General features: G+C 30.9%; 1 protein-coding gene across 1 annotated transcript; it reads right to left on the reverse strand.

Annotated features, from left to right (window-relative positions):
• Positions 1 to 5,112: 5,112 nt before the first annotated feature.
• On the reverse strand, positions 5,113 to 76,757 carry LOC119611046 (developmental protein eyes absent-like). The gene is given in 7 exon segments (XM_037966504.1): positions 5,113 to 5,142; positions 5,144 to 5,295; positions 5,367 to 5,513; positions 5,516 to 5,610; positions 5,858 to 7,864; positions 12,851 to 12,897; positions 75,880 to 76,757. Coding segments are annotated over 7 exon segments (2,532 nt in total). The 5' UTR covers positions 75,934 to 76,757.
• Between the last annotated feature and the right edge of the window lie 41,938 nt (positions 76,758 to 118,695).

Here is a 118,695-nt window from a genome sequence, read left to right on the forward strand (position 1 = left end):
TAAAGTTTGGGATTTACGCAGATAGTAGATGAGATAGATAGATAGATAGATAGTATAGATAGATAGATCGATAGCTAGAGATAGATAGATAGCTAGATAGATAGATAGATAGATAGCTATATCGCTAGCTCGCTCGCTCGCTAGATAGCTCGATCGCTCGCTAGCTCGATCGCTCGCTAGATCGATCGCTAGCTCGCTCGCTCGCTCGCTCGCTCGCTCGCTCGCTAGCTAGCTCGCTGCTCGCTCGCTCGCTCTCGTCTAGCTCGCTCGCTCTCTCGCTCGATGCTCGCTCTCTCGCTCGCTCGCTCGCTCGCTCGCTCGCTCGCTCGCTCGCTCGCTCGCTGCTCTCGCTCTCTCGCTCGCTCCTCGCTCGCTCGCTCGCTCGCTCGCTGCTGCTCGCTCGCTCGCTCGCTCGCTCGCTCGCTCGCTAGCTCGCTCGCTCGCTTCGCTGCTCGCTCGCTCGCTCGCTCGCTCGCTCGCTCGCTCGCTCGCTCGCTCGCTCGCTCGCTCCTCGCTCGCTCGCTCGCTGCTCTCTCGCTCCTCGCTCGCTCGCTCGCTCGCTCGCTCGCTCGCTCGCTCCTCGCTCGCTGCTCTCGCTCGCTCTCTCGCTCGCTCGCTCGCTCGCTCGTCGCTCGCTCCTCGCTCGCTCGCTCGCTCGCTCTCTCGCTGCTCGCTCGCTCGCTCGCTCGCTCGCTCGCTCGCTCGCTCGCTCGCTCGCTCGCTCGCTCTCTCTCTCGCTCGCTCGCTCGCTCGCTCGCTCGCTCGCTCGCTCGCTCGCTCTCTCGCTCGCTCGCTCGCTCGCTCGCTCGCTCTCTCGCTCGCTCGCTCGCTCGCTCGCTCGCTAGCTCGCTCGCTCGCTCTCGCTCGCTCGCTCGCTCGCTCGCTCGCTCTCTCGCTCGCTCGCTCGCTCGCTCGCTCGCTCGCTCGCTCCTCGCTCGCTCGCTCGCTCGCTCGCTCCTCGCTCGCTCGCTCGCTCGCTCCCTCCTCCCCTCCCTCGCTCCCTCCATAGCTTTGTTCGGAGTGTTGGTGAAAATTTGAGTTTCTGAGGACATCTGCATAAGATTGGGTACATAAATTAGAAATTTTCCCGGTAACGCTGATCGTGTTCTAAAATTAAATGTTATAATGAGTATTTAGTTATGTTATGTTTTGCAGCAAAAGAAGTTTTAAATATTTATAAAAAAATTAATATACATTTATAATTAATTAAAATTAATTAAAAAATAAGAAAAATATAATTTTAATAAACTTTCAAAAGGTATAAAAAATATAAAAAAATAATTGCAATGATTTAATAACCAATTTAAACAAAATTTAAAATGATGAATAACGGAATGGAAATGTTGAATAAAACACCTTTAAAATATATGAATTCCAAAAAGTACTCAAGATTTCAACTTATCCCGCTTAAGGTAAGTACATTACATGTGTATTTGGTTTTCTTGATAACATACCCAATTTCAGAAATCTTAATTTCTTCTTTATAAATTTAAAAAGAGCAATATTTTGCCTTAAAAATTACTGCACCGTCGAGTTTGGCAATGGTTAAAAATAGTTTCCTAAATTTATTTAAGGGCATATTTCTTATAAAAACTATGAACAAAATATCCTCAAAATGGAATGATTTTAAGGTTTAACCTTAAATCCTTAAAGGTCAGAATTAGGGTTGAAAGGTTGCAAATAAATTTCTTTGGGTTAATTAAAGAAGAGTAATAAATTTTCTGCAAATTTATTTAGAAAATGATTTTCCTTAAAAAATTTCGGAAAGGTCATAAAAAGGTTGAAAGGTCAGAAATATTTTTTAAAAAATTTTTGAAACTAAAAATTTTGAAACTATATTTTTTTTGCAAATACTTCTTTAGAGACAGGTACTCAAAGAGTTGAGGAGAAAATTCAGCTGGTTAAAGGGTTAAGTAAGATTATGTAGCATGAATTTAAGAAAAAAAAATAATAAATTTCGTTAAAAAAATTATTGATTTAATAAACTAACCTTAAACCTTTAAAGGTCAAATAGGGGTTGAAAAGGTTACAATTAATTTTCTTAAGATTAATTAAAGGAAAACAGTTGATATTTTTACGAAAAATAATAAATAATTTCCCTTAAAATTTAAAGAAAATGTAAGCTGTGACCCTTAAAGATCATAAGAGGGTTGAAAGGTTACAAATTAATTAAATAAAAAGTCAAAACTATAATTTTTGCAACAATTTCTTCAGGAACAGGTATTAAAAGGGTTAAAGGTAAAGGGCAGCTGTTAAAGGTTAAGAAAAATCATCTTGTGAGAAATTATTTTTTTCAATGTTAATTTGTGAAAAATCAAAAATCAGTTTCCGAAAATTAATTTTTAATTAATGAAGTAAAAAATTCATACTTTTTACAAAAAGGGTTAAGAATGTTGCTAAAGGGTTAGGAATTTTAAAAAGGATTATGTTCTGTTAATTTTTTTCTTAATTTTGGATTGTGTATTTTATCCCTAATCTCACTGATCCGTGACAATATTTATATCCTATGATTGCAAACGGTATGAAAGGTCAGTTTCCTAAAATTAAAAGAAGTCAAAAAGTGCATATTTTTTGCAAAAAAGTTTTTAAGATCAGACACTATAATTTAAAGGGTAAAGTGTAGCTTGTTAAAGGGTTTAAAGATTTTTTTGGGTGAATTCTTGTTTTAAGAATTGTAAATTTTACCTTAAAACTCACTGATTCTTGACAATATTAATTTCTTATTATTGGCAAATTTTAAACGTTGGAATTAACTAGCACTAGAACTGAACTAGAACAGAACTAGAACTATAAATAAACTAGAACTAAACTCGATCAGAGCTAGAACATAACTAGAACAGAACAAACTAGATAAGAAATATATCATAACTAGTACAGGACTAAAACAGAACTATATAATAACTACAACTGAACTAGGTCTGAACTATAACAGAACTTGAACAAAAACTAGAATAGAACTAAAACAGAACTAGAACAGAACTGGAATAGAACTATAACAGAACTTGAACAGAACTAGAACAAAACTAGAATAGAACTAAAACAGAACTAGAACAGAACTGGAATAGAACTATAACAGAACTTGAACAGAACTAGAACAAACTAGAATAGAACTAAAACAGAACTAGAACTGAACAAGAACTGAACTAGAACAGAACTAGAATAGATCTAGAACAGAACTAGAACAGAATAGAACAGAACTAGAACAGAACTAGAGCAGAACTAGAACAGAACTAGAACTGAACTAGAACAGAACTAGAACAGAACTAGAACAGAACTAGAACAGAACTAGAACAGAACTAGAACAGAACTAACAGAACTAGAACAGAACTAGAACAGAACTAGAACAGAACTAGAACAGAACTAGAACAGAACTAGAACAGAACTAGAACAGAACTAGAACAGAACTAGAACAGAACTAGAACAGAACTAGAACAGAACTAGAACAGAACTAGAACAGAACAGAACTAGAACAGAACTAGAACAGAACTAGAACAGAACTAGAACAGAACTAGAACAGAACTAGAACAGAACTAGAACAGAACTAGAACAGAACTAGAACAGAACTAGAACAGAACTAGAACAGAACTAGAACAGAACTAGAACAGAACTAGAACAGAACTAGAACAGAACTAGCACAGAACCAGAACAGAACTAGAACAGAACTAGAACTAGAACAGAACTAGAACAGAACAAGAACAGAACTAGAACATAACAAGAACAGAACTAGAACAGAACTAGAACAGAACTAGAACAGAACTAGAACAGACTAGAACAGAACTAGACAGAACTAGAACAGAACTAGAACAGAACTAGAACAGAACTAGAACAGAACTAGAACAGAACTAGAACAGAACTAGAACAGAACTAGAACTAGAACAGAACTAGAACAGAACTAGAACTAGAACAGAACTAGAACAGAACTAGAACAGAACTAGAACAGAACTAGAACAGAACTAGAACTAGAACAGAACTAGAACAGAACTAGAACTAGAACAGAACTAGAACAGAACTAGAACAGAACTAGAACAGAACTAGAACAGAACTAGAACAGAACTAGAACAGAACTAGAACAGAACTAGAAACAGAACTAGAACAGAACTAGAACAGAACTAGAACAGAACTAGAACAGAACTAGAACAGAACTAGACAGAAAACAGACTAGAACAGACTAGAACAGAACTAGAACAGACTAGAACAGAACTAGAACAGAACTAGAACAGAACTAGAACAGAACTAGAACAGAACTAGAACAGAACTAGAACAGAACTAGATCAGAACTAGATCAGAACAAGTACAGGACTAGAACAGAACTAAAACAGAACTAGGACAGACATAGAACAGAACTAGAACAAATTTAATTAAAACTCCTTTTAAATGTTAATTATAATAGTGCGATTTTTTTGTTTTTTATTTAATTTTAATTAATTTAATTATTTTTTGTTTTATGCATTTTAAAGTTAATATTTCTTGTTGTTTTTTAATTGTTTGAATACTACAGTTTTTTTAACTAGATAATTTATATAATATATAATTTTATTAATAATTAATATTTGTTTTTTTTTTAATTAATATTAACTCTAAACATTAAAAATACTAAATAGTGCTACTTATTAAATGTGCTTTGAATATATATAAATTATTAAATAAATTTATTATTTATTTTATAAAATTATAAAACTTATATTTAAAAATATGGTAAAAAGAAAAATAATATACAAAATTTTACAAGATAATTTAAAAAAAGAAGAAAAATTTGCTTTTTTAAAAAAACCAAAATAATTAAATTATTTTGTGCTTAATTTTTATAATAACTTTTGCAGCTTTGAACTTTTTGCTTTTTTTGTTTGTTTTTCATAATTATTATATAAATTTGTTGTTTAAATTAAAATTTAAATAAATTATTTTATAAATATTAATGTAATTTTTTTTGTACACAAAATATAATATTTTTCTTGAAATCAAAATAGCAAATGTTTAGTCTTAAATCTGGTGGTTTTTTGTTTTCTTTTAGTGCGTTTTTTAGGTTTTTTAAATTTAATTTTATTTTTTTTAGATTTTTGCTAAAAAAAATTTAAAAAATTTACAATAAAATCTTTAAAAAGCTAAAGATTTTCATAAGAAACCCATATCCAAGGCGGTATATTAAAGCTCTTATATCACTGTGAGAAGAAATTCGCCAAAACGGAAAGTTCATGGCCTTGGCCGCTGATTCCTCTTCGGCGCCATCACCCACTACCACATAAGTGCTTTTACGACCAAATCTGGTAACAATGCGCTCATAACAGGTTTCTTGTCCTAGAGGAAGAGATAGAAAATAGAACAATAAGTAATTGTTTTATTAATTTCGAAAGGGTATCCAAACTTACCTATTTTATGAGCAGAATAGATATTTTCTATATTAAAAATGCCTCCTAGACCAAAGAGTAAAACTTTGGCCAGAGCTGGTGCCAGCTGAGTAGAGGTTACCAGCACATTAACACAATTTTCACGTTGAGCAATCATATTTAAACATTAGTAGCCAAAGAGGCCCAGTTATCGGTAGCCATTTCTATATCTTGACGGATCTGTAGCCAAGCATCGCGTTTCGCAGGACCCAATAAACCGCCGACACTAAAAAATAAGTGAAACAAGAAAAAAGAAAAAAACAAATTAATAAAAGTTTTATCTCAAAATTCCCATAATCCTCAAAGGATCGTGCAGCGCGAATAGTGAAAAAAACTACGGTAAACAGAAATAAAAAGAAAAAACTTTAGGAATTCAAGAAGTACTAGTGACTCCTCGTTCTTTCGGCTCAAGATAAACAGAAATAAAAAGAAAAAATCTTAAAATTCTACAACTTTAACTCCAAAATACTTACTTTCCCCGATAAGTATTGTAAATCTCCTTGATTTTGCGATATCTAAAAGCTAATTTACGCATCCAATCCACTCCACCGCGTACACCAGTAGGCAGACACAAATTGGGAGGAGCTCCGGGTGGAGCACCCGTATGAAAACCATCTGTGGCAAAGTTATACGTACTCAAGTCCTGACCGTTATCATCCGAAGAAACATCATCTATATGCACTTGATCACATTCCTCGATTTCGTTAAAGAAGAAATGGGTATCGGCTAAATTGAAAACCATTTCTTCCATTCTAAATGCAATGGTCATTAAAGCACTATGATCTTTGGTATAACGGCTGGCAAATGAACCCGATAACAGAGTATGGAAAATAATAATGGTCTCATCTAAATCCCAGATAAAAACACGTTCTGGAGGTTTAACCGCCTCACTGTTGGGTGTATCGGAGGTGGTGCTGCGCGTGGGACTAGGTTGCTGATGGCGACGACCTCTTGATCTGCCCGTCTTACCGGTGGGTGTGGTTTTTGGTAGAGAAGCTGAGGTATTAGCCGAGCCCACATTGGCCGTGGCATTCAGGTTGTTATTGGGCGAGATCGGTAGCGGTGAATGAGGCGAATGGGTGTTATGCAGTATGGGTGTGGTAGAGTGTGTATCTGTGGGACTTTCGGAGAGATTAGAGGCGGCTACATGAAAACCATGACTGGCACTGGAACTAGGCGAGCTAACGGCATAGGGTGAATAATTGGCGGGATTATAATAGTTGCCATATTGATCATTATAATAAGAAGTATAATCCTGTTGAGCGGCCGCCGTTGCAGAACCAAATTGCGCGAAGTTATTATAGCCATAGGCGGTAGGATAAAGCTGTGAAGCATTATTATTAGAGGAGGCATACGAAGATGTCAAATAGGGTGACGTAGGCTCTATTTTAGTGGGAGCTCTGGCGCTGGCCGTGGTAAAGGGTGTACCATAGGTGGAATAAAACGGTGGCGTATACTGCTGCATGCTGTTGTAGTAGTTATAATAATCATGCTTAGAGTCATAGGCCACGGCGGCGGCAGCAGCAGCTGCTGTTGAATTAACGGCCGCCATAGAAGAGGAACTTAAAGAGTTGCTGGGTGAATCCAAGCCAGCTAAACCAGAAGCCGTATTAGAAACCGAAGAACAGCTATAAAGATTAGAACTCGTATTCGGATTACCGTTATCCAAATGACTACTTAAACTAGCAGCCGTATGCAATGACGAATGATCGCCTTGTAAATGTTGTTGCGATGCGGAAGATTGCGTATGCGTTTGTGTTAGGCCGGGCGAACGATTTTCTGACTTTACCGAAGGCAACTGTGTAGCAGACTGATCGGCTGTTAACCAGTGGGACATGCCACTAGATGTTAAAGCATTCGTTGTGGCAGCCGCAGAAGACGTCGACGAAGACGACAGAGTGGTGGAATTCTCATTAGCGGCAGCAGCACCAGCCGAGGTATTAGAAGAGCTGTTAGAAGAGTGCGGCTGCTGCTGTTGTTGTTGTTGTTGTTGCTGATATGTTGAAAAACTACTACTGCCAGCAGTGTGAGCAAATTGAGAGGTTTGTGTATTGGAGAGAGAGGGTAGATTATTACTAGCTGTTGCAGAAGAAGCGGAGTTTGAAAGACTACAGCTGGAAGAGTTTAATTGTTGAGAAGAGGATTGTTGTTGTTGTTGCGAATGCTGCTGTTGTTGTGGTGTGGACTGCTGCTGATGGTGGTGTGTATGAGTTTGCAGAGTATGTTGCGAGTGATGAGTATGATGATGTGGTGAGGTTTGCAAAGAATGATGATACGACGATAGAGAAGCCAACGAGGTAATGGTGGGTTGTAATGGTTGTGTTTGTGGTGGCAGAGATAAAGGACTACATTGACTGGCTGCCACTAAAGAAGAAGAAGAGCCCAGTAACGGAGCCTGTAAATGAGAAAGATGAGCAGCAGCCGAGTTTTGATGTGATATTATTGATGATGATGTTTGAGCGTTTGCTTGAGAGCAGAGACTGTTAAAGAGAGAAAAAGAGAAAGAATTATTTAAGATTTTAGTATTTAGAAGTAATTATTAAAATTTATTAGTTTTAAAAAAGTTCTAGCTTAAAACATCATTAATTTTAAATTAAATGTTTAAACATAAAATTTGACATTAAGTAAAATATAACGTTTTTTTCTCTCTAAATACTTAACAAAAGGAAATTAAAAACAAATAAAAATTATTGTTATTTTTCTATACACATGCCTTATTAAGTCAAGTGCCTAGAGAAACACACACACACTCTTGTTAGATTTTAAATTTTCAATAACACACGCAAGCGCAGTAAAATAAACAGATTTATGGATTTTGTCAAGTGTTGCTGGGGTTTTTTTTTTTTTTTTTGTTGTTCCAAATGTTTTTTTATTACAATTGTATTTCTTTTTTTTCAAGATTTTAAACATAGTTTAAGAAATTAATTATTATTTGTTTAACATAAAGTGTCTTTTGCGACAAATTTTGGGTTCCTTTTTAACGAAATCCTTAACATGTGTAAGACAAATGTTTAGGAAAAGGGAAATCGTAAGAGGTCCTATAAAAATAGCAAGAATATAAAGAAAAGCGACAGTAATGAAATTTGAAATACTTGATTGATTTTGAAGAGTCTGTTACTCTTTGACAGACAAGCCGTAAAGTTTACAAGCAGACACAGTGACGTAAACTAAGGGGAAGGGAATTAGTCGAGATTTTTCTGAAGGTACACAGAGGGAAAAGGAAATATACACGCCTGGTACCAAATTGACACCAAAGAGTTTATAATTTTTCAATAACATTCGTTGTCAAAGTATATACATACGTACGACAACACTATGTAATGTTGACAATGCAACGTTGTCAAGATTTCAATAATTCGTTGTCAATATCTAAATTTTATACACATCCGTTGTTTAAATGTTAACAAACGTGTTAAGCTCACTATTGGCAACGGATTGTTTGTCAATAGTGAGCTTACCACATTTGTTAACATTTAGATTTCGACAACGAATTGTTGCAATGTTGTCAACATTACATAGTGTTGTCGTACGTATGTATATACTTTGACAACGGATGGTATTGAAAAATTATAAACAGTTTGGTGTCAATTTAGTACCAGGCGTGTATATTTCTTTTTCCCTCTGTGTGTACTGTTCTTAAATGAATGAAAGATCCTGTCCTAAAATACTTTTTGAAAAAGTACTTTTTCCCTAAATAAGCACCTATTCCATTCTAAATCTTCTACCAAACTAAAAACTCCAACTTTTTCATAATTTCTCAACATTTTCACACCCTTTTTTCCTTTCACCATTATTAATCCCTAGAAAACTCTTTAAAAATTAATAACAAATTTGTTTCCAAAGTTTCTAGTTCTCTAAAACTAAGTGTCAAATGACACAACAACAACAATATCAAAACTATTAAAAACTGACCCTTAAAATTCTATATTTTCATATTTATTTCAAGATCAAAATTCATAATTTCAATATTTTTTGAAAATTTTTAACCAACACATGCTAAAATTTCGTGGAATCTTAAAAGGACATGTGTGGCAGACTTAAAGGTGGCAGGTTTTTTTCATCCTAAACAATTCAAAGAGAACTCTCTCTCTTTCTTCTAAAAGTGTCATACTTAAAAGTATTTAACACTTAAAGACCCAAAAAATGTCACGTATTCAAAAAAAAAAAAAAAACACAATTTAAAACTTAAAGATTTAAATACCCTTCGCATAATACGAGTTCAAGTTATGCCCCCTTAAAAGGTACTTAAAAGATTACTAAAACAAAGAAAAAAGGATGCCCAAAATGAAATGAACAAAAGTACAAAAAAAAAACTGTTAGGTGTTAATATAAATTATGAAAAATGTTTAACGATTTTTCAATAAATGTCTGGTCTCTAAAGAAAATTTGTTTTATTTTAATTTGAACAATTATAATTTCAACTAAATGAGTTGTATCCTCTACCAGTAACGCCCTCTTATTGTCTGAGAACTACATACATATTTATGCTTGAGAATTTGACACCTTTTTTTCTTGAAAATCTCAAGGTGTTAAGGTTTCATACACAAGCAATAATATATATATTGGAGAAATATTGCCATAAATCTTAATTTAATGTCACGTGTTTTGACAAAAATAGATTTAAAAGAAAAATCATTTGAAAATAACAAAACTTTCCTATTGTGAGGATTATAATTGTAACTATAGTCTAGCTAGTAGTAGGATTAATGGTATAAATTATAGCCTAAACTATAATCTAAGCTTTAGTATGGACTATAGTATAAAAAATAGTACAAACTATAGCCTATTATCTAGTCCAGTCTATCACAGTCTGGACTATTGGCTAGAGTAAAGCCTTGTTTAGTCTAAAGTCCATTCCAAAGTTTATTTTATAGTCTGAACTATTCTCAAGGCCTTAGTTCCCAATATCACCAGGAATATAGTCCAGTTCATAAATTGGCGCATAGTGTACCCCAGTCAGTAGTCGGGACTATACTTTGTTTAGGCTGTAGTCTGGGCTAAAGTCTATAGGCTGTAGTCTATATTCTGGTCTATGGTGTAGTCTATAGTCTGGACTATAGTCTAGTCTATGGTGTAGTCCATAGTCTGGACTATAGAATAGTCTATAGTCAGGACTATAGTCTAGTGTATAGCCAGAATTTTAGTCTAGTCTATATTAGGACTATAATCTAGTCTATAATGTTTAATATAGTTTAATCTATCGTCTGGACTACAGTCCAGTCTATGGTCTGGATTATAGTCTTGTCCACAGTCTGGACTATAGACTAGTCTATAGTCTGGACTATAGTCTAGCCTATAGTCTGGTCCTTAGTCTAGTCTATAGTCAGGACTATAATCTAGTCTATAGTGTGGACTATAGTCTAGTCTATCATCTGGACTATAGTCTAGTCTATAATCTATTGTCAAGTCTATAATTTGGACTATATTGTAGTGTATATTATAGTGTATAGTCTGGACTATAGTGTAGTCTATAGTCTGGACTATAGTCTAGTCTTTAGTCTAGTCTATACTCTGGACTATTGTCTAGTATATAGTCTAGTCTATAGTCTGAAATATAGTCTAGTGTATAGTCTGGACTATAGTCTAGTCTATAGACTGGACTATAGTCTAGTCTATAGTCTGGACTATAGTCTAGTCTATAGTCTGGACTATATTCTAGTCTATAGTATGGACTATATTCTAGTCTATAGCCTGGACTATAGTCTAGTCTATAGCCTGGACTATAGTCTAGTCTATAGTCTGGACTATAGTCTAGTCTATAGTCTGGACTATAGTCTAGTCTATAGTCTGGACTATAGTCTAGTCTATAGTCTGGACTATAGTCTAGTCTATAGTCTGGACTATAGTCTAGTCTATAGTCTGGACTATAGTCTAGTCTATAGTCTGGACTATAGTCTAGTCTATAGTCTGGACTATAGTCTAGTCTATAGTCTGGACTATAGTCTAGTCTATAGTCTGGACTATAGTCTAGTCTATAGTCTGGACTATAGTCTAGTCTATAGTCTGGACTATAGTCTACTCCATAGTCGGGACTACAGTCTAGTCCATAGTCGGAACTATAGTCTAGTCCATAGTCGGAACTATAGTCTATTATATATTCTGGACTTCAATCTAGTTTATAGTGTTGACTATTTTCTGGACTATTGTCTAGTCTATAGTATAGTCTAGACTATAGTCTAGTCTATAGTGTTGCATATAGTCTAGTCTTAAGTGTGGACTATAGGCTATTCTATACACTGGACTATAGTCTAGTCAATAGTATGGACTACAGTATAGTTAATAATCTGAAATATATAGTCTGGCTTTTAATCTAGTCTAAAAGCTGGACTGTAGCATATACTATGAGCTATTGTCAAGTCTATAGTCTATACTAGGTCTATAATCTGGACTGAAATATTAGAGACCTACTATAGTCATAGTCTAATGAAAAATCTATCTAGATTATAGTCCAATCCATAGTCTGGAATAAAATCTATAGTTTGGACTTTATAGTCTAGTCTTTAGTCTAGTCTATACTCTGGACTATTGACTAGTATATAGTCTAGTCTATAGTCTGAAATATAGTCTAGTGTATAGTCTGGACTATAGTCTAGTCTATAGACTGGACTATAGTCTAGTCTATAGTCTGGACTATAGTCTACTCCATAGTCGGGACTACAGTCTAGTCCATAGTCGGAACTATAGTCTAGTCCATAGTCGGAACTATAGTCTATTATATATTCTGGACTTCAATCTAGTTTATAGTGCTGACTATTTTCTGGACTATTGTCTAGTCTATAGTATAGTCTAGACTATAGTCTAGTCTATAGTGTTGCATATAGTCTAGTCTTAAGTGTGGACTATAGGCTATTCTATACACTGGACTATAGTCTAGTCAATAGTATGGACTACAGTATAGTTAATAATCTGGAATATATAGTCTGGCTTTTAATCTAGTCTAAAAGCTAGACTGTAGCATATACTATGAGCTATTGTCAAGTCTATAGTCTATACTAGGTCTATAATCTGGACTGAAATATTAGAGACCTACTATAGTCATAGTCTAATGAAAAATCTATCTAGATTATAGTCTAATCCATAGTCTGGAATAAAATCTATAGTTTGGACTTTATTCCCTATTAAAGTCTAGTTATAGTCCAGGCTATAGTAGGGGCTATATTGTCCATCTAATATTATATGGACTAGTCTAGACTCTGGAGTATAGTATATAAGCTGAACCATAATCAGGTATCTGGTCTAGTCTAAAGTCTAGTTTACTTTGTAGTCGGGACTTAAGTTTATACTTTATGTATTTTATAGTCTTGACCATGGTGTCGTTATATTCTGAACTATAGTCTAGTTTATAGTCATGACTATATGCAGTTTAGTCAATAATCTTGTCTATAGAATAATCTGTAGTCTGGGGGGAAGTCTAGTCTAGTGTACTTTTGTAAAATAAACTTCATTTTTATTCCTTGACAACTCACCGATTTCTATCATTTGTATCCGTATGCTCTGTTTTGGGACGTTTAACCTGCAATTAGAACACAAAAAGTTATTTCATTTAATTAATTTTGTAAACGAGAATATTATTTAAACTAAAAAAAAAAAGTATGAACAAATCATAATTTATGCCATTTAAAAACAGATTAAATACCAGAAGTAGTAGTGTTTTTTAACAATAAACTAAAACGAAAAAAAAAAAAATTAACATGACATTTCGTGCGTGCAAACGTGATGCCGTGCGTGAGGACTCCCCACATTTGTGGCATTTACTCGTTTTTTTTTTTGTGCTTTTATTTTTCTGTGTTTCCCCCCGTTTTGGTTGGGATTCCTGCTTAAAGGTATTTAACGAAAATTTTAACATATTTCAGTGACACATTTCAATACTCTATAAATTATTTAAAAGTAAAACATGGCAACAGTAGAACCAAGAAGTTTTTAAAAGTATAAAGTTTAGATTGCATGTTCGCGTTAAAGTTATTAAAACAAATGCCAAAGCCCAGAAAACTTGACAGTATTAAAAAAAAGAGTGAAAAAGCAACCAGCTGTTTAAAGTAACACTTTAAAAGTTTTATGTTCTTTTTGTTTCCAGGAGATCATATTTTTCTTTTACTTTAACTTGGACAGGCTGGGATGTTGAAGAGATTTAATTAAAACAGGATTAATGAGGCCTAAAACCTTTAAACTAAAGCTTAATTAGCTAAATAAAGGGAAAACAAGAAAAACTTTTAATGTTTAAAAGAAAAGGCGCTAGAAATTGAAATACTAAAAACTGTTGAGTCAGCTTTCCGGGAAAAATAAATAAATTTATTAAACAAAACCCAAATCAAGGTGTCTGTCTGTCGCCTTTTTTTAAACTGTTAAATTTAATAAATTTTTTTATTAAATTTAAGCTTTATGTGCAGTTTTTTTTTTTTTTTGTTAACAAATGGTGGGAAAATTTTTTTATTACAAAAAATACATATTTTGTTTATAATTTTTTTGGCCCGCGATTTTTTTTATATATTTTTTTTTTTTTCATAAATAAATTTATACAAATTATTTGTTTTCCATAAACTAAAGTTAAAAATTTCTTGCTTATCTCAACAGCAATTAAAATTAATAAAAAAAGTAACACTAAGAAAAAAAAAACAACAACAAATAATCATGATGAAGATCATGATTTGTTAAGTGGCATGTGTGTGCTGGGCTGGTTCTAAAGAAACTTGGTAGAAGAAAGGGGAAGTATGCTCAAGAAAAAACTAACATGTTAAGGCTACGAAAAGTACCTTTTTACTAAAAAGTACTTTTCCAACAATATAGTCTAGTTTTTAGTCTAATATGTAGTCTAGTCTATAGTGTAGCCTATACTGTAGTCTATAAGGTAGACTATAGTGTAGCATATAGTGTAGTCTATAGTGTAGTCTATAGTCTAGTCTATAGTCTAGCCTATATTCTAGTTTATAGTCTAGTCCACAGTCTAGTCTGTAGTCTAATCTATCTTCAAGTCTATATTGAAGCCTATAGTCTAGTCTATAGTGTAGTCTATAGTCTAGTCTATAGTGAAGTCTATAGTGTAGTCTATAGTCTAGTCTATAGTCTAGTCTATAGTCTATTCTCTAGTCTAGTCTAGTCTAGTTTAGTCTATAGTCTAGTCTATAGTTAGTCTATAGTCTAGTCTATAGTCTAGTCTATAGTCTAGTCTATAGTCTAGTCTATAGTCTAGTCTATAGTCTAGTCTATAGTCTAGTCTATAGTCTAGTCTATAGTCTAGTCTATAGTCTAGTTTATAGTCTAGTCTATAGTCTAGTCTATAGTCTAGTCTATAGTCTAGTCTATAGTCTAGTCTATAGTCTAGTCTATAGTCTAGTCTATAGTCTAGTCTATAGTCTAGTCTATAGTCTAGTCTATAGTCTAGTCTATAGTCTAGTCTATAGTCTAGTCTATAGTCTAGTCTATAGTCTAGTCTACAGTCTAGTCTATAGTCTAGTCCATAGTCTAGTCTATAGTCTAGTCTATAGTCTAGTCTATAGTCTAGTCTATAGTCTAGTCTAGTCTATAGTCTAGTCTATAGTCTAGTCTATAGTCTAGTCTATAGTCTAGTCTATAGTCTAGTCTATAGTCTAGTCTATAGTCTAGTCTATAGTCTAGTCTATAGTCTAGTCTATAGTCTAGTCTATAGTCTAGTCTATAGTCTAGTCTATAGTCTAGTCTATAGTCTAGTCTATAGTCTAGTCCTATAGTCTAGGTCTATAGTCTAGTCTATAGTCTAGTCTATAGTCTAGTCTATAGTCTAGTCTTAGTCTAGTCTATAGTCTAGTCTAATAGTCTAGTCTATAGTCTAGTCTATAGTCTAGTCTATAGTCTATCTATAGTCTAGTCTATAGTCTAGTCTATAGTCTAGGTCTATAGTCTATCTCATAGTCTAGTCTATAGTCTAGTCTATAGTCTAGTCTATAGTCTAGTCTATAGTCTAGTCTATAGTCTAGTCTATAGTCTAGTCTATAGTCTAGTCTATAGTCTAGTCTATAGTCTAGTCTATAGTCTAGTCTAGTCTAGTCTAGTCTAGTATATGTCTAGTCTATAGTCTAGTATAGTGTATAGTCTAGTCTGTCTAGTCTATAGTCTAGTCTAGTAGTCTAGTCTAGTCTATAGTCTAGTCTAGTCTAGTCTATGTCTAGTCTAGTCTATAGTCTTGTCTAGTCTATAGTCTAGTATAGTCTAGTCTAGTCTAGTGTCTAGTCTAGTCTATAGTCTAGTCTAGTCTATAGTCTAGTCTAGTCTATAGTCTAGTCTATAGTCTAGTCTATAGTCTAGTCTATAGTCTAGTCTATAGTCTAGTCTATAGTCTAGTCTATAGTCTAGTCTATAGTCTAGTCTATAGTCTAGTCTATAGTCTAGTCTATAGTCTAGTCTATAGTCTAGTCTATAGTCTAGTCTATAGTCTAGTCTATAGTCTAGTCTATAGTCTAGTTTATAGTCTAGTCTATAGTCTAGTCTATAGTCTAGTCTATAGTCTAGTCTATAGTCTAGTCTATAGTCTAGTCTATAGTCTAGTCTATAGTCTAGTCTATAGTCTAGTCTATAGTCTAGTCTATAGTCTAGTCTATAGTCTAGTCTATAGCCTAGTCTATAGTCTAGTCTATAGTCTAGTCTACAGTCTAGTCTATAGTCTAGTCCATAGTCTAGTCTATAGTCTAGTCTATAGTCTAGTCTATAGTCTAGTCTAGTCTATAGTCTAGTCTATAGTCTAGTCTATAGTCTAGTCTATAGTCTAGTCTATAGTCTAGTCTATAGTCTAGTCTATAGTCTAGTCTATAGTCTAGTCTATAGTCTAGTCTATAGTCTAGTCTATAGTCTAGTCTATAGTCTAGTCTATAGTCTAGTCTATAGTCTAGTCTATAGTCTATAGTCTAGTCTATAGTCTAGTCTATAGTCTAGTCTATAGTCTAGTCTATAGTCTAGTCTATAGTCTAGTCTATAGTCTAGTCTATAGTCTAGTCTATAGTCTAGTCTATAGTCTAGTCTATAGTCTAGTCTATAGTCTAGTCTATAGTCTAGTCTATAGTCTAGTCTATAGTCTAGTCTATAGTCTAGTCTATAGTCTAGTCTATAGTCTAGTCTATAGTCTAGTCTATAGTCTAGTCTATAGTCTAGTCTATAGTCTAGTCTATAGTCTAGTCTATAGTCTAGTCTATAGTCTAGTCTATAGTCTAGTCTATAGTCTAGTCTATAGTCTAGTCTATAGTCTAGTCTACAGTCTAGTCTAGTTCTATAGTCTAGTCTATAGTCTAGTATAGTGTATAGTCTAGTCTAGTCTATAGTCTAGTCTAGTCTAGTCTAGTCGTCTATAGTCTAGTCTAGTCTAGTCTATAGTCTTGTCTAGTCTATAGTCTAGTATAGTCTAGTCTAGTCTATAGTCTAGTCTAGTCTATAGTCTAGTCTAGTCTATAGTCTAGTCTATAGTCTCGTCTATAGTCTAGTCTATAGTCTAGTCTATAGTCTAGTCTATAGTCTAGTCTATAGTCTAGTCTATAGTCTAGTCTATAGTCTAGTCATATATTCTAGATCTATAGTCTAGTCTATAGTCTAGTCTATAGTCTTAGTCTATAGCTAGTCTATAGTCTAGTCTATAGTCTAGTCTATAGTCTAGTCTATAGTCTAGTCTATAGTCTAGTCTAGAGTCTAGTCTATAGTCTAGTCTATAGTCTAGTCTATAGTCTAGTCTATAGTCTAGTCTATAGTCTAGTCTATAGTCTAGTCTATAGGCTAGTCTATAGTCTAGTCTATAGTCTAGTCTATAGTCTAGTCTATAGTCTAGTCTATAGTCTAGTCTATAGTCTAGTCTATAGTCTAGTCTATAGTCTAGTCTATAGTCTAGTCTATAGTCTAGTCTATAGTCTAGTCTATAGTCTAGTCTATAGTCTAGTCTATAGTCTAGTCTATAGTCTAGTCTATAGTCTAGTCTATAGTCTAGTCTAGTCTAGTCTATAGCCTAGTCTATAGCCTAGTCTATAGTCTAGTCTAGTCTATAGTCTAGTCTATAGTCTAGTCTATAGTCTAGTCTATAGTCTAGTCTATAGTCTAGTCTATAGTCTAGTCTGTAGTCTAGTCTATAGTCTAGTCTATAGTCTAGTCTATAGTCTAGTCTATAGTCTAGTCTATAGTCTAGTCTATAGTCTAGTCTATAGTCTAGTCTATAGTCTAGTCTATAGTCTAGTCTATAGTCTAGTCTATAGTCTAGTCTATAGTCTAGTCTATAGTCTAGTCTATAGTCTAGTCTATAGTCTAGTCTATAGTCTAGTCTATAGTCTAGTCTATAGTCTAGTTCTATAGTCTAGTCTATAGTCTAGTCTATAGTCTAGTCCAAGTCTAGTCTATAGTTTAGTCTATAGTTTAGTCTATAGTTTAGTCTATAGTCTAGTCTATAGTCTAGTCTATTAGGTCTAGTCTATAGTCTAGTCTAGTTAGTTATAGTTAGTCTATAGTTAGTCTATAGTCTAGTCTATAGTCTAGTCTATAGTCTAGTCTATAGTCTAGTCTATAGTCTAGTCTATAGTCTAGTCTATAGTCTAGTCTATAGTCTAGTCTATAGTCTAGTCTATAGTCTAGTCTATTAGTCTAGTCTATAGTCTAGTCTATAGTCTAGTCTATAGTCTAGTCTATAGTCTAGTCTATAGTCTAGTCTATAGTCTAGTCTATAGTAGTCTAGTCTAGTCTAGTCTATAGTCTAGTCTAGTCTAGTCTATAGTCTAGTCTATAGTCTAGTCTATAGTCTAGACTATAGTCAAGTTTATAATGTAGTCTATTGTCTAGTCTAAAGTCTGAAATGTTTGTTATTTATACCAAAAATTTGCGTAAAACCCATTTTTGATCTGGGTAATACTTCCCTCTATTTCTTCCACACATATTCCCTTTTTGTTATTGTTTCTTAATACTCTACCTTCATTGTCCCCCTTGATACAGACTCCGCTTTAAACACACAAAAAAACTTCAGTAGAAAAGAAAACGTAAAGAAAAAACTGTCAACTAATTTATGGCAGAAGTCGCCAAACAAAACATTAAAAGAAAAAAACAACTAAAGAACAAATAAAACCTGCAACAACAAATGAGAATACCTGTTTAACCCTTAAAGAACCCAAGTAAGTATTTGCTGTGTGTATTAAGACTCAAAACTGATGTTTATCTCGGGCTTAAAAAATCATCATTTTATTTTTAGTTATTTGGCTTAAAGACGTTTTTTTTTGTTGATGTTTGTTTCTTTGGATTATCATTATTGAAAACACTAACAGAAATAGTAGATTTATTAAAAAAGATTAAATATTAATATTTAATTTTTCACTATTTTATTAATTTTTGAAGAAAAAAAAAATAAGATAATTATTAAAATTGTATATTCATAAATTAATCACAATCATAATTCTGTCGTTTTTTACAATTGTTTGTCATTAATAATCATTAATATAATATTGAAGGCTTTCTTTTTTTAGTGAAAAATTTATAGTCTTTTAATAAGTCTCTCTCTCGAAGAAAAAAAGTTATGACTTATGAAGTGCCAAAATATGTTAAAATTTTCGGGGTGTTGCTGTGTTGATTTAAGCTTTTCTCTCAAAAGCATAAAGATTTGTTTTTGATAAAAAAAACGTAAAAAATTAATACTCCAGCTTATCATCAGTGTTAAATCAGTGACATTCATTATAAGTGATTAATATTGTATTCGAAATGATCGAAGACACTTTGTGAAAAGAGAGAGAGAGTGGGAGAGACAGAGTGTATGAGCGAAAAATGAAGGAGTTTGTAGTTTGGTGTTAATAAAAAGTAGCTTGTATTAACCTAAATTCCAAAAGCACTTGTTTTGAAAAAGTACTAGTTGCAGAGAAAGTTTGTGGATTGTAGGTTGATCTCTAGGTAGTTAACGATCACTTTACTACTCAGGGTCTTTACAAGTTGCATATTTACTTTAACAAATTTTGTGGATTCTAGTACCCAGGGAACTGAGACACAAATATATTTGAAACATTGTGATACCCTTAAATTATTTCTTCCCCATTTGGGCGTTATTCCTATGGACCAAGACGTTGCCATCCGGTATTTTTAACCAACTTGATTAGTTTCGTTAGTGGCGCATCTTTAAGACAATCCAGATCATGAAAAAGGTTTGTAGCAAACACCTCCGTCAGCGTTCTAATATAACCGGTCCGTCACATAAAAAAAGAGTCTTCTTTTTGGACTAAACAAATTCTGAAATACTGTTACTACCTGTGGCATGAGTGCAATCATAGACTGTATGATCTGAATCGAATTTCTTTAACATGAATAACAGGTCCAGAACATTTTTAATATTCCGTAATTGTTCCGATATTTCATTAAAGCGAAAAAGTTTCTTTCATGAAACATTTCTTATTGCGCATCCATGAAGCCAAATCTATTCGAGATAGAGTCGTCTAAGTTTTGACAGAGAGTGAATGAAATTGAGAATAGATTTCGATCATATCACGTAAGAGGTCTTGAGAGTTGACAAGTTCAGCAGTGACATATTCTTGAAACAATCCTGATCATGAACGTGGCTTTTACTAAGGCCTACCTATCAGGGCCGTCGTCTATATAATTTCCGCTATGACTATAGTATGCCTATGAAGACGGAGTTCAGTGCCTTCTGGATATTCTGCAAGTGGTTATAGTATACCACTTGAGTTTCGATTTTACTGCTTCTTATTCTTCGATTGTGTTCGCTTCCAAAACCAGAATAATATGACAGCTTTTTGTGGAACAAATGCTTCAAAGCTGAAAACCTTTTTTGAGCAATCGTTGACCCAATGCTCTCATCATCAAGTTAGGACAACGAGTGAAATTGACATTTTGAGGTTAAGTCCTCGTATGTTTCTTGAGACAGAATCGCTACTAAAAATTCAAGTCCGAAAATGCAGGCTTTAGGCAATCTGATGGAGTCCACGAATCAAACATATCGGAGAAAATTTACCGGCTAAACACCAGTAACAGTTCTTGTAGACTGAGATCGCGTTGGTTCCACAAGACATTGCTTGCAGTCTAGACTTCTACTGTCGGTATACTGATATGTGAATTTCTAGAAAAGCATGGCGCAGGTAATATAGTATCAGTTGGTGCCTCAAATTGGGTCTATATACTGCTTGTATCATAGAGTCACTACCGATGCATTCACAATTTTAACTCTCTGAGTCTAAGAGGTGATTTAACAGAAATAATGGATACCATCGTTAAAATTATTTTAAAAGTTTGTGAAAGCATTACAGAGATCCAAATCCAATTGAAACGAATTATAGCAAAATTTTTAATTATAGAGAGGCTTGACGTTAAGCATCGGCAGTCATAGAGAAAATAGTTTTTATGGACAACTAATCTAACTTGACTGTTGTTGATATTGGTTATTGTGGTTTATGTCTATATAAATTACTGATCAATGTTCGTCGTGCCCCGACGCAATGTTTGATTTGTATTGCTTTGTAATCCGAACAATCCTAATCACCAGACACTTAACGCACAGATTGTGAAGCATTTAAGGGTCTTACAGTGTTAGTGAGCAGTTTCATTAACAAAGAGTTTACGAATGTGTTGCAAAATCGAATTAGATTTTCCAATTTACCAGTTCAACAAACCAGTCTCAAACATAATCCAATTGGAATTGATTGAAAAAATCTCTCAAACTATGAAACGCTGGGATATTCTCAAGCCATTTACCGTCGATTTTTTTTTTTTAAGAAAACGAATAAAGATTTCAGATTCTATTATGGATTTAACTGGATTTAACAAATTATGACCTCTAACTATAAAGTAAACGTTTTCACTGGAGTTATTAACAAAGTTTTAAAGTTATGAAAGAAAATTTGTTGAAAAGTTGGTCGAATATATCGAGTAGTATAAAGTTCCGTCGGCATATTATCACCCACATTATTATTACTCGAAAGAATCACTAGAACAAATATTTAGCTTCAAGAAATCCAAACGGTAGTTAACAAGTATATAGTCTAGACTATAGACCAGTCTATAAACAAGATTAAGATTATTGTCAAAACAATTCTATAGGCAAGATTCTACGCGATGTTATAGTCAGAACTATAGACGTCCTATAGCCAAACCATAGACATTCTATAGTCAAGACCTTAAGTCTTGACTGTAGTCAAGACTATAAACTTTATATAGTCAATACTATAGAGTTCTATAATCATGACTATAGATATTCTATAGTCAAGACTATAGATGTTCTGTAGTCAAGAGTATAGATGTTCTGTAGTCAAAACTATAAACGTTCTTTCTATAGTCAAGACTATAGACGATTCTGTAGTCAAGACTATAGAAGATTCTATAGTCAAGACTATAGACGACTCTATAGTCAAGACTATAGACGACTCTATAGTCAAGACTATAGACGACTCTATAGTCAAGACTATAGACGACTCTATAGTCAAGACTATAGACGACTCTATAGTCAAGACTATAGACGACTCTATAGTCAAGACTATAGACGACTCTATAGTCAAGACTATAGACGACTCTATAGTCAAGACTATAGACGACTCTATAGTCAAGACTATAGACGACTCTATAGTCAAGACTATAGACGACTCTATAGTCAAGACTATAGACGACTCTATAGTCAAGACTATAGACGACTCTATAGTCAAGACTATAGACGACTCTATAGTCAAGACTATAGAAGTTCTATAGACAAGACTACAGACGTTCCGTAGTCAAAACTATAAACGTTCTATAGTCAAGACTATGGAAGATTCTATAGTCAAGACTATAGAAGATTCTATAGTCAAGACTATAGACGATTCTATAGTCAAGACTATAGACGATTCTATAGTCAAACCTATAGACGATTTTAAAGTCAAGGCTACAGACGACTCTATAGTCAAGACTATAGAAAAAAAAACTATAAACGTTCTATAGTCAAGACTATGGAAGATTCTATAGTCAAGACTATAGAAGATTCTATAGTCAAGACTATAGACGATTCTATAGTCAAGACTATAGACGACTCTATAGTCAAGACTATATACGTCTCTATAGTCAAGAGTATAGACGACTCTATAGTCAAGACTATAGACGACTCTATAGTCAAGACTATAGACGACTCTAAAGTCAAGACTATAGGCGATTCTATAGTCAAGACTATAAATGATTCTATAGTCAATACTATAGACGATTCTATAGCTAAGACTATAGACGTTCTATAGCCAAAACTATAGACTATTCTATAGTCAAGACTATAGACGATTCTATAGTCAAAACTATAGACTATATAGTGAAGACTATAGCCAAGACTATAGACGTTCTTACATAAAGACTATACATAGACAAGACTATAGACAATTCTATAGTTAAGATTATAGACAAGCGGGACTATTGATGATATTTGACTTTAAATTTATTTTAAGTCACACTCTAAAAGTTTGCCTTCATTATGGACTTAAGAAAATTGAACTTTTTTATTTAAATTTGAGTTAAAAATTTTTTAAAATTGATTTTTGTTTTATTAATTCATAAAGTTTTTTATTCTTTTAAAAATTGTTCTTTTTTAATTCGTTTTTAAAGTACCTTGGGTTCAATCATTTTATCAATTAATCCACATCGGGGTGCTGAATAACTATAGGGCATTATAGTCACCATATTTTTTTGGCAAATAAACTATAGGTTTTATAAACTTTTTTCTGCACACAATTTTTTTTTTTTTATAATTCAGCTCACTATTATAAGTTAATATTTTGAAAAGAAACTTACTAGTTAAACTTTATTTTCTTTTGAAACCGACGGCATATAATTTTATGGAGGTGGTTCTAACACTATATATTTTTTAATAAAAAAATTTCACTTGTTTTTTAAGATTTTTATTTAAATCATGTTTTTTTTTTTTTTTCTTAAAAAAATTATTACGTTTTTTTATGGAAAAATTTTATTTTTTATAGAAATTTTTTTATAAAATTCTATTGTTTTCCCGAAATTAACATAGATAGTTGCGGTTTGAGTATCTCGAGAAAACTAAATTCTTTAAACCAACTCAAACAACCTAAATCGCATGAACACAACTTTATCAATTCCAAACAAAATGTGTGCAACTGTGTGTAATAAATTTTATGAGTGAGTTTTATTTTGAGCTACAGAGAGTGAGCCAGAGAGAGAGAGAGAGAGAAAGAACAAACACACCTTTAAGATACTTTATAAAAATTAGTATCTATGAGTTTGTTTTCCTTTACGTTATTTGGTTGGGTATAAAAATCACTCATTTAAAGTGCTGCTTCTATGTCGGTTTAAGTGTGTCGTTGTTAAAACAGAGATGGGTTGTTTTAATGGTTGTAGTTGTTGTTTTTTTTATAAAACTCCGCCCTCTTTTGTTACCTACTATCAGATACAAAATGTATTTCATGGATACATTCGTATCTAAGCAATTTGGAATATTTTTTTTCATTTGAGTCGTTATTATTCTTTTCCTTTAGGTTGTTAGTGAAAATGTTGGCAATTTTGTTGAAGTTTTAGAGAAATTTAATTAAGAAATTTTAATTTTTTATTAAGGGATTTAAAAAGTTAAAGTCTTCCCGTGGAAACTAAGAGAAAAAGGACAAAGTAAAAAAACTTTTTTGTTGAATTTTATTGAAAAAAATGAAAAGAACTTCAATAGGTAAACTTATATCTTTAAGCGACTTTAAAGTCAGTTTTAGAAGAAACCTTATATGGGGAAATGAAAACTGATCTTGCCCATTTGCAACTGGCAACAAGCTGTAACAATAGAGAATATTTGTGGAGAATTTCAGCTCTTTAGCTCCAACCTTTTAGGTCCTATCTTATTTTCAACAGACAAGTGGATAGACAGACATATTACAGACGGACGGACGGACGGACCGACGGAAGGATGGATGGATCCATGACTGGACGGACGGATTATAATGGTGGAATTGTTACTAAAGGCTGAAAGTTTTTCGATGACAAGGGAATTAATTGTGGAGAATTTCAGCTCTTTAGCTCCTTTCGTTCAGGTCCTATCTTATTTTCAACAGACAAGCGGATAGACAGACATATTACAGAAGGACGGACCGACGGAAGGATGGATGTATGCATGGCTGAACGGACGGATTATAATGGTGAAGTTCATGGTCGAACAATAATTGTTACTATAGGTTTCAACAATAGAGAGCTCTTTAGGTCCAACCGTTTAGGTCCTATTTTATTTTTAACAGACAAGAGGATAGACGGACATATTATTGATGGACGGACGGATGGATGGATGCATGGCTGGACGGACGGATTATAATGGTGGAGTTCATGGTCGAACAATAATTGTTACTATTGGCTGATAGTTTTTCGATGTCATGGGAATTGGTTGTGTTGAATTTCAGCTCTTTAGCTCCAACCGTTTAGGTCCAATCTTACTTTCAACAGACAGGAAGATAGACAGACATATTACAGATGGACGGACGGAAGGATGAATGGATGCATGACTGGACGGACCGATTATAATGGTGGAGTTCATGTTCGAACAATTATTGTTACTATTGGCTGATAGTTTTTCGCTGTCATGGGTGCTGGGAGTGCAAATTGCTTTCTCCTCGAATCTGTTGTCAATCTCCTAACAATCGCGACCACAGGTGATGAGTTGGGAAAAGTGTTGGAAGATTTGTCTTACTTTGTTGGGTACAGTTCCAAACAAGTCGAACAATACTACAATAGACTGATAGTTTTTCGATGTCATGGGTACTGGGAGTGCAAATTGCTTTCTACTCGAAGCTGTTGCTTAACTCCTAAACATCGCGACTACAAACGAAGAATAAGGAAAGGTGTTGGAAGATCTTTCTAACTTGTTGTTAGAACAGAGTCTGAACATGAGTCGAACAATATCTCTCTCAAAGCGGTCACTAGTCTCTTTAAGGATAGCGAAGTCATATCAACTAGCTATTGAGAAAGCGAACAAGTCAATCAAATCAACCCTGAATGAATCCCTTAATAACGCGGAAGAGGAAACTAGATGTTGATGAAGGTAAAGATCCGCTATTGTACATGAAAAGTGGCCCGGAAAACTAGCAAAATTGCAAAGGGCCAGTATAGTTAAGTGGATGATCAGGTCAACAACAAGGTACAAAATCAGACAATTGCTTTTAAAGGAAAACAAACAACGCTCTCCGCAAAGGGATTCTAAATGCTGATTCTTAAATTTTATAATAACCTAGGATCCTCAATCTTCCATCATCTTAGGCCATAGCGGTCTGTGCTATTCAGTATATGACTATGAAACTCCCAGAAGACCAGTATAATTGAATGGATGATCAGGTCAACAACAAATCATGCAATCGTTTTTAAGAGAGAACTAACACCCCATTCCAAAATCGATTCGAGACCCTGATAAAGATAGAGCGTGAACAGCAATTTCAGCAAGTATGTGATGATCCCTTCTTACTAGTCAAGCAAAGATATCTTTCTGTGCTCTTAAAAGTCCACTACCTACGTCAAAGTATGTGTCAGTAATACGTCAACTGGTCGTATTCTTGGTAACCAAAACATATAAGAAGTCGTGGAGAATTGGGAGAGTTTTTCACTGGAAAGTCGAAACTCATATATGCAGTACACAAAGATCGGTCTAGAATAAACTGTATGTTTTACTTCACCTCAAAAGTTGTATTCTTTAGGACTGTGAAGTTGCCCATTGGAGGGGCTGCTACAAGAAACACAAAAAGGCTAAGATCGTCAGTACTAATAAGGCCAACTTCTCTGTCGAAACTACCAGCTCATCAGCGGAACCATCGGTCTAAACGGATGATAAGTTTGAAGGCAAGGCCAACTCCTCTGTCGAGACTACAAGCTCATCAGCGGAACCATCGGTCTAAACCGACTTATAGAACAAATTCTTTACTCTAGTCGTTCCTGTTGGATTTGAGAGAGCGAACAGAGAAAAATTGCAATCCATTTCAATCGATAGCGTATGCGATAAATCGGTCTCAGATTTAGACTTGTTGTCAGACTGAAACTCATATATTCACAGTTCTGCTTATACAACTTTTTTTCTATTCCCTAATCTCACACTTGTTTTATTCGAACACACAGTAGCACCATCATAAATATTCCGAACAAAATAAAGCAACATTTAGAAAAATAAACAGATTTCATTAAAAACAATACAATTTGCCAAGTTTGCGTCTTAAGGCAAAAAATGTACGATAATAAAATCATAAACTTACTTACTACAACGCTAAAGGGCCAACAACTCTTTATAAGTTTTAACATAAAAACCGCTACTGTTCCAACTCCTTAGAGTTGAAGTGAATACATAAAGTGCCAAAAGAAAAATAAACAAGTGAATTTGCTGTATCTAAGACTAAAACGAATTTAAAGCACCCTTTAGCAAGCGAAATCGGGGGAGTAATAAGAAGAAGACAAAAGTTGTCCAATATGCTTCTGATTTGAAAATAATGACTTTTAAAGACTTTTGGTCAGGACCTTTATCTTAGTTTATCGCAATGTAACTTCACAAGGAACCTGCCAACAAACAACGATGTAGGGCCCGTGAAAGCGAAGACTAACATCAAGAATGGAGTTGGAAAATTAATACCAACTCGGTTATCTGCAGGGAAGATTATCGTGAGTGTCTACCTATATGGACTAAACATACGAAGCTTTTTACAATGGGCGAAAACAATGCGAAGTAGGGAAGGCTCAGAACAGAATTCGGAGTAAACTAAACTTACGAAGCTCTTAACAAAAGGGCGACAACAATGCGTCCATAGGCTGCGACCAAATAACGAAGAACGGAGGGAGATGGCTCAGAAACCTCAACAACAGGAATCGTTGTAAGAGAATTACCTCTGTTTTAACCCAAGTTCGCTCTTATTCTACTAATCATCTTTTGGGCGAACTAGCACAAACTCTCAAATAACCAAATGTTATCTAAAGATAACGTTCGGTCATTAAAGACATCACCGAAACGATACGAGTCAGTTCTAGTTTAGTTCTAGTTTAGTTCTTGTTCAGTTCTAGTACAGTTCTAGTTTAGTTCTAGTTTAGTTCTAGTTTAGTTCTAGTTTAGTTCTAGTTTAGTTCTAGTTTAGTTCTAGATTAGTTCTAGTTTAGTTCTAGTTCTGTTCTAGTTCTGTTCTAGTTCTGTTCTAGTTCTGTTCTAGTTCTGTTCTAGTTCTGTTCTAGTTCTGTTCTAGTTCTGTTCTAGTTCTGTTCTAGTTCTGTTCTAGTTCTGTTCTAGTTCTGTTCTAGTTCTGTTCTAGTTCTGTTCTAGTTCTGTTCTAGTTACTGTTCTAGTACTGTTCTAGTTCTGTTCTAGTTCTGTTCTAGTTCTGTTCTAGTTCTGTTCTAGTTCTGTTCTAGTTCTGTTCTAGTTCTGTTCTAGTTCTGTTCTAGTTCTAGTTCTGTTCTAGTTCTGTTCTAGTTCTGTTCTAGTTCTGTTCTAGTTCTGTTCTAGTTCTGTTCTAGTTCTGTTCTAGTTCTGTTCTAGTTCTGTTCTAGTTCTGTTCTAGTTCTGTTCTAGTTCAGTTCTAGTTCTGTTCTAGTTCTGTTCTAGTTCTGTTCTAGTTCTGTTCTAGTTCTGTTCTAGTTCAGTTCTAGTTCTGTTCTAGTTCTGTTCTAGTTCTGTCCTAGTTCAGTTCTAGTTGAGTTTTAGTTGAGTTCTTGTTCAGTTTTAGTTGAGTTCTTGTTCAGTTCTAGTTCAGTTCTAGTTCAGTTCTAGTTCAGTTCTAGTTCAGTTCTAGTTCAGTTCTAGTTCAGTTCTAGTTCAGTTCTAGTTCAGTTCTAGTTCAGTTCTAGTTCAGTTCTAGTAGTTCTAGTTCAGTTCTAGTTCAGTTCTAGTTCAGTTCTAGTTCAGTTCTAGTTCAGTTCTAGTTCAGTTCTAGTTCAGTTCTAGTTCAGTTCTAGTTCAGTTCTAGTTCAGTTCTAGTTCAGTTCTAGTTCAGTTCTAGTTCAGTTCTAGTTCAGTTCTAGTTCAGTTCTAGTTCAGTTCTAGTTCAGTCTAGTTCAGTTCTAGTTCAGTTCTAGTTCAGTTCTAGTTCAGTTCTAGTTCAGTTCTAGTTCAGTTCTAGTTCAGTTCTAGTTCAGTTCTAGTTCAGTTCTAGTTCAGTTCTAGTTCAGTTCTAGTTCAGTTCTAGTTCAGTTCTAGTTCAGTTCTAGTTCAGTTCTAGTTTCAGTTCTAGTTCAGTTCTAGTTCAGTTCTAGTTTAGTGTCTAGTTCTGTTCTAGTTCTGTTCTAGTTCAGTGTAGTTCTTCTAGTTGCTGTTCTAGTTCAGTTCTAGTTAGTTCTAGTTCAGTTCAGTTCAGTTCTAGTTCAGTTCTAGTTCAGTTCTAGTTCAGTTCTAGTTCAGTTCTAGTTCAGTTCTAGTTCAGTTCTAGTTCAGTTCTAGTTCAGTTCTAGTTTAGTTCTAGTTCAGTTCTAGTTTAGTTCTAGTTCAGTTCTAGTTCTGTTCTAGTTCTGTTCTAGTTCTGTTCTAGTTCTGTTCTAGTTCTGTTCTATATCTGTTCTAGTTCTATTCTAGTTCTGTTCTAGATCTGCTCTAGTTCTGTTCTAGTTCTGTTCTAGTTGTTTTATAATTCTGTTTTAGTTCAGTTCTAGTTCTTTTATAATTCTGTTTTAGTTCAGTTCTAGTTCAGTTTTAGTTCAGATCTAGTTCAGTTTCAGTTCAGTTCTAGTTTAGTTCTAGTTCAGTTTTAGTCCAGTTCTAGTTCAGTTCTATATGAGTTTAGTTCGAGTCGGACTAATATTGAGTGGCTTTCAAGATCCATTATATAAAAATTATAATTGTTACATTCCGAAAGTCAAACCTCTAAAACCCCCTCGATCAACGAATGTTGTAAGGAAGTGTTTAAAAGAGCAACATACATACGTAATACAATTGTTTATTATTGAAATTGACCACCAAGTCAGTTCCTTGGAATTCAAATGCAAAAACCCATTTATGCTGTGTTATACCAGTAGTTTGAACATGCATATTTGGTGGTCAGAGGAATAATTGTTCTTGCTTGTTGTTTTTTGCAAAACTTTTTTAATTACTTTAAGAACTGTTTATTTTGAATAAGCGAATGATTTAATAATAATGTACATATGTATGTCTGATGGACCGAATGAGTGTGGATGTGTGATACAAAACAATTTTGCCGCTTTTAAACATAAATAATTTTGCCTTAAATTGATTTTTTTGATTTCAAAATCAAATTAAAAAGTACAAAGTATAAGATTTATAGAAAAAATCACAAAACAGCACAAGTTAATAAAGAAACATGTAAATTTGCATGTTTGTAATAAGAGATTTTGTAAAAAAGAATTTTGGGTAAAAATTTTCAAAAAAAACAAGTTTAAAATGATTGATAATGTTATGGGCTAAATATTATGAAATTTAAATAAATTTATTAAATTAAGCAGAAAGTTTAAAAGTAATAACAACAACAGACCACAGGCACATCTGTGTAGAGAGTTTGGATTAAACTTTGAGATATTGATCCCTTGATCGTTGCCAAGCGGAACACTAAAGCACCCTTATCTTTAACCTTACCTATTGCGGAATATGTCTTGAAAAAATGTATTTTAATTTATAGTGTTTTTTGTTACAGAGAAATCCTTGAACCAAAATGATCTTTTGTGATCTTAAAAACGATCAATGTCTTGAGATCATTAATGGAATATTTACTAAAGGGTTAACAATGTCCTTAATTTTAAGAAAATTTTTACCTAAAATTATTTTAATTGAACAAAAACGATCTTGTGATCTTTTTTTCTGTGAAAAAAAAAATCTGTAATTTGTTGAAAAGATCACTGAAGGGTTAATTTTTTTCCGCAAAAATTTCTATAATTTATAGCGAAATTTTTAAGGATTTTTGACTTAAACAACAATCAATAAACCAGAAACATCTTGTGAACTTAAATCGATCACATGTTAAAGATATTTTGCTTTAATGAAAATCATTGAACCAAAACGATCTTTTGTTGTTAAAATGACCCCTGTTGAAAGGTTACATAAGGGTTAATTTTTTACAAAATATTTTCTAATTTATGGCAAAATTTATCTTAAAAAAAGTCAATTTTCTAGATTTTTGCCTTAAATCACGAACCAAATCCTGTGTGTACTGCACACATTGTGTAAGTGATCAAAGTTGAAGAAAGGGTTCTCAAAGGGTTAATTTTTTTTTTTTAAATTTATTGACAAATTTACCTTAAAAATATATGTAAATAAATTTTCTTGTGTAACTTAAGAAATTTTAAATTGCGAATGTCAATGAACCGAAACGATCTTAAAACCTCTAAAGTTGAAAGGTTATGTAAAGGGTAAATTTGTATAATAAATCTTAATCCATCTATTACCTGTTTTTAATTAAATTCTATTCACTTAAATTTTTTAACTCTTTCTTTTTAATTGCAAAATTTTGTAAATGTCAAACTTCATACCTTGCGTTAAAATTTAATCCTTTAACGATCAACCACTATTGACTTCATATCGTTCAAATTTAACTATTTTAATTGCAAATTCTTTAAAAATCCAAATTCTGATCTAGTTCTATTCTAGTTATGTTCTATTCCTGTTCTAGATCTGTTCTAGTTCTGTTCTAGTTTTGTTCTAGTTCTGTTCTAGTTCTGTTCTAGTTCTGTTCTAGTTCTGTTCTAGTTCTGTTCTAGTTCTGTTCTAGTTCTGTTCTAGTTCTGTTCTAGTTCTGTTCTAGTTCTGTTCTAGTTCTGTTCTAGTTCTGTTCTAGTTCTGTTCTAGTTCTGTTCTAGTTCTGTTCTAGTTCTGTTCTAGTTCTGTTCTAGTTCTGTTCTAGTTCTGTTCTAGTTCTGTTCTAGTTCTGTTCTAGTTCTGTTCCAGTTCTGTTCTAGTTCTGTTCTAGTTCTGTTCTAGTTCTGTTCTAGTTCTGTTCTAGTTCTGTTCTAGTTCTGTCTAGTTCTGTTCTAGTTCTGTTCTAGTTCTGTTCTAGTTCTGTTCTAGTTCTGTTCTAGTTCTGTTCTAGTTCTGTTCTAGTTCTGTTCTAGTTCTGTTCTAGTTCTGTTCTAGTTCTGTTCTAGTTCTGTTCTAGTTCTGTTCTAGTTCTGTTCTAGTTATTTCTAGTTTGTTCTAGTTCTGTTCTAGTTCTGTTCTAGTTCTGTTCTAGTTCTGTTCCAGTTCTGTTCTAGTTCTGTTCTAGTTCTGTTCTAGTTCTGTTCTAGTTCTGTTCTAGTTCTGTTCTAGTTCTGTTCTAGTTCTGTTCTAGTTCTGTTCTAGTTCTGTTCTAGTTCTGTTCTAGTTCTGTCTAGTTCTGTTCTAGTTCTGTTCTAGTTCTGTTCTAGTTCTGTTCTAGTTCTGTTCTAGTTCTGTTCTAGTTCTGTTCTAGTTCTGTTCTAGTTCTGTTCTAGTTCTGTTCTAGTTCTGTTCTAGTTCTGTTCTAGTTCTGTTCTAGTTCTGTTCTAGTTCTGTTCTATTCTGTTCTGTTCTAGTTCTGTTCTAGTTCTATTCTAGTTCTGTTCTAGTTCGTTCTAGTTCTGTTCTAGTTCTGTTCTAGTTCTGTTCTAGTTCTGTTCTGTTCTGTTCTAGTTCTGTTCTAGTTCTGTTCTAGTTCTGTTCTAGTTCTGTTCTGTTCCTAGTTCTGTTCTAGTTCTGTTCTAGTTCTGTTCTAGTTCTGTTCTAGTTCTGTTCTAGTTCTGTTCTAGTTCTGTTCTAGTTCTGTTCTAGTTCTGTTCTAGTTCTGTTCTAGTTCTGTTCTAGTTCTGTTCTAGTTCTGTTCTAGTTTGTTCTATTCTTCTGTTCTGTTCTAGTTCTATTCTAGTTCTATTCTAGTTCTGTTCTAGTTCGTTCTAGTTCTGTTCTAGTTCTGTTCTAGTTCTGTTCTAGTTCTGTTCTAGTTCTGTTCTAGTTTGTTCTAGTTTTGTTCTAGTTCTGTTCTAGTTCTGTTCTAGTTCAAATTCCCAGGTTTTTAGGTTAAGGTTATTTTAACTTCCTGTTACACAAACTAGTTTCTCATGATTACAAAAAAAAAAAACTCCCAGACATTGTTAAACATTTCAATTAAAATATAGACAATTTTAATTTAAATAATACATTAAATACAAAAAGGCCACCTAATTAATTACAACAATGATGATGATTAATTTCAGTTTGTTAATGTATTAAATGACCTAAATTATACAAAAAATACTAAATAAAATGACTAATTTAAAATAATTTAAACTAAAGTCCACTATTGCTTAAATTCATGAAAAAAGTATAGTTTCCGTATGTGTCAATTATAGCAGAAAAAACGCCATGAACACAAAAATTTTCAACACAGGAAAAAGCAAAAATTTGTAAATGCTGACACAAACATAGAAATGCAGCTAAATAGTAAAGGAAATTTAGAAATAATAAAATATTTAACAAATTTAAAATAAATGTAGGACACCAACACTTTTATTAGGCGAGAAATATCGCCAGTGTATTAACCTTTGTTAGATAATTAATTTTGTAGAAACGGGTCTTCATTTTTCTTACAATTTAAAGAAATTTATTTTTATTACAAAATCAAACATTTTATTTAATTACTTCACTGTCAAATACTTAATATTATTAAAGCTCTCGTTACTTGCTGGTTATTGGACAGAGTCTACAGACACACACCAACCATCATCTCCATTAAATCTCTGACACACTAAAACATCTAAAGTCAAACAGTCAAAGATAATTTTCCGCTTGAAACTGATCACTTAAAGATTTCAGCATTAAATTAAATTTTTCTTTCATTTTTTTTGTCTGTGAGCTGATGCGATCTTAGCTTTAAATCGTTTAGCACGATCGTGAGACAACATGTCGTCAATTATATCTACCACAGCGATCTTTAAGCGTCAAACAAATCGTACATATAATATTTATAAGAAGACAAGAGGGAGGAGAGTGAGAGAAATATTAATAAAAGAAACAGCAGCAGAGGCGATGCAAAAACTATAGACGATCAAGAACACACCAAACATAATGGGCTTGAGAAAACCACCAGCAGATTATTCATTCATATGCCAGTACCATATAACCACTATAATGCCTGAAGGTTTTTTCTATGAGTAATAAAACTAGTGTTGCACAAATGAAACGATTAATCGCAGGTTAAGAATTTGTTAATATTTGTCCAGAGTCTAGTTCATTTCCAATTCAGTTCAATTCCAATTCCGTTCATTTCTAATTCAGTTCTAGTTCTGTTCTAGTTCTGTTCTAGTTCTGTTTTAGTTCTGTTCTAGTTCTGTTCTAGTTCTGTTCTAATTCTGTTCTAGTTCTGTTCTGTTTCTGTTCTAGTTCTGTTCTAGTTCTGTTCTAGTTGTGTTCTGTTCTAGTTCTGTTTGTTCTGTTCTAGTTCTGTTTGTTAATATTTGTCCAGATTCAGATTCATTTCCAATTCAGTTCAATTCCAATTCCGTTCATTTCTAATTCAGTTCTAGTTCTGTTCTAGTTCTGTTCTGTTCTAGTTCTGTTCTGTTCTAGTTCTGTTCTAGTTCTGTTCTAGTTCTGTTCTAGTTCTGTTCTAGTTCTGTTCTAGTACTGTTCTAGTTCTGTTCTAGTTCTGTTCTAGTTCTGTTCTAGTTCTGTTCTAGTTCTGCTCTAGATCTGTTCTAGTTCTGTTCTAGTTCTGTTCTAGTTCTGTTCTAGTTCTGTTCTAGTTCTGTTCTAGATCTGTTCTAGTTCTGTTCTAGTTCTGTTTTAGTTCTGTTCTAGTTCTGTTCTAGTTCTGTTCTAATTCTGTTCTAGTTCTGTTCTAGTTCTGTTCTAGTTCTGTTCTAGTTCTGTTCTAGTTCTGTTCTAGTTCTGTTCTAGTTCTGTTCTAGTTCTGTTCTAGTTCTGTTCTAGATCTGTTCTAGTTCTGTTCTAGTTCTGTTCTAGTTCTATTCCAGTTCTGTTCCAGTTCTGTTCTAGTTCTGTTCTAGTTCTGTTCTAGTTCTGTTCTAGTTCTGTTCCAGTTCTGTTCTAGTTCTGTTCTAGTTCTGTTCTAGTTCTGTTCTAGTTCTATTCTAGTTCTGTTCTGTTCTAGTTCTGTTCTAGTTCTGCTCTAGTTCTGTTCTAGTTCTGTTCTAGTTCTGTTCTAGTTCTGTTCTAGATCTGTTCTAGTTCTGTTTTAGTTCTGTTCTAGTTCTGTTCTAGCTCTGTTGTAGTTCTGTTCTAGTTCTGTTCTGTTCTAGTTCTTTTCTAGTTCTGTTCTAATTCTGTTCTAGTTCTGTTCTAGTTCTGTTTTAGTTCTGTTCTAGTTCTGTTCTAGTTCTGTTCTGTTCTAGTTCTGTTCTAGTTCTGTTCTAGTTCTGTTCTAGTTCTGTTCTAGTTCTGTTCTAGTTCTGTTCTAGTTCTGTTCTAGTTCTGTTCTAGTTCTGTTCTAGTTCTGTTCTAGATCTGTTCTAGTTCTGTTTTAGTTCTGTTCTAGTTCTGTTCTAGCTCTGTTGTAGTTCTGTTCTAGTTTCTGTTCTGTTCTAGTTCTTTTCTAGTTCTGTTCTAATTCTGTTCTAGTTCTGTTCTAGTTCTGTTCTAGTTCTGTTCTAGTTCTGTTCTAGTTCTGTTCTAGTTCTGTTCTAGTTCTGTTCTAGTTCTGTTCTAGTTCTGTTCTAGATCTGTTCTAGTTCTGTTTTAGTTCTGTTCTAGTTCTGTTCTAGCTCTGTTGTAGTTCTGTTCTGTTCTAGTTCTGTTCTAGTTCTGTTCTAGTTCTGTTCTAGTTCTGTTCTAGTTCTGTTCTAGTTCTGTTCTAGTTCTGTTCTAGTTCTGTTCTAGTTCTGTTCTAGTTCTGTTCTAGTTCTGTTCTAGTTCTGTTCTAGTTCTGTTCTAGTTCTATTCCAGTTCTGTTCCAGTTCTGTTCTAGTTCTGTTCTAGTTCTGTTCTAGTTCTGTTCTAGTTCTGTTCTAGTTCTGTTCTAGTTCTGTTCTAGTTCTGTTCTAGTTCTGTTCTAGTTCTGTTCTAGTTCTGTTCTAGTTCTTCTGTTCTGTTCTAGTTCTGTTCTAGTTCTGTTCTAGTTCTGTTCTAGTTCTGTTCTAGTTCTGTTCTAGTTCTGTCTAGTTCTGTTCTAGTTCTGTTCTAGTTCTGTTCTAGTTCTGTTCTAGTTCTGTTCTAGTTCTGTTCTAGTTCTGTTTCTAGTTCTGTTCTAGTTCTGTTCTAGTTCTGTTCTAGTTCTGTTCTAGTTCTGTTCTAGTTCTGTTCTAGTTCTGTTCTAGTTCTGTTCTAGTTCTGTTCTAGTTCTGTGTTCTAGTTCTGTTCTAGTTCTGTTCTAGTTCTGTTCTAGTTCTGTTCTAGTTCTGTTCTAGTTCTGTTCTATTCTGTTCTGTTCTGTTCTAGTTCTGTTCTAAGTTCTGTTCTAGTTCTGTTCTAGTTCTGTTCTAGTTCTGTTCTAGTTCTGTTCTAGTTCTGTTCAGTTCTGTTCTAGTTCTGTTCTAGTTATGTCTAGTTCTGTTCTAGTTCTGTTCTAGTTCTGTTCTAGTTCTGTTCTAGTTCTGTTCTAGTTCTGTTCTAGTTCTGTTCTAGTTCTGTTCTAGTTCTGTTCTTGTGATGTTCTAGTTCTGTTCTTGTTATGTTCTAGTTCTGTCCTGTTCTAATTTTGTTCTAGCTCTCTTCTAGTTCTGTTCTATTTCACTTCATCTTCACGGTTCTAACTACCACTCGTTTACTCAACAACCGATTACTCTGCCTTAAACATCAACACTATTAAGTCCCCTATTTAAATATTGCACAATACCCGCAACACTCCTGCAACAACTTCACAACAACAAACGAATTTAAATATAAAAACAAATCTTGTACTCATCCACAATTTTGTTGCATTTGCATAATTTGACTCATATTACACCCCACCACCAACATCAGCATTATCATCAACAGCAAACACCCTCATCATTATCGTCGTCGTCAACATTTCATTTCATAGCTGTTGTTGTAATTCTTGCAAGAAATTGCATCGTCAATGACCAAATGGTTGTTAGAGTGCCTCACTGGTTGGTTGGTTGGTTTATATTCAATTGAGGTTTAGCTGAGTTTAAACAATTTGTTGTTCATAATATTTTTTTTTTTTGCTTTACAACAAAATATAAGAAAAAAAAAACAAAAATAATTTCCTGAAGTTCGTGGCGATCTTGCGCCATGTTGCATTTATAATTTTGTACGTGCTGATCGTGCGCAACATACTCAACAACAACAACAGCAATAACTACAACAAACTGCCCGATCGCTGTTTTGTTTATTTCTTTTGATTTAGCAAAAAAGATTTACGTTCAAATTGATCGTCATGGACCTCCCGAGTGTTAATTAAATTTTACGCTTTTTAAATTTCGAATTGTTACAAATGGTGTTGAGCAGTGTGTGAGGGGGGGGGGGAGGATTTTCTATAATAAAACTTTATTTTAAAGCAATGCTTGTTTGTACATAATTATTGTCGTCACTATTGTTTGTTTAAATATTCACGATCTTTGAATAATGTGTTCACTGAATAAGTCCATTCACAAAATACTTAAACATGTAATTCAAATTGTTTTGGGTGGCCTCCCTGTTATTAGCTTGAGCGGTTTAAATAGGAGCAAATGGGGATTTAAAATGGCGGCATTTAATTGAAAGCTAATTGCTAATGATCGTTTAATTATACAAGTCAGTGTTTGTTATATAAAATTATCACTTATTTTCCGGAAGAAACATGACAGATAAGTCTGATAACACTCTTATTAACTTATCGCTGGATATATGTACTATACTAGCTCAGCATATTTCAGTATTTTCATCAGGGAATAGACCACAAGCCAGACGGAAATTCAGTTTTAGTTTAATTCTAGCTCAGTTCTAGTTCAGTTCTAGTTCAGTTCTAGTTCAGTTCTAGTTCAGTTCTAGTTCAGTTCTAGTTCAGTTCTAGTTCAGTTCTAGTTCAGTTCTAGTTCAGTTCTAGTTCAGTTCTAGTTCAGTTCTAGTTCAGTTCTAGTTCAGTTCTAGTTCAGTTCTAGTTCAGTTCTAGTTCAGTTCTAGTTCTAGTTCAGTTCTAGTTCAGTTCTAGTTCAGTTCTAGTTCAGTTCTAGTTCAGTTCTAGTTCAGTTCTAGTTCAGTTCTAGTTCAGTTCTAGTTCAGTTCTAGTTCAGTTCTAGTTCAGTTCTAGTTCAGTTCTAGTTCAGTTCTAGTTCAGTTCTAGTTCAGTTCTAGTTCAGTTCTAGTTCAGTTCTAGTTCAGTTCTAGTTCAGTTCTAGTTCAGTTCTAGTTCAGTTCTAGTTCAGTTCTAGTTCAGTTCTAGTTCAGTTCTAGTCAGTTCTAGTTCAGTTCTAGTTCAGTTCTAGTTCAGTTCTAGTTCAGTTCTAGTTCAGTTCTAGTTCAGTTCTAGTTCAGTTCTAGTTCAGTTCTAGTTCAGTTCTAGTTCAGTTCTAGTCCAGTTCTAGTTCAGTTCTAGTTCAGTTCTATTTCAGTTCTAGTTCAGTTCTAGTTCAGTTCTAGTTCACTTCTAGTTCAGTTCTAGTTCAGTTCTAGTTCAGTTCTAGTTCAGTTCTAGTTCAGTTCTAGTTCAGTTCTAGTTCAGTTCTAGCTCAGTTCTAGTTCAGTTCTAGTTCTGTTCTAGTTCTGTTCTAGTTCTGTTCTAGTTAAGTTCTAGTTCTGTTCTAGTTCTGTTCTAGTTCTGTTCTAGTTCTAGTTCTGTTCTAGTTCTGTTCTAGTTCTGTTCTAGTTCTGTTCTAGTTCTGTTCTAGTTCTCTTCTAGTTCTGTTCTAGTTCTGTTCTAGTTCTGTTCTAGTTCTGTTCTAGTTCTGTTCTAGTTCTGTTCTAGTTCTGTTCTAGTTCTGTTCTAGTTCTGTTCTAGTTCTGTTCTAGTTCTGTTCTAGTTCTGTTCTAGTTCTGTTCTAGTTAAGTTCTAGTTCTGTTCTAGTTCTGTTCTAGTTCTGTTCTAGTTCTGTTCTAGTTCTGTTCTAGTTCTGTTCTAGTTCTGTCTAGTTTCTAGTTCTGTTCTAGTTCTGTTCTAGTTCTGTTCTAGTTCTGTTCTAGTTCTGTTCTAGTTCTGTTCTAGTTCTGTTCTAGTTCTGTTCTAGTTCTGTTCTAGTTCTGTTCTAGTTCTGTTCTAGTTCTGTTCTAGTTCTGTTCTAGTTCTGTTCTAGTTCTGTTCTAGTTCTGTTCTAGTTCTGTTCTAGTTCTGTTCTAGTTCTGTTCTAGTTCTGTTCTAGTTCTGTTCTAGTTCTGTTCTAGTTCTGTTCTAGTTCTGTTCTAGTTCTGTTCTAGTTCTGTTCTAGTTCTGTTCTAGTTCTGTTCTAGTTCTGTTCTAGTTCTGTTCTAGTTCTGTTCTAGTTCTGTTCTAGTTCTGTTCTAGTTCTGTTCTAGTTCTGTTCTAGTTCTGTTCTAGTTCTGTTCTAGTTCTGTTCTAGTTCTGTTCTAGTTCTGTTCTAGTTCTGTTCTAGTTCTGTTCTAGTTCTGTTCTAGTTCTGTTCTAGTTCTGTTCTAGTTCTGTTCTAGCTCTGTTCTAGTTCTGTTCTAGTTCTGTTCTAGTTCTGTTCTAGTTCTGTTCTAGTTCTGTTCTAGTTCTGTTCTAGTTCTGTTCTAGTTTTGTTCTAGTTCTGTTCTAGTTCTGTTCTAGTTCTGTTCTAGTTCCGTTCTAGTTCTTTTCTAGTTCTGTTCTAGTTAAGTTCTAGTTATGTTCTAGTTAAGTTCTAGTTCTGTTCTAGTTCTGTTCTAGTTCTGTTCTAGTTCTGTTCTAGTTCTGTTCTAGTTCTGTTCTAGTTCTGTTCTAGTTTTATTCTAGTTTTATTCTAGTTCTGTTCTAGTTCTGTTCTAGTTCTGTTCTAGTTCTGTTCTAGTTCTGTTCTAGTTCTGTTCTAGTTCTGTTCTAGTTCTGTTCTAGTTCTGTTCTAGTTCTGTTCTAGGTCTGTTCTAGTTCTGTTCTAGTTCTGTTCTAGTTTTGTTCTAGTTCAGTTCTAGTTATTTTCTAGTTCTGTTCTAGTTCAATTCTGGCTTTTTTTTACAATTTATTTCGTAAAAAGAACTTTTACTTTTTAAGTGCCATCAAACCTAATTGAAATTAACACAATCATTTGATATAAACAACACAATTTCCAAATCCTTAGAGAACGCACACAATAAAGAGAAAATAAAATAAGTGGTGACACACAAAATTATTATACACTCAGGACATGTAAAGTGTAAAGTAACACCGAATAATAAGGATAACTGAGTAGATGTTTAAGGTACTCCCCCTCCTTATTCCTAGAAGAATTTCTTGTATAGGGCTGTTTCTTATGTGTCACACTTTATTAGCTTTTTGTATTTGACTTGCAGCATAAGTTTTCGAGATAAACATCTTATTTTGTTGTTTCCTTTTTATTGCCACTCAAAATTTATTTTAAGCTTATTAATAAAATAAAGGAAAAACATAATAATATGATTTAATTTTTCTAACACTCCCCCCTTTATAACTGGCTAAAGGAAGCTTTGACTTTGGTTAAAAAAAGGAAGAGGGTGTTTAAGAGAGAGAGAGCTTGTCATTTCCTCCCCTAAAAGTCGACTTTAGTTTATTAACACTCTATTATAGAATTGTGGCTTTGAGGATTTGTTTTTTTACTTATTATTTATTTTTTTCTGAAAATTTATGAGTCTCTAGAGTATAAATTAACACTTATAATTAAAATGTTTTTTTAAAGGATCCTTTAAATTGAAGGACACTAACAGATGTTGCGATAAACTAGAAAAAATGAGGGAGTTTTTTAGGAAATAAGCAGCAAATCATTATAAACAAAGTTTAATATGACAAATTGTTAAAATGCTACTTTAAATTTTATATAAAAAAATCTTTAACATTTTACAAATATTTCTATAAATTTAAAGTTTATTTATTTAAATTTTAAATATTTAAATTCTTCTAAATAAACATTTAATTGTTTTGTTTAAAACCCAAAAACTATACCTACCGTTTGTTTCTTTTATTTGTGGAACAAAAAAAAATTTTATAAATTTTTTTTCTTTAAATACCAAAACACATGTAAACATTTTTTGTAATTTGAAACCTTTTGTATGTGTTGACCAATTTATATTGATAGATAAAAATTAAACAAAATAAAAATCATAAATAAAATAAAATAAAATACACAAAAATAACAAACAAATAATACCTCAAAACAAAGAAGTTTTTGAGGAAAAAATAAAAAAAATTGTGTGTAAATTTATTTTTGCAAAAAAACAGAAAAACAGTAATCTATAGTTTATGGAAATTTGAAACTCAATTTTTAAACATTAATACACACAACACGCAATGTAAACTTTTTTTCACATAAAGTTGAGTGAAAATATAACTTTGAAAGCAATAAAATAATAAAAATATAAAAAAGAATATATAAACAATTTAAATAAATATTGTTTTTAAAGTTCCCAGGAAATTTTTTACTCATTTTGTCTTTTAAATTTTTATTAATATGATTTTGTTTTATGAGAAAACTTTATTGAAAAGTTTGAACTAATAAAAATTATATCTAAACTAAAGTTAAGATTAAAAACTAGACTACAATCCAGAGAGTAGGATAGACACTAAATAAGACCTTAGTCAAGTCTGTAAACTAGACAATAGACAAGAATGTAGAACGGACTATAGCCCAGACTATGGGAATAGGCTAGACTCGACAGACAATAGACTTATATATAGTCCAAACTATAGTCATTAAAGACTAGACTATATACTACACTATAGACCAGACTATAGACTAGACTACAGTTCAGACTAAAGACTAGACAATAGACTAGACTATAGTCCAGACTATAGATTAAACTATAATTCAGACCATTAACTAGACTATAGTCCAGACTATAGACTAGACAATAGTATATTCCATAATAGACAATAGTCTATTTCATATCCTAGCCTAGACTATAGTCCAGACTAAAGACTAGAATATAGTCCAGACTATAGACTAGACAATAGTCCAGACTATAGACTAGACTATAGTCCAGACTATAGACTAGACTATAGTCCAGATTATAGACTAGACTATAGTCCAGATTATAGACTAGACTATAGTCCAGACTATAGACTAGACTACAGTCCAGACTAGACTAGTCCAGTCTATAGACTAGAATATAGTCCAGACTATAGACTATACTATAGTCCAGACTATAGATTAGACTATAGTCCAGACTATAGCCTAGACTATAGTCCAGACTATAGCCTAGACTACAGTCCAGATTATAAACTAGACTATAGTCCAGACTATAGACTAGACTACAGTCCAGACTAGATATAGACAAGACTATAGTCAAGATTTCAGACTAGACAGTAATCTTGATTATGGTGTAGTCTATAGTCTAGATTGTAGTCTAGTTTATAGTCTCGATAATAATCTTGTACATAGTCTAGTCTATTGCCCGGATAATATTCTAGTCTATTCTAGTCTAGACTAGACTTTAGTCCAGACTATAGCCTGGACTATAGTCTAGTCTATAGTCTGGACTAAAGTCTAGTCTACAGTCTGGAGTATAGTCTAGTCTATAGTCTGGACTGTAGTCTGGCCTATAGTCTGGATGATAGTCTAGTCTATAGTCTGGACTACAGTCTAGTCTATAGTCTAGGCTAGCCTATAGTCTAGTCTATAGCCTAGTTTATAGTCTCGATAATAATCTTGTATATAGTCTAGTCTATTGCCCGGCTAATATTCTAGTCTATTCTAGCCTATACTAGACTTAAGTCCAGACTATAGACTAGACTATAGTCCAGACTATAGACTAGACTATAGTCGAGACTATAGACTAGACTATAGTCCAGACTAAAGACTAGACTATAGCCTAGTCTATAGCCTGGCCTATAGTCTAGTCTATAGTCTAGACTAAAGTCTATTCCACTGTAGTTTAGTCTATAGTCTGTACCATTGTCTAGGCTATAGTCTTTACTATAGTCTGGTCTATAGTCTGGACTTTAGTCTAGTCTAGTATAGTCTATAGTCTGGACTATAGTCAAGTCTATAGTCTATGGTCTATAGTCTATTCTGGACAATAGTCAAATCTATAGTCTGGACTATGGTCAAGTCTATAGTCTGGACTATTGTAAAGTCTATAGTCTGATATATAGTCAAGTCTATAGTCTGGTCTGTAGTCAAGTCTATAGTATAGACTATAGTCTAGTCTATAGTCTGGACGATAGTCTATTCTCTGGACTATAGTCTAGTCTAGACTAGGGTCTAGCCTATTTTCTAAACTATAGTCAATTCTATAGTCTAGACTAGAACCTAGCCTTAATGCTATAGCCTATAGTGTGGACTATAGTCAAGTCTATAATCTGGACTATAGTCTAGTCTATAGTAGACTATATTCTGGTCAATAGTCTATAGTCTAGTCTGTAGTCTAGACTATAGTCTATACAATAGTCTATTCCATAATATGGACTATGGTCTAGTCTATAGTCTGAACTGCATTCTCTACTATTGTCTAGTCTATATTCATGTCTATAGTATGGACTATAGTCAAGTCTATAGTCTGGACTATAGTCAAGTCTATAGTCTGATCTATAGTATAATTATAGTCTGGTCTATACTCATGTCTATAGTGTAGACTATAGTCTGGACAATAGTCTATAGTCTAGACTAAAGTCTGGACAATAGTCTATTCCATAATCTGGACTATAGTCTGAACTGCAGTATGTACTATTGTCTAGTCTATAACTGATTTTTTCACCAACATGAAATACCTTTTACTAATTAACAGTTTATATAGATATTATGATTTCTAATTTAAATCTTTGCTAAGAACAGGGTGTTGATTTAGTAAATTTCCTTACCAAATACATAAAAACCCAAACATACGGATTAGTTACACTATAATGAGGCAACCAAAATTCTTCAGCCTCCTCCCCTTCTATTACAGCTGTAATGCGTTATTGTAGGCTTATAAAGCCTTCGCTTTATAAACATGAAATGGGGTGCACTCAAGTGCAATTATTTAATTTCAACTTTTTGAACGATAAGCCAAAAATAACAATGTTATTAAAACGAAACACTAATTTAATTAAAGAGTACCAGGTTAAAATAACAAACATAAGAACTTAAATCTAAAATATGTTCTATGGGAATAGCCACCCCTTTTTTTCTTTCCACAAACAAATGTTTCCTTTTTGCCCTTGGCTGGGGTGGTGAGCAGGAGAAGACATGAAACACGTGTTTAATTTTTAGAAGCTTTTCTAAAGCTATTTGTTGGTTGATGTTGTTGTTGCTTTTGGCATTTCTACTTGAAGTCTTCTTCATTATTTGAAATTTTTTTCTTTCGTTGCCATTGAGATCGTAAACAATTTTCGTAAACATTATTTTTTGACATTTACTCAAACTGACAGTTTTGTATTGTTTGTTGCCTTTCTTCGTTAGCAGTGACACACGTATTTATTCGGATGCTGCACCTAGTGGGTGGTAATTTTTGTTTAACTGGAAATATAAACTTAACACGTGTAAGTTATACAAAGTTGCCAAGGTAATCGAGAGCGGGATTGTGTGTGTGTATCTTAAGTTAAATGAAGGTAAAATGTTATTTGTTAATTTGTGGGAATATTAAAGGTTTCAAATAATTAGGAAACATGGAATAAAATGTAGTCTTGTATACTTTCTAGTCTATAGTGTAGGCTACACTGTAGTCTATAGTCTAGTCTATAGTCTAGTCTATAGTCTAGTCTATAGTCTAGTCTATAGTCTAGTCTATAGTCTAGTCTATAGTCTAGTCTATAGCCTAGTCTATAGTCTAGTCTATAGTCTAGTCTATAGTCTAGTCTATAGTCTAGTCTATAGTCTAGTCTATAGTCTAGTCTATAATCTAGTCTATAGTCTAGTCTATAGTCTAGTCTATAGTCTAGTCTATAGTCTAGTCTATAGTCTAGCCTATAGTCTAGTCTATAGTCTAGTCTATAGTCTAGTCTATAGTCTAGTCTATAGTCTAGTCTATAGTCTAGTCTATAGTCTAGTCTATAGTCTAGTCTATAGTCTAGTCTATAGTCTAGTCTATAGTCTAGTCTATAGTCTAGTCTATAGTCTATAGTCTAGTCTATAGTCTAGTCTATAGTCTAGTCTATAGTCTAGTCTATAGTCTAGTCTATAGTCTAGTCTATAGTCTAGTCTATAGTCTAGTCTATAGTCTAGTCTATAGTCTAGTCTATAGTCTAGTCTATAGTCTAGTCTATAGTCTAGTCTATAGTCTAGTCTATAGTCTAGTCTATAGTCTAGTCTATAGTCTAGTCTATAGTCTAGTCTATACTCTAGTCTATAGTCTAGTCTATAGTATAATCTATAGTCTTGTCTATAGTCTTGTCTATAGTCTAGTCTATAGTCTAGTCTATAGTCTAGCCTACAGTCTAGTCTATAGTCTAGTCTATAGTCTAGTCTATAGTCTAGTCTATAGTCTAGTCTATAGTCTGGTCTATAGTCTAGTCTTATAGTCTAGTCTAGAGTCTAGTCTATAGTCTAGTCTATAGTCTAGTCTATAGTCTAGTCTATTTCTAGTCTATAGACTAGTCTATAGTCTAGTCTATAGTCTAGTCTATAGTCTAGTCTATAGTCTAGTCTATAGTCTAGTCTATAGTCTAGTCTATAGTCTAGTCTATAGTCTAGTCTATAGTCTAGTCTATAGTCTAGTCTATAGTCTAGTCTATAGTCTAGTCTATAGTCTAGTCTATAGTCTAGTCTATAGTCTAGTCTATAGTCTAGTCTATAGTCTAGTCTATAGTCTAGTCTATAGTCTAGTCTATAGTCTAGTCTATAGTCTAGTCTATAGTCTAGTCTATAGTCTAGTCTATAGTCTAGTCTATAGTCTAGTCTATAGTCTAGTCTATAGTCTAGTCTATAGTCTAGTCTATAGTCTAGTCTATAGTCTAGTCTATAGTATAGTCTATAGTCTAGTCTATAGTCTAGTCTATAGTCTAGTCTATAGTCTAGTCTATAGTCTAGTCTATAGTCTAGTCTATAGTCTAGTCTATAGTCTAGTCTATAGTCTAGTCTATAGTCTAGTCTATAGTCTAGTCTATAGTCTAGTCTAGTCTATAGTCTAGTCTATAGTCTAGTCTATAGTCTAGTCTATAGTCTAGTCTATAGTCTAGTCTATAGTCTAGTCTATAGTCTAGTCCATAGGCTAGTCTATAGTCTAGTCTATAGTCTTGTCTATAGTCTAGTCCATAGGCTAGTCTATAGTCTAGTCTATAGTCTAGTCTATTGTCTAGTCTATAGTCTAGTCTATAGTCTAGTCTATAGTCTAGTCTATAGTATAATCTATAGTCTAGTCTATAGTCTAGTCTATAGTCTAGTCTATAGTCTAGTCTATAGTCTAGCCTACAGTCTAGTCTATAGTCTAGTCTATAGTCTAATCTATAGTCTAGTCTATAGTCTAGTCTATAGTCTAGTCTATAGTCTAGTCTATAGTCTAGTCTATAGTCTAGTCTATAGTCTATTCTATAGTCTAGTTATTCGTCTAGTCTATAGTATAGTCTATAGTCTAGTCTTTAGTCAAGTATATAGTTTAGTCTATTCTAATCTATAGTCCATTTTATAGTCCAAAAAATCATTTAAAGAAATTTTATCTCTGTAGTTAATGAGTTTAGTTTAAAAACCAAATTACTATTGAAAATGATTGACAGCTCCCCCAGGCATACGAGAAACGAAATGAAGATTATGCATGACAATAATCAATAGCGACACTTTTACTTACTACTTAGTATTGTTGTAGTTGTTATTGCAATATTCTGCATATTAAGCCGGAAATGTAGCGCGTTACCTTCAATGAAGTGCAACGCTAACCAACAGCGGCATTCACTCACTTTAGAAACAGATTGAAATTGTATTTTTATTCATATGGAGGAGCATGTGTCAAATGTCTTACAAATGACAAGTGTAGAGAAAAAGCAAAAACAAGAATTAAAACATCTAAAAACAGCGCCAAATGTCAAAAGAGTTGTCAGCATGACCTACACCTTATTTTTGTTTAGAAAAAGGGGGAAAAATTAAAAATTGTGAAAGGAGAGAGTTTGAAAGAAAATTTAAATTGAAAGTGTGGCTGCTTTATTTGTGTAGCTGCTGTTTTAAAGAAGATTTTCAGGAAACTGTCAAACCTATTAATAATTTTACAAATGCGGTTTTCTAATTTGTTTAGTGTATTTGTTTATAAGGAAAATTTGTTAAATTTCAAGGAATTTGTTATACTGTACTTTAATGTCAAATAAATTATGACATGTTTATAATGATACTTTTTTGATTTCTTTAAGTTTGTATGGATTTTTTTTTTTGGAATTTAGATTTATTTTTATATTTAACTCATTTGTTTTGTAAAAAAAAAGAAACAAAAAATAGTATTTTTAATTTTTTCATTAGAAAACTACATTGTAATTTTAACGCTTTAGCTGGCTGTCACATGTCATAAATACACAAAACACACACTTTGATGTGACAGTTGTCATTGTACGCCAAAGAACAATTGTAAAAATAAATATGCAGAGTGTTATACTTATTTTTAAACAAATCAAATTTTTGTTGTTCATTTGTATTAAATTCTATTTAATTGAATAGTTTGTATAGATTTGTAAATAAAATTCAAATAATACAAGGTCATTATTAGGTGCCGGATAAATTTGCTTAAAATTTTGAATGACATTAGTACTAAAGATAAATGACAGCTGGTCAAATTTTAGAAAATAGAGTTTATAGTTTTGAGATTTCTTTTCTATAGAAAACTGATCAACAGTCTTCTATTCTGTTGAAAACTGATCAACAGATTCCTAACAGATTTCTATAGACTAGACTATAGACTAGACTATAGACTAGACTATAGACTAGACTATAGACTAGACTATAGACTAGACTATAGACTAGACTATAGACTAGACTATAGACTAGATTATAGACTAGACTATAGACTAGACTATAGACTAGACTATAGACTAGACTATAGACTACACTATAGACTAGACTATAGACTAGACTATAGACTACACTATAGTCTAGATTATAGACTAGACTATAGTCTAGATTATAGACTAGACTATAGACTAGACTATAGACTAGACTATAGACTAGACTATAGACTAGACTATAGACTAGACTATACACTACACTATAGACTAGACTATAGACTAGACTATAGACTAGACTATAGACTAGACTATAGACTCGAATATAGACTAGACTATAGACTAGATATACACTACACTATAGACTAGACTATAGACTAGACTATAGACTAGACTATAGACTATAGACTAGACTATAGACTAGACTATAGACTAGACTATAGACTAGACTATAGACTATACTATAGACTATACTATAGACTATAGACTAGACTATAGACTAGACTATAGACTAGACTATAGACTAGACTATAGACTAGACTATAGACTAGACTATAGACTAGACTATAGACTAGACTATAGACTAGACTATAGACTAGACTATAGACTAGACTATAGACTAGACTATAGACTAGACTATAGACTAGACTATAGACTAGACTATAGACTAGACTATAGACTAGACTATAGACTAGACTATAGACTAGACTATAGACTAGACTATAGACTAGACTATAGACTAGACTATAGACTAGATATAGACTACTATAGACTAGACTATAGACTAGACTATAGACTAGACTATAGACTAGACTATAGACTAGACTATAGACTAGACTATAGATTGGATTATAGACTAGACTATAGACTAGACTATAGACTAGACTATAGACTAGATTATAGACTACTAGACTAGACTATAGACTAGACTATAGACTAGACTATAGACTAGACTATAGACTAGACTATAGACTAGACTATAGACTAGACTATAGACTAGACTATAGACTAGACTATAGACTAGACTATAGACTAGACTATAGACTAGACTATAGACTAGACTATAGACTAGACTATAGACTAGACTATAGACTAGACTATAGACTAGACTATAGACTAGACTATAGACTAGACTATAGACTAGACTATAGACTAGACTATAGACTAGACTATAGACTAGACTATAGACTAGACTATAGACTAGACTATAGACTAGACTATAGACTAGACTATAGACTAGACTATAGACTAGACTATAGACTAGACTATAGACTAGACTATAGACTAGACTATAGACTAGACTATAGACTAGACTATAGACTAGACTATAGACTAGACTATAGACTAGACTATAGACTAGACTATAGACTAGACTATAGACTAGACTATAGACTAGACTATAGACTAGACTATAGACTGGATTATAGACTAGACTATAGACTAGACTAGACTATAGACTGGACTATAGACTAGACTATAGACTAGACTATAGACTAGACTATAGACTAGACTATAGACTAGACTATAGACTAGACTATAGACTAGACTATAGACTAGAATATAGACTAGACTATAGACTAGACTGTAGACTAGACTATAGACTAGACTATAGACTAGACTATAGACTAGACTATAGACTAGACTATAGACTAGACTATAGACTAGACTATAGACTAGACTATAGACTAGACTATAGACTAGACTATAGACTAGACTATAGACTAGACTATAGACTAGACTATAGACTATACTATACTAGACTATAGACTAGACTATAGACTAGACTATAGACTAGACTATAGACTAGACTATAGACTAGACTATAGACTAGACTATAGACTAGACTATAGACTAGACTATAGACTAGACTATAGACCAGTTTTCTATTCTATAGAAAACTGGTCAAGAGTTTTTTTACTATAGATAACTGATCAAAAGTCTTTTATTCTATGGAAAACTGATCAAGGCTTTTCTATTCTATAGAAAACTGATCGAGGCTTTTCTATTCTATGAAAAACTGATCAACAATTTGCAGTGTTCTAAATTAAACTCATCAACAGTCATCTAATCTTTGGTCAACTGATCATCATTTCTCTCTTCTATAGCAAACTGATCAACAAACCTTTTTGCCCTATTTTAATTATTTAGGAAATCGATCAAAAAGTTCTATAATAAATTATCCAAAATTTGCCTATTGCATAAAAATTATCGATCAGTGTTCTACTTTTGAAAAATTTTCATTAATTTTCCTCCTTTATAAAAAATTTTTTATATTTTCTACATATTTTTCACTCAATACCTTCGTTTGTAACGCTAACAGTTAAAATTTTTCCATTTGCCAATAATTTTCTTTTAAAATTAAAACTAAAAACAAACTTCTGTCAGTTTCTTGTTCAAAAAAAATCATGTGCAACCATAAAAAGGTACGTTTAAGTAATTTGATACTTTTTTTTACAATTTTTATCAAAAAGAAACCTTTGAACAGTTTTGTTGTTTATAAAGGTATTTATTCAACTACATTTCTATGTCCTTTTGCAGGATATTTACACACACACAACAAAAACTGCAGTAAAAGTGCAATTTCCTCTATAAATAGTTGAAAAAAATGGCCTTGTTAATCTTTAGCAATAAATTTAAGGTTTCTCATAGCGAAAAAATAAACATATAATAAGGGTTCTTTAACAAACCTGGCCCCTATATACATATGTAGTTTTGAATGAAAAAAATGTCAAAGGTCATTAAAAATTAGATTTAAATTCTTAAGAAATTAAAAAAAAAGTTTCTTAAAATAATTTAAAAGATTGAAATAATTTATTTTTAAAACAAGTTTGTAATTACTAAAAGAAATCGCAAAAATAAGACTAGACTATAGACTAGACTATAGGCTAGACTATAAGCTAGACTATAGACTAAACTATAAACTAGACTATAGACTAGACTGTAAACTAGACTATAGACTAGAATCTAGACTACAGAATACACTATAGACTAGATTAGACTATAGCCTAGCCTATAAGCTAGACTATAGACAAGACTATAGACTGGACTCTAGACTGGACTATAGACTAGACTATAGACTAGACTATAAACTACACTATAGACTAGACTATAGACTAGACTATAGACTAGACTATAAACTATACTATAGACTAGACTATAGACTAGACTATAAACTACACTATAAACTATACTATAGACTAGACTATAAACTACACTATAAACTACACTATAAACTAGACTATAGACTAGCCTATAGACTAGACTATAAACTAGACTATAGACTAGACTATAGACTAGCCTATAGACTAGACTATAGACTAGCCTATAGACTAGCCTATAGACTAGACTATAGACTAGACTATAGACTAGACTATAGACTAGCCTATAGACTAGACTATAGACTATACTATAGACTATACTATAGACCAGACTATAGAATAGACTATAGACTAGACTATAGACTAGACTATAGACTAGACTATAGACTAGACTATAGACTAGACTATAGACTAGACTATAGACTAGACTATAGACTAGACTATAGACTAGACTATAGACTAGACTATAGACTAGACTATAGACTAGACTATAGACTAGACTATAGACTAGACTATAGACTAGACTATAGACAAGACTATGGACTAGACTATAGACTAGACTATAGACTAGACTATAGACTAGACTATAGACTATACTATAGACTAGACTATAGACTAGACTATAGACTAGACTATAGACTAGACTATAGACTAGACTATAGACTAGACTATAGACTAGACTATAGACTAGACTATAGACTAGACTATAGACTAGACTATAGACTAGACTATAGACTAGACTATAGACTAGACTATAGACTAGACTATAGACTAGACTATAGACTAGACTATAGACTAGACTATAGACTAGACTATAGACTAGACTATAGACTAGACTATAGACTAGACTATAGACTAGACTATAGACTAGACTATAGACTAGACTATAGACTAGACTATAGACTAGACTATAGACTAGACATAGACTAGACTATAGACTAGACTATAGACTAGACTATAGACTAGACTATAGACTAGACTATAGACTAGACTATAGACTAGACTATAGACTACTATAGACTAGACTATAGACTAGACTATAGACTAGACTATAGACTAGACTATAGACTAGACTATAGACTAGACTATAGACTAGACTATAGACTAGACTATAGACTAGACTATAGACTAGACTATAGACTAGACTATAGACTAGACTATAGACTAGACTATAGACTAGACTATAGACTAGACTATAGACTAGACTATAGACTAGACTATAGACTAGACTATAGACTAGACTATAGACTAGACTATAGACTAGACTTAGACTAGACTATAGACACTAGAGACTAGACTATAGACTAGACTATAGACTAGACTATAGACTAGACTATAGACTAGACTATAGACTAGACTATAGACTAGACTATAGACTAGACTATAGACTAGACTATAGACTAGACTATAGACTAGACTATAGACTAGACTATAGACTAGATATGACTAGACTATTGACTAGACTATACTAGACTATAGACTAGACTATAGACTAGACTATAGACTAGACTATAGACTAGACTATAGACTAGACTATAGACTAGACTATAGACTAGACTATAGACTAGACTATAGACTAGACTATAGACTAGACTATAGACTAGACTATAGACTAGACTATAGACTAGACTATAGACTAGACTATAGACTAGACTATAGACTAGACTATAGACTAGACTATAGACTAGACTATAGACTAGACTATAGACTAGACTATAGACTAGACTATAGACTAGACTATAGACTAGACTATAGACTAGACTATAGACTAGACTATAGACTAGACTATAGACTAGACTATAGACTAGACTATAGACTAGACTATAGACTATAGACTAGACTATAGACTAGACTATAGACTAGACTATAGACTAGACTATAGACTAGACTATAGACTAGACTATAGACTAGACTATAGACTAGACTATAGACTAGACTATAGACTAGACTATAGACTAGACTATAGACTAGACTATAGACTAGACTATAGACTAGACTATAGACTAGACTATAGACTAGACTATAGACTAGACTATAGACTAGACTATAGACTAGACTATAGACTAGACTATAATAATAGACTAGAATATAGACTAGTCTATAGACTAGACTATAGACTAGAATGTAGTCTAGACTATTGACTAGACTATGGAATATTCCATAGATTAAACTATAGACTAGTCTATAGACTAGACTAGTCTATAGACTAGTCTGTAGACTAGACTAGTCTGTAGACTAGAAGAGTCTATAGACCTGAATATAGGCTAGTCTATAGACTAGAATATATATAAATCGTGTTATTTAAACCAATTATTCGAATTCGAATATTAATCGAGTATTCGAATATACATAAGTATTTTTAACGAATAATCTTTTTGTATTTAGATAACATTTTCCACTTTCCTTTTTCGTTTAGGTTTTTAATATTTTCTTTAAAATATTTTCCTTTAAAATTCCTGTTAAATCCTTCACGTAAGAATAGTGTTATTTGTCTCTTGTACGGACAACTGCTTAATCTTATAAATCTGTTCCTGGCTTCAGGCTTAATGCATTATTTACTATAAATATTATGCTTAAGCTGGCTAAAACTAGCAAAAGAAATCCTGTAGACTATTTTAAATAGCAAAAAAATGGCAAGAAAAGCCTACGGAATTAGAGCAGTGTTTTTTGGCTGGCGACAGTTGTGACAAAGATTTAGACTAAGATTTGGAGTTTCAGTTAAGACTTGTTGCAACTAATCCTGGCTAATTACACAAGTAGTTTTACTAAAAACACAAAAGGATTAGAGTGACAATGAGAGCAAACAGAAAAAGATGAGTTGTTAAAAGAAATTTAGAAAATTTTCTAAAAATAAAGAAAGGACTTGTATTTTTGGCTTAAATTTTGAAACAATAGTAACTTAATATTTTGTTGGCAAATATCTATTACATGTCTGAAGGGCAACCATTTTTTTCCCGGTTAATAAAAGAGCAAAATATTGAACTAGTTTTTCGCCTTTTTTCCCTCTAATGCTTAATTATTTATATATAGTTTTTCTTCTTTTGTGCAAAAAATCATAAATTTCTTAAATTTTTTCCAAAATTTTATTTATCTATACAGGGTCATTGCTAGCATATCAGTTTTTCCAATACAAGAAGTATCAATTTCATTTAATTGTTAAACTGTCTGGTCTAAATTTTATTTGGTTTTTATATTTCTCTGCTTTTGATTTGTAATTAATCTGTGTTCATTTTTTGTTTACAATTTTAACCCGCAGCTATAATTTCCTAAGGAAAAACTCAAACCAAATGTTGCTTTTGAAAAACGAAATATTTCATTTTTAGTTAGAATTTTTGTGGGTTTTTGCGTTGTTATAGATTTGTGTTCTTTTTTTATTAATTTTTCAAAATATTTGATTTGTTTTTTAGGTTTCTCTCTAATATTTCATTGACAATATGTGTGGCAAGGCCACCTGGTGGCCATGCATGTTGTGGCATCAAATTTCAATTCATTTTTATCAGCTGAAAATGTAAACTAATCCTTTTATTTAGTTTTAGGGGTAAATTTTTTCACGCTTTTACTTTTGCTTTCACCCTCAAGCACGCTAATTTTTGCTAAGGAAAGTTCAATGAACAATTAGAAACATAAATTTGGCAAAAGAAAACAAAATTTTGCAAAAAAAATTATTCGAATAATCGAATAAAATTATTCGAATAATCGAATAAAATTATTCGATTAATCGAACACTCCAAAAGCCGAAAATCATGTTAAATAAATAATTTTTCTGTAAAATAATCAAAAAATTTAAGTTTTTTGAGAAAAACGATTAGAAACCGAACCGAATAATCGATTAAGAAGAAGATATCCGAATAATTTAAACAAATATTTTTTTCTTATAATAGATTTTTTCCATATAAAAGAGAAAAAAACGAAAATTTTCGGAAAATTTATTCGAATAATCGTTTAAAATTATTCGAATAATCGGTTAAATGAAACGATTAATCGGTTATAAAACAAAAATAAATAAATATATAAATTAAGTCTAAATTGAAAATTAAAATTCTTAAAACATCGAAAAACAATTCGCATATTTAATACGAATAACCGATTAAAATTATTCGAATAATTGATTATAATTTGGAGAAAATCAAAATTTTTTATATTAATTATTAATTAATTAATTAATTAATTATTTGTGTTTAAAAATAAATAAAAATTAAACTTTTTTGAGAAAAACGATTAAAACCCGAACCGAATAACCGATTAAAAGAAGAAAATATTCGTATAATTAAAACAAAATGTTTCCTTATAATAGAATGCTCTCAATTTAAAAGAAAAAATGCATTTTCGATTAATCGGTTATAAAACAAAAAGAAATAAATATATAAATTATGTCTAAATTGAAAAAATTCTCAAAACGTAGAAAAACAATTAGAATATTTAATAGGAATAACCGATTAAAATTATTCGAATAAATAATTAATTTATGTGTAAAATAAATAAAAAATAAAATTCCTGAAAAAAATATTAAAGACAGAGCGAAAATAGAACCGATTAATCGGTTAAGATAAATATATTCGAATAATTAAAACAAAATCATTTCTTATAATTGATTTCTTTCCATATAAAAGAAAAAAAAACGAAAATTTTCGGAAAATTTATTCGAATAATCGATTAAAATTATTCGAATAATCGGTTTGAAAGATACGATTAATCGGTTATAAAGCAAAGTGTAATAAATATGTAAATTCTCTCTAAATTGAAAATTAAAATTCTTAAAACATCGAAAAATAATTCGAATATTTAATACGAATAATCGATTAAAATTATTCGATTATTTGTTTAAAAATTTTGAGGAAATCATTTTAAATAATTAATTTTTGTTTAAAATAAATAAAAAATAAAATTCCAGAAAAAATATTAAAAACAGAACCGAATAATCGAATACGAGAATAAGAAGAAGATATTGGAATATGTTAAACAAAGTTTTTCCTTATAATAAATTTCTCTCAATTTCAAAGAAAAAAATGCATTTTTGGAAAATTTTTTCGATAATCGATTAAAATTATTCGAATAACCGGCTTAAATGATGCGATTATGCGGTTATAAAAGAAAAAGAAATAAATATGTAAATTCTCTCTAAATTAAAATTCTCAAAGCTTTGAAAAACCATAACTAAAATATTCGAATAATCGATTAAAATTATTCGATTAATCTTTAAAACATTTGCAGAATAAAATTATTCGATTAATCGTTTAGAATATTTCACATGTTTTTTAATCTTTAAAAATTTTCTGTAAATAAAATGTATTTTTTAATAAAATTTCCTAAAACAAAAACGAAATCGATTAATATTAAACGAATAATCTGTTCAAATTAGGCTATATTTCAAAGCGAAAAAATCTGTATATGGATAAAAATTTTTAAAATAATAAAAGACAAATTTTTAAGATTTTTTTCCAAATTATTCGAATAATCGACTAAAATTATTCGGTTACTCGTTTAAAAAATTTCCTAAAATTGTTTTAAATTCTTCAATTTTCCAAAATACATAAATAAAAATTCTTAAAAAAATAAAATGGTAAAAATTCAAAGATAATTCCCAAATTATTCGAATAATCGACTAAAATTATTCGGTTATGAATTTGAAATTTTTTTCTAAAATTCTTTCATTTTCTTAAATATCTTAAAAATAATACTTTTTTCAGTTTAAAAGAAATACAAAATATTTTTTCAAAAAATTAATCGAATAATCGATTAATATTAAACGAATAATCGGTTAAAATTAGGTTGTAATTGAAACCAGAAATAAATACATCAATTCTCGTTTAAAAAATTTCCTAAAATTGTTTTAAATTCTTCAATTTTCTAAAATACATAAATAAAAATTCTTAAAATAATAAAAAGGAAAAAAAAATTCAAAGATAATTTCCAAATTATTCGAATAATCGACTAAAATTATTCGGTTATTCATTTGAAATTTTTTTCTAAAATTCCTTTAAATTCTTTCATTTTCTTAAATAAAATAGTTTTTTAGTAAATTTTCAGAAAAAAACAAAAACGAATAATCGATTAATGTGAAATTATTCGAATAATTTCAACATTATGCAAATTATGATATTTAAAAGAAAACTATGATTATTAGGCAGATTTTTAAGAATAATCGATTAAATATACGAATAATCGTTAAAAATTATTCGAATAATCGTTGGAAATTATTCGATTAATCGTTAGAAAATATCAAAAACTAGTTTAAAAACACTTAATTTGATTTAAAAACTAATAAAACCGATAAAAATGTAATGAAAGTAAACGAATAATCGTTTAAAAACTGACGAATAATCGTTTAAAAATTAACGAATAATCGCGCAGAACTTCAAAACAGCATCGATTTTTTGATGATTATTAATGCAAAAACCATCAAAGTTGTTGTTGCTAGTTTTTCTTAAAAAAATATTTTTTGTTGAAATTTTAAAATTTTTATCAAAATTTTGTTGTAAAATTTCCAGGAAATTTTGAACTAATCATTTCCTCCTCTTTTCATCAATGAATTGGATTTCTTTTAAAAACTTTTCCCATCATTTCTTTTCCCTTTATCAAACTATTTTCATTGTCTTCAATCAACAACTTCCTCATTATCTCTTGACATTAGGTTTTCCTAACAACGTTGTTCAATATACATTTTATAGAAAACAACAACAAAAAACAATACAATTTGTCTATTTAAATTTTAAAAATAGATCAAATGGGCGTATCCAATAACATCGAATTCGTCTTTTTTATTTTTTTTTTTTTTTTCGCTAAAAACCACTGTTGCCAATTTAGCTATTTTCTCGTCAAATCTAGCGATTTTTAATCCCATTTTGCGGGGAAAAATATGATTTAGCTATTAGCGGGAAATCTAGCGATTTTTCTTTAGATTTTAAGGCATTTTTTATTCATTTATATTTTGATAATATCGCTTAAAAGTTGCTACGAATGACGATATTTACATATATGTATGTATATAAAAATATGCATTCAATGTAAATTATTTGAGTTTTAGCTTTGAATGTTCTGAAGAACATAATTAGGAGCAAATATTTGTGCGTACAGGTAAAGTTATACGAAACACTTTAAAAGGGGTATATTTTGTTTTACTCAATTAAAAAACGAATATTTAATTATTCTAGTCTTTAGTAAATGAGTGATATGATAATAAAATTTACCATAATTCTAAAAATTAGTGAACATTGGAAATAAGTGACGAAAGGATCGATCCATAAAGTCCTAAAAATTTACAACATTTCTAAGGCGTATAGGGCCGCATATCAATATTGCAGATAAACTTTCCACAAAAGGAGTGTATAATAATAATCTTGGGTGCCCCGGTAGGCTAGTTGGTAGTGTACTAGCCTGTCAGTCGGGGGGTTGTGGGTTCGATTCCCAACAGAGATCCTGGTCTGCTACACTACAACGGTCGTATGGTTATCGTCACCCTGCTCGGTAAATTAGGTTAGAATATAATTTGTAATTGTATTGTAATGGAAAAATAAATAATACTCTTATGCCGAAAATAAAGGATCGATCCATAAAGGCCAGCATTTCGAAATTCAATTTATCTTTACAACATTTCTAAAGCAATCTGTATAGGGTAGCATATCGAAATTAACCTCAACTTGACATTTTTTCCTAACCCAAAGTGAAAATATTTAACATAAAAAAAGATTCTCTTATGTGTTTGTTATAAGATGTGTTTGTATCACTATCCTAATATGAATGTAGATTTTAACGATAAATCGCTGACTTTTTAGAATAATATAAAAAATCTGAAAAATTTAGCTAGTTTTTTTTAGCTATTTCTTTTCAGAATCATAAAATAAATATTATTTTGACGATTTATCGCTAAATTTTTCAAATGTCTTGAATTTAGCTAATTTCTAGCTATTTTTCAGTCGACTTTAGCGATATTTTTGGGGAAAAAGTTGGCAACAGTGCTAAAAAACCCACCCCAAAAGTGAGTGTGTGTATTCTTCCTCACCAAGTAGACGTCATTGTATTGTTGTTGTTGTTGCTGTATTAAACAATATACAACAAATTTTATTTACCTGCCAAAAAAACGGTTTGTTGTTTTTAATACGCCATCATCAGATAAATACCAGTTTTAGTTGTTGTTGCTATTACTCGTGTTTTATAGAATTGTAGCAATGAGTGAGTGAAAAATTATCACTCAATGTTAAGTTGGAGAGAAAACGAGAGTAAATAGGTGTGTGTGCGTCAAGTCACTCATAGTAAAGATACCGTAAACCTATAGTTAATCATCTTTGTTTTAAGAAATTTTTAAACAAAAACTAAAAAAAATTTAATATTCGAATAATCGATTAAAATTATTCGTTTAATCGTTTCAAATTATAACCAAAATTATACAAAGTAATTGAAATTTAAATAAATGAAGGAAATCGTATTTTCTTTAAAGAAATGCTAAAACCCAGAAACGAATAATCGATTAAAAAACATTTTATTCGAATAATTACAAAAAAAGTTCTACTTTTAAAATTCATTTTAAGTTTCAAAGAAAAATAAAACATTTTTCTCAAAATTTATTCGAATAATCGATAAAATTAATCGAATAATCGATTAAAAGTATTCGAATAATCTATTAAAATAAATTTATTTAAAAACAAAAGTGAAACAAAATCTCAAACTCTAACAAAAACTGTAATTTAAAAGAATACCAATATATCTTACAAAAAATTATTCGAATAACGGATTAAAAATAAATCATATAATCGATTAAAATAAGTTTATTCGCATGATATTTTCCTTTTCATAAATTTCTTTAATTTTAAAAAGAAAAAACCAAAAACTTAAAAAATTTATCCGAATAATCGATTAATATTAATCGAATAAACGATTAATATTAATCGAATAATCAATTAAAATTAATGTTGTTCGAATAATTTTTTTCCTTTTCATAAACTACTTTCATTTTAAACGAAAAACAAAACATTTTTCAAAAAATTATTCGAATAATATAATCGATTAATATTAACTTAATAATCGATTAACAGTATCCGAATAATCGATTACTATTATCCAATTAAAATTGCAAAAATTTTTTTATAATATTTTTTATTTTAACAGAATAAAACAAAGCTTTTTTGAAAAATTATTCGAATAATCGATTAATATTAAACGAATAATCTATTAAAATTAATTAATTTATTTTAATTTATTAATAATATCCGAATAATCAATAATTTTTTCCGTTTAAAATTGCAAAAATCTTTTTATAATATTTTTTATTTAAAATGAAAAAGGAAAGGTTAAAAAAAATATTCGAATATTCGATTAATATTAAACGAATAATCGATTAAAATAAATTTATTCGAATAATAAAATCTTAATTTTGGAAGAAAATTTTCTTTTCAAATGTAAAAAAAGATGTTTTTAATAAAATTATTCGAATAATCGATTAAAATAAATTATTCGAATAATCGAAAAATAAAATATTAATTTTGAAAGAGAAGCAAAACATTTTAAAAAACATTATTCGAATAATCGATTAATATTATCTAAATAATAGATTAATAGTATCCGAATAATCGATTATTATAAACCGATTAAAATTGCAAAAATCTTTTCATAATATTTTTATTTTAAAAGAAAAAACCAAAATTATTCGAATAATCGATTAATATTAATCGAATAATCCATTAAAATAAATTTAAATCTTAAATTTAAAATAAATTTTGAAAGAAAATTCTCTTTTCAAAATTAAAAATAAGATATTTTTCAAAAAATTTATGCGAATAATCGATTAATATTAACTAAATAATCGATTAAAAGTATCCGAATAAATGATTATTATTCATCGATTTAAAATATTTTTGGTTGAAATTCATTTCAAAAGAAAAGCAAAGTATTTTTGAAAAAAATTATTCGAATAATCGATTAATATTAACAAAAATCAAAATAAATAACCGATTCACATAAATTTATTCGAATAATTTATTTGGTTTTCATAAATTTCTATAATTTTAAAAGAAAAGCAAACAATTTATACGAATAATCGATTAATATTATCCATATAATCGAATAATATTATCCTAATAATCGATTAATATTATCCGAATAATCGATTAAAAAGAAATTTATTCGAATAATTAAAATACTTTTTCTCCTTATAATGAATTGTGTTTTATTTTAAATGGAAAAACAAAGCATTTTCAAAAATTTATGCGAATAATCGATTAATATTAAACGAATAATCGATTAAAAATAAATTTATTCGAATAATTGAAATAAATATTTTGAATTGTGTTTCATTTGAAATGAAAAACAAAGTATTTTACAAAAAAATTTATTCGAATAATATTTAAAATTAATCGAATAATCGAATAAACGATTAAAAATAAATTTATTCGAATAATTGAAATACTTTTTTTCCTTATAATGAATTGTGTTTCATTTTAAATGAAAAACAGAGCATTTTACAAAAATTTTTGCGAATAATCGATTAACATTAACCGAATAATCGACTAAAAATAAATTTATTCGAATAATTGAAATAAATTTTCTCTTTATAATGAATTGTGTTTCATTTTAAATGAAAAACAAAGTATTTTACAGAAAAAATTTATTCGAATAATCGTTTAAAATTAATCGAATAATCGATTAAAAAAATGTATTCGAATAATTGCAATAAATCTTCTCCTTATAAAAAATGCTGTTTCATTATAAATAAAATACAAAAGAATTTTGAAAAATTTATTCGAATAATCGTTTAAAATTAATCGAATAATATTTATCGAATAATCGATAAAAATAATTTTTTTTTAATTTTTTCTCTTGATATATTTCTTGAAATAAAAATGAAAATCAAAACATTTTTCAACAATTTATGCGAATAATCGATTAATATTAACCGAATAATCGATTAAAAATAAATTTATTCGAATAATTGAAATACTTTTTTTCCTTATAATGAATTGTGTTTCATTTTAAAAAACAAAGTATTTTACAAAAAATTTATTCGAATAATCGTTAAAATTAATCGAATAATCGTTTAAAAAATTTTCCGAATAATTGCAAAAAATTATTTTTATAATATAATAAAACAAAACATTTTTTAAAAAAATTATTCGAATAATCGATTAAAATTAAACGAATAATCGTTTAAAATCAAACCATTAATCAGTGTTTGAAAATATCAAACAAATAAAAGAAATGTTAAAATAATCAAAAGTATTTCAAAGTTATTCGTATAAATTTAATCGATTAAAATTATTCGTTTCGTTGTTTCGATTATACAACTTTTTTTTACTTTAATAAAATTTCTATCTCCGTGAGAAAGGTGGTTGTTTTCAGAAAAATTTCTTACTGCGAATTTTTTTTTTTTTTTTTAACCAACAATTGTCATTTAATGGCTTCTTATTACGTTTAGACATTTATTTGCATTTTATGAATTAAATATTAAAAAATAATGGCGCCATAGTAATAATACAAAAAATAAATATTGTTGATTTTTACAATTTTTGTGGGTTCCTGTGCAAGTGTTACAAAAGTAAATTTCCAACAAAATGAATAGAAGCAATAAAACGTGAGTCACACAAAAAACGGTAAGACAGACAGACAGACAGACAGACGGAGGGACGGACGGACGGTACAGCTAGCTACAAAAGCCAACTTTAATACATTAACCACAAATAATTGTAATAAAGCTAATAATAATATTTTTGAAAAAAGAAAGAAAAGGAAATTTGAATACCAACCAAACTAAACAAATATTTTGTAAAGATACAAACCAAAACGATGATGAGTTAGTTTTGATCATCATTATGATCTAAAAATGATTTATGACTATTAGAAAAAATTTCCACAAATTTATTTGCCCATAGAAAATTATAACAAGTAAAAATATTTTGAAAAATGTTGACAAAATCTGTTAAACCTAAAACGTTACTAACAGATAGATTTATGTTGTAAGAAAGAGAAAAAATAACAACAACTGGATTATTTCAATTGGGCTGCAAAAATCGTCGATGAAACAAAAACGGAATTCATTGAAATCTGAAACCACTAAATGTGTGTTCGAAACGAGCTGAATGAAGCAGCAGTAATAATCATCTTCATCACCACCATCGTCATTATAATCATTTCAGCATTAAAATCAACCATCAACTGAACAGCCTCGTTAAAAATACAACAAAAAGGAGAACAAACAGTAGTAGTAGTCAATGGCAACGGTAGTCCAGGACAATATACACTCATACATTTATAAAAATAAACCTATATATATATAGAGGATAGGAAAAATCTCAGTATAAAACCCAAAAAGGGAAACGTTATAAAACTATAACGACTTTAATAATGAGAAAAAGATCTAAAATGTTTAAATATGTACGTACAGGCAAAAGTATGAAAATTAATGGAAGACCCAGTAGAAAAAAACTGAACTAGAACAGGACTAGAACAGGACTAGAACAGGACTAGAACAGGACTAGAACAGAACTAGAACAGAACTAGAACAGAACTAGAACAGAACTAGAAACAGAACTAGAACAGAACTAGAACAGAACTAGAAGAGAACTAGAACAGAACTAGAACCTAACAGAACTAGAACAGAACTAGAACAGAACTAGAACAGAACTAGAACAGAAACTAGAACAGAACTAGAACTAGAACAGAACTAGAACAGAACTAGAACAGAACTAGACAACTCAGAACTAGAACAGAACTAGAACAGAACTAGAACAGAACTAGAACAGAACTAGAACAGAACTAGAACAGAACTAGAACAGAACTAGAACAGAACTAGAACAGAAACTAGAACAGAACTAGACAGAACTAGAACAGAACTAGAACAGAACTAGAACAGGAACTAGAACAGAACAGAACTAGAACATAACTAGAACAGAACTAGGAACTAGAACAGAACTGGAACAGAACTGGAACAGAACTAGAAACGAAACTAGAACAGAACTAGAAAAGAACTAGAACAGAACTAGAAAAAGAACTAGAACAGAACTATAACTAGAACAGAAACTAGAACAGATCTAGAACTAGAACAGAACTAGAACTGAACAGAACTAGAACGAAACTAGAACAGAACTAGAACAGAACTAGAACAGAACTAGAATAGAACTAGAACAGAACTAGAACAGAACTAGAACAGAACTAGAACAGAACTAGAACAGAACTAGAACAGAACTAGAACAGAACTAGAACAGAACTAGAACAGAACTAGAACAGAACTGGAACAGAACTAGAACAGGACTAGAACAGAACTAGAACAGAACTAGAACAGAACTAGAACAGAACTAGAACAGAACTAGAACAGAACTAGAAACAGAACTAGAACAGAACAGAACAGAACAGAACTAGAACAGAACTAGAACAGAACTAGAAACAGAACTAGAACAGAACTAGAACAGAACTAGAACAGAACTAGAACAGAACTAGAACAGAAGTAGAACAGAACTAGAACAGAACTAGAACAGAACTAGAACAGAACTAGAACAGAACTAGAACAGAACTAGAACAGAACTAGAACAGGAACTAGAACTAGAACAGAACTAGACAGAACTAGAACTAGAACTAGAATAGAACTAGAACTAGAACAGAACTAGAACAGAACTAGAACAGAACTAGAACTAGAACAGAACTAGAACAGAACTAGAACAGAACTAGAACAGAACTAGAACAGAACTAGAACAGAACTAGAACAGAACTAGAACAGAACTAGAACAGAACTAGAACAGAACTAGAACAGAACTAGAACAGAACTAGAACAGAACTAGAACAGAACTAGAACAGAACTAGAACAGAACTAGAACAGAACTAGAACAGAACTAGAACAGAACTAGAACAGAACTAGAACAGAACTAGAACAGAACTAGAACAGAACTGGAACAAAACTAGAACAGAACAGAACTAGAACAGAACTAGAACTGAACTAGAACTGAACTAGAACAGAACTAGAACTGAACTAGAACGAACTAGAACAGAACTAGAACAGAACTAGAACAGAACTAGAACAGAACTAGAACAGAACTAGAACAGAACTAGAACAGAACTAGAACAGAACTAGAACAGAACTAGAACAGAACTAGAACAGAACTAGAACAGAACTAGAACAGAACTAGAACAGAACTAGAACAGAACTAGAACAGAACTAGAAACAGAACTAGAACAGAAACTAGAACAGAACTAGAACAGAACTAGAACAGAACTAGAACAGAACTAGAACAGAACTAGAACAGAACTAGAACAGAACTAGAACAGAACTAGAACAGAACTAGAACAGAACTAGAACAGAACTAGAACAGAACTAGAACAGAACTAGAACAGAACTAGAACAGAACTAGAACAGAACTAGAACAGAACTAGAACAGAACTAGAACAGAACTAGAACAGAACTAGAACAGAACTAGAACAGAACTAGAACAGAACTAGAACAGAACTAGAACAGAACTAGAACAGAACTAGAACAGAACTAGAACAGAACTAGAACAGAACTAGAACAGAACTAGAACAGAAACTAGAACAGAACTAGAACAGAACTAGAACAGAACTAGAACAGAACAGAACTAGAACAGAACTAGAACAGAACAGAACTAGAACAGAACTAGAACAGAACTAGAACAGAACGAACAGAACTAGAACAGAACTAGAACAGAACTAGAACAGAACTAGAACAGAACTAGAACAGAACTAGAACAGAACTAGACAGAACTAGAACAGAACTAGAACAGAACTAGAACAGAACTAGAACAGAACTAGAACAGAACTAGAAAAGAACTAGAACAGAACTAGAACAGAACTAGAACAGAACTAGAACAGAACTAGAACAGAACTAGAACAGAACTAGAACAGAACTAGAACAGAACTAGAACAGAACTAGAACAGAACAGAACTAGAACAGAACTAGAACAGAACTAGAACAGAACTAGAACAGAACTAGAACAGAACAGAACTAGAACAGAACTAGAACAGAACTAGAACAGAACTAGAACAGAACTAGAACAGAACTAGAACAGAACTAGAACAGAACTAGAAGAGAACTAGAACAGAACTGAAACCGAACTAGAAGAAAACTAGAACAGAACTAGAACAGAACTAGAACAGAACTAGAGCAGAACTAGAACAGAACTAGAAAGAACTAGAACAGAACTAGAACAGAACTAGAGCAGAACTAGAACAGAACTAGAACAGAACTAGAACAGAACTAGAACAGAACTAGAACAAAACTAGAACAGAACTAGAACAGAACTAGATCAGAACTAGAACAGAACAGAACTAGAACAGAACTAGAACAGAACAGAACTAGAACAGAACTAGAGCAGAACTAGAACAGAACTAGAACAGAACTAGAACAGAACTAGAACAGAACTAGAACAAAACTAGAACAGAACTAGAACAGAACTAGATCAGAACTAGAACAGAACAGAACTAGAACAGAACTAGAACAGAACTAGAACAGAACAGAACAGAACTAGAACAGAACTAGAACAGAACAGAACTAGAACAGAACTAGAACAGAACTAGAACAGAACTAGAACAGAACTAGAACAGAACTAGAACAGAACTAGAACAGAACTAGAACAGAACTAGAACAGAACTAGAACAGAACTAGAACAGAACTAGAACAGAACTAGAACAGAACTAGAACAGAACTAGAACAGAACTAGAACAGAACTAGAACAGAACTAGAACAGAACTAGAACAGAATTAGAACAGAACTAGAACAGAACTAGAACAGAACTAGAACAGAACTAGAACAGAACTAGAACAGAACTAGAACAGAACTAGAACAGAACTAGAACAGAACTAGAACAGAACTAGAACAGAACTAGAACAGAACTAGAACAGAACTAGAACAGAACTAGAACAGAACTAGAACAGAACTAGAACAGAACTAGAACAGAACTAGAACAAAACTAGAACAGAACTAGAACAGAACTAGGACAGAACTAGAACTGAACTAGAACAGAGCTAGAATCGAACAAGAACTGCACTAGAACTGAATCAGAAATAAACTAATTACCTTTAAGTATTTAAATTAAATGATCCCAAAAATAAATAAATTCCCCTTAGATATATTAAACATCAAAACAGGGAAAACTAACAGACAATCCTTGAAATCTATACTAAATTAATTAATGTGTTCTTTTAACCGCTCCTCTAAATACAGATATTCTACTTAGCAAATAAATTTTAACTAGAGGGCAAAATAAACCTAAAAAATTCTCGCCTAGACCACATAGGGTGTTAACAATAGAGTTGGCATACAAATGCAAATAAAGCCCACATAATAATAGCATAATTATGTAAAAAAAAACCCACAATTCTTTAGAGGAGAAAAAAAACCGCAGTTAAGGAACTAAAGCAACTAAATGACAGATAAAAACCTCAAGCGAAAACAAAAATCTGAACAGAAATAGCCAAAACAATTTAAGTGACAGAAATATTACAACCACAAATATGTAAAAAAAAAGTAAAGCTTTTTCAGACATGATACCCGCAGTTTAGCTTTAACAAAAGGATTCTAAAATTAACAACAACAAAGACGCCATTTTTGGTATTTGCTTCATTGGTTGAAAATTATATACATATCTCTTTTTGAAATGGTGGAACTTTTTTGGGAATGCAAAGTCCTAAAAACGAATTTAATTGCGTTTTTTTATTTCTTTTTCACCATTTTTGCACCAACCAACAAAGCATCCTTTTTGCGTGTCTAAACCAAAGAAAACGTCCCTTTTTCTAACAGCAGTAACAGATCTTTTTCACATGTTCATTTGGATTCTTTTGATAAACAATAGTGTTCGTAGTATTGCACAGCTACCGTTTGCCTTTTTTTTTTTTTTTTTTTTCTTGCTATTACAAGAAACTTTATTGTTCATTTTGGTTTGGTATTGTTTGATCTGCTGAGAGTTAAAACCCTATAGGAAATTTTTAGGAAACAGTAATCGAAAATAGAACAGAACTAGAACAGAACTAGAACAGAATTATAACAGAACTAGAACAGAAACTGGAACAGAACTAGAACAGAACTAGAACAGAAACTGGAACAGAACTAGAACAGAACTAGAACAGAACTAGAACTAGAACAGAACTAGAACAGAACTAGAACAGAACTAGAACAGAACTAGAACAGAACTAGAACAGAACTAGAACAGAACTAGAACAGAACTAGAACAGAACTAGAACAGAACTAGAACAGAACTAGAACAGAACTAGAACAGAACTAGAACAGAACTAGAACAGAACTAGAACAGAACTAGAACAGAACTAGAACAGAACTAGAACAGAACTAGAACAGAACTAGAACAGAACTAGAACAGAACTAGAACAGAACTATAACAGAACTAGAACAGAACTAGAACAGAACTAGAACAGAACTAGAACAGAACTAGAACAGAACTAGAACAGAACTAGAACAGAACTAGAACAGAACTAGAACAGAACTAGACAGAACTAGAACAGAACTAGAACAGAACTAGAACAGAACTAGAACAGTACTAGAACAGAACTAGAACAGAACTAGAACAGAACTAGAACAGAACTAGAACAGAACTAGAACAGAACTAGAACAGAACTAGAACAGAACTAGAACAGAACTAGAACAGAACTAGAACAGAACTAACAGAACTAGAACAGAACTAGAACAGAACTAGAACAGAACTAGAACAGAACTAGAACAGAACTAGAACAGAACTAGAACAGAACTAGAACAGAACTATAACAGAACTAGAACAGAACTGGAACAGAACTAGAACAGAACTAGAACAGAACTAGAACAGAACTAGAACAGAACTAGTACAGAACTAGAACAGAACTAGAACAGAACTAGAACAGAACTAGAACAGAACTAGAACAGAACTAGAACAGAACTAGAACAGAACTAGAACAGAACTAGAACAGAACTAGAACAGAACTAGAACAGAACTAGAACAGAACTAGAACTAGAACAGAACTAGAACAGAACTAGAACAGAACTAGAACAGAACTAGAACAGAACTAGAACAGAACTAGAACAGAACTAGAACAGAACTAGAACAGAACTAGAACAGAACTAGAACAGAACTAGAACAGAACTAGAACTAGAACAGAACTAGAACTGAACTAGAACAGAACTAGAACAGAACTAGAACAGAACTAGAACAGAACTAACAGAACTAGAACAGAACTAGAACAGAACTAGAACAGAACTAGAACAGAACTAGAACAGAACTAGAACAGAACTAGAACAGAACTAGAACAGAACTAGAACAGAACTAGAACAGAACTAGAACAGAACTAGAACAGAACTAGAACTAGAACAGAACTAGAACAGAACTAGAACAGAACTAGAACAGAACTAGAACAGAACTAGAACAGAACTAGAACAGAACTAGAACAGAACTAGAACAGAACTAGAACAGAACTAGAACAGAACAAGAACAGAACTAGAACAGAACTAGAACAGAACTAGAACAGAACTAGAACAGAACTAGAACAGAACTAGAACAGAACTAGAACAGAACTAGAACAGAACTAGAACAGAACTAGAACAGAACTAGAACAGAACTAGAACAGAACTAGAACAGAACTAGAACAGAACAGAACAGAACAGAACTAGAACAGAACTAGAACAGAACTAGAACAGAACTAGAACAGAACTAGAACAGAACTAGAACAGAACTAGAACAGAACTAGAACAGAACTAGAACAGAACTAGAACAGAACTAGAACAAACTAGAACAGAACTAGAACAGAACTAACTAGAACGAACTAGAACATAACTAGAACAGAACTAGAACAGAACTAGAACAGAACTAGAACAGAACTAGAACAGAACTAGAACAGAACTAGAACTAGAACAGAACTAGAACAGAACTAGAACAGAACTAGAACAGAACTAGAACAGAACTAGAACAGAACTAGAACTAGAACAGAACTAGAACAGAACTAGAACAGAACTAGAACAGAACTAGAACAGAACTAGAACAGAACTAGAACAGAACTAGAACAGAACTAGAACAGAACTAGAACAGAACTAGAACAGAACTAGAACAGAACTAGAACAGAACTAGAACAGAACTAGAACAGAACTAGAACAGAACTAGAACAGAACTAGAACAGAACTAGAACAGAACTAGAACAGAACTAGAACAGAACTAGAACAGAACTAGAACAGAACTAGAACAGAACTAGAACAGAACTAGAACAGAACTAGAACAGAACTAGAACAGAACTAGAACAGAAAGAACAGAACTAGAACAGAACTAGAACAGAACTAGAACAGAACTAGAACAGAACTAGAACAGAACTAGAACAGAACTAGAACAGAACTAGAACAGAACTAGAACAGAACTAGAACAGAACTAGAACAGAACTAGAACAGAACTAGAACAGAACTAGAACAGAACTAGAACAGAACTAGAACAGAACTAGAACAGAACTAGAACAGAACTAGAACAGAACTAGACAGAACTAGAACAGAACTAGAACAGAACTAGAACAGAACTAGAACAGAACTAGAACAGAACTAGAACAGAACTAGAACAGAACAGAACTAGAACAGAACTAGAACAGAACTAGAACAGAACTAGAACAGAACTAGAACAGAACTAGAACAGAACTAGAACAGAACTGAACAGAACTAGAACAGAACTAGAACAGAACTAGAACAGAACTAGAACAGAACTAGAACAGAACTAGAACAGAACTAGAACAGAACTAGAACAGAACTAGAACAGAACTAGAACAGAACTAGAACAGAACTAGAACAGAACTAGAACAGAACTAGAACAGAACTAGAACAGAACTAGAACAGAACTAGAACAGAACTAGAACAGAACTAGAACAGAACTAGACAGAACTAGAACAGGAACTAGAACAGAACTAGAACAGAACTAGAACAGAACTAGAGCAGAACTAAGAAACAGAACTAGAACAGAACACTAGAACAGAACTAGAACAGAACTAGAACAGAACTAGAACAGAACTAGAACAGAACTAGAACAGAACTAGAACAGAACTAGAACATAACTAGAACAGAACTAAAACAGAACTAGAACAGAACTAGAACAGAACTAGAGCAGAACTAGAACAGAACTAGAACAGAATGTTTTTACGGCAAATTTGAACAGTTGTTTATCGGCTGAACTTTTTCAATCGGGCGGCAAAAGTCAAAAAGTGAAAAAAAATTTCGCAATTTTCCAGACTAAATTTATCTTTTAATAAAATCTCTGTTGTAGTTAGGAACGATACTATGCTGACTTTGAAACTACTTACTCTCATACGTTTATCCTTTTGATAAATCTTATCCTTTTTGTAACAAATCCATGTGTGTGTGTTATACAATATTTTGGCATTTTGACCGCCCACAACTAATGCTTATCATGTAAATCAAATCTTAAGTAAATTTTTCTACCATTAAAACCAAACATTATTCAGGTAATTAAAATTTCCACCAGTGGCTACTGTTTAATATGAGAGCTAAGACTAAGTGGCGCTAAAATTGGGTTTTTGAGTTTTGAAAAATATTTAAGATTGATTTTTTGATTTTGTAAGGATTAAAGTCAAAAAGAAAAGAGAGCAGTTTATATATTTTAATACCACTCTCTTTCAAAATTATCATAAAATCTTCAAATTTCCTTACAAATCCAAAGCTGATAATAACTATTTAAATGCAAACAGAAGCCAAAAAATATTTAATGAAAAAAACCTGAAATATTTTACAAAATGTTTGAGTGTGTTTTGAAATTTTGACAGTTGAACAGACATTCAGTTAGTTTTGTTGATCCTTTTCCTTTTAGGTATTTTGCTTTTGTGGTTTTAATTCGTTGAATTTTGTTTTTGTTGTCTTCTGAAAATCTTGTTCATAAGAATCTTTTTGTTGAAATATTCAGTGGGTCAGGTTTTTTGTGCGCTTATATCTTGGTCTTGAAGTATATTGTCATTTAACAAAACCTTGTTGATTTCCTAATGACAACTTTACGTTCAACTGATTGTAGATTGAATGGTTATAGAAATGAACCTTTTTTCAACTTAAAAATTCCTTTAACAATAAAATCAGTTTACGTTGACAGTTTACTGTCAATTTGTCAAGTATTAAAGAAAAGGAAATTTTTTTAAGATTTTCTAAAAAAGGAGCCAAATATTTAAAGGAAATTAAGGGATTATGAAAAGGATATTAAAAAATCTTAAGAGATTATTTTAGTTATTAAAAATTAATATTTCTACTTTAGTTCTAGTTCTTTAAAATACTGAAAGTTGGGGTTCCTACATATCTTCTAGGTAATCCTTTTAAATTCCGCACTTTATCATTTTGTTTGTACTTTAAGCTTACAAAGGGCAAATGCTTTTTTTCTTCATTTTTAAACTTGATTGAAGAAAGAACTTGAAACAATCTAAACAAGAAAAGTGTTAAAATTACAAAGAGAAAAAATTATGTATTTCTTGATCATTATTTCTTTACTTTGAAATCCACTAAAGTGTATATAATGTGACAGGAAATCATGTGGTGGAGCAGCCAGAGAAAGAGAGAGATGAAACGAATCAACTTAATAACTGAATAATACGAAAAGAAACCTTAAAAATGCAATAATAATTATAAAACAAAATAAATTTCAAAAGAATTCACACACAATTTAAAAATAGTTTGAAAAATTTATTAAAAAAACACTAGTAACCGGTACTAACTTGTACGTAGAACTAAAAATAGATAAGAATGTCAGCCGAAAGAGAAAAAGTTGTAGTATATTAGTGGTTCTGTTCTATTTCACCTGTAATTTAGTTCTAAATTAATACTATGTAGTTCAGTTCTAGTTCTGTTCCAGTTCTGTTCTAGTTCTGTTCCAGTTCTGTTCTAATTCTGTTCTAGTTCTGTTATAGTTCAGTTCTAGTTTTGTTCTAGTTCTGTTCTAGTTCTGTTCTAGTTCTGTTCTAGTTCTGTTCTAGTTCTGTTCTAGTTCTGTTCCAGTTCTGTTCTAATTCTGTTCTAGTTCTGTTATAGTTCAGTTCTAGTTTTGTTCTAGTTCTGTTCTAGTTCTGTTCTAGTTCTGTTCTAGTTCTGTTCTAGTTCTGTTCTAGTTCTGTTCTAGTTCTGTTCTAGTTCTGTTCTAATTCTGTTCTAGTTCTGTTCTAGTTCTGTTCTAATTCTGTTCTAGTTCTGTTCTAGTTCAGTTCTAGTTTTGTTCTAGTTTGTTCTAATTCTGTTCTAGTTCTGTTATAGTTCAGTTCTAGTTCTGTTCTAGGTCAGTTCTAGTTCAGTTCTAGTTCAGTTCTAGTTCAGTTCTAGTTCTGTTCTAGTTCAGTTCTAGTTCTGTTCTAGTTCAGTTCTAGTTCAGTTCTAGTTCAGTTCTAGTTCAGTTCTAGTTCAGTTCTAGTTCTGTTCTAGTTCTGTTCTAGTTCTAGTTATGTTCTAGTTCTGTTCTAGTTCTGTTCTAGTTCTGTTCTAGTTCTGTTCTAGTTCTGTTCTAGTTCTGTTCTAGTTCTGTTCTAGTTCTGTTCTAGTTCTGTTCTAGTTCTGTTCTAGTTCTGTTCTAGTTCTGTTCTAGTTCTGTTCTAGTTCTGTTCTAGTTCTGTTCTAGTTCTGTTCTAGTTCTGTTCTAGTTCTGTTCTAGTTCTGCTCTAGTTCTGTTCTAGTTCTGTTTTAGTTCTGTTCTAGTTCTGTTCTAGTTCTGTTCTAGTTCTGTTCTAGTTCTGTTCTAGTTCTGTTCTAGTTCTGTTCTAGTTCTGTTCTAGTTCTGTTCTAGTTCTGTTCTAGTTCTGTTCTAGTTCTGTTCTAGTTCTGTTCTAGTTCTGTTCTAGTTCAGTTCTAGTTCTGTTCTAGTTCTGTTCTAGTTCTGTTCTAGTTCAGCTCTAGTTCTGTTCTAGTTCTGTTCTAGTTCTGTTCTAGTTCTGTTCTAGCTCTGTTCTAGTTCTGTTCTAGTTCTGTTCTAGTTCTGTTCTAGTTCTGTTCTAGTTCTGTTCTAGTTCAGTTCTAGTTCAGTTCTAGTTCAGTTCTAGTTCAGTTCTAGTTCAGTTCTAGTTCTGTTCTAGTTCAGTTCTAGTTCAGTTCTAGTTCAGTTCTAGTTCAGTTCTAGTTCAGTTCTAGTTCAGTTCTAGTTCAGTTCTAGCTCAGTTCTAGCTCAGTTCTAGTTCTGTTCTGATTCTGTTCTAGTCTATACAATTTTTAGAATGTATTTTCTATACAAAACAAAATAATTCCTCGACATTTATACAAATACAGGTGGCTTCTTCAGTGCTCTTAAACCAACTCACAGCCCCACACCTCTTTCGATAAATTCCTTTCTAAGTATTTGTTTTATTATTAAAATTGTTTGTTTTGTTTTCATTCCGGTGAAAAACCCATTAAACAGACTTCACGCTTTTAAATGAACAGCTTTTTTTTCTTTGTTCTTTCAAATAAAATTCCATTTTTATTCTTGTTCAAACAGCTCCTCACAGAGGGCAAATGTTGTTTGAATTGTGTGTTCCATATAACCAAACAACTGTCAACTGTCTCAGGGCAACCCCCATTTTCCACAACAAAATGATGTTGACGAAGATGATATTGAGTAGTATTCCTCTATACATAAATCTAAATGTTTGTCTCATTGTCAATAATTTTTACTGAATGAGTGTGTCAGTCTGTCCGGCTATCTGTCTGTCTGTTTATTCATCTTTGCATCCATTGAATGCCGCCTTGTGTTTGTTTGTCTGATATGCTCTGTTTGTTGTAATTTTCTGCTTGTAATTTGAGCTCCTCCTTTCAAGTTTTTTTTCAGTTCGTTTTTCTTTTGTTTTTATTTGTAGAACTATTTCTGTTTAGTTTTAGTGCTAAAATAAAAGATTTAATTTGGTTTTATAGGGAATCGCAAAAGATAATGACGGGAAATCGATTGATTATTCTATTCTGTTCAAATGAATTTCTCTGCCTAGATGTTAGACTGAACGATCTAGATTCTATAAATAGTCTATAGTATAGACTGGACTAGAACTGGACTAGAACTGAACTAGAACTGAACTAGAACTGAACTAGAACTGAACTAGCACTGAACTAGAACTGAACTAGAACTGAACTAGAACTGAACTAGAACCGAACTAGAACTGAAATAGAACTGAACTAGAACTGAACTAGAACTGAACTAGAACTGAACTAGAACTGAACTAGAACTGAACTAGAACTGAACTAGAACTGAACTAGAACTGAACTAACTGACTAACTGAACTAGAACTGAACTAGAACTGAACTAGAACTGAACTAGAACTGAACTAGAACTGAACTAGAACTGAACTAGAACTGAACTAGAACTGAACTAGAACTGAACTAGAACTGAACTAGAACTGAACTAGAACTGAACTAGACTAGAACTGAACTAGAACTGAACTAGAACTGAACTAGAACTGAACTAGAACTGAACTAGAATGACTAACTGAACTAGAACAGAACTAGAACTGAACTAGAACTGAAATAGAACTGAACTAGAAACTAAACTAGAACAAAACTAGAACAAAACTAGAACAAAACTAGAACTTAACTAGAACTGAACTAGAACTGAACTAGAACTGAACTAGAACTGAACTGAACTGAACTGAACTGAACTAGAACTGAACTAGAACTAAACTAGAACTAAACTAGAACTAAACTAGAACTGAACTAGAACTAAACTAGAACAAAACTAGAACAAAACTAGAACTGAAATAGAACTGAAATAGAACTGAACTAGAACTGAACTAGAACTGAACTAGAACTGAACTAGAACTGAACTAGAACTGAACTAGAACTGAACTAGAACTGAACTAAAACTGAACTACAACTGAACTACATCTGAACTACAACTGAACTACAACTGAACTAGAACAGAACTGGAACTGAACTAGAACTGAACTACAACTGAACTAGAACAGAACTGGATCTGAACTACAACTAAACTAGAACTGAACTAGAACTGAACTAGAACTGAACTAGAACTGAACTAGAACTGAACTAGAACTGAACTAGAACTGAACTAGAACTGAACTAGAACTGAACTAGAACTGAACTAGAACTGAACTACAACTGAACTAGAACTGAACTAGAACTGAACTAGAACTGAACTAGAACTGAACTAGAACTGAACTACAACTGAACTAGAACAGAACTGGATCTGAACTACAACTAAACTAGAACTGAACTAGAACTGAACTAGAACTGAAGTAGAACTGAACTAGAACTGAACTAGAACTGAACTAGAACTGAACTAGAACTGAACTACAACTGAACTACAAATGAACTAGAACAGAACTGGAACTGAACTAGAACTGAACTACAACTGAACTAGAACAGAACTGGAACTGAACTAGAACTGAACTACAACTGAACTGGAACAGAACTAGAACTGAACTAGAACTGAACTAGAACTGAACTAGAACTGAACTAGAACTGAACTAGAACTGAACTAGAACTGAACTAGAACTGAACTAGAACTGAACTAGAACTGAACTAGAACTGAACTAGAACTGAACTAGAACTGAACTAGAACTGAACTAGAACTGAACTAGAACTGAACTAGAACTGAACTAGAACTGAACTAGAACTAGAACTGAACTGAACTGAACTAAACTAGAACTGAACTAGAAAGGATCTAGAACTGAATTATATCGACGGAAAGTGTTGGTATTCAAAAGTTGCTCAGCGTTTATTGAATACCATTTCAATAATTTTGAATTAGTTTTTATAACATTTTCGAAATATTTATTATATTTTAAAATCCTTTGATTTATATTATATGTCAGTCCAAAACTCACCTTGTAGTAATCCAGTGTTGAATAATTTTGATAACACGGTACATTATACAACATAGTATATTATGAAGTATAATATTTAACCGTGTTTAAATGGAACAGGATTTAGAAAAAATAAGTATTTTTTTTAATTATAATAATTTCACTTTTTTACAAAAATTTCTAGTAAAATATGAAACATTTTATTTAGAAAATTATTTTCTTTTTAAATTTTACTTATTTTTTATAAAATTTGTTGGAAATATTTTAAAATTTATTAACAACATTTTGTTTATTTATTATTTTAATTTTTTAGATTTTTTGTTTTATTTTATTTTTTTTAGAACATGATATAAATAAATTTGACACTTGTGCTGACAGCAGGCTGTTGTGTAGAACAAAAAAAAATTGTTTTAGAATTTTTTTCAAATTTTTTTTTTTTTTTTTTTGAATTTTTCTAAGACTTATTAAGTGTGTTTTGTGGACTATTTGAAACTTTTGCTGGTAATTAATACTTAATTTATTGCCATAATAATTTGCATGTTTTAATATTTTTTTTCTCTCTTGTTAAAAAGCTATAAATTTTAATTAATTTGTTTATTTCTTGTTTGCCAAACAAATGGTCTGTAATTACTGACAATTAATTGACATTTTCAATTACATTTCAGACATTTTAAATAGCGAATGTTGGTTAATCAGTGCCGTTTTGTCGGGAAATGAAATATATATTTTTTAAAAAGCCGTCGGGTTTTTTTTATAAACATTAAATCTACAAAATTCTTTAGATTTTTTATATTTCCTTTCATATGTTAATTTTTCTTTTAATTTTTTTCTTTTTAACTTTATAATCCGTTAAATTAATTAATGAAATTTATTGTTAACGTTTTTTAACGATTGCGTATTAACCGTAACTTTTAAACTGATTCGCATAAATTCGCGTGTAATTTGCTCAAGCTTTAGCTTGTCAAACATTCACACAAAACCAACATACATATTTTTGAAGGGGCCTTTAACAAACATGCTAAAAACACGTATAACTACTTGATTACAATTAAAGCGTTAACCACGACAGCGCGACAAAAAGTTTTCTAGCATTTTATAACAGAAACAACAAAAGGTTAACAAGATCGTTACCACACAATTTTTCTCTCTCATTCGTATCATCATCCACACATCTTTTCATTCCTTAAAGTCGCCTGTCGTCTGCCGCCCCAATTGTAATTACCAGCTGTAAATCATATACGAATTATAAAAAACGAGTTGCTTTTTCATAAACGAGTACCTCAATACATTATCACTCTCATCCACATGTTTGTTGTTGTCGTTGTTGTAGAGGTGGTGGGCTAACAGCTGGCTGAATGGCTGATTTGCTCGTTAACTATCACTGTTGCTCTTTGTGCAAAACAAAAAAAACAGAAAGAGTTATACTCTCTTTGCTCATCATCAGCTTTGGGTGTGTTAGTATAAGTGTAATAAAGTAAATTCATTATAATGCTGCCAGACTAAACTTTGTATTGAATTTTTGCTGAATTCTCCTCAAGTTTCTTTTAAATTTTCTTAAATTGTTATTCAGCTAGCTGAATAAGCACATTTTAATAAAAATTTTGAAATTTTTGCAAAAAAATTATATAATTATTAAAAAAAATTTGCAATTCAGCCAGCTGAATAAGAAAATTTTTATAGAAAATATAAAATTTTTAACCAAATATTTAAGTATCTTTGAAAAAAATACTATTCAGCTAGCTGAATATGGAAAATTTTATATAAATTATAAAATTTTTAACTAAATATTATAGAATTATAAAAAATATAGTAATTCAGCTAGCTGAATAAGCAAATTTTAAGCAAAATTATAATATTTCTAACTAAACATTGAAGTATTTTTAGAAAACAAGCAATTAAGCTAGCTGAATAGGGAAATTTTTATAGAAATTATAAATTTTTTTACTAAATATCTAAGTATCTTTGAAAACATGGCAATTCAGCTAGCTGGATATGGAAATTTTTATATAAATTATAGAATTTTTAACTAAATGCTAAAGAATTATTAAAAATATTGTAATTCAACTAGCTGAATAAGCAAATTTTAATCAAAATTATAAAATTTTAATTTTTGTTTTTATAAAACAAGCAATTCAACTAGCGGAATATGAAATTTTTAATAGAGATTATACAATTTTTAACTAAATATCTAAGTATCTTTTAAAACATGGCAATTCAGCTAGCTGAATATGGAAATTTTTTTAAAAATTATAAAATTTTTAGCTAAATGTTAAAGAATTACTAAAAATATTGTAATTCAGCTAGCTGAATAAACAAATTTTAATCAAAATTATAATATTTCATACAAAACATTATTTTTAGAAAACTAGCAATTCATCTAGCTGAATATGGAAATTTTTATAGAAAATATAAAATTGTTAACCAAATATTTAAGTATCTTTGAAAACATGTAAATTCAGCTAGCTGAATATGGAAATTTTAATATAAATTATAAAATTTTTAACCAAATATTATAAAATGATAAAAAAATTTGTAATTCAGCTAGCTGAATAAGTAAATTTTAATCAAAATTATAATATTTCAACTAAACATTTAAGTATTTTTAGAAAACAAGCAATTAAGCTAGCTGAATAGGGAAATTTTTATAGAAATTACAAAATTTTTAACCAAATATTTAAGTATTTTTGAAAAAATTGCTATTCAGCTAGCTGAATATGGAAATTTTTATATAAATTATAAAATTTTTAACTAAATATATAGAATTATAAAAAATATAGTAATTCAGCTAGCTGAATAAGCAAATTTTAAGCAAAATTATAATATTTCAAACTAAACATTTAAGTATTTTTAGAAAACAAGCAATTAAGCTAGCTGAATAGGGAAATTTTTATAGAAATTACAAAATTTTTAACCAAATATTTAAGTATTTTTGAAAAAATTGCTATTCAGCTAGCTGAATATGGAAATTTTTATATAAATTATAAAATTTTTAACTAAATATATAGAATTATAAAAAATATAGTAATTCAGCTAGCTGAATAAGTAAATTTTAATCAAAATGGTAATATTTCATACAAACCATTAAAGTATTTTTAGAAAACTAGCTGAATAGGGAAATTTTTATAGAAATTACAAAATTTTTAACCAAATATTTAAGTATCTTTGAAAACATGGCAATTCAGCTAGCTGAATATGGAAATTTTTATAGAAATTATAAAATTTTTAACTAAATGTTAAAGAATTACTAAAAATATTGTAATTCAGCTAGCTGAATAAACAAATTTTAATAAAAATTATAATATTTCAAACTAAACATTTACGTATCTTTAGAAAAATTACTATTCAGCTAGCTGAATATGGAAATTTTTATATAAATTATAAAATGTTTAACCAAATATTATAAAATTATAAAAAAATTTTGTAATTCAGCTAGCTAAATAAACAAATTTTAATAAAAATTATAATATTTCAAACTAAACATTTAAGTATATTTAGAAAAATTACAATTCAGCTAGCTGAATATGAAATTTTTAATAGAGATCATAAAATTTTTCTAAAAAATTATTAAAAATATTGTAATTCAGCTAGTTTAATCAAAAGAATTTAATAAAAATTATTAATTTTTCAGTCAAATATTAAACAAAATTATAAAATTGTAAGCAAAATATACAAAATTATTAAAAATATTACAATTCAGCTAGCTGAATATGCAAGTTATTTTAAAAATTACAAATTTTCTAATGAAATATTATAGAATTATTAAAAATATTGTAATTCAGCTAGCTGAATAAGCTAATTTAAATAAAAATTACCTAATATTTAATAAAACAATGAAAAGTTGCAATTCAGCTAGCTGAATAAGCAAATTTTTATATAAACTATAAAATTTTTAAGTAAATTTTGAAAAAAATGCAATTCAGCTAGCTGAATATAGAAATTTCCATTAAAATTATAAAATTTTTAAACAAATATTAAAAATTATTTAAAAAATTTGTAATTTACATCAGCTGAATTAGAAATTTAAATAAGTTTTCACATTTGCTTTTTATTACTTAATATTTTTTCTCAACTATCTGGCAACTTTATTAATACAATTGAGTGCTTTTTTTCATAGCTTTTTTTCTATAAAACCCACTAAAAGAGCAATTTTAATGTGAGTTTAATTTTATTTGACTTTGAGTTAACAATAATTGTTTGCTTTCATTTCATTTCAGTACTATTTTTTTATAGTTTTGTTATTTATTGTTTGTTTCATGGGGCGGGATTTAGCTGTTCACTTTTTTTCCCTGCTGTTTTTCATTTTCTTTCTTAAGCCCCCAGAGTTTTTCAATTTTACTACAAAAAAATTCCGATTTTAATAGTGTTTGAAGTCATGCTGTGCCTTAAAGTTCTATTTTATATTATATTTCGTTAATTTGCTTAGTCAACACATAATTATTTTTTATTGTTGTCTTTTAGGATTTAGGAAAAATATCCTTTTTTGTTAAGGAAATGAGAGGAAACATTTAAAACTTTTAAGTATAAATTTGCCTAAATTTTATAAATATTTAAAAGTCCCTTGCCCCTGATAAGAAATAGATTAGCTCTTACATTACCGAGCGGCTTTCCACCGATTATAGCTTTCTTCCAATCTGATAATGTCTTAGTCTTAACTTCTTCGGTTAATAATGCCTTGACTGCCGGAATCATTCTTAGGATTTTTCTTCAAATAAAGTCCACTAGATTATCACCAACAAACCTTTAACTCCGATCCTAAAGTACACATAATATATATAGTAGCACTGAATCCGAAATGTTAAAAATGTCGATTATTGCTATATAATAATAAAACATTTTACCTTAATTCCGGAATACTTTAACAATTTGTTGCCAAAAAAAAAGTGATTTTCTAAAAGGGGCGTTATATGGGGGCAAAGGTAAATATGGTCTTATCCGTATAAATTTTAGCAGAGCGTTTTAAAATGACATTAAAATTATTTATGCACAGTTTCATGGTGTTACTAATGTTTAAAAGTGAATTTTCACCTTCAAGTCATTTTCTGAAGAGGACTTTGTATGGGGGCTAGACTCATATGAGGCCCGAGATCATTACGAAAATTGACAGTATTATTTAGAATTATATATATGTAAAACTAAGATTTACCGATTTTTTGTAGAGATTCTACAACATTTAAAATAATTATATAAAAATATTCGGGGAATACAAATAGGGCCATTTTCAATAGACTGCGTCCCCAATAGAAAAGTATGTGAAAATAGCTTAATCGACTCAGAAACTAATTCTGAGCCGATTGATGTACTTGAAGGTGGGTGTAATAAAAATATGGTGTTATAAATATCAGCGCAAACCCTCCACACTACAGAGGTGTAGGGTGTAATTAAGGGGCAAATGGGGACTGAGGTCCCATGTAGTTAAAAGTTTTCTTAAATGGCGCCGTCTTGTCATAGTTAGTTAGTTAGTTAGTTAGTTAGTTAGTTAGTAGTTAGTTAGTTAGTTAGTAGTAGTTAGTTAGTTAGTTAGTTAGTTTAGTTAGTTAGTAGTTAGTTAGTAGTTAGTTAGTATTTAGTTAGTTAGTTTTATAGTAGTAGTTAGTTAGTAGTAGTTTAGTTAGTTAGTTGCGTTCGTAGTTAGTTAGTTATTAGTTAGTTAGTTGAGGTAGTAGTAGTTAGTTAGTAGTTAGTTAGTCGGTGTTACGTTAGTTAGTTAGTTAGTTAGTTAGTTAGTTAGTTAGTTGTTAGTTAGTAGTTAGTAGTTAGTAGTTAGTTAGTTAGTTAGTTAGTTTAGTTAGTAGTTAGTTAGTTAGTTAGTTAGTTAGTAGTTAGTAGTTAGTTAGTAGTTAGTTAGTAGTTAGTTAGTTAGTTAGTTAGTTAGTTAGTTAGTTATAGTTAGTTAGTTAGTTAGTTAGTTAGTTAGTTAGTTAGTTAGTTAGTTAGTTAGTTAGTTAGTTAGTTAGTTAGTTAGTTAGTTAGTTAGTTAGTTAGTTAGTTAGTTAGTTAGTTAGTTAGTTAGTTAGTTAGTTAGTTAGTTAGTTAGTTAGTTAGTTAGTAGTTAGTTAGTTAGTAGTTAGTTAGTTAGTTAGTTAGTTAGTAGTTAGTTAGTTAGTAGTTAGTTAGTTAGTTAGTTAGTTGTAGTTAGTTAGTTAGTTAGTTAGTTAGTTAGTTAGTTAGTTAGTTAGTTAGTTAGTTAGTTAGTTATTAGTTAGTTAGTTAGTTAGTTAGTTAGTTAGTTAGTTAGTAGTTAGTTAGTTAGTTAGTTAGTTAGTTAGTTAGTTAGTTAGTTATTAGTTAGTTAGTTAGTAGTAGTTAGTTAGTTAGTTAGTTAGTTAGTTAGTTAGTTAGTTAGTTAGTTAGTTAGTTAGTTAGTTAGTTAGTTAGTTAGTTAGTTAGTTAGTTAGTTAGTTAGTTAGTTAGTTAGTTAGTTAGTAGTGTAGTTAGTTAGTTAGTAGTTAGTTAGTAGTTAGTTAGTTAGTTAGTTAGTTAGTTAGTTAGTTAGTTAGTTAGTTAGTTAGTAGTTAGTTAGTTAGTTAGTTAGTTAGTTAGTTAGTTAGTTAGTTAGTTAGTTAGTTAGTTAGTTAGTTAGTTAGTTAGTTAGTTAGTAGTTAGTTAGTTAGTTAGTTAGTTAGTTAGTTAGTTAGTTAGTTAGTTAGTTAGTTAGTTAGTTAGTTAGTTAGTTAGTTAGTTAGTTAGTAGTTAGTTAGTTAGTTAGTTAGTAGTTAGTTAGTTAGTTAGTTAGTTAGTAGTTAGTTAGTTAGTTAGTTAGTTAGTTAGTTAGTTAGTTAGTTAGTTAGTTAGTTAGTTAGTTAGTTAGTTAGTAGTTAGTTAGTTAGTTAGTTAGTTAGTTAGTTAGTTAGTTAGTTAGTTAGTTAGTTAGTTAGTTAGTTAGTTAGTTAGTTAGTTAGTTAGTTAGTTAGTTAGTTAGTTAGTTAGTTAGTTAGTTAGTTAGTTAGTTAGTTAGTTAGTTAGTTAGTTAGTTAGTTAGTTAGTTAGTTAGTTAGTTAGTTAGTTAGTTAGTTAGTTAGTTAGTTAGTAGTTAGTTAGTTAGTTAGTAGTTAGTTAGTTAGTTAGTTAGTTAGTTAGTTAGTTAGTTAGTAGTTAGTTAGTTAGTTAGTTAGTTAGTTAGTTAGTTAGTTAGTTAGTTAGTTAGTTAGTTAGTTAGTTAGTTAGTTAGTTAGTTAGTGTTAGTTAGTTAGTAGTTAGTTAGTTAGTTAGTTAGTTAGTTAGTAGTTAGTTAGTTAGTTAGTTAGTTAGTTAGTTAGTTAGTTAGTTAGTTAGTTAGTTAGTTAGTTAGTTAGTTAGTTAGTTAGTTAGTTAGTTAGTTAGTTAGTTAGTTAGTTAGTTAGTTAGTTAGTAGTTAGTTAGTTAGTTAGTTAGTTAGTTAGTTAGTTAGTTAGTTAGTTAGGTAGTTAGTTAGTTAGTTAGTTAGTTAGTTAGTTAGTTAGTAGTTAGTTAGTTAGTTAGTTAGTTAGTAGTTAGTTAGTTAGTTAGTTAGTTAGTTAGTTAGTTAGTTAGTTAGTTAGTTAGTTAGTTAGTTAGTTAGTTAGTTAGTTAGTTAGTTAGTTAGTTAGTTAGTTAGTTAGTTTAGTTAGTTAGTTAGTTAGTTAGTTAGTTAGTTAGTTAGTTAGTAGTAGTTAGTTAGTTAGTTAGTTAGTTAGTTAGTTAGTTAGTTAGTTAGTTAGTTAGTTAGTTAGTTAGTTAGTTAGTTAGTTAGTTAGTTAGTTAGTTAGTTAGTTAGTTAGTAGTTAGTTAGTTAGTTAGTTAGTTAGTTAGTTAGTTAGTTAGTTAGTAGTTAGTTAGTTAGTTAGTTAGTTAGTTAGTTAGTTAGTTAGTTAGTTAGTTAGTTAGTTAGTTAGTTAGTTAGTTAGTTAGTTAGTTAGTTAGTTAGTTAGTTAGTTAGTTAGTTAGTTAGTTAGTTAGTTAGTTAGTTAGTTAGTTAGTTAGTTAGTAGTTAGTTAGTTAGTTAGTTAGTTAGTTAGTTAGTAGTAGTTAGTTAGTAGTTAGTTAGTTAGTTAGTTAGTAGTTAGTTAGTTAGTTAGTTAGTTAGTTAGTTAGTTAGTTAGTTAGTTAGTTAGTTAGTTAGTTAGTTAGTTAGTTAGTTAGTTAGTTAGTTAGTTAGTTAGTAGTTAGTTAGTTAGTTAGTTAGTTAGTTAGTTAGTTAGTTAGTTAGTTAGTAGTTAGTTAGTTAGTTAGTTAGTTAGTTAGTTAGTTAGTTAGTTAGTTAGTTAGTTAGTTAGTTAGTTAGTTAGTTAGTTAGTTAGTTAGTTAGTTAGTTAGTTAGTTAGTTAGTAGTTAGTTAGTTAGTTAGTTAGTTAGTTAGTTAGTTAGTTAGTTAGTTAGTTAGTTAGTTAGTTAGTTAGTTAGTTAGTTAGTAGTTAGTTAGTTAGTTAGTTAGTTAGTTAGTTAGTTAGTTAGTTAGTTAGTTAGTTAGTTAGTTAGTTAGTTAGTTAGTTAGTTAGTTAGTTAGTTAGTTAGTTAGTTAGTTAGTTAGTTAGTTAGTAGTTAGTTAGTTAGTTAGTTAGTTAGTTAGTTAGTTAGTTAGTTAGTTAGTTAGTTAGTTAGTTAGTTAGTTAGTTAGTTAGTTAGTTAGTTAGTTAGTTAGTTAGTTAGTTAGTTAGTTAGTTAGTTAGTTAGTTAGTTAGTTAGTTAGTTAGTAGTTAGTTAGTTAGTTAGTTAGTTAGTTAGTTAGTAGTTAGTAGTTAGTTAGTTAGTTAGTAGTTAGTTAGTTAGTTAGTAGTTAGTTAGTTAGTTAGTTAGTTAGTTAGTTAGTTAGTTAGTAGTTAGTTAGTTAGTTAGTTAGTTAGTTAGTTAGTTAGTTAGTTAGTTAGTTAGTTAGTTAGTTAGTAGTTAGTTAGTTAGTTAGTTAGTTAGTTAGTTAGTTAGTTAGTTAGTTAGTTAGTTAGTTAGTTAGTTAGTTAGTTAGTTAGTTAGTTAGTTAGTTAGTTAGTTAGTTAGTTAGTTAGTTAGTTAGTTAGTTAGTTAGTTAGTTAGTTAGTTAGTTAGTTAGTTAGTTAGTTAGTTAGTTAGTTAGTTAGTTAGTTAGTTAGTTAGTTAGTTAGTTAGTTAGTTAGTTAGTTAGTTAGTTAGTTAGTTAGTTAGTTAGTTAGTTAGTTAGTTAGTTAGTTAGTTAGTTAGTTAGTTAGTTAGTTAGTTAGTTAGTTAGTTAGTTAGTTAGTTAGTTAGTTAGTTAGTTAGTTAGTTAGTTAGTTAGTTAGTTAGTTAGTTAGTTAGTTAGTTAGTTAGTTAGTTAGTTAGTTAGTTAGTTAGTTAGTTAGTTAGTTAGTTAGTTAGTTAGTTAGTAGTTAGTTAGTTAGTTAGTTAGTTAGTTAGTTAGTTAGTTAGTTAGTTAGTTAGTTAGTTAGTTAGTTAGTTAGTTAGTTAGTTAGTTAGTTAGTTAGTTAGTTAGTTAGTTAGTTAGTTAGTTAGTTAGTTAGTTAGTTAGTAGTTAGTTAGTTAGTTAGTTAGTTAGTTAGTTAGTTAGTTAGTTAGTTAGTTAGTTAGTTAGTTAGTTAGTTAGTTAGTTAGTTAGTTAGTTAGTTAGTTAGTTAGTTAGTTAGTTAGTTAGTTAGTTAGTTAGTTAGTTAGTTAGTTAGTTAGTTAGTTAGTTAGTTAGTTAGTTAGTTAGTTAGTTAGTTAGTTAGTTAGTTAGTTAGTTAGTTAGTTAGTTAGTTAGTAGTTAGTTAGTTAGTTAGTTAGTTAGTTAGTTAGTTAGTTAGTTAGTAGTTAGTTAGTAGTTAGTTAGTTAGTTAGTTAGTTAGTTAGTTAGTTAGTTAGTTAGTAGTTAGTTAGTTAGTTAGTTAGTTAGTTAGTTAGTTAGTTAGTTAGTTAGTTAGTTAGTTAGTTAGTTAGTTAGTTAGTTAGTTAGTTAGTTAGTTAGTTAGTTAGTTAGTTAGTTAGTAGTTAGTTAGTTAGTTAGTTAGTTAGTTAGTTAGTTAGTTAGTTAGTTAGTTAGTTAGTTAGTTAGTTAGTTAGTTAGTTAGTTAGTTAGTTAGTTAGTTAGTTAGTTAGTTAGTTAGTTAGTTAGTTAGTTAGTTAGTTAGTTAGTTAGTTAGTTAGTTAGTTAGTTAGTTAGTTAGTTAGTTAGTTAGTTAGTTAGTTAGTTAGTTAGTTAGTTAGTTAGTTAGTTAGTTAGTTAGTTAGTTAGTTAGTTAGTTAGTTAGTTAGTTAGTTAGTTAGTTAGTTAGTTAGTTAGTTAGTTAGTTAGTTAGTTAGTTAGTTAGTTAGTTAGTTAGTTAGTTAGTTAGTTAGTTAGTTAGTTAGTTAGTTAGTTAGTTAGTTAGTTAGTTAGTTAGTTAGTTAGTTAGTTAGTTAGTTAGTTAGTTAGTTAGTTAGTTAGTTAGTTAGTTAGTTAGTTAGTTAGTTAGTTAGTTAGTTAGTTAGTTAGTTAGTTAGTTAGTTAGTTAGTTAGTTAGTTAGTTAGTTAGTTAGTTAGTTAGTTAGTTAGTTAGTTAGTTAGTTAGTTAGTTAGTTAGTTAGTTAGTTAGTTAGTTAGTTAGTTAGTTAGTTAGTTAGTTAGTTAGTTAGTTAGTTAGTTAGTTAGTTAGTAGTTAGTTAGTTAGTTAGTTAGTTAGTTAGTTAGTTAGTTAGTTAGTTAGTTAGTTAGTTAGTTAGTTAGTTAGTTAGTTAGTTAGTTAGTTAGTTAGTTAGTTAGTTAGTTAGTTAGTTAGTTAGTTAGTTAGTTAGTTAGTTAGTTAGTTAGTTAGTTAGTTAGTTAGTTAGTTAGTTAGTTAGTTAGTTAGTTAGTTAGTTAGTTAGTTAGTTAGTTAGTTAGTTAGTTAGTTAGTTAGTTAGTTAGTTAGTTAGTTAGTTAGTTAGTTAGTTAGTTAGTTAGTTAGTTAGTTAGTTAGTTAGTTAGTTAGTTAGTTAGTTAGTTAGTTAGTTAGTTAGTTAGTTAGTTAGTTAGTTAGTTAGTTAGTTAGTTAGTTAGTTAGTTAGTTAGTTAGTTAGTTAGTTAGTTAGTTAGTTAGTTAGTTAGTTAGTTAGTTAGTTAGTTAGTTAGTTAGTTAGTTAGTTAGTTAGTTAGTTAGTTAGTTAGTTAGTTAGTTAGTTAGTTAGTTAGTTAGTTAGTTAGTTAGTAGTTAGTTAGTTAGTTAGTTAGTTAGTTAGTTAGTTAGTTAGTTAGTTAGTTAGTTAGTTAGTTAGTTAGTTAGTTAGTTAGTTAGTTAGTTAGTTAGTTAGTTAGTTAGTTAGTTAGTTAGTTAGTTAGTTAGTTAGTTAGTTAGTTAGTTAGTTAGTAGTTAGTTAGTTAGTTAGTAGTTAGTTAGTTAGTTAGTTAGTTAGTTAGTTAGTTAGTTAGTTAGTTAGTTAGTTAGTTAGTTAGTTAGTTAGTTAGTTAGTTAGTTAGTTAGTTAGTTAGTTAGTTAGTTAGTTAGTTAGTTAGTTAGTTAGTTAGTTAGTTAGTTAGTTAGTTAGTTAGTAGTTAGTTAGTTAGTTAGTTAGTTAGTTAGTTAGTTAGTTAGTTAGTTAGTTAGTTAGTTAGTTAGTTAGTTAGTTAGTTAGTTAGTTAGTTAGTTAGTTAGTTAGTTAGTTAGTTAGTTAGTTAGTTAGTTAGTTAGTAGTTAGTTAGTTAGTTAGTTAGTAGTTAGTTAGTTAGTTAGTTAGTTAGTTAGTTAGTTAGTTAGTTAGTTAGTTAGTTAGTTAGTTAGTTAGTTAGTTAGTTAGTTAGTTAGTTAGTTAGTAGTTAGTAGTTAGTTAGTTAGTTAGTTAGTTAGTCAGCGTCTGTCTTTTGCTGCAGTTTGACATCAGCAATACTTTTGTTCATTTGAGCTCCTATAACATGTGTCTGTCTTTATGTCTCTGTTGATTTTTTCCAATTTTTGACACTTGACCACCCAAACAAATACTGGCGTTTAGAACATAATCGAATTGTTTTTGGAGTTACGTGTCATACTTCTTTTTGTTTAATATTTCTTTTGTATATTGACTTATGGTATTAAATTTGTACATTTGTGAATTTTTTTGAAATTTGGTACTATTTATTATTTCAAGTCTCTTTTTCGTAATTTCTGTTAATAAGTCAATAACCCCTCAAAAAGACTTTAAACAGTGGCGAAAGATAAGACGTTTTAAAGTTAAATTTTTTTATGTGAAAAATTGATTAATTATTATTTAATTTACAGAAATTATTTAGAAAATTCGTGAATATTCGTGAGCAGATATTAATTTCAAGATAACTATTTGCTAACCATTTCCTTTAGTTTAGTTTTCACATTAAATTTTGTTTTAAAGTTATTAAAAAACTGAAATTCCTTTTTGATGCCTTAGAAATTTTCCTCTACTTTCCTTAAAGTAACTCGAGTAGTTTTTGCTCCAGAGACCTTAGAACACACACAAAAAATAACTCCTAATTGAGTGTTTTAACTAGTGCGCCGAATCACACTCGAAATCCCAAAAGGTATATCCTGATTAAACCAATGGTATGTGGTTGTTAAGTGTGGGTGGTTTCGTATGGCAACAGTCGGTTTGTTTACCTCCTCGTCCCCTTTATACTTTAGATATGTTTCGTTTATTTCAGGGGTTTCTATGCCATCAAGCACAAGTTATTTTTTATTTTGCCAAGGAAATACAAATTTCAAAATGGCTGTTTAAATATTTACCCTGGATCAACAACAAGAACAAAGTTTTTTTTTATTTATTTAAGGGCAGATTTCTATGGTTATTTCACTAACAAACAACAGCAAATGTATAACAGTTTAATTTAATTAAATTAGTTGGTATATCTTTCGACTTTAAGCTGTTGCTGTTTGTTTTTAAAGCAAATTTTTAAAGTTAAAAAATGTTGTGGAATCAAACTTTATTGACGCCACTTTAAGACTCCAAACCCTTTCCAAGCGTCTGTTTTTTAAGGCCTGCTGTTAATATGTACTTTTTTTCAAAACTTGTCTCTGAGTTTTTTTCACTTTTGTCTCGTCTTTTGCTTAAGTTTTCTGTATTTTACTTTTTCTTCTGCTACGTTTATCTTGTATACTTGATTTAATCCTTAATTTTTGGTTTTTTGTTGTTTTATCATTTTTAAGGAAACCTTATGTTCAATAAATTTTATTTTTAAGAAATTAACACAATTGATTGCACCCACCCTAAAGTTTAATAATGATGAAAATATTCTCTTTTTCTTTGGTTTTAAAGACCAGCAGTTTTGAAACTGTCTACTACAGTCTGTGATTAACTAGGTGAACTTAATTGTTGGCGACATTTGCTTGTTGTGGCGCCCAATCAAGTGTTTAACAAAATTTAATGAGCCATGTGTATCATAGAAAGCCTGGAGAAGGTTTTATTCTTGGTTTAAGAACAAAGAACATATTTTTAGTTTTTTGCCAAAAATTTAGCTTGAAAGTTTGCAATTCGTAGAAAGGGTTAAGAGAAGAATTAACCCCTTTTTGAAATTAACGGGAAAAGTAGTTTGTTTAGATGAGACCCTTTATTTTATGGCGCTAGTTGAGTAAGATGAATAATTGAATTTCCAGGAATAACTAACTGGATAATTTAACTAGAATTGAACTAGAACTAAACCAAAACTAAACTTGAACTAAACTTGAACTGAACTAGAACTGAACTAGGACTGAACTAGAACTGAACTAGAACTGAACTAGAACTGAACTAGAACTGAACTAGAACTGAACTAGAACTGAACTAGAACTGAACTAGAACTGAACTAGAACTGAACTAGAACTGAACTAGAACTGAACTAGAACTGAACTAGAACTGAACTAGAACTGAACTAGAACTGAACTAGAACTGAACTAGAACTAAACTACAACTGAACTACAACTGAACTACAACTGAACTACAACTGAACTAGAACTGAACTATAACTGAACTAGAACTGAACTAGAACTGAACTATAACTGAACTATAACTGAACGAACTATAACTGAACTAGAACTGAACTAGAACTGAACTAGAACTGAACTAGAACTGACTAGAACTGAACTAGAACTGAACTAGAACTGAACTACAACTGAACTACAACTAAACTAAAACTGAAACTAGAACTGAACTAGAACTGAACTAGAACTAGAACTGAACTAGACTGAACTAAAATAGAACTGAACTAGAACTTGAACTGAACTAAGAACTAGAACTAGAACTGAACTAGAAACTGAACTAGAACTTGAACAGAACTGACTAGAACTAGAACTGAACTAGAACTGACAAGAACTGAACTAGAACTGAACTAAGAACTGAACTAGAACTGAACTAGAAACTGAACTAGAACTGAACTAGAACTGAACTAGAACTGAACTAGACCTGAACTAAACTGAACTAGAACTGAACTAGAACGGAACTAGAACTGAACTAGAACTGAACTAGAACTGAACTAGAACTGAACTAGAACTGAACTAGAACTGACTAGAACTGAACTAGAACTGAACTAGAACTGAACTAGAACTGAACTAGAACTGAACTAGAACTGAACTAGAACGGAACTAGAACTGAACTAGAAACTGACTAGAACTGACTAGAACTGAACTAGAAATGAACTAGAACTGAACTAGAACTGAACTAGAACTGAACTAGAACTGAACTAGAACTATACTAGAACTGAACTAGAACTAACTAGAACTGAACTAGAACTGAACTAGAACTGACTAGAACTGAATTAGAACTGATTAGAACTGAATTAGAACTGAACTAGAACTGAACTAGAACTGAACTAGGGTCTCGTCTATGGATAAGTCTATTAACAAGTAGGGTTATATAAATTCGACTTTCGAATACTCGAACAATCGACTTTTTGTCGAAAAAAGTCGAAGTCGACTATTTTGTTCCCAAAAAATGTCGATAACTCGACTATGGTCTGTGAAAAAAAGTCGAAAAGTCGACTTTGTGAATAAAAGTCGAAAAAAAGTCGTAAAAAAGTCGAAAAAAGGTCGAAAAGTCGGAAAAAGTCGAAAAAAGTCGGAAAAAGTCGAAAAGTCGAAAAGTCGGAAAAAGTCGAAAACTCGAAAATTGTAGAAATATAATAGTCGAAAATCTTAAAAAAGTGGAAAAAAAAGTAAAAAACTCTAATATAGTCGGAAAAACTCGAAAAAAGTCAAAAAATAGTAGAAAAAAACTCGAAAGAAGTCGAAAAAATCGAAAAGTCGGAAAAAGTCGGAAAAAGTCGAAAAAGTCGATAAAAGTCGAAAAAAAGTCGAAAAAATTCAAAAAGTCGAAAAGTCGAAAAGTCGACTATTTATAAAATACTTATAGTCGAAAAGTCTAAAAGTCGACTTTTAATTAAATGAAAAAAGTCGAAAAGTCGAAAAAATCGACTTTTCATCAATACAAAAAGTCGAAAAGTCGACTTTTAACTAAATGAAAAAAAGTCGAAAAGTCGACTTTTCGTTCAACTATAGAACCCTATTAACAAGTTTATTGGTGGCTAGTTTATACTCTGGGCCACTGAGCGGTCTATGAGCTCCTACAGGCGCTAGTCTTTGGGCCAGTGCATAGACTCTTCTATGGATTGGTCTATTAACCAGTATATAGATAAGTTTACTAACTAGTCAATAGAAAAGTAGGTGGAATGTTCTTTTAACAAGTCTATGGATTGGTATAGCGGTTTCACTAGTGATAAAGTCATATGGTAAAGCTTTTTAGGTGTAGTGTAGTTTTAGAATCAATAAACCCTTTTTAAAAATGTCACTTCTTTTATGAATGAAATTCAACGCGAAGAAACTTAACCAACATTTATTATCAAAAAGTACATCTAATAAAAGTCATTTGATTTTCAAACTATAGCTATTAAAATCAATTTTTATAACTTTATTAAACTTTAAAAACTATAAAGACATTAAATAGAATTTTTCAAACAGTTAAATGGCGCCATGTACATATGTCTACACATACATGAGATTAATAAAATCAAGCTTTATTAACTCTAGATTAATATTAAAATTTAAATATAAATTGTTTATTGAAAGTGTGTTTAAAAAAACCAAGAAAATTAAATCGAATGCATTTACTTTAACATAATTTTCTAGCAACAATAACTATTGGTATTAGTCCAAAAAAAAATTAATGACACAACAAAATTCTATACAAAATTCTGATATGAATAGAGTCTAGTCCATATGAAAAACACATCAAATTTGATACACGAGTCAAAACTGTGTAGAAAGAACAAAATAAAAGAATCGAAAAAAAAAACAAACAACATGACAAATTTGAGACAAAATATAATTTTACCAAATTATAACAAATAACACAACAACAACAATAACAATTTCTAAGAACAACCTTAGGCCAAAGACATTAACAGCAAAATGACACAAAATTTAATATCAAAATACGTTTTTTTTTTCTCTGTTTTAATATAAAATCAAACCAAACAGGGCTACAGCTCCAACATAGAGACATTAATATGTATATAGTTCCATTTGGGTGTTTGTGTCTATGTTGTTGTTTTTTTTTGGTCTAGTGTCTGTTTTTCACAAAAAATCAATTCATTATACTTGTACCTCAACTCTTATGAATTTAATACTTTTTGTAGAGTTTAACCAAATTTTTGTAGTTTTTTGTTTCTTAATATTTACTTGGTTTGCTCTAGTAGAGTGACGGACAATAAAATAATTTACTCTTAATTTGGTTTTAATTTCAATACTTTAACACATATTTATTTCAACTTTGTTTTAATTTATTTAAAATTTAATTTTAATTGCGTTCAATTCTAGTTTAGTTCTAGTTCAGTTCCTGTTCACTGCTAGTTCAGTTCTAGTTCAGTTCTAGTTCAGTTCTACTTCAGTTCTAGTTCAGTTCGTTCAGTTCTAGTTCAGTTTCTAGTTCAGTTCTAGTTCAGTTCTTAGTCAGTTCTAGTTCAGTTCTAGTTCAGTTCTAGTTCAGTTCTAGTTCAGTTCTAGTTCATTTCTAGTTCAGTTCTAGTTCAGTATCTAGTTCAGTTCTAGTTCAGTTCTAGTTCAGTTTCTAGTTCAGTTCTAGTTCAGTTCTAGCAGTTCAGTTCTTCTAGTTCAGTTCTAGTTCAGTTCTAGTTCAGTTCTAGTTCAGTTCTAGTTCAGTTCTACTTCAGTTCTAGTTCAGTTCTAGTTCAGTTCTAGTTCAGTTCTAGTTCAGTTCTAGTTCAGTTCTAGTTCAGTTCTAGTTCAGTTCTAGTTCAGTTCTAGTTCAGTTCTAGTTCAGTTCTAGTTCAGTTCTAGTTCAGTTCTAGTTCAGTTCTAGTTCAGTTCTAGTTCAGTTCTAGTTCAGTTCTAGTTCAGTTCTAGTTCAGTGCTAGTTCAGTTCTAGTTCAGTTCTAGTTCAGTTCTAGTTCAGTTCTAGTTCAGTTCTAGTTCAGTTCTAGTTCAGTTCTAGTTCAGTTCTAGTTCAGTTCTAGTTCAGTTCTAGTTCAGTGCTAGTTCAGTTCTAGTTCAGTTCTAGTTCAGTTCTAGTTCAGTTCTAGTTCAGTTCTAGTTCAGTTCTAGTTCAGTTCTAGTTCAGTTCTAGTTCAGTTCTAGTTCAGTTCTAGTTCAGTTCTAGTTCAGTTAGTTCAGTTCTAGTTCAGTTCTAGTTCAGTTCTAGTTCAGTTCTAGTTCAGTTTCTAGTTCAGTTCTAGTTCAGTTCTAGTTCAGTTCTAGTTCAGTTCTAGTTCAGTTCTAGTACAGTTAGTTCAGTTCTGTTCAGTTCTAGTTCAGTTTCTAGTTCCGTTCTAGTTCAGTTCGTCAGTTTGTCAGTTCTAGTTCGTTCAGTTCATTCTAGTTCAGTTCTAGTTTCAGTTCTAGTTCAGTTCTAGTCAGTTCTAGTTCAGTTCTAGTTCAGTTCTAGTTCAGTTTCAGTTCAGTTCTAGTTCAGTTCTAGTTCAGTCTAGTTCAGTTCTAGTTCAGTTCTAGTTCAGTTCTAGTTCAGTTCTAGTTCAGTTCTAGTTCGTTTCTAGTTTCAGTTCTAGTTCAAGTTCTAGTTCAGTTCTAGTTCAGTTCGTAGTTCAGTTTGTAGTTCAGTTCTAGTTCAGTTCTAAGTTCGTTCAGTTCTAGTTCAGTTCTAGTTCAGTTCTAGTTCAGTTCTAGTTCAGTTCTAGTTCAGTTCTAGTTCAGTTCTAGTTCAGTTCTAGTACAGTTCTAGTTCAGTTCTAGTTCAGTTCAGTTCTAGTACAGTTCTAGTTCAGTTCTAGTTCAGTTCTAGTTCAGTTCTAGTTCAGTTCTAGTTCAGTTCTAGTTCAGTTTAGTTCAGTTCTAGTTCAGTTCTAGTTCAGTTCTAGTTCAGTTCTAGTTCAGTTCTAGTTCAATTCTAGTTCAGTTCTAGTTCAGTTCTAGTTCAGTTGTAGTTCAGTTCTAGTTCAGTTCTAGTTCAGTTCTAGTTCAGTTCTAGTTCAGTTCGTTCAGTTCTAGTTCAGTTCTAGTTCAGTTCTAGTTCAGTTGTAGTTCAGTTGTGGTTCAGTTCTAGTTCAGTTCTAGTTCAGTTCTAGTTCAGTTCTAGTTCAGTTCTAGTTCAGTTCTAGTTCAGTTCTAGTTCAGTTCAGTTCAGTTCAGTTCTAGTTCAGTTCTAGTTCAGTTACTAGTTCAGTTCTAGTTCAGTTCTAGTTCAGTTCTAGTTCAGTTCTAGTTCAGTTCAGTTCTAGTTCAGTTCTAGTTTCAGTTTTAGTTCAGTTCTAGTTCAGCTTCTAGTTCGTTTAGTTCAGTTCTAGTTCAGTTTAGTTCAGTTCTAGTTAGTTCAGTTCTAGTTCATTTCTATTCAGTTCTAGTTCATTTCTATTTCAGTTCTAGTTCAGTTCTAGTTTCAGTTCTAGTTCAGTTCTAGTTCAGTTGTGTTCTGTCTAGTTCGTTCTAGTTCAGTTTTGGTTTGGTTTTACAGTTCTACAGTTATCAAGTCTAGATTTATGCCTAAATACTCGTATTTTTAACTGTTTAAGTTTGATTATTGTTCTAGTTATCAGATACTATATACAAAATCGAAATTGAATATTTGTATCTTAATAGCATAAGACAACAAAATATTCATTCATAAGATTTTGAATCTTAGATAAGAAATAGTAAAATTGACCTTTTAAGTATAGTGTTGCACTACATAAAACTATCAAATATTTATTTTTATTTAAACTAAAATAAAAATATCGATTTTTATAACATTTTCTTGGAATGAATGGAAGCTTTTTTTGTCTTTGACTAAAAAAGAAGAGAATAATTTAAATATTGAAAAGAAATTTATATTTATTTCCTTATAACATGATTAACAAGACAATAAGAAATTGGAACTGGTAACCGGAAAACACCCACTCAAAATTGTAAGAATTAGGAAAATGTTTACAGCAAACCGTATGCTTAGGTTATTTCTAATGGTAAGATTTCAAATCAGAAAGTGATTTCAATTAAAATTAATTGAAATCACTTTCTGATTTCAATTCCCCCAATGATTTGCTCATATATAAAATTTGTTTTTATAATCCCTCAAAATTTACGCTCAAGTCTTTATAGATTTCATGCACAATTTCCCTTTTAAAGCCCTTTGCTAAACATTGTTGGTCGTTCTACTTGATCATGAAGTCTTTAGAAGTTTATTTAGTTTTAAACTTAATGATTTTTTTTTTTTTTTTTCAAATTTCCAATAAATATTGCTGACGGATTTCCGAGTCATTAGACAAAGTTATAATATACAATACAGCACAGTTGCTGGGTCTGGTGCTGCGACCACCATGATTGTTTAAGCTACTTATGCCACCAGTCAAGCCGTCAGCCTCCTTAAGTACTTAGACTTTTTTGTTTTAATACTTTTTTATAATTGTGTGTATTTGTTTGTAAATTTAATTTTATGTCAAAGAAGTCGGCTGGTCGGTTGGTTGGTTGGTTGGTCGATTGCTCGTTTATTTTTACGACTAGTATTTATGTTGCTTGGTTGCCAATTGCGTTTGAAAACAAGTGACATGTTCATGTTGCTGCACAATAAAAATTACTTGACATCCAACATAAAGTTTAATAAAAATCTTGGAAAAGTAACAATGTAGTATGTGGGTGGTAAAGCGCTATAAAAAATAGTATGGAATTAACGAAATTTGGATTAGAAGTAAAAACGAAAGGTCTAGAGACTCTTCACGCTAATACTATAACACTTGTTTGATGTGAAATGAACTGTAATTGAAGAATAGTTTTGTTTGACAAAATTCAATAAAAGTTTTAGAAATTTTTTTCCGTGAAAATGTGCGATTTGTAGTGAAAAATATAATTTTCAGTGAAAAAACTGATTTCTAGTCAAAAATCGAATTTCTAGTGAAAAAATCGGTTTTCTAGTGATTTTTTTTTTTTGAAAAATTTGATTTTAACTGAAAAATGGAGTTTTTAGTGAAAATTCTGATTTTAAGCGAAATATAAAATTTTTTAGTAAAAAATCGGGTTTTTAGTGAAAAAGCGAAAAATACTAACTAACTAACTAACTAACTAACTAACTAACTAACTAACGAACTAACTAACTACTAACTAACTAACTAGACTAACTAACTAACTAACTAACTAACTAACTAACTACTAACTAACTAACTAACTAACTAACTACTAACTAACTAACTAACGAACTAACTAACTAACTACTAACTACTAACTAACTAACTAACTAACTAACAACTACTAACTACTAACTAACTAACTAAACTAACTAACTAACTACTAACTAACTAACTAGACTAACTAACTAACTAACTAACTAACTAACTAACTAACTAACTAATCTAACTAACTAACTAACTAACTAACTAACTAACTAACTAACTAACTAACTACTAACTAACTAACTAACTAACTAACTAACTAACTAACTACTAACTAACTAACTAACTAACTAACTAACTAACTACTAACTAACTAACTAACTAACTAACTAACTACTAACTAACTAACTAACTACTAACTAACTAACACTAACTAACTAACTAACTAACTAACTAACACTAACTAACTAACTAACTAACTAACTAACTAACTAACTAACTACTAACTAAACTAACTAACTACTAACTAACTAACTAACTAACTAACTAACTAACTAACTAACTACTACTAACTAACTAACTAACTACTAACTACTAACTAACTAATAACTAACTACGAACTAACTAACTAACTAACTAACTAACTAACATACTAACTAACTAACTACTACTAACTAACTAACTAACTAACTAACTACTAACTAACTAACTAACAACTAACTAACTAACTAACTAACTAACTAACTAACTAACTAACTAACTAACTAACTAACTAACTAACTAACTAACTAACTAACTAACTAACTAACTACTAACTAACTAACTAACTAACTAACTAACTAACTAACTAACTAACTAACTAACTAACTAACTAACTAACTACTAACTAACTAACTAACTAACTAACTAACTAACTAACTAACTAACTAACTATAACTAACTAACTAACTAACTAACTAACTAACTAACTAACTAACTAACTAACTAACTAACTAACTAACTAACTAACTAACTAACTAACTAACTAACTAACTAACTAACTAACTAACTAACTAACTAACTAACTAACTAACTAACTAACTAACTAACTAACTAACTAACTAACTACTAACTAACTAACTAACTAACTAACTAACTAACTACTAACTAACTAACTACTAACTAACTACTAACTAACTAACTAACTAACTAACTAACTAACTAACTAACTAACTAACTAACTAACTAACTAACTAACTAACTAACTAATAACTACCTAACTAACTAACTAACTAACTAACTAACTAACTAACTACTAACTAACTAACTAACTAACTAACTAACTAACTAACTACTAACTAACTAACTAACTAACTACTAACTAACTAACTAACTAACTAACTACTAACTAACTAACTAACTAACTAACTAACTACTAACTACTAACTAACTAACTAACTAACTAACTAACTAACTAACTAACTAACTAACTAACTAACTAACTAACTAACTAAACTAACTAACTAACTAACTAACTAACTAACTAACTAACTAACTACTAACTAACTAACTAACTAACTAACTAACTAACTAACTAACTAACTAACTAACTAACTAACTAACTAACTAACTAACTAACCTAACTAACTAACTAACTAACTAACTAACTAACTAACTAACTAACTAACTAACTAACTAACTAACTAACTAACTAACTAACTAACTAACTAACTACTAACTAACTACTAACTAACTACTAACTAACTAACTAACTAACTAACTAACTAACTAACTAACTAACTAACTAACTAACTAACTAACTAACTAACTAACTAACTAACTAACTACTAACTAACTAACTACTAACTAACTAACTAACTAACTAACTAACTAACTAACTAACTAACTAACTAACTACTAACTAACTAACTAACTAACTAACTAACTAACTAACTAACTAACTAACTAACTAACTAACTAACTACTAACTAACTAACTAACTAACTAACTAACTACTAACTAACTAACTAACTAACTAACTAACTAACTAACTAACTAACTAACTAACTAACTAACTAACTAACTAACTAACTACTAACTAACTAACTAACTAACTAACTAACTAACTAACTAACTAACTAACTAACTACTACTAACTAACTAACTACTAACTAACTAACTAACTAACTAACTAACTAACTAACTAACTAACTAACTAACTAACTAACTAACTAACAACTAACTACTAACTAACTAACTAACTACTAACTAACTAACTAACTAACTAACTAACTAACTAACTAACTAACTAACTAACTAACTAACTAACTAACTAACTACTAACTAACTAACTAACTAACTAACTAACTAACTACTAACTAACTAACTAACTAACTACTAACTAACTAACTAACTAACTAACTAACTAACTAACTAACTAACTAACTAACTAACTAACTAACTAACTACTAACTAACTAACTAACTAACTAACTAACTAACTAACTACTACTAACTACTAACTAACTAACTAACTAACTAACTAACTAACTAACTAACTACTAACTAAGCTTAACTAACTAACTAACTAACTAACTACTAACTAACTAACGAACTAAACTAACTAACTACTAACTAACTAACTAACTAACTAACTAACTAACTAACTAACTAACTAACTAACTAACTAACTAACTAACTAACTAACTAACTAACTAACTAACTAACTAACTAACTAACTAACTAACTAACTAACTAACTAACTAACTAACTAACTACTAACTACTAACTAACTAACTAACTAACTAACTAACTAACTAACTAACTAACTAACTAACTAACTAACTAACTAACTAACTACTACTAACTACTAACTAACTAACTAACTAACTAACTAACTAACTAACTAACTAACTAACTAACTAACTAACTAACTAACTACTAACTAAACTAACTAACTAACTACTAACTAACTAACTAACTAACTAACTAACTAACTACTAACTAACTAACTAACTAACTAACTAACTAACTAACTAACTAACTAACTAACTAACTACTAACTAACTAACTAACTAACTAACTAACTAACTAACTAACTAACTAACTAACTAACTAACTACTAACTAACTAACTAACTAACTAACTAACTAACTAACTAACTAACTAACTAACTAACTAACTAACTAACTAACTAACTAACTAACTAACTAACTAACTAACTAACTAACTAACTAACTAACTAACTAACTAACTAACTAACTAACTAACTAACTAACTAACTAACTAACTAACTACTAACTACTAACTAACTAACTAACTAACTAACTAACTACTAACTAACTAACTAACTAACTAACTAACTAACTAACTAACTAACTAACTAACTAACTACTAACTACTAACTAACTAACTAACTAACTAACTAACTAACTACTAACTACTAACTACTAACTAACTAACTAACTACTAACTAACTAACTAACTAACTAACTAACTAACTAACTAACTAACTAACTAACTAACTAACAACTAACTAACTAACTAACTAACTAACTAACTAACTACTAACTAACTAACTAACTAACTAACTAACTAACTAACTAACTACTAACTACTAACTAACTAACTAACTAACTAACTAACTAAACTAACTAACTAACTAACTAACTACTAACTAACTAACTAACTAACTAACTAACGAACTACTAACTAACTAACGAACTAACTAACTAACTAACTAACTAACTAACTAACTAACTAACTAACTAACTAACTAACTAACTAACTAACTGACTACTACTAACTAACTAACTAACTAACTAACTAACTAACTAACTAACTAACTAACTATAACTAACTAACTAACTAACTACTAACTAACGAACTAACTAACTAACTAACTAACTACTAACTAACTAACTAACTAACTAACTAACTAACTAACTAACTAACTAACTACCTAACTACAACTAACTAACTAACTAACTAACTAACTAACTAACTAACTAACTAACTAACTACTAACTAACTACTAACTAACTAACTAACTAACTAACTAACTAACTAACTAACTAACTAACTAACTAACTAACTAACTAACTTACTAACTAACTAACTAACTAACTAACTAACTGACTAACTAACTAACTAGCTAGTGAAAATAACAGTTAATATCAAAAAAAATTGATTTTTGTCTAAACTAAAACTATTAAATTTTGATTAATTATCTGAAAATATGTAGTAAATTTCAATAATTTTCAGATTATAACTTTCCCCGCAAATGTCAAAATGGGGATTTTCTAAAACCAATTTAAGAATTCCCTAAATTGAACAAAAATATTAAATTTAATGAAAATATGTTGGAATTATGGAAATATTTTAGGATTTTAACATTACCTAGAAATTCCCAAAATGGGGAATTTTTTGTTCCAAATTGGGAATTCCCCAAATTGATAATTTATTTATTAATTTTTATAAATGTATATATTAATTTTCATAAATTTATTTCTAAATCAAAATTTTTGGAGAGTCCCGCGTATTCCCAAAATGAGAAATTTTATTAAACCAAATTACGAATTCCCTTAATTGATCTTAAAGTTATTTATTATTGAAAATGGGATAAATTTCAAATTCACAAAATGGCAAGTTTTCAAATTAGGAATTCATTAAATTGGTTTGAATATTATTTATTTCTAGAAATTCATTTAAAATAAGTGAGAAATTTCAATAATCTTCAAAATTTTGCGTTTACCAACAATTCCCAAAAAGGGTAATTTTTTATAAAAAATTTGCGAATTCACAAAATTGAACCAAAAATGATTTTTTATTTATACATTTTTGAAAATTAGTGATAAATTTCAATAATCTTTAAATTTTAGCTTTCCCCGCAAATTCCCAAAATGGGAAATTTTATTAAACATTTTAGGAATTGCCTAAATTTAATCAAAAATCATTTACTTTTATAAATTTATTAAAAATAAATGATAATTCTCAAAAATTTTTAAAATTTTGCGTTTTCCATCAATTCCCAAAAAGGGAAATTTTTTATAAACAATTTGGGAATTCAAAAAATTGAACCAAAAATGATTTTTTATTTATAAATTTTTGAAAATAAGTAATAAATTTCATTAATCTGTAGATTTTAGCTTTCCCCGCAAATTTCCAAAAAGGGGAATTTTATTAAACAATTTAGGAATTGCCTAAATTAAACCAAAAATAATTTATTTTTATAAATTTATTGGAAATATGTGATAAGTTTCAAAAATCTTAAAAATTTTGCGTTTTCCAACAATTCCCAAAAAGGGGAATGGTTTATAAAAAATTTGGGAATTCACAAAATTGAACCAAAAGTGATTTTTTATTTATAAATTTATTGAAAATAAGTAATAAATTTTATTAATCTGTAGATTTTAGCTTTCCCCGCAAATTCCCAAAATGGGGAATTTTATTAAACAATTTAGGAATTGCCTAAATTTAAGCAAAAATTGTTTATTTTTATATATTTATAGAAAATATGTGATAAGTTTCAAAAATCTTTAAAATTTTGCGTTTTCCAACAATTCCCAAAAAGGGGAATTTTTTATAAAAAATTTGGCAATTCACAAAATTGAACCAAAAGTGATTTTTTATTTATAAATTTATTGAAAATAAGTAATAAATTTTATTAATCTGTAGATTTTAGCTTTCCCCGCAAATTCCCAAAATGGGAAATTTTATTAAACAATTTAGGAATTTCCTAAATTAAACCAAAAATTGTTTATTTTTATATATTTATGGAAAATATGTGATAAATTTGAATAATCTGTGGATTTTAGCTTTCCCCACAAATTCCCAAAATGGGGAATTTTTCTTTAAAAATTTGGGAATTCGTTATTTGTTAAAAAAAAAGTGAAATGCATAAGTAAGGAACATGTTCATTCTTAGAAAATATGTTTCTTTTGACATCAATGTCATTTTAACATCTTTGTGTTATTTTACCAGGAATTCAATTTATTACGTTTGAAGGTTAGTTTTTAAAGAATCTAGTTGAAATTTTCTTAAAATTAAGTTTAATTTTTTTTAAATTACCTTGCATTTTTTACTATTCATTTAAACGTATTCAAACTTTATCTTAAATCCAAATGTAAAATGAAGCTATAAAAATGTCATTCAGTAAAATGTACACAAGATTTTTTGCTCGATTGTTTTTTTTTCATTTCTATTTTATAAAGTGTGTTTTAATTTTTTCATTATTTTATTACTATTTTTTTTTTTAATTTTTTGCAACTACACTAAAGGTGTCATTTACGTCAGGTTTTTTTGTGGGGTTTTATTTTTTGTAATTTTTTTTTCTACATCAACTACTTTTTAAATAAAAGATAAATTTCTATAGTTTTGCTTTAAATGAAAAAATAATAGAAGACACAAAAAAAAACTAAATGCAGTTACGTTGTTTTTTTTCATTTCAGAAACTTTGTGTAACGTTTGATACGCTTGCTGATCTTGCGGTTTTTATATGGTTTAGAGACAATGTCTATAAAAAAAAACTGGTATGTAAAATGTGTTGTTAAATTTTTTTTTATAGAAAAAATATGTCTCATTTTTTTTCTAAAATGTACAATTTTGAAATCTTAGATTTGTGTGATGTGTTAAAAATTTGTCTAAATGAAAAAACTAAAGCAAAAATATTTGCTTATTTTTGTAAAAAATAAAATATAACTGGAAAAAAGGGAAATATGTTTTTTAACAAATAACTGAATTTTTATTTCTTTTTAATGTTTGCTCTTTTATTTTATGAAATTTAAAAAAAAACGACGACACAATTTAATGATCTCCAATCGTGTTCTTAAGTGAAAAGAATTAATTTCAATTTTTATCTTAAACTCATGATGGCACACTTGCGTTTCAAGAAAACATTCCAGAAAAAAATAAACGACTTTGGCGTAAAGTTTAGCCAAAGGCAGTAATCTAAAGGAAAGGATTCTTGATCTAGAACAGAACTAGAACAGAACTAGAACAGAACTAGAACAGAACTAGAACAGAACTAGAACAGAAACTAGAACAGAACTAGAACAGAACTAGAACAGAACTAGAACAGAACTAGAACAGAACTAGAACAGACTAGAACAGAACTAGAACAGAACTAGAACAGACTAGAACAGAACTAGAACAGAACTAGAACAGAACTAGAACAGAACTAGAACAGAACTAGAACAGAAACTAGAACAGAACTAGAACAGAACTAGAACAGACTAGAACAGAACTAGAACAGCAAAACTATACGAACTAGAACAGAACTAGAACATACTAGAACAGAACTAGAACAGAAACTAGAACTAGAACTAGAACTAGAACCAGGAACTAGAACAGAACTAGAACAGGAACTAGAACACAGACCTAGAACACAGAACTAGACACAGAACTAGAACAGAACTATACGAACTAGAACATAGAACCAGAACTAGAACAGAACTAGAACAGAACTAGAACAGAACTACAGACTAGAACAGAACTCGAACAGAACTAGAACAGAACTAGAAACAGAACTAGAACAGAACTAGAACAGAACTAGAACAGAACTAGAACAGAACTAGAGCAGAACTAGAACAGAAAGAACTAGAACTAGACAACTAGAACAGAACTAGAACAGACTAGAACAGAACTAGAACAGAACTGACACAGAACTAGAACTAGAACAGAACTAGAACAGAACTAGAACAGAACTAGAACAGAACTAGAACAGAACTAGAACCGAACTAGAACAGAACTAGAACAGAACTAGAAACAGAATAGAACAGAACTAGAACAGAACTAGAACAGTAACTAGAACAGAACTAGAACAGAACTAGAACAGAACTAGAACAGAACTAGAACAGAACTAGAACAGAACTAGAACAGAACTAGAAACAGAACTAGAACAGAACTAGAACAGAAACTAGAACAGAACTAGAACAGAACTAGAACTAACAGAACTAGAACAGAACTAGAACAGAACTAGAACAGAACTAGAACAGAACTAGAACAGAACTAGAACAGAACTAGAACAGAACTAGAACAGAACTAGAACAGAACTAGAACAGAACTAGAACAGAACTAGAACAGAACTAGAACAGAACTAGAACAGAACTAGAACTAGAACAGAACTAGAACAGAACTAGAACAGAACTAGAACAGAACTAGAACAGAACTAGAACAGAACTAGAACAGAACTAGAACAGAACTAGAACAGAACTAGAACAGAACTAGAAACAGAACTAGAACAGAACTAGAACAGAACTAGAACATTACTAGAACAGAACTAGAACTAGAACTAAACTAAACTAAACTAAAACAGAACTAAAACTGAACTAGAACAGGAAATATTTCTCTCGTGATCACCTTCATTTACACCTCTGCTAAACATATTATTTCTTAAATTAACTCACACCAACATTCACAGAAAAAGGGTTTCGCTCTTTAGAAGCCTACTCCTTCTTCTTCTTCTTGCTGCTTATGGTACTACTTTAACCAATTTTATCTTTATCCTACATTGAAGTTGAAGTTGCTTATTGTCAACCAGATGACAAATCTTCTTTAGCTGCTGTTATTGCATTTGTTTTTTAGTTGCTTTCTTGGCAGTTGGTTTTGTTGACCATTTATGTTTGTTTGTTGCTCTGTTTGAGTTGTTGTTCCTGTTTGTTTTATATTGAGACCCCATCATCATGTCCATTGTGGTATGAAGGACCTACAACGTTGTTGTGTGTTATTTTATGATTTCGTTTAGTTGTCTGTTTTCTTGGTTTGAGTTTTTTTTTTCGTTTTGCTCATTTTGTATGTTGTTGCCTGGTGTTTGTTTCGACACTTTTTAGAACCTTTAACTATGTTCACAATGTTGGTGATATTGTTGCTGTTTGGTGTGTTGTTGTTGTCATTGTGGCATCCAGTTAAACATGCATTACTAACATATTGTTACAACGTTCTACATACAGCTTGTTTGTTGCATGTTACAAGCGAAAAAAGCAGAGATTTTACACTCAAAGAAATGTTTGGAAATCGACAACTGAAAACTGAACCAGAACTAGAAGAAAACTAGAACAGAACTAGAACAGAACTAGAACAGAACTAGAACAGAACTAGATCAGAAATATAACAGAACTAGAACAGAACTAGAACAGAACTAGAACAGAACTAGAACAGAACTAGAACAGAACTAGAACAGAACTAGAACAGAACTAGAACAGAACTAGAACAGAACTAGAACAGAACTAGAACAGAACTAAAAACAGAACTAGAACAGAACTAGAACAGAACTAGAACTGAACTAGAACTGAACTAGAACTGAACTAGAACTGAACTAGAACTGAACTGAACTGAACTAGAACTAGAACTGAACTAGAACTGAACTAGACCTGAACTAGAACTGAACTAGAACTGAACTAGAACTGAACTAGAACTGAACTAACTGAACTAGAACTGAACTAGAACTGAACTAGAACTGAACTAGAACTGAACTAGAACTAGAACTGAACTAGAACTGAACTAGAACTGAACTAGAAACTGAACTAGAACTGAACTAGAACTGAACTAGAACTGAACTAGAACTGAACTAGAACTGAACTAGAACTGAACTAGAACTGAACTAGAACTGAACTAGAACTGAACTAGAACTGAACTAGAACTGAACTAGAACTGAACTAGAACTGAACTAGAACTGAACTAGAACTGAACTAGAACTGAACTAGAACTGAACTAGAACTGAACTAGAACTAAACTAGAACTGAACTAGAACTGAACTAGAACTGAACTAGAACAGAACTAGAACAGAACTAGAACAGAACTAGAACAGAACTAGAACAGAACTAGAACAGAACTAGAACAGAACTAGAACAGAACTAGAACAGAACTAGAACAGAACTAGAACAGAACTAGAACAGAACTAGAACAGAACTAGAACAGAACTAGAACAGAACTAGAACAGAACTAGAACAGAACTAGAACAGAACTGGAACAGAACTAGAACAGAACTAGAACAGAACTAGAACAGAACTAGAACAGAACTAGAACAGAACTAGAACAGAACTAGAACAGAACTAGAACAGAACTAGAACAGAACTAGAACAGAACTAGAACAGAACTAGAACAGAACTAGAACAGAACTAGAACAGAACTCGAACAGAACTAGAACAGAACTAGATCAGAAATATAACAGAACTAGAACAGAACTAGAACAGAACTAGAACAGAACTAGAACAGAACTAGAACAGAACTAGAACAGAACTAGAACAGAACTAGAACAGAACTAGAACAGAACTAGAACAGAACTAGAACAGAACTAGAACAGAACTAGAACAGAACTAGAACAGAACTAGAACAGAACTAGAACAGAACTAGAACAGAACTAGAACAGAAATAGAACAGAAATAGAACAGAACTAGAACAGAACTAGAACAGAATTAGAACATAACTAGAACAGAACTAGAACCGAACTAGAACAGAACTAGAACTGAACTAGAACTGAACTAGAACTGACCTAGAACAGAACTAGAACAGAACCAGAACAGAACTAGAACAGAACTAGAACAGAACTAGAACAGAACTAGAACAGAACTAGAACTAGAACAGAACTAGAACAGAACTAGAACAAACTAGAACAGAACTAGAACAGAACTAGAACAGAACTAGAACAGAACTAGAACAGAACTAGAACAGAACTAGAACAGAACTAGAACAGAACTAGAACAGAACTAGAACAGAACTAGAACAGAACTAGAACAGAACTAGAACAGAACTAGAACAGAACTAGAACAGAACTAGAACAGAACTAGAACAGAACTAGAACAGAACTAGAACAGAACTAGAACAGAACTAGAACAGAACTAGAACAGAACTAGAACAGAACTAGAACAGAACTAGAACAGAACTAGAACAGAACTAGAACAGAACTAGAACAGAACTAGAACAGAACTAGAACAGAACTAGAACAGAACTAGAACAGAACTAGAACAGAACTAGAAACAGAACTAGAACAGAACTAGAACAGAACTAGAACAGAACTAGAACAGAACTAACAACTAGAACAGAACTAGAACAGAACTAGAACAGAACTAGAACAGAACTAGAACAGAACTAGAACAGAACTAGAACAGAACTAGAACAGAACTAGAACAGAACTAGAACAGAACTAGATCAGAACTAGAACAGAACTACAACAGAACTACAACAGAACTAAAACTGAACTAAACTGAACTAGAACAGAACTAAACAATAACTGAACTAGTACTTTTTCTGAAAGTACTTAGTACTTTTCTAAAAGTACTATATTTCAGAAAGGAATTAGTTTTTTTCGAAAACTTCTTCTTTTATTTATATGAGTGTATGTTAAAAATGGACATTGCATGTGTTGTCATGATTTAATTTAATTGTTACAAATGTTTCTTACTCGTTTTTCCTAAGATTATCTTAAAAACGCACTAATAAAGTACAAATAGATAACAATTTTGAATTAAATTTATAAAACATAATAAGATTCTAAACAAAAATTCTCAAACATAACAACTTTGCTAACACTTCACTTTTTAAAAACTTCTGCATCCACTAAAAACTGATAACATTTCAAGTTAATATTTCTTACACAATTGAAACATTATTTTTTAAATCGCCCATTTCCACCTCTTTTCCTGTTGTTGATATTCTTTCATTCACATTTCAAATCCTGTAGTATTTAAAATCAATTTATGTCTTATTTGACAATGGTTTGTCATTAAAGATTAACAGCTTAAACGTTTACAGCTTCTTTTTTATGATCCAACAGTATAGTCGCGCTCTGTCTGTGGGTCTGTGTTGTCTTGTGGACAATGGAAAAAGGGGGCATATTGTTCTTTTTTTTGTTATATACATTAGTATGGAAAAAAAACGCCACAAAAAATATTGTTTATTTGTTGCTATTGTAGTTGTTATTGTTGTTATTTAAGTATATAAATTCCAACATAAAGGAACACCCATTTAACAAGTCAACAATTTAACGCAATGCCATAAATATGAAAATTTAAACAGTCTGTTAAAAAAAAAGCTGAAAAAAAAACATCCAAAACAGACAAACAAACTCTTACAGGCTGTTTTACTTGACTGACTGACTAACTGGTTAAATACTTTTACAACCAAGTAGACAAAGTAGATGTGGAGTTAACAACAAGCTTGGCATACCCCCTGTATATTTTACCACCAACCAACTAAGCAACCAAACATTCAGTCATTCAGTCCGTAAAGTAAGTAGAGACAACCCAGTCTTTTAGTCAGTCATTCAAATAGCCAGCGAGCCTGCCTGCCAGCCAGCAAGAAGTGTATGAAGACTTATGGTGCAGAGTCAACAGTTAAAATGATGATGCTGCTGATGTTGGCCTAAAGTTGCAGCCAGCAGTCACTTAAATGAACATGCACACACAGCCCATAATACAACTTGTCGTACAAGATCCTTATCTCCTTCACTACACCACTCGTACTACTCCATACAAAAATGCTCAATACCAAAAGACAACAACAATTGTAACAACAACAGCAGAGAAAGAAAGCAACAATAAAAATGCTTAATCTTGACCAGAGGAGTAGTTTAGATAGTGCAATATCTTAAGTTCCTCGTTCAGTTCAATTCTAGTTTAATTCTAGTTCTGTTTTAGTTCTGTTCTAGTTCTAGTTCTGTTCTAGTTCTGTTCTAGTTCTGTTCTAGTTCTGTTCTAGTTCTGTTCTAGTTCTGTTCTAGTTCTGTTCTAGTTCTGTTCTAGTTCTGTTCTAGTTCTGTTCTAGTTCTGCTCTAGTTCTGTTCTAGTTCTGTTCTAGTTCTGTTCTAGTTCTGTTCTAGTTCTGTTCTAGTTCTGTTCTAGTTCAGTTCTAGTTCTGTTCTAGTTCTGTTCTAGTTCTGTTCTAGTTCTGTTCTAGTTCTGTCTAGTTCTGTTCTAGTTCTGTTCTAGTTCTGTTCTAGTTCTGTTCTGTTCTAGTTCTGTTCTAGTTCTGTTCTAGTTCTATTCTAGTTCTGTTCTAGTTCTGTTCTAGTTCTGTTCTAGTTCTGTTCTAGTTCTGTTCTAGTTCTGTTCTAGTTCTGTTCTAGTTCTATTCTAGTTCTGTTTTAGTTTCTGTTCTAGTTCTGTTCTAGTTTCTGTTTTAGTTCTGTTTTAGTTCTGTTCTAGTTCTGTTCTAGTTCTGTTTAGTTCTGTTCTAGTTCGTTCTAGTTCGTTCTAGTTCTGTTCTAGTTCTGTTCTAGTTCTGTTCTAGTTCTGTTCTAGTTCTGTTCTAGTTCTGTTCTAGTTCTGTTTCTAGTTCTGTTCTAGTTTCTGTTCTAGTTCTGTTCTAGTTCTGTTCTAGTTCTGTTCTAGTTCTGTTCTAGTTCTGTTCTAGTTTGTTCTAGTTCTGTTCTAGTTCTGTTCTAGTTCTGTTCTAGTTCTGTTCTAGTTCTGTTTAGTTCTGTTCTAGTTCTGTTCTAGCTGTTCTAGTTCTGTTAGTTCTGTTTTAGTCTGTTTTAGTTCTGTTCTAGTTCTGTTCTAGTTCTGTTCTAGTTCTGTTCGAGTTCTGTTCTAGTTCTGTTCTAGTTCTGTTCTAGTCTGTTCTAGTTCTGTTCTGTTCTAGTTCTGTTCTGTTCTAGTTCTGTTCTAGTTCTGTTCGAGTTATAGTTCTGTTCTTTGTTCTATTCTAGTTCTGTTCTAGTTCTGTTCTAGTTCTGTTCGAGTTCTGTTCTAGTTCTGTTCTAGTTCTGTTCTAGTTCTGTTCTAGTTCTGTTCTAGTTCTCTTCTAGTTCTGTTCTAGTTCTGTTCTAGTTCGGTTTCTAGTTCTGTTTCTAGTTCTGTTCTAGTTCTAGTTCTGTTAGTTCGTTCTAGTTCCTGTTCTAGTTCTGTTCTAGTTCTGTTCTAGTTCTGTTCTAGTTCTGTTCTAGTTCTGTTCCTAGTTCTGTTCTAGTTCTGTTCTAGTTCTGTTCTAGTTCTGTTCTAGTTCTGTTCTAGTTCTGTTCTAGTTCTGTTCTAGTTCTGTTTTCTAGTTCTGTTCTAGTTCTGTTCTAGTTCTGTTCTAGTTCTGTTCTAGTTTCTGTTCTAGTTCTGTTCTAGTTCTGTTCTAGTTCTGTTCTAGTTCTGTTCTAGTTCTGTTCTAGTTCTGTTCTAGTTCTGTTCTAGTTCTGTTCTAGTTCTGTTCTAGTTCTGTTCTAGGTTTCTGTTCTAGTTCTGTTCTAGTTCTGTTCTAGTTTCTGTTCTAGTTCTGTTCTAGTTCCTGTTCTAGTTCTGTTCTAGTTCTGTTCTGTTCTGTTCTAGTTCTGTTCTAGTTCTGTTCTAGTTCTGTTCTAGTTCTGTTCTAGTCTGTTCTAGTCTGTCTAGTTCTGTTCTAGTTCTGTTCTAGTTCTGTTCTAGTTCTGTCTAGTTCTGTTCTAGTTCTGTTCTAGTTCTGTTCTAGTTCTGTTCTAGTTCTGTCTAGTTCTGTTCTAGTTCTGTTCTAGTTTGTTCTAGTTCTGTTCTAGTTCTGTTCTAGTTCTGTTCAGTTCTGTTCTAGTTCTGTTCTAGTTCTGTTCTAGTTCTGTTCTAGTTCTGTTCTAGTTCGTTCTAGTTTCTGTTCTAGTTCTGTTCTAGTTATGTTCTAGTTCTGTTCTAGTTCTGTTCTAGTTGGTGTTCTAGTTGTGTTCTAGTTCTGTTCTAGTTCTGTCTAGTTCTGTTCTAGTTCTGTTCTAGTTCTGTTCTAGTTCTGTTCTAGTTCTGTCTAGTTCTGTCCTAGTTCTGTCCTAGTTCTGTCCTAGTTCTGTCCTAGTTCTGTTTAGTCTGTCCTATTTCTGTCCTAGTTCTGTTCTAGTTCTTGTTCTAGTTCAGTTCTAGTTCGTTCTAGTTCTGTTCTAGTTCGTTTTAGTTCTGTTCTAGTTCTGTTCTGGTCTGTTCTAGTTCTCTTCTAGTTCAGTTCTAGTTTAATTTTAGTACAATACGGGGTCCGTTATGGATCATAGTATTAGTGGGTCTCCCACTTTATTCCATGCCTCTGTTTTTGACATGATGTCTTACAGTGTTGTCTTCGCACTTTAGTTAGCATTTCGTCGTGATAATCGTTGTTAAACCATTCATACAAATTCTTTGTTTTGTTTTTGTATTTTTAACACCAGCAGTTGAAAATCTGTAGGTTTATCTTGTTGTTAAGCTTTTATGCAATTTGGCTTCTTTTCTCGCTGATTTCCTGCAAGCTTCCTTCACGGGCCACAGTGACTCCTTGAGGGGTTTCTGCATCTTTTTTTTTTTTTTTGCTGTATACTGGCCACAGAGTTGGTGGAGATTTTGTTTTAATGGTGTTGTAGTTATGTTAGGACTGGCGTTAAACATGTTTTTCATTTGGTGACAAATTTTTTTTTGTTCCTTTTAACAAATTACGAATCTTTTGTTTTTAAATCAGTGAAAGAAAAAACATCTTTAGGCAAGAATTTAAATTGTGACTTTTTAACAATTTTTTTCTCTTTGGACTTTAGTTTAAAATCTTATCTTGATATTGAGGTTTTTACTTATTTAGTGCTTTAATATTTTTCAATAATAAATTAGGGAAAAATACAAGCAGATACAAGTATGAAGGTATTGGAGGAAAATTATTTATTATTAATTTATGATCATTTATCACGTTTCATTAAAATTATAATGATCGTAAAGGATATGATTGTTTGGGAAATAATTAGAAGATTTTTAAAGGAATTTAAGATTTTAATTCTATATTGTTTTTTCTTTTATAAATTAACTATTTACTAATTATCATTTGTTTTTTATTACTCCACTCCCCAAGTATATATACTATAGATTTTATTTTAATAACCAACAATTTTATTAAACATCATAGATTTTATGACCCCCCCCCCCCCCCTTCTAAGCCTGTTACAATAAAAATAATCTTCATTATCAGTGTGTATTTTGTATCAGTTTTGTTTTAATTTACTTAACTTTTCTTTATTGTTATTATTGTCCGTTTCTTTTTATATTTCAACAATTTAAAAAGCTGTAAATGTCAAACTATATAAACACCATCAACGACATCATCTCCAGGAACTACATACAAAACACACGACGTCTATGAACGAACGCCACTCAGACCAACAAGAACAGTTTGGTGTTCAAAACCATAAAAATCACAACAATAACAATCAAGATTTAAAGGCATTAATGATTTCCAATATAAACAAAAATCCATGTAATCATTGAACCATCATCAATGTAACGATCTAAACTGATCATGAAGTTTGTAAAGGGGGGAGGCTTAAAGATTTTTATTAACAGATAGAATTGACTGTAGAACAATCATTATTGTTGATCTTTTTAGAGACATGAGTTTGATGGACGTGAAAGCGTACAGCAAGCACATCAACACCAAATGACATGTCAAAATCCACATTTATTTAGATTGTTGTTGTTGCTGTTCTTAAATACCTAATCGGAATTTTGTAATAATAAAAAATTTAAAACAAATCAAACTGTTACTTTAATTTAAACTGATTTTATATTATTGGTTAGGGGAAAATGACATAAGTAAAGATTGATTGAGGCTAGAGTACAGACCATAAACTAATATATAGACCAGACTATAGACTGATCTATAGTCCAGACTATAGACTGATCTATTTTCCAGACTATAAACTGATCAATAGTGCAGTTTATAGATTGATCTATAGTCAAGACTATACACTGATCTTTTGTCAAACTATAGACAGCTCTATAGTCCAGACTACAGACTGCTCTATAGTCCAGACTATAGACTGCTCTATAGTCCAGACTATAGATTGCTCTATAGTCCAGACTATAGATTGCTCTATAGTCCAGACTATAGACTGCTCTATAGTCCAGACTATAGACTACTCTATCGTCCAGACTAAAGACTGCTCTATAGTCCAGACTATAGACTGCTCTATAGTCCAGACTATAGACTGCTCTATAGTCCAGACTATAGACTGCTCTATAGTCCAGACTATAGACTACTCTATCGTCCAGACTATAGACTACTCTATCGTCCAGACTATAGACTGCTCTATAGTCCAGACTATAAACTGCGCTATAGTCCAGACTATAGACTGCTTTATAGTCCAGACTATAGACTGCTCTATAGTCCAGACTATAGACTGCTTTATAGTCCAGACTATAGACTGCTCTATAGTCCAGACTATAGACTGCTCTATAGTCCAGACTATAGACTGCTCTATAGACCAAACTATAGACTGCTCTATAGTCCAGACTATAGACTGCTCTATAGTCCAGACTATAGACTGCTCTATAGTCCAGACAATAGACTGCTCTATAGTCCAGACTATAGACTGCTCTATAGTCCACACTATAGACTGCTCTATAGTCCAGACTATATACTGCTCTATAGTCCAGACTATAGACTGTTCTATAGTTCAGACTATAGACTGTTCTATAGTCCAGACTATAGACTGCTCTATATTCCAGACTATAGACTGCTCTATAGTCCAGACTATAGACTGCTCTATAGTCCAGACTATTGACTGCTCTATAGTCCAGACTATTGACTGCTCTATAGTCCAGACTATAGACTGATCTATAGTCCAGACTATAAACTGATCTATAGTCCAGACTATAGACTGCTCTATAGTTCAGACTATAGACTGCTCTATAGTCCAGACTATAGACTGCTCTATAGTCCAGACTATAGACTGCTCTATAGTCCAGATTATAGACTGATCTATAGTCCAGACTACAGACTGCTCTATAGTTTATACTATATACTGATCTATAATCCAGACTATAGACTGCTCTATAGCCTAGACTATAGATTGGTCTGTAGTCTAGACTATAGAATGATCTTTAGTCCAAACTATAGAGTGAACTATAGTCCAGGCTATAGTTTGATCTATAATCCAATGTCAAGGTAATTTCCTTTCACCTCCTACCCAATATTTAAAGAGTTTAAGATAAATACCAGCCTATGCTTTCTGTTCAGGGATTTTTATCTTTAAAATCTTGTTGTTTTGTCATTTTATTATTATTTTTATTGTTGTTGTTGTCTTTTTATTTCATCTAAATATAAATCTTAAGCTTGTTAATTGATTGTTACATTCTTCTCATTTTGTGTAGGGGTTTCTCACTTTTTTTTCTGTTTTTGTATTTAGGTGATTATAATTTTTCTTCTTGCCCAAAAAAAAAAAAAACACAGAACAAATACAACCAAAAAAAAGGTATTTAACTCTTTTTGTGTTGCTACAGTTCTTGGTATTAAGTTGAAGTAGTATTGTTGTTGGGATTAACAGTGAGAAGTTACCCAAATGTTTGGTCTTTACATACTGTGTTGTTTGACAGTTTGTTTTTGTCACCTTTTTGTTGTGCTGCTGTTGTTGTTGTTTTTGCTGTATGCTACAGCTTCTTCCTTCACTCTTATGATGGGTGACACTTTTCTTTTTCTAACCACACTCGTGTTTTTTTGTAACCTTAATAAAATTATGTGTATGACTTGTTGGTTGGTTGGATGGACCACATTTTCGAAATGACCTTTTTTTCTGTTGCTATTATACGCCTTTTTAAAATAATTTTTTATAAATGTTTGTTGTTGTGGGGATACCTTGTAATTTAATGAAATTATGTTTAACATTGTTAGTTTTAATCATGGACTTTCCCGGAATTTCATTGAAGAACAGGTGATTCGTTTGTTTTGGTTTTCTTTTTCTTAATTTTATTTCATTTAAAACATTAATTTGGGGAAATGTTTTATTGTTAGTGTTTTTTGAAAGTTTGTTTTTTCGTGTCATTTATATTTTTGGAGACATTATTTAAGTTCTTAGTAGGGGGTTTAGTGTTTTAAAATTATTTTTAACTTGTTTAAATTTTTTTTACAGATTTTTGTTGTTGGCAATTTATGAGGGTTTTTAATAAATTTATTAAGCTGTTTTTGAAATAGAAATAATGATTATTTAAAGATTTGTTAAAGGAAATTAATAATTAATCATAATGAAGGTTATCGAAAACGTTATGGAAGAGTCTATAGTCTGAACTGTGGGTTAGTCGGTAGTATTGACTATAGATTAGTCCATAATACGTACTATAGATCAATCTATAGCCTGGACTATAGATCAATCTATAGTCTGGACTATAGATCAATCTATAGTCTGGACTATAGATCACTCTATAGTCGAACTATAGATATAATCTGGACTATAGATCAGTCTATAATCTGGACTATAGATCAGTCTATATTCTGGACTATAGATCAGTCTATAGTCTTGACTATAGATCAGTCTATAGTCTTGACTATAGATCAGTCTATTGACTGGACTATAGATCAGTCTATAGTCTGTACTACAGATCAGTCTATAGTCTGGACTATGGATCAGTCTATAGTCTGGACTATAGATCAATCTATAGTCTGGATTATAGATCAGTCTATAGTCTGGACTATAGATCAGTCTATAGTCTGGACTATAGATCAGTCTATAGTCTGGACTATAGATCAGTCTATAGTCTGGACTATAGATCAGTCTATAATCTGGACTATAGATCAGTCTATAGTCTGGACTATAGATCAGTCTATAGTCTGGACTATAGATCAGTCTATTGACTGGACTATAGATCAGTCTATAGTCTGGACTATAGATCAGTCTATAGTCTGGACTATAGATCAGTCTATAGTCTGACTATAGATCAGTCTATAGTCTGGACTATAGATCAGTCTATAGTCTGGTCTATAGATCAGTATATAGTCTGGACTATAGATCAGTCTATAGTCTGGACTATAGATCAGTCTATAGTCTGGACTATAGATCAGTCTATAGTCTGGACTATAGATAAGTCTATAGTCTGGAATATAGATCAGTCTATAGTCTGGACTATAGATCAGTCTATAGTCTGGACTATAGATCAGTCTATAGTCTGGACTATAGATCAGTCTATAGTCTGGAATATAGATCAGTCTATAGTCTGGACTATAGATCAGTCTATAGTCTGGACTATAGATCAGTCTATAGTCTGAACTATAGATCAGTCTATGTTCTGGACTATTGTTTAGACTATAGTCTCAACCAGTCTGTAAACTGGACTATATATCAGTCTATAGTCTGAATTATAGATAAGTCTTCAATCTGGACTACAGATCAATCTATAGGCCCGACAATAGATCAGTCTATAGTCTCGACTATTGATTATTCTATAATCAAAAGTATAAATCAATATATAGACTGGTTTGTATAGCAGTTTGCTATCTGGATTATAGAACGATTTACACTCTGGTTTATGGGGCAGTATAATGTCTGGATTATAGATCATTCCATACTCTGGATTATAGAGCATTCTATAGTCTGGATTATATATCATTCTATAATGTAGACTATAGATTAGTCTGGACAGCAGATTAGTTTCTAGTCTGAACTATAGATCAGACTTCAATCTCGACAATAGATTAGTCTACAGTGTGGACTTTAATTAACTCTGTAGTCAGAGTTCTAGATCAGTCTCTAGTGTGGCATATATGTACATATGTATATCAGTCTTTTGTCATTCTATAATGGGAAATTAAATCGTTTGTTAACTGGCCAAGACTATTTACTATTTGTAATAGTGTGGCGCTTTCTATTTCCCATAAATCATTAAATAAGTTCATTAAAATAAACATTTATTTCATTATTAACAAACCAACTAAATATTTTTCTAGGTTCATTATTATTGACTATGTCTGGCCATAAATGCCCCCAAACTGTTTTTGGTACTTTTTTTCTAGTTTATAGTTACTTTTTTTAGGACCCCAGCAGGTGTTCATTGTGACACTTAAACTCTACTAAAAAAAACAAAACAAACAAATACAAAGAATCTTAAATACAACAGACCCTTTTATGGTGGTCGAATTTATAGCTGTCATGTCCCATAAAGGTGTTTTTCTTTGTTTTGGTTTATGGCTAGTTTTTTTTTGTTTTTGATTTTTTTCTTAAGTTTGTATAGATTTTATTATTTTTCTATGATTTTGTAGGTTTTTTTAATAAATGTTTTTATTAAAGTTGTTGGTTTTTTGTGGAGTTAAATAAGTAAATTGATTTAAAATTAATTAGTTGACAGTTAATAAAATCAAACAACACAAACAAAAAACCAAACATAAGGTTTCTTTATTTTTTATTAAAAATATATAAATTTTATGGTTTTTTAATGGAATTTTATAAAATGATTTATTATTTTATGGATTTTTAAAGAAAAAAAAATTATGTTTTTTTTTTCAAATTGTCATAGGGATTTAACTGTTTGGATAATTGATTAAGTGGCATTTTGGACAACAAAGGCGGATTATTCGCTTGTGCCAAATTTAAATTTTGTATATTAAAAATATTAAATTATAAACAAAATTCTATGTTTATAACTCAAAGAAGTCTTAAACATCTTAAAGTAAATTTCCGTTATTTAAGTCAATAAATTTAAAGCTGAGCAATCAATAAGTAGAACTATTATTTAGTTTTGTTTGCTAAACATTAAATTTCAATCATTTTCAAACAAAATTGTGCCGACTATGTAAACAACAGTTTTTGTAAAATGTCAAATGTTTGTTTACCATATTAAAAAACAAACAAAAACAGCTGTAAGCACAAAAAAGCAAAATATTCACCGTTAAAAGTCAATGGTCACTCATTTCATATTTGCAGTGTTTACAAACATAAACAAACACTTTGCAACAAACATATGTACGTAGTTTCTCCCACTGTCTTCAAAGGTAAACAAACCAAAAGAAGAAGCAGCAGCATGCAAATAAAAAAAGGAACCAGACTACAAATATTTTCATTACATTTGATGTTTTGGCTTCATATGTACATATATGTTGTTGTAAAATGTTTATGAATGAAAAATCAAAAGAAAACCTACAAATGTCAAAGAAAAAATGTTGCACACACACATTTACGAAACACAGACAGTAGCCGTTGTTGTTTTTGTTATTGTGGGTTTTAAAGTGTATTGCAGAAACAAAAAACACTAAAAAAGAAATGCATTCAAGGTAACTTCCTTTAGATATCGAATTACAAAAAATCTTTCTTTTACTTGGCAAATACATACAGAAATATATTTTTAATAACTTTTAAATAGATACACACAAATGTATACATATAGTAAATACAAGATGTACATACATATGTATGTATGTAAATATGTATATAAAGTGAATTTTCATTCATAGTTTTTGAGATTTAAAAAGAGAAATTAGAAAGGTGTTTGAAAGGAAAAACAATACAAACATCTAGGTTTAAACTATAGGCCGATATACACTACAGCCTATAGACCGATGAGTAGTCCAGACTATGGACCGATCTATAGTCCGGACTATTCACAGACCAATAGTCCTGACCATGGGCTGATTTATAGACCAAGCTAGAGACTCTATCTATAGTCCACACTATAAACTGATCTACAGTCCAGACTATAGAATGATATACATAAATACTATACTTATGTAGTCGAGACTATAAACTATAGACCTATATATAGGTCATTCAATAGACTGATCTATAGGTCATACAATACACTAATCTATGATCCAGACTTTAGACTAATCTAT

Source organism: Lucilia sericata, unplaced genomic scaffold, assembly GCF_015586225.1.
Source record: "Lucilia sericata isolate MDLA Ls3-8-SP2 unplaced genomic scaffold, ASM1558622v1 Contig001345F_arrow, whole genome shotgun sequence".
NCBI classification, from domain to species: Eukaryota; Metazoa; Arthropoda; class Insecta; order Diptera; family Calliphoridae; genus Lucilia; species Lucilia sericata.